Source organism: Ostrinia nubilalis, chromosome 11 (assembly GCF_963855985.1).
Source record: "Ostrinia nubilalis chromosome 11, ilOstNubi1.1, whole genome shotgun sequence".
Classification (NCBI taxonomy): Eukaryota; Metazoa; Arthropoda; class Insecta; order Lepidoptera; family Crambidae; genus Ostrinia; species Ostrinia nubilalis.
The window spans coordinates 16116731-16260909 of NC_087098.1; the positions used below are offsets into that span (position 1 = coordinate 16116731).

A 144179-nucleotide genomic window follows, 5' to 3' on the forward strand; every position below is an offset into this window, starting at 1 on the left:
TGGTGCCCTTATTATTCATACTGTTTGAAAGTTACAAGTCAGTGATACAGAGTTGCCGACATTATAACTCCGTAGTGATACCATACCAAAGAAGAAGTTTTCCTAAACACACACACTTGTGTTATTTTTATATGTGATCAAATAAAAAGGATTAATTCTACTGCTCAAATGGAATAACTTATCCCAAGAGACCGAATATAAAAAAAAAACCTCTCCATAGAAATTATCACCATCACGAGGATGTGAATTTTTTTGAGAATTTGATATTGGTCCTGTAAGAAAAGTAGTTGTATTTCAGTAGTAGAATCAACCCTTCTTGTTTCATCAGCAAGAGTAACTATAAAAACGCCCTGTAGGTAGGTATTATTAAGCTGAAGAGTTTGTTTAGTGTCAAAGACTGTCACACAGTGTAACTTAAATTGGCATATTATGATAATGAACATAAAAACTTAAATAAATATTTATGTTAATATTTTTTGTATTTATTTATTTTCCCAAAGCTTCACAGTGACAGCTGAAACAGCAATACTGTTGTAAAACTAAACTTGGAACAAACTGTTACAAATATTTTACAAATTAAAATAAAACCGCATGTTGCTTTACTTTCTCGTATAGGTAATAAATGTAATTAATGGCTAGATTATTAATGTTACTTTGTTACCCTCAATAGTGAGGAGATCTTATAAAATGGTAACCCTGATTTTCATTGTCATTCAAGTGCTCTTTCTTCGCATAGGCTTCTGTGATTTGGCCAAGGGCCACACACATTGCGATAACATTATGCGACATTGATTTGACAGCAGCGGAGTGAAGTCTTGCGACTATGCAAAATGATACCCTGTAATCGTAGCGCATATAGACATAGACGGGGCGGGGCACATAGCTCGTAGAGCTGATGGCCGCTGGGGCAGGAAAGTTCTTGAGTGGCGACCACGAGCCGAAAGACGTAGCGTGGGCAGGCCTCCCACTAGGTGGACCGACGATCTGGTGAAGGTCGCGGGAGGTGCCTGTATGCGAGCGGTGCAGGATCGGTCTTCGTGGAAATCCTTGGGGGAGGCCTTTGTCCAGCAGTGGACGTCTTTTCGGCTGAAACGAACGAACGAACGATACGTATTACCACTATTTACCAGACATTACTATTTATTGCATACTCGCCGGATTACACGTAGGAGCACGCGCGTTACAGCTTCGGCCTTGCATTATTATAAGATCTTGTTCCGCCCTTTTACGAACTTCCTCCGTGAGGATATCCCCGCCGAATTCTATGATGAACCTATCAAAAGTAATATTCTGCAATGTCAACCCACCACAAGGTGGACCGACGACCTGATAAAGGTAGCGGGAAGGCGCTGGATGCAGGCCGCTACCAACCGTGCGATGTGGAAGTCATTGGGGGAGGCCTATGTTCAGTAGTGGACGTCCTGTGGCTGAAATGATGATGATGATGATGAAATGAATGAAAATGACAAATCTTCGAACGTGTATAATACCGTGCCAAAGTAATCATATAATTTTGGCACCTTAATAACTATTGCCGTTTTTGTTGTAAAGATCATGCAGCGCTACTTGCGGATATTATTGGAAAGAAAACTATGTGGGCTCTAGATCTGAAGCCGCTTTAACGAACACGAAGTGCTCATACAATGCGGCGTATTTTCTTCCAGTCTTTAGTCAGGACTTTAGTCGAATTAAAACCCCGGTTGAACGTGATATAGCCGCACTAGAATACGATGCTTTTTTGCATAATCGCAAGACTTCGTTCCAGTGTCGACCGAATGTTATCACGATGTATGTGGCCCAGGGGTTACCGTAGCCGCTAAGGTTTGAAACTTCTTGCTTAAAATATTGTAGTCTTTGGCATAGACTACGACGGTAGTCATGGAGATAGGAGTTTGTTATCTCGTGTCAGATGTAAATGGTGAAAAGAAAACTCATGATTCGTGTTATTTTTATGCAATATGTAGGTATTTTATAAAAGTGGAACCCCGAGTGATCTCCAAAACCCATTCTATTATTATATACGATTCGGCTTCGATATCTATAATACAATAGGAGTTTATTTCATGTGTCAGATGACAAGAGTGGAAACAACCTACGATTCATGTTGTTTATTTACGTGCAATATGTGGGCATATTATAAAAGTGGAATGCCGAGTTGTATTTCTAAAACTTGTTCTATTATTTTATACTATTTGGCTGCGACTCGGCGTGACGACAATACAAAACATTTTTCGCGAATCGGTGTTCATACATTCACACAATACATTAGACGCCATGTTGTCATAAACGACATATTATAAAATCGCTGTGATTTAATATTCTTAATCATTAATTTTATGGCAAGTGTCCATCAGGAATCATTGTTCTTACACACAGAATCGTATTATTTCGCTTTCGGGTAGTAATATGTCAAAATTGTTGGTTCTTAGGCGAACAATGTATGGAGAACGAACATTGTCCTTTCCAATGAACCTGGTGCATTCGAAATCGCACCTTACTACTACGCTCACAAGAGCGCAATTTATTTGTGATCAGAATTGATCTACCTCGCAGCTCAAGCGTCAGGGTTGTTTAAGCAAAGTAAAATAAATAAAAACTTAATTTTAAGAAGCAATTATTGTATTTACGATTAGTAAACGTTAATCTAGTGGTGTTTGTATTTCGTACCATCTCCAAAGTACCTATTAATAAACTTCAGTGTCGGAAAATAGACACGGTGAAGTAAAGTTAATGTTTTATTAGCTAAAATAATGTTTTTGCTATAGCTTTTTGCCATAAGTATTTCAAATTTATTTAAAAAAATGCTGTTATTTTTAATTATTTAAATTACTACAGTTAATTATTATTTCTAAATATTACGATTTTCCATTATAAAGACGAATAACAGTGCTGTTGGAACAATAAACCTTGATTGCGACGATGATCGACTGAGCGAGTATAGGTACGCGTGTGTACACAGGCGCGTGGCGGCCATGACTGATTTGCAACTTGAAGTTGTCGCGCGCTGTAGGTAATTATCTCGGCCGGCATAGGCGAGTGACGGAGGCCTGGTATAACACTGTCTAATTCTAATTAGGTTTGGACATATGAGGCTTTAATCAACCAATGATTCCCTGCTTAAGACACAAATCTGTGGGTCCGATTGAGCCATTTGTGACGCCAATGGCGGCTCACAAAGCTTTACATAGGGATGACCACGTCAAGTTGTTACAACCAATATGATGAAGTCGTAACGCGGGTTATTTGAAACGCAATCACAGTCATTGAGTTCCATTCCTTGACAGTGTGCATTAAAAATTATATTGTTGTAGGTATGTAAATTTCCTAAACAAACACAACAAAGGAAATACAAATTCATTAATATACCTAAACAGTCATAAATATTCCTACCACTAATGCATCATTGTCGACACGTTGATGCAGAGAGCAACGTCCGGAAAACGCATGATCGATGCGTTTTAATCAAACATTACTAATATTTGGGACTTTTGGAAGACAATGAATTTTAGGTTTTTACTTAGTCTTACGAGTAACGTATGTACTACTGTCAACATTACCCATCGCAAGGATATCAAAGAGTGTTTCGAAATACTCCGAAGGTCATACTAAGAACCGCCTAGGATGCAACATATGGTATTACCAACTAAATACCGTGGATACATGGGCGTTAGCATTTTTAGAGGTAATGTACCAATCATTAAAAAAAACCTAGTAAAATAACATTTCCCTTTGTACTTTTGAAGAACGCGTACCCGCGCATCTCGTTGATGTCTTTTGTATGAAACTGACCCCCGAGGCAATTTTTCCAATTTAGGCTGTACTGTATTTTAAGATCAACTCAATAAAATTTATGTGTATTAAAAGCCTTTAATTACCCAGAAAAAAATGTACACGAAATTATTACAAAAAATATTTCACCACGACACAAAATTGTCATAGCTCCAACCAAAGTATGTACCATAATTTTGAACTACAAGAAATCCATCGCAATGTTTTTTAGGTAAATTCAAGACTAAATTTCAGTCAAGAGATCTATAAATTAATAAATACACGTAGAAATGTGGTAAGTAGTCTACATAGTCATTATAAAAACTTTACAAAAAGCCTTGCCTATTGCTTGACAAATTCGCACGCAGTTGAAGTATTTCATGGTGGTGGTTACCTATCATTAACAATGGCATGTCACTAATATAAACTATGCATTTATGTGCACAGGTAAATGATATTTACCCATGCGTTTTGTATTATCAACTAACCATTTGTACGTTCGTAAACCGGCCTTTAAATGATTTATGGTACAATTTTATATTCAAAAGAATAACTAAATAGTTCAAGGTCTTTTAGATTAACGTCGTGTTTTGTTTTCTTTTTACGTAAATTAACTGTCGACAAAAAGCTTTGCCTATTTAATTGGCCAAATTGACAGATAAACACATAAACATTCGCGATGATATTAATTTGCATAATAAACAAAGTGGATACAAAACAGTTGGAAAAAAAATTGTGACTGTAGTCTTCCAAACATCATGAATTTGCAGTTTAGTAAGTTTAGTGCATACAACTGTCAGTTTACTTACCGCCACAAACCACAAAATTGCAGTGGCTCATATTTACAAAGTGATACTTTGTAAAACTGGCAAAAGGTGAAATACTTAACTAAAGAGGGTTTCATTCATTTTCATCACAAGACTTATGTGACTGTAGTTACTTAAATCAAGTTCTAGTTAAATAAAGAATGAAATTCAGGTTCTTCATTCATGTTTTAGCATTTTAAGGAATGTCCTGAAAAGGGCTTTATAAACTTTTGCTTAAAGGTCAACCACTACCTTGAAATGGACGGCCGTACTCTGAAATAGTATTGCCAATACTATACAGTGTACACGCTTCAATTTGTTAAGACTTTGGAAGTCTCATTAAATTACCTACGAATGAATGAAATTAATATAAACCTACCTCATATCGAGTGCTACTGAATCTCTGACTCTAGAATTCAGTTCGCCAAATGGACCACTGACGTGGTCTACCATTGATAGAGTCGCTTAATAAATAAATAAACAAATAAATAAATAATTGTCTTTATTGCAAGGAAAAATTGTTACAATTTTGAGTGAATCTTCTGTCATCCAAATTAGGCATTTGCTGTAGTATGGACGACAGTGTCCTCCCCCATTACGTACAACAAACCATTAGGTTAATATTTATAAATCATTTATCTCAGATGCTAAAAGAAGCAAATTACGTATTCCACTAGTATGAAGGCTGCTGACACCAAAGTCCATCAGCTAGCCCAATTTCGCAAGACCACAAAACCAAGTAAACGCTGACGCCGCACCCGTGCACCGCCAACGTGACCGACGACCGGACGCCGAGCCAGCGCGCCATCACGCCACTCATAATCTTACATCGATCGGGTCAATACTATATTTTAGGAAATAAGTTTTATTGTAATTCTTTTATTTTATTTTAATTAAATAAGTATTAAAAAATCGGTTTTTTTTCGATCCTCCGGCTGTGAAATCCATAATTGGCGCAGTCGGTAGGATTCTCGCGGTCGGTTTCGCGCTAGAAGATCTCCGTACGAGCCGCCCGTGTGGCTATCAAGCCGCGCTTCGAGAATCCTGAACCAGAGATTAGCAGCCAGAGGTGTATCCGGACATCGATACGCGAAAAGAGAGCCGAAACATGTACATGTAAGTACACTAGAATCATTCTCGTGTCCTTCCTATTTTTCTAAGTCCTTAGTCCTTCATAATTTTTCACCCACGAAAATCGGGGTCCTGCGAGCCTGCATCAAGTCGGCAGTCTCGTAGGCAAAACTTAGACACTAATAGGTTAGCTAGTATTAACGAAAACATCATGGCAGTCTCTCCCGACGCTATTCATAAGGCCCTCCGCCTGGTTCCCGACTTCGACGGGAACCCCAACGTTCTCACTAGATTCATAAAGATTTGTGATAGAATATGTGCCGATTTCATTGTAGATGATCCCAACAGCGAATTAAATAATTTATGTGTCCTAAACGGCATCCTGAATAAAATAACGGGCCCTGCCGCCACTATTATTAACTCAAATGGAATACCCGAATGCTGGGCAGGAATTAGAAACGTCCTTAAAAATAATTTTAGTGATCAAAGGGACGAAACCGCGCTATATAATGACCTCTCCTTAGCGACGCAAGGGAACAGTAGCCCTCAGGAGTTCTATGATAATTGTCAGACCCTGTTTAGTACAATAATGACCTATGTCACATTGCACGAATCTATTAGCACTACAATAGAAGCCAAAAGGGCGCTCTATAAAAAGCTGACCCTTCAAGCCTTTGTGCGAGGTTTAAAGGAACCTCTAGGATCTCGTATAAGGTGCATGAGGCCGGATAGTATAGAGAAAGCTCTGGAGTACGTACAGGAGGAACTTAACATACAGTATCTTCAACAACGTAATGACAGTATCCCGAGACATTTGATAGCTCAACGCACACCACCTTCCTTACCTACAGGTTTTTCAATGCCTAAACCTTATAGCTATAATAGTGTTCCTATTTTCACAAACCAGGCGCCGCAGCGATTTATTCCGCCGCCGCCTCCGCTACGCTCAGCGATGCAACCGCAACCTTTTAAATTTAACCCGGTACCAAATGTACAGTCCCAACCGCGCATTTCTCGAACACAACAGATGTTCAGTGCACCACCCCCGAGGTATAACCCTCAGAGTAATATGTTTCGATTGCCACCCAGGCAGCATCCTCAGCTTCAACAGCATCCAGCTCCAAGACCTATGAGCGGAGTGCAACATTTTGTCCCTAAGACCTTACCAGCAACTTTATCTGGACACGACTGGCGAAGATTCGGAAATCCCCCGCCAACTAATTATTTAAAATCTCGCGAAGTAAATCTAAATGAATGTGATCCCTCAATGTATGATTCATACTACACAGACTATTATTGCGAACCCGAGTATTACAATGACTTAACTGACTATTATAACTACGATGCGACTTATAACTATGACAATAGAGTTCAATATTATGAGCCCACGGACAATAGCCCGATAGTAGAGTCAGGTAACGAGCCGCAGGCATCTAGTTCCACAGAGCAGGATTTTCAGATAGATCCAACGTTAGACAAGTTAAAATAGAGTTGAATATGCAAACGCAACGCCAACTTCCTTATATTCAGATTAATAACCCGCCAATTAAGTTGTTAATAGACACAGGCGCAAATCAATCATTCATCAGTCCTGAATGTGTTGAGAAATATTTTTATAACTTTCCTTTAGACTTCGACCCATTTGAAGTCACAAATGTGCACGCTACCAGCCGCAATGATTATTCTATAACACTTCCGTGTTTCCCTGAATTTAATAATCAGAATGAGATGAAGTTTTTTGTGTACCGCTTTCATGATTATTTCGACGGTCTGATAGGCCTAGACTTACTTACGAAATGGGAAGCAAAAATCGATCTCAAAGATCAAACCCTCTCAACTCAGTTTGCAGTTAATCCTATTAAGATGTATAATTCTCGTAATGTCAATCTCTATGAAGATATTATCCCAGCAGGCACATCTAAGATGATCAGAATCCCAATTAACGCCCCGGACGGCGACGTACTTGTCGAAGAGCAAATGATCTGTAATTGTCTAATTTCAGAATGCCTTACAACTGTTAAAAATAGCCGCGGAATATTAGAAGTCAGTAACTTAACAAATAATGATATTATATTTTCGCTAGACCACCCAGCGCAAGCGCAAGTCTTTAATATCGAGTGCACGCGCACCGCGCCAGCGAACACGACGCGCGCACGCGATGTCTTATCGCGCCTTAGGACGGATCATATGAATCCCGAGGAAAAGGCTAATATAGAGTCTTTGTGCTCGCGTTACGCCGACGTATTTTATTTAGAAGGCGAACCGCTCACATTCACTAACCAAATAAAGCACTGCATAAAAACTACAGACGATGTTCCGATCTATACTAAAAGTTATCGCTATCCATTTATACATCGACAAGAGGTTAGAGATCAAATTAATAAAATGTTAGAGCAGGGAATAATTAGACCTTCCACATCCGCCTGGAGCTCGCCCATCTGGGTTGTTCCGAAAAAACAGGATGCATCTGGAAAAAAGAAGTGGCGTATAGTAGTAGACTTCCGCAAACTCAATGACAAGACTATCGATGACAAATACCCCATCCCGAATATAACTGACGTCCTTGACAAGCTTGGCAAATGCATGTACTTCACCACGTTAGACCTGGCATCTGGGTTCTACCAGGTCGAGATGAGTGAAGCTGATATACCGAAAACAGCCTTCAATGTAGAGCATGGGCATTATGAATTCTTGCGTATGCCCATGGGTCTTAAGAACTCACCTTCTACATTCCAAAGAGTGATGGACAACGTCCTCAAGGGGCTGCAAAACGAGATTTGTCTAGTTTACCTGGATGACATAGTCGTCTTTGGTAGTTCTCTCCAGGAGTCGATAAATAACCTTGAAAAGGTCCTCCAACGCCTACGGGAATCCAACTTCAAAATCCAGATGGATAAATCCGAATTCCTTAAGTTAGAAACAAGTTATCTTGGTCACATCATCACCCGTGATGGCATTAAGCCAAATCCAGACAAAATCTCTGCTATTGAGAAATATCCTATCCCTGAAACCCCTAAACAGATCAAACAATTTCTAGGTCTAATTGGCTACTATCGTAAGTTCATTCCCGACTTTGCCCGTATCACAAAGCCCTTAACTCAATGTTTAAAGAAAGGCAATAAAATTACATTCGACACTGAATACGTACAAGCATTTGAAAAGTGTAAAAAACTTTTGACCAACGACCCTATATTACAATACCCCGACTTTACTCGTGAATTTATCTTGACAACAGACGCTTCTAACGTAGCCATCGGAGCAATTTTATCTCAAGGGACTATAGGCTCAGACAAACCCATCTCATTTGCATCTCGTACTCTTAACGATAGCGAGTGCAATTACAGTACCATTGAGAAAGAACTTTTAGCCATTGTATGGGCTACAAAGTACTTTCGACCTTACCTTTTTGGACGAAAGTTTAAGATATTAACCGATCATCGCCCTCTTCAATGGATGATGAACCTAAAAGAGCCGAACTCGAGATTAACTAGATGGAGGCTGAAGTTAAGCGAGTATGACTTTACAGTAATCTATAAAAAAGGCAAAAATAACACGAACGCCGACGCTCTGTCTAGAATCGAGATTAATAACGAGGAGATTAGTTCACTAGCCGCAAATCCCTCTGAGAAGCCAGCATCCATCTCTAACTCAGACACTATGACCGCACACACTAGCCATGAACACCCAATTCTCGAAGTCCCAATTACCGATGAACCTATAAATAGATTTCATCGACAGTTGCACATCACTATTGTAGGTGACGTCAAACGACGGCCCGTAGTAACAAAGCCATTTGACACTCACACTCGTATTTCGTTGCAAGTTAGCGAATCTAACTTAGAGTCCGACATTATTAACGCAATTAAAGAATACGTACATCCCAAGGTTAAAACTGCATTACTAATAAATCCAACTCTTGCTATGTACTCAGTTATTCCGATCATACAAGATAAATTTAAGAGTTCATCTATGAATCTCGTTCTCGCCAAATCTGAAATAGAAAATGTTAAAGAATATCTTAGACAACAAGAAATAATTCGCAACTACCACGACGGTAAAACAAACCATCGAGGTATTACCGAGTGCTACCTAGCCCTTTCTAAACGATACTTCTGGCCTAAAATGAAAGAGAACATTGCTAAATTTATAGGTGAATGTACTATATGTGGACAAGCGAAATATGATAGAAACCCAATTCGACAGCAGTTTAACGTAGTACCCCCAGCAACAAAACCTTTCGAAACTATTCACTTAGACTTATTTACAGCTCAGAACGAAAAGTACTTAACATTTATAGACGTTTTCTCTAAGTACGGCCAAGCATATCATCTACGAGATGGTACAGCAGTCAGCATCATTCAAGCCTTGTTACAGTTTTCAACTCACCACGGTCTTCCGTTCACTATTGTTACAGACAACGGAACTGAGTTCACTAATCAGTTATTTGCAGAGTTTGTACGCGTTCATAAAATAAATCACCATAAGACACTAGCTCATGCACCGAATGATAACGGAAACATAGAGCGTTTTCATTCGACTTTACTCGAGCACCTTCGTATATTAAAATTACGAAATAAAGATGAACCTATAATAAACTTAATGCCTTATGCAATTATAGCCTATAACAGTTCTATACATAGTTTCAATAAGTGCAAACCTTTCGATCTGATAACAGGACATTATGATCCTAGAGATCCCATTGAAATAGACCCTGTCCCACATTTGCTACAACAGTATATGAATAATCATAAGGAGCAAATGAAAACTGTATACGATTTGATCAATGATAAGTCCCTAGAAAATAGAACTGCCTTGATAGAAAACAGGAACAAGTCCCGAGAACCTGAAATAGAGTACACTCCAGAACAACAGATATTTATTAAAAACCCCATGGCCAGTAGACAGAAAGTAGCCCCTAGGTATACCCAGGACAAAGTACTAGCAGACTTACCTATTCACATTTACACCTCCAAAAAGCGTGGACCTGTAGCAAAGTCCAGACTGAAACGTATTCCCAAGCATGCTAAATTGTTCCAGGATTCTGCTGATACTCATCCCGATGACGACGTCTCAGGAGATAAGACTTGAGAGTCTAGACGACGGCCCTGGACTTTTACCATTTAAACTAGGACTAACTAGACTCACCACACACTATCATACTTTCTTACAACGCGTTCAGTTAAATGATATAGAAGATAAAATCTCAGAAGTTCAGTCTCAAATACAAACATATGAGACACGACTTCCTAATGATACTTATGTTTTATATGAACTCCAAATTAGTTACTTAAATAATAAGATAAATAAGGTTTTAGATCAGTTACACAGTTTAGAACCTAGCAGAACTAAGCGAGGTCTTATTGACGGATTAGGTTCTGTAATAAAAAGTATTTCAGGCAATTTAGATCAATCAGACGCGATTAAATACAATAACGCTATTAAAACACTTTATAGTAATGAAAATAGAATTTCATATGAGTTAAATAATCACATCAGTTACAGTAAAGAATGGATGACGAAACACTTTGGTATCATCTCACAGTTAGTTGAAAATCAGCATATTATAAATAGCACTTTAAATGTTCTGTTTGATAAAGATCGCGAACATACCGAAAATCTTATTAAGTTCGCAAAGTTCGCTCAACTATTAGCTATAATTAGCGAAAATGTGGACGATTTATCAGTAGAATTAAACACTTTAGAAAATACGTTAGCACTGGTACGTGCATCGAGCACTCATCACTCCATGCTAAAAATAAATGTCTTAGATAATATGTTAGTGAAATTAAGAGAAATCTATGGTAGAGATAGCATCTTAGAGTTAGAAACACGGGAATTTTATGATCTTATAAAGCCCGCTTATTATTTTATAGATAAAGAGATAGTGTTAGTTTTTAAATTCCCGATAGTTGCCAGATTGTCCTATGACCTATTTAAATTGTCCATAGCCCCTAACAAATACCAACAAGCCCTTATCCCTCCTTATCCTTTTATCGCATATAACGAGAATGCATTCGTGTACATTGAGGCAGAATGCCCGAAGTTATCCAACGGCTATCTCTGCGAGGAAGACGTCAACCATCAAGTCCGCACCGCACCTGACTGTATCCAGCATCTCATCTCCCGCCAATCTCTGGAGAAGACCTGCAAACTAACGAACATCACCTTGAATAAAGAAGCAATGGAAAAATTAGATGACCAACACTATGTCATCTCGCTGCCTCACCAAACGAAGATTCATCTCTCCTGCAGCCGAGAAGACTACACTCAGTTACAAGGAAGCTATTTAGTCACCGTACCAATCAACTGCCAGCTGCGCACACCCGAGTTCACTATCATCAACGATAACAACGAGATAAAAGGCCAACCTATGCACATAATGAAGATCCCGAATATTGAAATGCAAGCTACAGAGAAATCTCACATCAATCTGCACTCAATCAATCTTCAGAGTCTGCACAGCATCCAAGATAAAATAGCGCTCCAAACGCCCGTGCAAATAAACGAGCCATCGACGGAGACATTATATCATACTACGATACCTTTCTACGGCATACTATTAAGTGCAAGCGTACTCATCCTCGTAGTCACGCTACGACGCTACGAGATACTTACTTGCAAACGTAACCGCACCGCAGCTACCACGGAGCCCGAGCACCAGTATGAAAGCCCAGATCAATCTGAAACTGAAACACAAGGAAACCCTGGAGGCAGGAAGCTACCAGCAACATTTGCTCTTAAAATCCTCAAATAGTTGCTGATCTGCGGGTGGAGGAATTACGTATTCCACTAGTATGAAGGCTGCTGACACCAAAGTCCATCAGCTAGCCCAATTTCGCAAGACCACAAAACCAAGTAAACGCTGACGCCGCACCCGTGCACCGCCAACGTGACCGACGACCGGACGCCGAGCCAGCGCGCCATCACGCCACTCATAATCTTACATCGATCGGGTCAATACTATATTTTAGGAAATAAGTTTTATTGTAATTCTTTTATTTTATTTTAATTAAATAAGTATTAAAAAATCGGTTTTTTTTCGATCCTCCGGCTGTGAAATCCATAATTAGCATGTCGACCGTGGCCGAAGTCGTTAAACACCTAAGTAGTGCTTTTGTCGCCAAACTGAAGGTCGCGCTTGGCGTCCGAACTTTGTTCCTAGATAAACAAAACATGAAAAGGTAAACAATTTTTGTTTACTATCGCAAAGGTGTTTTTCTGAGATTCTGGAACAACACGTTTAAATTAGTTAGTGCCTATTAGTCATTTACCAAGGTTTCGAAAATACCCATAACAAGTGGAAAACAGTTCAAAACAATTCTAACGTCAATTAAGTAACCCATAACATTAAAATCAAAGTTCCTAGGTTGTCTGGAAAATATTATATCTTTATGAGACTGATTGATTGTCTATTTTGTGCATTTCTTTCTTGTTTTGTACAACATGAAGTATTTTTATTATTGTTTAATTACATAGTACAAGCTTTGCTTAGTTTAAGACTAGAGGCACAGTGTAAAATGTCCAAGGATATTTAAAAAAAATATTTAATTTTCAATTGGCACTTTATTTAACGAGTATATAAAATGATTGATTCGATAGAAAAAACATTTAAAAATGCAAAAAAAGATCTTTTGATAAAATTTCAATCGGACCTGAATAAAAAGCGATTAGCTAACGGTGTGTTATACTTTCTATCATCTGTTAATTTTATGACCTTTCCTTATTTCCTTTAAATCCTATGACACATTTTCCAAAGTCCACCGGAATAATTCAAATTGACAGACGGCTGGTAAACATAATACTTGAACTTGCGTATTGATTTTAAGAAATGTAAACAAACAGTTTGTTGGATCCACCAATTTAATTTGACCTCCGGTTTTCTTGGGCAAATTAGGGGGTTAGTTTAATTAGGAGGTCAGGTTTTATCGGTCGTTGCCGGTGAATCAGTCGGCCGGCGTTTGCGCAACGTATATAAACGTGTTGGAGGTAGCGCCGGCGCAATCGAAAGCTCCTAGTTGTAAAGATCGGTCGGGTTATTGTTTGGGTTGAAGTGGGTTCGATTTAAGTAAATTTTAATTTAAATAAATAATTAATCAAAATGCGTGTGATAATAAGTATAGTCGCGGTGGCGCTGTGCGTGGCTGGCACGAATTCGGGGACTTTGCGTAAGTTTTCACTTAGTTTTCTTAATTTCCAAAAAGAATAGAAAATATCACATGATGATTGGTGATCAGATTATTTTAAATACATTACTTATCATAAATATTTGAATTTGTTAAACTGTATTCTGAAAAATATAACCGTAGTTAACATAATTAGTTAATATTGATTTCATAACGAAAAATGCTTAATACTAAAAATAAATAACCAACAATAATTGACAGACATTGGCGATTTCCTTATTTCACTATTTAAAAAATATAATTTTGATGAGAAACTTTAAACTAATAAGTATTGACTTTGACCCACTTTTTAAGGCGCTACATGTTCGGATGTTAGATAATTGATTCTAATCAAAAGTATAAATAATACATATCTCTGTCTGCGGTTCCTTTCATTTCAGTTCATAACCGAAATAGCATCCTTTGCGAACTCCTCTAGCTGATTCCAAATATTCAACAGTTTCTTTATGTAAATAAAAATAATGCTTCAGTAGTTTCAGAACTATGATAATATTAATATATCGTTGCTGCGTGGATTTCGTTTTGCTACAAACAGTGTACGGACGACGCACCGGCGCATCTTATAAGTACACATACGAGTAGGGGAACCTGTTGAACCTTGGACAGAGTTGTACCTAAAACAATTGTATATATTTTTTAAATTATGCGGTTTTATGAACAGTTGTCTAGGGTATTAGATACGTTATTTGTCAACATTATCGTGAAGTTAGCTAAGATTCGCCGACGCCGTGCAAGTACAAGAAAAAATGGTAATTTATTATTTTACACTGACACAGTGAGTTTTTGGAGGTTTACTTCATGTCAATTTATTAAAAATGTTGCATGTTTGACAAAACGGTTATAGTTAGAATATAATCTTTATATATCTAGCTACTGGACGATATAAGTTTCAGATCCTAAGCTCAAATGGAAGTGGGTTTATTAAGCTTATTAAGTGAAGTAGTCGCAATGTTGTACCTTGACCACCCAACTAGCGATGTACCTTGGTCACTGATTTTCATTACGTTTTAATGAGAATTTTATTGTAATAAAAAAAACATATTATATCGTTATAGATACAATGCCGGAAGACCTGAAAATAGCAATTGAAAGTCTGTTTTTGGTAAATTTTTATGAAATTTCTGATCTTTTTTTTTGATCTTCATATGACTTTTTAAGATTATTTTTGTTGCTAAAGCGGTTTTAATGGATATTTTGCTAGAATTTATGTTAAATGATAAGAAAGAAAGAAATCTAGACTGCAAGTTAAAGCCACTCCAGCGCGTGTTTTGTCCTACACGACATATAACATGTCAACATTCAATAAAATTTCCTACAAAAAATGTTGAAATTTATCATATTTATGTTGATTGTGTAAGGTTAAACACGGGCTGGAGAGCCGGCTTGAAATTACGTGATTTGTTGCCAAAATATTATGAAAAATAATGAGTACAAAAAAGATGTTTGAGGATCTTTTTTTAAAAATACTTTTACTTGGATATTGTTGCTAATAACCGTAATTATGGGTATTTCAAGTAATAATTCAACAGAAAATAAACAAATTGAAGCTAATATAAGCATTTATTTCAATTTAAATAGGTACAACGTACAAGGTCCAAGGTACATCTGGTTTGTTGTACCTAGGACAGTTTTCCCTTTTTTTTTCTAGTAGCTAGTATGCCTAAATTTTTAAAATTATACACAATTTTATGAATGAATTATGTAGTTAATTAAATGATCTTTACATATAAGCGCACTAGACAAGTTTAACTAGCACCATTATTTTTCAAAAAATCAAAATTCGAAAAACTGGCCTAAGTACAACAGGTTCCCCTACATAATGTAGTTGTAGGTGCTGTTTCGCAACAACAAATTTACAGTCTCCTGTAGTGCCCCCTGCACATTATCATTATCTTAACTACCTCTGAAATGTTCTCTACTTCTTACCACCATTTTTTTTTCATTATACTATTTTACCACTTTAGAGATAAAATGTAGCCTGCATCCGCCTTACATATCCAATCTCAGTTTCATAATTTAAAAAAACATTAATGATTTAAAAAAATTATGAAAACGAAATCACTTATACAAGTAGGTATCTACTATCTGTTCATCCTCTTTTAGATAACCTTTGATTGAGCCGATTAAATAATATTACCAAAGGATAAGATGTTCAATCACATGTTTGGAATTTGTATTGGCTGATTAAAGTCATAGCTGAATTGTATTTATAATGCTCCATGTAGGTATGTACACCTCATTCAAAGTCATTATCGATCAAAATCATTATCCAACTTTTATTGCTAGAGATAGATTCAAATTAGATCTTTTATGTAATATTATTATAGGTAACTTTCTTACATAAAACGTTCCTTACTCATCTTAAAATTGTATACTTTTATTTTTACAGGTTCAAATGAAAAATTAGTAACTGCATTAATGAAATATTGACATTTGAAATGATTTGACTAAAAAGTGTGAGTCACTTGCTGCTTCATAAATAATGTATGTCCTGTCCACCTATGTCAAACTGTCTCCATTTCCAGAAGAAAGCAAAAGTCTAAAGACTAATTAATAGTACTAAAACAGTTCAGTAAAATAGACATCAAGTCAATCTCTAAATTAAACCCTTGAAGATTTGCCTTAACCTTAATTAGTCATTTTTAGTCGCAAAGAATTTTACCTTATTACTAAGATGGCAAATTGTGGCCACAACAAAGCCTTGTCAAATATTTTTTGTTAGCAATTTCAATATTTAAATAAGTAGGTAGGTAAATAAATTGCATAAGCAGTTAGTAATTTTCCGAAAGGACGCAAATATTATCCTTTAAGTGTTTATAAAACTCCTACCCATAAACCTATAAAATATAATTTAATATACCTACAAAACTAACGATAATGCTACTTAAACCGCTCGTTAAGGTAATTCAATTGAAATTCTTATAATCCGTACTTACCTATATTATAGTAATTGGGTAGTTGTCCAAAGCGCTACGTTATTAAGTAGGTACTTAGAATCATTCAAGAAAAGTACTAGCTCAAGTAAACAGATATAATATTCTGCTTTCGGTCATGGTCGCGATCACTAAACTACACTACGGTACATCTTAACGTTATAACTTAACTAACACTATACATAGGCGTAAGGGGCTGCCAGATTGCACTAGTGCCCACCCCAAAAATCTTAGAAATAGAAAATCTACATAGATGTTATCTTTGCAACAAAAATGTTGGTATGATTGTAGAGTTTGAAATGCAGTCACTTTGCATAATTTTCAAAAGTTATTTAAGTTATCGAACCCTTTGAGATGGTATTTTATTAAATAGAGAGTGAAACAAATACAGATACCTACCATAATATGTACAAAATGGGTACAAAACATTCGCAGAAACAGTTGTATGGTGGGCTAAAGTAACATTGAAAAGCATGAACTGTGAAGCCGGCCGGCGTTGCCCGGTGATAACAATGACAACAATAATGTCGAGAAAATTATAAGTTCAAAGCTACCTCTATAAAAGATTTTAAAAACCATGATTATTAAAATTGATCTTTATGTTATACACATGCACGATGTTAGTTCGGTCGTTGAGGGCTGAAGAAACCCTTGGGCGGGCTGAAATGAAAGGGTTCAGTACGTACATTAATAAACAATGTGTGTAGGCTTAGGGACTGAGGTAGTGAAATGTGAATAGGCACTCGGCGCTTTAAACTAACCTTATCATCTCCAACGCGACAGTTCCAAACCGGTCTCTATGGTCGGCCCTGGCTAAGGGCTGACATTGGCACCCTATTACCACACTGGCCTCACACTTGTATTTATTCACCAAATTCTAATTGCACAACCGCGACCGCTTCCACGCCATTCATAAAATGTCTCCGTGACGCAAGACCCGGCGGCATTGACTTTGTAAACATTTTTGTTTATTAACAAACAAGCTAAAGTATTCGAGATTAACATGTTTTCAAGAATTTTAAAAAGGTTGTGTCTAACTGCCTCTGAGTTAAATTCAACTTTCAGATATTCAATCGACGGATGTGTACCTATTTTAAATTCCGGCAAGACCGACTTTGAAGGTCTTTCGCTAATGTTATATTCAAGTAACTAGTAAATAACTTTTATTTTATAATAAAGGGTTCCTCTCAAACTAAAAACTCATGAAATTGGTACAAAGAAATTCCGTGCCAGACCAACATCTTCAATCGAAGCAATAGCATAAAAAATTCACTTAAAGGAAATTGCGATCACACAGCTTCTACAATTCAATTATAATGCCGACGGATACTTGGCCAATATCGATTTCAGAGGGATGTGCCGATATTACGTGTCGAAATATTTAATTAAATCCGTTTTTTACTACTAGCCTACATTCTCAATCTCCGCGTAGCAACACAAATCAATTTGTTAAACCACGTGTGCGCAAACAATTGGTTAATTAATAATTACAAAGTAATGACAGTGGGAACCGACGCCATTGTAATCATGGTGACAATAAAGGTTCTATAGCTGACAATTTTCAAGACCTACCCATTGTGCATTGTATTCAAAACTTTGACCAAAAAAGAGACCATGTTTACATGTTGCAACTCAATGAAATGCAGTCAAAACTACTTTTAGTTTTATGGAACACTAGCTTTCCGCCCGCGGCTTCGCCCGCGTGGAATTTTGTCTGTCACAGAAAAACTTTATCGCGCGCGTCCCTGTTTCAAAAACCGGGATAAAAACTATCCTATGTTCTTTCCCGGGACTCAAACTATCTCTATGCCAAATTTCATCAAAATCGGTTGCGAGGTTTAAGCGGGAAAGCGTAACAAACAGACAGACAGACAGAGTTACTTTCGCATTTATAATATTAGTTGGGATTTTAATAAGTGTGTTTGGCCATGAAATTGTTGCAGCAACAAGCCTTATGATCTCAAGTAAAAGTACCTAACCGGTCGGCTTCTCAATTTCTTATGAAAGGAAAGGGGCAATCTCTGGTTTTTCTTAACTCGTGCTTTGCGACAACTAATAGGATTACAAACGGTGTCTTTCAAACCTTATGATCACACAAAATGATTTTACATGTGCGTCTTGTCTGGAAATCGACCTCTTGAGTGGAGAAAGTCCTACTCCTAAACTAGTGGACTTCGAAAGCCAAGTTTTTGTTATTAACTTTTATCACTACATATTTAGGTAAGTCCTTGGAGTTTTAGTTGGTAGTGAATATTGCTGATTACCTACCTCAACGTCTACCTATTGTTGCTTTTCGCTAAATGATAGAGCACACAGATCATCATGAGAATGATGTAACCCATTGGCCTTGACATGACAACGGGTTTTTGTGTTCATATGACACTCATTAATTAATATAAAACCAGATTCGGGTCCTAACATGTAATTTGTTAAAACCGGTATAAAACCACGTGGGCCCTTTACGAAACGTGATACAGTAGGTATAAAACACTTGCTTGACCTATGAAAACTTAACGCAAAGTTCTTTTTAAATATTTTTTAGGACTGAAGGTTTGCTGCCTTGTCGTGGAATCTGTCCAATTAAATGAAGGCTAGCTTCTTTAGGGCTAGATTTTTATTATGTAGATGCCTATCCCTATGATACTTGATACTTATGTTTTCCCAAAGTGATGGAAGGGCAAGTTACATATATTATGGACGTATACGTATACTAGACGATAAGTGCCCTGAAAAGGGCCTAGGCCTATTCTCGTATTGAGTAGCAATTTTTCGGTCACGTTAGTCTGCAAGAGATCTCCTCCAAACTATGTACGGTCTGGATGATGCTGTTTACATTTGGACTAGTAGGTAATCTTGTTCGACCAAACTCGTGACCGCCCGCGGCGCTCACGTGTCGGCGCCGGCCGACATTGACCTGCTCCACCAGTGTCACGACGGACGTGTCACAACGTTAAGCCGCCTCTACATCGCATCGTGAAAGATGCGAGACGAACATGAACGCGGACAAAAGATAGCCAATTGTTTACGGTCATTCGATTCTTCGCAGAAAATGGTTAGAGGACATACGAGGAGGCTTGTCAACTGAATCAAGATCTAACGGGGTAGGTTGTTATGTAGTTGTTTATAATTTAGATTGTTAGTTGACAAAGGTTACTCCGCTTTTTCCGCCATTTCGTTTCAGCACCAGCCTATTGTCCCGAACTTGTGGTAGGCTATTGGGACGTGTCATGAAGCGCCTAAAATACTATCATTTTGAAGTGATTATGATTCAAATTAATGTCTATCCAAGTAAAATTGTAATATTGTGAAACAGCTAACCCTCACCTACATGTTTTATTTAGTGTTAATTTAATAATGAAATGAAGTTTTCCTTGCTACACTATCTTTATTATGCTAGCAAGTAGCCAATCGAATCAGCCCAGCTCCAGGCAAGACTCTGGTCCAGTGTCAGTCTTGACTATAGCTTTAGTAGCAATGGTAGAGACCGCTATATTTTAAACGTGTATAAGTGTCTTGAAGTGGCTTAAATATTAAAGAATTTGAATTTGAATGCGGACAAGTTTTATCCAGCCTTAACATCTATCGGCGGCAATACCGACGGCCGATGTTACGCAACACGCGTGCAGCCGTGGGGCAATGCACTTCGACTTGGCCTTCGTGGCTGCAGCGTTGTGCAACCAGCACTAGGATGGGTGACCGGCTGTAGCAGTCTTCAAATGTTATTATGCTATTTTTATAACCATGATGCAATGAAAGATTATGGGTTTATAGCGAGCTAAAAGGCTCATGAAGACAGACTATAAAGTGACTTCATAAAACTATAATAAAATACAATACTTATAACAAATTGGATGACTTAAGCGTATTTTCCGATTGTAAATAAGTATTCAAAACCTGACACATACATGGCTTACTTGCATTTACAACTGCAGAATACCGTAACAGCTAGGAAGGAACTACTGCAGATTAAGTACTCAGTCCCATTTAAATTAAATGTGTGTACTTACAAGCGGACACAAAATTGAAAAACATTGACTTTAAACAGTTTTCAAATCACGTTCAGTACGAGTACTTAAGTAGAACAAGTATGACCAACCGCAGAGGGAAGGAAACTATCTGTTCACTTTAAGTATTTTTCCACCCAATTACACTGAACACTGTCCAGCGAGGTTAGATGACAGATCCTCAATACGAATAAGTTGGGCACTTCTGATAGACCAAATGACTAAAATTCCTTCCAAATTGCCTAACTAATCAAACACCGAACAGTATAGTTCTTTATGCATAACAAGGCAGCTAAGTATTTGACCGCATTCATTCCAGCACCAAACGCTAACGCGCCTTTTTTTCTTTCCAGCCGCCTTCCTAAAGGCCTGCTCCGCATCAGACAGCAAGCTCGACCAGTGCATAGAGAAGGTCATCGAGGTCGGCGGGCCCAAGTTCACGGATGGCATCCCAGCGCTGGGCATCGCGCCCCTGGACCCCCTCAAGCTGGGGACGGTGGTCGTCAACAACCCTGCGCTGAAGCTGACCTTCCAAGATACGGTGGTGACCGGACTCAAAGGATTTAGGGTTAATTCCTACAAGTAAGTTCAAAAAATCCTTTCATAATGGAGAAGTCCATGATGTGCCTGTTTTTGTTTTGTTTCGTTACTTTCTTGTTATCATATTATTAGACAGACTTACCTAAAAAAAAATTAGACAAACACAGCACGTGTTTACACATACATGCATTTGCATAACCGATAACTCTGAAAGGTAAGTAAGCAAATAATACACAGAATTGATGTGACATTAAAAATGACTATGCAACTGCGTTTACCAATGCCATTTTAAACCGATAGGTATCCAAAATGCTGTAGCTAAGTACCTACTACAAACGACTAACTAAAGCTACTAGACTTTCATTTTAGGTTACCAGACGTAAGTAAAAGGTAGTTTAGCAGGATTGTAACTGAAAACTAATTTCCAGGATGAACAGCGCCAAGAACAAGGCGACGTTCGACTTCACGGCCAACGTGACGCTGAAGGCGCACTACGAAATCGACGGCCAGGTCATCATCCTGCCCATCAGGGGGAACGGCCCTGCCAAGATCAAGATCAGTAAGTCACAGACTACCTTTTAAAATCATTATTCATTCATCTCCAGTTGCAAATTAACCCATAAGCAAATAAAGTTTAGAGCATAACGTCTTGGGCGGCACCAAAACCAGCACCAAAAAACAATTTCCTCGAATTTATATCCTGCAAAAGAAGTAGCAAGTAGCATTTTTTTTTCACTTAAGATAGGTGGTAGTAAAAGAACGCAAAAACTTTTTTCCCTGCCAAAATGTCAGAATAATGTAACGTACAACAATCCAGTGTTCCGAATGTGTAGAGCTTACAATGAAATTAGCAAGGATCTAGATGTTTTCTCACTTTCTCGTGCATCTTTTCTTAAATTGTGTAGGTGCAAATTGTAAACTAACATGCATGTATTTATTAGAATTACTGTAGGGTATGGTGGGGCACAATGTTACACGGGGTACAATAATATGTTACAAAGCATATTTCTCCGTCCCTTTCTATTAGTTGTATGATAGTTATTTAATTTTTAGCGTTAAGAGTCGCATCTCAAACTAATTTGAAAATTATAAATAACTTGAAAATCGAACTGCCTAAGGCGGGAATTGAACCCACGAACCCATTGGAAGAGCAGTCGCCCGGCAAGCGGAAGGTCGTGGGTTCAATTCCCGCCTTAGGCAGTTCGATTTTTTCAAGTTATTTATAATTTTCAAATTAGTTGTATGATGTTGGTATACACGTTTGTCAAGCTCATAAGAGCTGCTGAACTGAGCCGCTGAACATCATACAACTATAGAAAGGGACGGAGAAGTATGCATTGTAACATTATACCCCGTGTAACATTGTGCCCCACCTTACCCTATCACTTAAATCAAAGCTAGACTAAAACGAATGTTGTGTTCAGCTACAATCGGAGTGCAAATTAATTGTTAATCTTTGTTCAATGTACTTTATTTTTAAGCCATAATTTGCAATCTGTTGCTGTACTTACCTTAATAAATAAATAAAAAAAAAATCTTTGGGGGTTTCACAAGGGTCGATAACTGTTCCACTACAAGTAAGTATTCAAAGTCCGAAAAAAGATAGAGAAGATATCTACTTAGAGCCCCGCATAGCAAAATATCCTGGCTATGTCTGCGAAGACACTAATCTAGACAAGACCAAGTACAGTGACTGCAGACAGCCTTCCATACTTAAAGGATCTAAACCCAATAATGTAAAGAAACCAAAAGTTCACAATGATCTTCTTGCAGCGAACCTGAACATCGTGATCAAGTACGACTTCGACACTCGCGACGGGCACTGGGTGGTCACCAGCTACAAGGACAGCTACAAGATGGACCGCGCGCAGTTCAAATTCAGCAACCTCTTCGGAGGCAACAAGGAACTCGGTACGTACCATGGTGTCTATTGCCCACAGAACGTAGAACTAGAGGTATTGCTTTAGACGAATAAACGTTTATTCGTCCAAGGGTATTGCCCATTATAGGAAGCTTGAGCCTTCATGGGGAAAAATATGCATTTGAGGTCTATTTAGAGATGGGTTTGTAGCCAGCTAGTTTGGATAATAACTGATTATTATCTATTAATAGCCATTATTAGCCATCCATTGGCTAGTAACCCTGCTATTAATAGTTTCTTACGTTTTTTCTTCCACCTTTAAAATCAAATCATTATTAAAATCAAATATTACTCAAAGAAGCAAAAAAGAACTAAAATATTAAAAAACATCAATGTAATTTATATAAACGACATTGAAGTTAAAAAAGAATCTAAAATAAAAGGAGAAACTGACTGACTTAGTGACAGATCAACGCACAGCCTAAACGGCTAAACGTAGGCACTTGAAATTTGGAAGGGACGTAGCTTAAATACCGTAGAGGTGCACTAAGAAAGGAATTACCAAAATTCCCAAGGGAACGGGAATTAGCGGGAAAATCCTTTTGTATGAAAAATCTAAACCGCTTAAGTTAGACGCTTGAAATTTGGCATGTAGGTACATTAGTAAACTTAAAGCTTAGTTACAACAAGGAATTCCCACGGGAACGGGAATAAACGGGAAAATCCTTTTGTATGAAAAATCTAAACCGCTTAAGTCAGACGCTTGAAATTTGGCATGTAGGTACATTAGTAAACTTAAAGCTTAGTTACAACAAGGAATTCCCGAAATTCCCACGGTATTGGGAATAAGCTGGAAAATCCTTTTGTATGAAAAAAGTAAACCGCTTAAGTTACACGCTTGAAATTTGGCATGTAGATACCTTAGTAAACTGAAAGCTTAGTTACAACAAGGAATTCCCGAAATTCCCACGGAAACGGGAATTACCGGGAAAATCCTTTTGTATTAAAAATCTAAACCGCTTAAGTTAGACGCTTGAAATTCGGCATGCAGGTACCTTAGTAAACTTAAAGCTTAGTTACAATAGGATTTTCCAAAATTCCCACGGGAACGGGAGTTAGGAAAAAACATTTGTATGAAAAAATCTAAACCGCGTAAGATATATGAAGGGGGTAAAACGGGATCCACGCGTACGAAGTCGCGGGCGGCCGCTAGTGCTTAATAACAGGCGATACTAAAAAATACATAATATACCCAGAAAATGTCAATAAATAATAAAAGCTCAGATATTTTTTGACTTTTTTTATCGATAAAAATAGGTTTAGTAGTTCCGCCTATTTTCATATGTGCACTTTCTCAAGACTCATACTGTACTAGCGGCCGCCCGTGACTTCGTACGCGTGGATCCCGTTTTACCCCCTTCATCTATCTTACGCGGTTTAGATTTTTTCATACAAATGTTTTTTCCCGCTAACTCCCGTTACCGTGGGAATTTTGCAATATCCTGTTGTAACTAAGCTTTAAGTTTACTAAGGTACCTGCATGCCAAATTTCAATCGTCTAACTTAGGCGGTTTAGATTTTTCATACAAAAAGATTTTCCCGATAATTCCCGTTCCCGTGGGAATTTCGGGAATTCCTTGTTGAAACTAAGCTTTGAGTTTACTAAGGTACCTGCATGCCAAATTTCAAGCGTCTATCTTACGTGGTTTAGATTTTTTCATACAAATGTTTTTTCCCGCTAACTCCCGTTCCTGTGGGAATTTTGCAATATCCTCTTGTAACTAAGCTTTGACTTTACTAAGGTACCTGCATGCCAAATTTCAAGCGTCTATCTTACGTGGTTTAGATTTTTTCATACAAATGTTTTTTTCCCGCTAACTCCCGTTCCCGTGGGAATTTTGCAATATCCTCTTTTAACTAAGCTTTAAGTTTACTAAGGTACCTGCATGCCAAATTTCAAGCGTCTAACTTAAGCGGTTTAGATTTTTCATACAAAAGTATTTTCCCGCTAATTCCCGTGCCCGTGGGAATTTCAGGTATTCCTTTCTTAATGCACCTCTTAGGTACCTAAGCTACGTCCCTTCCAAATTTCAAGTGCTAAATTTGTAAACTATGAAGGGATATGTTTAATCATTAGTATAACATTAATAGCAGGGTTACCATCTGAAATCGGCTATTATTGGCTATTAATGGCTAATAACTGCTTTTAATCCGTTACTAGCCAATTGCTATTAATCGGATTATTAGCACTTACCCATCTCTAGGTCTATTTATTACGGCACAAGCCTTTTGTAGTTATAAGTACCTACGTATTTATAACCCTGGAATAAAACCACATGGAAACTTCACCAATAGGTACCTACACGATGATACAATTGTTTGGCTAGAGTTGATGCAATTAAACAAATGTCTTCATAAAACACTTATGCAGAACACTTTCAAAAATATATCAGATGATAAATGATTTAACAATGAACTACATACTCGTACTTATCAGTTAGTGCCAGAGCACAACCCCCTACAAATGCTTCAACAACTTGAAAACTTCTTACAAAACCTTACTTAAACATTATGAACTGAACACACAACCCTAACCAAACCGTCCATTCCAGCGGAGACCACCCACAGGTTCACCAACGAGAACTGGGAGATCATAATGCAGGAGATCGCGCCGCCTGCCATCGAGGGCATCATTAAGAGCTGTGTGGCCGTCGTCAACTCCTTCTTCGGCGCTGTACCAGCTGCCGACCTGCTGTTGCCTTGAATGGTTGGAACTTGAAACCGATACCTTGGTGGTTGGAACTCGAAAACATGCTTACCCCACCCTACCCTTTTTTTTCGACTGGAAAATGCATGAAACTGCATACTCACTAGCCCGTCGCTGATGAGTTATGTGGGGCTCTCCACCTTAACCCTTCAGCCTCATCTTTGAGGATTCATCATCTGCTTCGTTCTACAGTTCTTTCACTTCTCGATTGCGACTTTTAACCAATCTGAGCCCCGATTATGGTAATTTTTAACGTATCCAATCCAGACGCGCTTCATCGAATCTGCGATACGATTGGTCAAAACAGCTGACGTACGCTGTTTTGATCATTACGCTGACCAATCGTATCGCAGAATCGATGAAGCGCGGCTGGATTGGAAACGTTAAAAGTTACCATAATCGGGGCTCAGCATCATGTTTGAACATCCATAGTCTGCTTTGTTCAAAGATATTGTATGTACCTATAGTTCTTCCACTTCTCTATATAGCGACTTTTAACCAATCAGCCTCATGTTTGAAGATCCATCTGCTTCGTTCTACGATATTGTATTTAGTTCTTTCACTTCTCGATTGCGCCTATTAACCAATCAGCCTCATGGTTGAAGATCCATCTGCTTCGTTCTACGATATTGTATTTAGTTCTTTCACTTCTCTATTGCGACTTTTAACCAATCAGCCTCATGTTAGAAATCCATCTGCTTCGTTCAGCGCTATTGTACTTATTTGCAGTTCTTTGCCAGCTCGGTTCCTTCAATGTTGTTGAAACCTAACCGCTTTTTATTTCTATGTCAGAGCATTCATCGACATGCGATTACGATGTATTTATTGTACCTATTGTACTTACGCCATGCTACTTACTTCTACTAATAGTATTAGCATTATAATCACGGGTAAGTTACTCATATACTAATTACAAATCATTTAGCTACTAAATGGCATACATCATCAAAAACTACATAAACCCATGACCATGAAAACAACAGCATTCAAACTAAACCTGACAAGTTACAAGTCAAGAGCAGCATACTCATACATAAACCTATGCATAAACCATGATATAACAAAAGTTTAATTTATATTCTGGTTTGTTTCGCCTGGAAGTTAAGATCTGAATTCTGTAGAATTCTTTTCTTCTAATTAAGTAAGTATAAGCAATAATAAATACGTCTAACAATAGTTTCCTCTCCAGGTGACACCATCCACAAAGTGATCAACGAGAACTGGGAGCCTGTGATCCGCGACATCGCACCCTACGCCTTCGAGCAAATCATCAAGTCCTGCGTGGAAGAAGTCAGCAAACTTTTCGGGGTCGTCCCCGCTTCGGAACTACTCTTACCATAAAACGATTTCGGGATAGTCTGGTCTCCGAGCACGTAGAATTTTGTCCAATGACCCCAAGCTACCCATCCTTATCGCTCGCGCGTAATTACGCGAGACCGGGCTTTAGTTCTAAACTAAAAACGGGACCGATTAACCCTTTGGTTAATTTAGCACACCTGCAAATGCAGTACTTACATCCAAGATTTAAGCTGATTATTTTCCTGTTAATTGGTTACATTCGATTGGCGGCCTCATTTATGCTGCCTAAGATCCGGTAGATTTGAAAATAATAATATCCGATACGATTTCCACTTCAGTTAATTTATCTGCGACGGAAATTATTTAACCATTTTTGGCTTCCAATTAATTTTAAACTATTTTTAATAACATTCTGTGACAGTTTTGTTTCGATTAAAGCACTTAATTCATAAGTACAATTAACGATTCCAGTATCTCAAGCCAGTTTATAATTTAAGAGTAATATTAAGCAACTGTCCCAAATAACTATGCAAATCAAGTTCACTATGTCTTTTGGTGTTGAAATCATAATTTTAATCATGAAATTCTATTATTTTTAAACTCCCTTGTTTCTCTCATCAATAAAAGATGTTACACAGCAAGATAAAATTCATGTTGGAAAATCTTAATAGGAATTTTCAGCTTGTTATCCTATTCTTTTAGATAATGGAAACAAGATTTTAGACATAGGCTTTGATGATTTGTTAGCAGGCCATAGAATTTGTTTTAGATAAATGTGATAATTATTGTTAAGAATTAGGATAAGGACTGAATTTAGAAATATTAATTTAATAAAAAAAATAAGTACCTACTCTATTTTTTATTATAACATGTGAATTTAAAAATTTAATTTAATAAACACAGAATAATAATGTACAGGATAATATGAAGTTCTCTTGCAAGTCAGATTATTGGACCAAATCAACAAATATGAAATTGTCTTCCTTTATCTATTTTGATCATATTTTGGTTTTATAGTTGTTACACACATAAAACTAAATATTCAAAAATAAATGATGGTTCCTTTCCCATTACACACAATATTGCAACAATTATTAAAATAATCCTTGTGGAGGCATTTGGCTGAAATGATGAAACTATTTTAATAATAAAACAATTTATTAACAAAATATGAACACTTTTATAAATGCAATAATAACAACATTCATGATATAAACAATAAAATATTGCACTTAAATACTATACATTTAAATATTGTTAAGGCACTTCAAAATATTGAATACAATGGCATATTAATTAGCGTGGACACATGGCATGACGGCCACCGTCAACAGGCAGACTTGCACCAGTGATGTTACTTGCCAGCTCACTGGCAAGGAAAGCAATCGTAGCAGCTACCTCCTCTGGCTTGCCAGGACGCCCCAAGGCATGAGTCTCCTTGCTTCTCTCCAAGAATGCTTTGTACTGTTCTTCGGACAGGCCGCCGCGTTTTTGCAACTCAGTCAAGATCACGCCTGGATTTACACAGTTCACCCTCACCCCTTTAGATGCCAGTTCTAAGGCCACACACCTGGTGAACTGGTCCACAGACGCCTTGGACACGTTATACGCGAGCACTCCCGGGAAAGACCGAATTCCATTCACGCTGGATACGTTCACGATGTTGCCCTTGGTTTTGATCAGATGTGGGACAGCCAACATGCTCAAATAGTAAATTGAGCGAACATTAGTGTTCATCAACCGGTCGTATTGAGCTAACGAAGTGTTCTCGATAGTACCTGTCTCAATGATCCCAGCGTTGTTCACCAGCACATCTAACTGACCGTAGTGGTCGATGGTGTTCTTCACGATTTTTTCGATGTCGCTCTCTTTAGTCAAATCAGCTTGTACCGTGAAAGTTGGTGCAGATTTCTCGCAGTCTTTGCTCACTTTCTGAAGATTATCAGCGTTTCTTCCGATCAGAGATAACTTGGCACCAAGTTTAGATAGATAGACCGCAGTCGCCGCTCCAATACCGGAACTCGCGCCGGTTACAATTACTACTTTTCCAGCGAAATTCATCTTTATGTCAGCAACTATGATTTTCAGGCGTATACTTTATTAATTGAGTGGTTCTTATTTATAAGATTATTACGTAATAATACAGCTAACACACGAAAAATAATTCTAGAAATATGTGCAACGCAAGTTGTTTACATATTTTATCATCAGTAAGTTTCGTATGTATGACATATGATCACATTTTTCATAGTGAAACGTGATTGGCTGACAAGTTTTAAGACAAAAGTACGGAAAATTGAAAATTGAGAAAAAGTCCAAGAAAAAAATTATATCTGTATATAATGAGGTATAGAAGTAGGTAAAACATGTTTGAACACTTCCCATTATTTTCTATTCTATTGGCAGTTGGTTTGCACTATATTATATAGCCATTTTTTAATTTATTTATTTATTTATTCCATAACTGCTCTGTGTAATTGAAAACCTACTGGATCTGTCAACAATTTATGTCAAATAGAGGTCGTTCAATGACCTTGAAAATAGTGATGTATATTTTTTACAAACCAAAAAGTTTAGTACAAATCGATATTTCGAAATAAATGCTGTCTCGTCTGCTGTATACATTGTCTTGTCTAGGAGAGATTGTTGCCTGTTGGCCCTGTTGCTCTATAGATTTTTGTCAAAAATTGACACGATATTAGTGACATAACAATGTAAGTAAATTTTGGTAAATAATGGATTAAATGTACAAAAATTTGTAATATTTTTAGGTCTTACACTTTAAATTTTAGTTTATTTAAATGGCGGTTGTGAGTTTTGGACTATTCTTTACTAAATTGTAACTTTATTTGACAAGGTTATCCAATACAATCATCGTACACGATTATGAACTCCGTTGCAGAAAGAAGTAATCCACATACACATAGGACAGGCAGGTGTTCAAGTGGCCAACGCTTGCTGGGAACTTTATTGCTTGGAGCATGGAATCACGGCCGATGGCATTCTCGCCTTTTCTGACAATGATAGAAGCTGTGGCACTTTCTTCAGTCAAACTGGGGCTGGCAAGGTGGTGCCCAGAGTTGTTATGATCGACTTGGAACCAACTCCTATAGGCAAGCAATATCATGCTTATTTCATTCTGTTTGTTAGCTATTAACGTGATGCTTTATATCGTATGTCGCTTAGAAAATTGAATGCCCCTAAGCTACCTTAATATGAATTATTTGATTTAGATGAAATAAGAACAGGAGCTTATCGACAGCTATTTCATCCCAACTCCTTGATTACTGGAAAAGAAGATGCCGCTAGCAACTTCGCACGAGGATATTTCGGAGTAGGGAGAGAAATGATTGAAGTGGCTCTAAATAGAATCAGAATCGCTGCAGAGGATTGCAGTTGCCTTCAAGGATTTATAATATTTAGGTCTTTTGGCGGTGGAACTGGCTCCGGGTTTACTGCTCTATTGCTCGAAGGCTTGGTCAGAGACTATGGGAAACTGTCCAAGATAGAGTTCGCGATTTATCCAGCTCCAAAAATATCACCCATTATTGTCGAGCCATATAATGCTGTACTCACCTCACATGCATGTATGGAAACTGAAGACGTTTGTTTCATATTTGACAATGAAGCCCTGTACGATATCCTAGCAAGATTGTTGGATGTACCTAGACCAACGTACACTAACCTAAACAGACTTATTGCGCAGGTAATTCTTATTCTAGCATCTGTAATTTTGTGCAAAGTACGAGTACCTACCTATTTAACTTTAACACAAACTGGTTTTAGGTCGTATCCTGTATGACTGCTTCGCTTAGATTCGAAGGTTCGTTGAACGTTGAGTTGGTGGAATTCAGAACCAACCTGATCCCTTATCCAAGAATTCACTTTCCCTTAGTAACATTTGCTCCTTTCATACCACCCACACGAGCTATGCATGAGACCATGACAACTCATCAGCTCATGATGTCTTGCTTCAATCCATCCAATCAAATGATCAAGTGTGACCCGAGAAGAGGGAGCTACATGTCTTGCTGCCTTTTGTTTAGAGGGGACGTAAATCCAAACGATATAAATTCTGGAATCAATCAAATCAAAAGCATGCGGAACATTAAATTCGTATCTTGGTCCCCAACTGGATTTAAGGTATTATTGCGTGAATAATTTACAAAAAGTCTAGTTCTCTATTAATTTTACGTTACTACTATTATACCTTGCAAGTGTTCCCAACTAAGGTAATTTACGCTAAGAAATTGATGTTTTATTCCTAGATCGGTGTAAACTATCAACCACCAGTAACAGTGCCTGGAGGGGACTTGGCTGCACTTCAAAGAGCAGTTGTGATGGTATCAAACAATTCTGCAGTTCGTGGAGCGTGGGAGAGACTCTGCAAGAAATTTTCTCTTATGTACGCCAAAAGAGCATTCGTACATCATTATGTTGGCGAAGGTTTGGAAGAACGGGAGTTCTCGCATGCACTACACAATATAAAAGCATTATCTAATGATTACAAAGAAATGGAAGATTGAGTACATATTGTGATTCTGTCAATGTACAAGAGATTGTCGTGTTCTCCAGGAAAATAAAGATTTAACCACAATCAGTACATTACTCGTATCATTTTAATAAATGGATTATCTATTAATAGGTAAATTGTATAATGGGTGTCTCAGGCATTAACGAGAACCTTTTTGTACTTCCGAATTAAATTTTCATAAAATTGCCGTTATTTTTATTAGCGTTACGTTATTGACAACCAGCAGCATAGGCATATACCAGCTACCATTCTTTGCCCAGCACTGTAATCGTAGAGGGTGGATGTGGTCATGAAGCTAAAGATAAAAATGGAGGGCAGAGTTGGAACAAAAACTTGAGTCAAATACCTACTTATATCTATCTCGCTCTCTGCGGCCCTACCTCTCTTTTTAGTGTGAACTGTAGTATTGCTATCTTCTGATTTAAATCTCCTTGTAAATTCTTCGAAATAGCCAATTCACTAACCAAATCAGAAGTTAAACAAATAAATAATTAATATTTGAAACTAAGATTACCTAGTTAAATAAAAAATCACAAAATTGTCGGCCATTTAGGCTTAATGTGTTGGCGAATCAGGGAATTACAATCCCAATTCCTGGGTAATCGGTACCATGTGGCAACATCGGCCCAATCCGGCCCATCATGGCGGTTGTTTACTATTTTGTTTATTAAGCAGTTAATTTCGTTTGAGATTGTTTACAGGAAATAATCATTGTTTTATCACAAGAATTGGTGCAAAATTTTGTAGTGCGTGGTTGCGGTAGTACGTGGTGTCCTGGAAGTGACATAAGATTCCACGCGTAAGTGTTTATTTCGTGATTTCCGACATTGGATCATTGTAAACATTTTTCACATTTTTTACAGTAATTTCTTCCTAAAACGTTTTACCAGTAATTACACTTATCATTTTTAATGATACCTATGTCAAGAAATAAAGATTTTACATTGGTTTCATTGAATTTGAGCAATTTTATATTTTTTGTTTATTTAGAAAGAGCGAGTCTGCCCACAGAGAGCGAGATAGTGATACTTAGTTTGTGCTTCAAGTAGGTATTCGGAGTGCGGCCTCCATTTTTATCTGTAGCTTCATGGATGTGGTGGACAGTTAGTGGCTTAAAAAGGCTTATATTACTTTTCTCTATGATACCCATGGCCGTAATACTTCAATATAAAAAAATGGACAAACTACTGAATTGACAGTTTTGACAGCAGACGTCAAAAATATGAAGTTGGTTTTGCTGTCGATGTTGTGATTATTTCACATTGTGAAATCGTAGTAAAATACGATAAAAATAGTACCTAGAATTCGAACTGCGGCAATAGATTTTAATTTTGCTATGTGTAAAACTTTCAGGACATAAACTATCGTTGTTTTGTTCTCATAGTAAACTGCGCAAGTTTCAAGTAAGTTTGTTCAGTTTTGTCTTGTACCTAGCTTTGTATTCAAGTGGTCATTATTTTGTAATCAATTCAGTACTGTTTACTAATCAATTTACAGTTCGATCACCTGGCCACACAGTTGTTTGATAATAATAATGTCCAGTCTTGTAAGACAGCTTTATAACCTAAAATTGTGTTTTTTGCAGAAATGTTGAGTATCTCTCAACTTTGTCGCTGCGCTCAGCCACTAAGGGCAATGCAGAGCAAGCTGGTAGTATCTGCGACTAGAAATGGCTTCAACTCCAGCAAAATGATCACCAGACAGCTGTGCACGCCAATGAAAAATGGAAACAGTAACAAAATCGGTTTTAGAGTAAGTGTTTATCTATTTCGTTGTATTACACCTAAAGGTAGCACTGAAACATAATCATATTGACATACTCATAGTAGTGTAATTGGTACTACCATTCTATTCATAAATAAAGAAATAAATGCTAGGGTCATTTCGCCTGTTCGCGTCCATCGCCCAATTCGCGTCCATTTTGCCGATCTCCTTTTAAAAATCCTCGAAAACAAGTCAACTAACACACCAATCAAACGAAAAGTCATTACCGCTAATACGTCAATGTATAAGAGGCACGCACACATATACTAAAGTCCTGTGCGTCCAACCATTCCTGTTTAGAAAAATAGTTTAGTCTCGGCTGTTCAACAAGGAAGCTCACACGCGCTGCATATTAGATAAAAATTAGTGTGCAGCGGCGTGTTTGATGGTAAGTTTTATATTGTTTTATGTGAATTTTAGGATAGATAGCTATTTCTACAGTTTAATGATGAAAAAAGGTATAATGTTTATTATGAATTTGGTAATGTTTTTTATATTTAACGAATAAAATAAGGTGGACGCGAATTACTACATCGATTTTACAAAACTTCCACTTTGCGTCCACAATGGACGCAAACTATACCTATCCTCTATAATAATAAACCAAATTGCGTCCACTGTTTTCGTTAAATACTTGCTTATAAAAAAAAATTAAAACATACTGTTTAATATTAATGTGTATAGGTAAGGTCATTTTAAGAATACAAGTTCGCCCATCTGACCCTAAGTGAGCTACTTTTATTATAATTGATATTTTTGTGCTTGTTTAATTTTTTCCAAAATTTGACCTAAAAACTGCCTAAATTTTTTTTCTCGCGTGTTTTTAACCGCTTCTGTTATTTGATATTAATATCGAATATGTCTTTAGTCAAATAAATTCAATTTCAGATCCAGATAATGATTGGATAGCTAGTTACGAGCCGCGAAAGTTTAACAAAGGTACAAACCACGATAAAAATTTCAACTTGGATTCCATTTTAAAAAAATTAAAGGTGATAGTGGATTGCCAATGATCTTAAAAACATCTCTAGCTTGTCTTCTTTCCAATGATATGTCACGTCATGTAGTAATTAGATATTGAAATTCGTCAAAAATTCAAAGTTTAGGGAAGAAAATGGAACAATAATACAAAAGTAGTTGAATGGCTTCTTAACATTTCTAAATGTGGATTTCCAGTAAAAAGCAAGAATTGTTGGATACTGTTCAAAAAATAATTCGAGACGGAGAGTTTAAAAATAATTTCAAAGATGATCGTCCAGGTCAAAAATTGATTGAAAAATGTTTGGCCAGAAATAAATAATTTTTTACTTAAACCAATGTTGAGAAGAATTATTTTTATTTTTTAAAGTGAGTTATAAATGATGATAATGTTGATTTTTAATAATTAAGTTGATTGTTAAATAAAGAAATGTTCAAATACAATCTTTCTTTATTAATTCTTAAAAATATCACCCCTATATTCCTTTTCTAAGCTGCTGGACGCTAAATGGTCCACGGGTGGACGCAATTTGGATTTTGTGGACGCAAACTGGGTATAACGCCTAATTCTGAAGTTTATCTATTTAAAAAGAAAACGCAAGATGTTTCTAATACAACTGAAAGTTAATCTTAAAATAGAATATACAACGTGTCCCAAAATTCAAGGATAAGCCGACGCCACAGGACGGACATAGTCATGACTACTTTAGGAAAAACAAGGAAAAAAATCTATCTCAATTATTTTTTAACTTACACAATAAATTATGAAATTCGACGAAAACTGACACCCCTTATGATATTTTACATTACCACGACCACAATTTTTCAAATATTCCTGTTTTTCTGTTTATATCGGCAACTTAAGTAGTGCTGCTGTTCACCCCAACTTTTAAAACCCCCAGAATCCTTGCAGTTTTTACACAAAAGTTAATCAAAATATGTTATTTCCTTAAAATTTTCAACGATTTTTACATTCACTCCACTTTGACTCATCGTTTTGTAAAAAAAAAGTATGAACACTACTGCGGCAAGTTTTGTATAAAGTTGACGCAACTATCCAAGATTCCAAAATGGTATAATACTCTAAGAAACCTAGTCGCAAAAAAGATATGCGTACCATTTTTACAAGCACTTCGCTTGTTAGTTAGTATGGGATAAATCTTGCAACTGAATTTAAAACCAGTTCTCCTTAACCAATTGAGCTAAAATTTGGTATACTTGTGTAAGTACGATGACAATGCAATATTATGGTACCATTGAGCTGGATGGAGTCTGGAGGTGGCCATAGGAACTCTTAACGAAACGGCGGAATTGCATCTAGTTTGGGTTCGTTGGACTTGTCTTTTAGAGCACTTTAGTGCTAGATGATGTCCAGGGTCCTGATAATGAAGTCAAGAGGTGGCAGAAGCTGGCCATAGGAACTCCTAAACGAAACGTCGGAAGCTTATCGAGTTTGGGTTCGTTGGATTTGTCTTCCCGAGCACTTGGGCCATGAGATTGAGAAACAACTGAAAAGTTTAAAATAAAGTTGTAAAAAAAAAAAACTTTTTTAAAAACAAGCTTGACTTCGTTTGAAAATTATAACTGACTTCATCATCAGGACCCTGGACATCATCTAGCACTAAAGTGCTCGAAAAGACAAGTCCAACGAACCCAAACTAGATGCAATTCCGCCGTTTCGTTTAGAAGTTCCTATGGCCACCTCCAGTCTCCATTCAGCTCAATGGTACCATAATATTGCATTTTCATCGTACTTACATAAGTATACCAAATTTCAGCTCAATCGGTTGAGGAGAACTGGTTTTAAATTCAGTTGCAAGATTTAACCCATACTAACTAACAAGCGAAGTGCTTGTAAAAATGGTACGCATATCTTTTTTGCGACTAGGTTTCTTAGAGTATTATACCATTTTGGAATCTTGGATAGTTGCGTCAACTTTATAAGAAACTTGCCGCAGTAGTGTTCATACTTTTTTTTTACAAAACGATGAGTCAAAGTGGAGTGAAAGTAAAACTCGTTCAAAATTTTAAAGAAACAACATATTTTGATTAACTTTTGTGTAAAAACTGCAAGGATTCTGGGGTTTTTGAGAGTTGGGGTGGACAGCAGCACTACTTAAGTTGCCGATACAAACAAAAAACAGAAATATTTGAAAAATGGTAGTCGTGGTAATGTAAAATATCATAAGGGGTGTCAATTTTCGAAGAATTTCGTAATTTATTGTGTAACTTGAAAAATAATTGAGATATATTTTTTTCCTTATTTTTCCTAAAGTAGTCATGACTATGACCATCCTGCGGCGCCGGCTTATCCTTGAATTTTGGGACACGTTGTATAATGAATACATTACACAAATTTGTCATAGAAATGAGTGCTGGGGCATTTTTATTATCGCCGTCAAACTTTCCAACTGCACTAAATGGACGCGAACAGGCGAAATGACCCTAGGTTGATTAGAAATTAACACACAAATGTTTAATTTGAGTTTTTCAGTTCAAAACTTAGAACCATCAGACTTCAAGCTAGTATGTTATTGAACATAAATTGATGGTAGTCTTTCAGAATATGGACTAGTTTTAAATTATTAATACATAATAATCAATATCTCAGAAAATGGGTTTGTCTTATCTTTGATTAAACCTTATCTATGGAAATGATTAATTGATTGATTAAATTGGTATTAAATTAGGGTTTTTGCGTACCCCCTTTTTTACCCTTACCTTGTGATACCCAGGTATTAGGTTTTTTTAATACCCAGGTATTTCCGATTTTATCAGAAAAAGACAAAATTGTGCAATCATGTTTTATTTAACAATGCAAAGCTATGCTAAATTCTGAAACTTTCGAGTTGAGAAAGGTTGAGAGAAATAGTTATTTGCGGTCTTTTTGGAACTAGGCTTGAACTTTGTTCAACTTCAGATTGATTTACCAAACCAAGGGAGAGGGAGGGAAAGACCAAGGGACGTAATACTAAAACTTCGTTTTTGTATTGCAGATAAAAGAGTTGTTGAAGTCGAACCAAATCGCTGTCCGCCTGTGTGCCAGCGCTCCCAAGCCACAGATGGCCAAGGTGGTCGGCTACTGGCTGCTGGGCTGCAGCGGAATGGTGTTCACAGCGGTCGTGCTAGGTATGGTCGCTGGATACTTGGTCCTTGTGTATTGCGTCTATTACGTCATCAACATTATGTTGAAAACTACTAATGGGAGTAAATAGTAGGTGGACCTTTTGTATCCAATAAATCTTATCTAGTCTAAGAGATATATAGTATTTGTATTTAATGTTTAGTTTGGGAGTTATTCGTTTTATAATGTACAGAATGGAAGTGGTAACTTTATTTAAAAAGATGCAATTTTAAATAATTTTTAATGAAATTATGTACCTGAAAGGCTATTATAATAAAGATTGAGTTATTTATACAGTTGTTTCATTTGCATTTATAATTTTGAGTAAAGGGTTTAAAAACAAAATTATAAAGTAATTAGGCAATACCCTTGACCCTTCCTCATCATAAAACTAAATAACTGTAGGATTACATAACTTCTTATATTGTTGTACCATTTGCTAATCAATACAGACCTGCATTCTCAAATTAGTAATGTGTATATTGTGAACATACTTGAATAAAGTCTCAAACTCTCAACTGCTAAAGGAAAACCAATAAGCTGCTGTATTTTACGTAGGTTTGATTTTGAAATTGATTTTGATTTGGTGTAGGAGGAGTAACACGACTGACCGAGTCTGGGCTGTCGATGGTGACGTGGAAACTCTTGGGCGAAAAGCTGCCGACAACAGAAGAGGAATGGCAGCGCGAATTCGAGAAGTACCAGCAGTTTCCAGAGTTCAAATAGTAAGTTTGCAATGAGAAACATATTATTTTTTGTTTTTGTATTGATATGATAAACATTGTATGTAAACAAACCCATTATCTGTGTCTTGAAAGTTATTGACAGCTTTTTATTGCTAAAATGATAAGGATGCACTATTGACTTTATGATATCAGAATTAATAAAGAACATTCACAATTAATTACTACATATTCTTTATGTGAGCCAATTTTCAATATGTATACTTATTTTCAAAATAGGTTTTATGCACTACTTTTATAACCCTTCAAACTCCACGAATTGATACACGCACGATCTTAATCTATTGCTTGGGGTTTAATTTTATTTTGTTTTATTCAGAAAACAAACAGCTTACAAATACATAAATGTGCTATAACATTTGTCTTGCTTTGTAAATGATAAAATTCATCCTTTTTAATTGATTTACATTTTGCACCAGCTAATTTCGCCCTTTGTGTCCCAGCAAGAATCAGAACATAACACTCAACGAGTTCAAATGGATCTGGTGGATGGAATACGCACACCGCACGTGGGGCCGCGCTATAGGCGCCTGTATGTTCCTGCCCGCCGCCTTCTTCTGGGCGCGCGGGTACCTAGACAAGGCAATGAAGATCAGGGTGGGGGTGTACTGTGCCCTGGTGGCTGCACAGGTCAGTTTGAACAGAGATTCAAGACTTAATAGTATTCCTTCCTGCTTGAAGCCTTCTTCTGGGCGCGCGGGTACCTGGACAAAGCCATGAAGATCAGGGTGGGCGCGTACTGTGCCCTGGTGGCTGCACAGGTCAGTTCAAACGTCGTTATTTTCTTCCCGCTGCCTTCTTCTAGGCGCGTGGGTATCTAGACAAGGCCATAAAGATAAAGGTGGGAGTGTACTGTGCTCTGGTGGCTGCACAGGTCAGTTCAAACGTCGTTATTTTCTTCCCGCTGCCTTCTTCTAGGCGCGTGGGTATCTAGACAAGCCATAAAGATAAGGGTGGGAATGTACTGTGCCCTGGTGGCTGCACAGGTCAGTTTGAACAGAGATTCAAGACTTAATAGTATTCCTTCCTGCTTGAAGCCTTCTTCTGGGCGCGCGGGTACCTGGACAAAGCCATGAAGATCAGGGTGGGCGCGTACTGTGCCCTGGTTGCTGCACAGGTCAGTTTAAAATGAATTAGCAACTGTTATTTTCAGCCAAAACTGTTATTATAGTCCGGTCGCCGAGCACGTAGAATTTCGTTCAATGACCCCAAGCTACCCATCCTTATCGCTCGCGCGTAATTATATTGCTGTCGCGGCTGTGCGACTGGCACCCGCAGTGAGTGTGCGAGCGCGACAGCAACATAATTACGCGCGAGTGATGTTACGAACTGTTAGGATAAAAGCATACTTTGTCCTGGTGGTGGCACAGGTCATTTCAGTTTCAATAGTTTTTACAGCATTTACTAATGTTGATAACAGTTCCTTTTAAGTAAAATTTTTATTACTTTGCAACTTTAAATAGACTTCGGACGCAGGTTGGCCGTAGTAAGGACAATCTGGTCAGGTGGGGATTCTTGGGTGGCTTGAACATAGAGTGCAGGTGCGGTTTTGTCCCCCAGTCGATGAAGCACCTGATGTCGTGCCCTGAGTGCCCGAGCAACTGCACTCAGGAGGATTTGATGAGTGCTGCTGACAACGCCACTCTTGTGGCGGAGTTTTGGGCTGACGCTGTGTAGGTTTGTTGTCGACACGAAAAGAAGAAGAATTGTCAGACTTGTACTATCGGCAACAGTGTTAACTAACCCATTGCCAGTCATGTCATCTCGTTCTATCGCAAAGAATCACCATTTGATGAGAGCGAGAGCAAAAACGGAAATGGATAGTTAACAGTGTGGCCACACGGCCACACTAATACACAACAATAATAACACACAATAGGTACACACGTACTTATTGTTTTAGAAGTATTTCAACTCGTTATTCTCGTGTTCTCCCCAGGGCCTAATGGGCTGGTACATGGTAAAGTCGGGCCTAGAAGACCGCTTCCAAGGCCCCTCGGACGTGCCGCGGGTGTCTCAGTACCGACTCGCGGCGCATCTGTCGCTGGCCTTCGTGTTATACTCGGGGCTGCTGGCTGGAGCCCTGCGGGTGCTCCGCCCCTTTCCAGCTGGCGGGGTGGTGCAGAAACTCAAGGGGTTAAAGGGCATGACGGCGTTAGCGCATACCGTGAAGGCTATGGCTTTCTTTACCGCCGTTTCTGGTAAGTTGATTATGTACTACTAGCTGTGCCCGCGACTTCGTACGCGTTGAAACCCGTTTTTGCAACATATCTAATTTTTGCTCTGCACCTATTACTCGTAGCGTGATGGTATATAGCCTATAGCCTTCCTCAATAAATGGGCTACCTAACACTGAAAGATTTTTCAAATCGGACCGGTAGTTCCTGAGATTAGCGCGTTCAAGTAAACAAACAAACAAACTCTTCAGCTTTATATAATATTAGTATTAGTATAGATTTCAGGATTTAATTAATTTAAGTAAAAACAGTGAAACTATTTGTTATTAATATAGAAAAAATAAAATGTAATTATGCAGAGCAATGAGCCATGTCATCTTTGCATATTTGATAAAAATACTTATGCGCCTATCAGAAGTCATTTTTGAATCTCTAGGTTACCTTTTACATACTTAAAACCATTGGCTTTCCTTAATTTAATTTATCATGTATTTCACTATTTAATTTTGTTCTCCATCTTCATATCATAATGATTAAAAATAATTTAGTAACATAATATTTGAAGGTATTTCAAACAATATTTTCTGTCTAGGTGCATTCGTGGCCGGCCTAGACGCAGGTCTAGTCTACAACTCATTTCCAAAAATGGGCGACGACTGGTTACCTCCAGACATCATGTCCTTCCAGCCACCCGTGAGAAACTTCACCGAGAATCCTACCACCGTGCAGTTTGACCACCGAGTGTTGGGAACTTGTACCCTTATAGCGGCGACTTGTTGCTGGTTGATGGCTAGGAGGGCGCCGCTGTCGCCTGCTGCGAGGAGAGTGGCTACCGCTGTGGGCGCTATGGCGTGGCTTCAGGTAAGATAAGTACTATAGTCTGGTCTGTGAGCACGTAGAATTTTGTCCAATGACCCCAAGCTACCCATCCTTATCGCTCGCGCGTAATTATGTTACTGTCGCGCTCGCACACTCACTGCGGGCGCCCGTCGCACAGTCGCGACAGCAATATAATTACGCGCGAGCGATAAGGATGGGTAGCTTGGGGTCATTGGACAAAATTCTACGTGCTCACAGACCGGGCTTTAAGTTGGGTCACGTTTGCTGAGTAGTGGCTTCGAGGGCGCCGCTGTTGGAGTTGTAGTATTGCTTCAGGTAAGATAAGTTTGGCCAGCGTATTTCTGGCTAGTGGCGACATCATGGACTATTCGCCACCCGTGAGAACCTTCATTGAGAATCCCACCACCGTGCAGTTTGACCACCGAGTGTTGGGAACTTGTACCCTTATAGCGGCGACTTGTTGCTGGTTGATGGCTAGGAGGGCGCCACTATCGCCCGCTGCGAGGAGAGTGGCTACCGCTGTTGGAGCTATGGCGTGGCTTCAGGTAAGATAAGTACTATAGTCTGGTCTGTGAGCACGTAGAATTTTTGTCCAATAACCCCAAGCTACCCATCCTTCCCTGTCCGGGAAGTACCTGGATGCAAGCGGCGCAGGACCGGTCTTTGTGGAAATCCTTGGGGGAGGCCTTTGTCCAGCAGTGGACGTCTTTCGGCTGAAACGAACGAACGAACCCATCCTTATCGCTCGCGCGTAATTATGTTGCTGTCGCGCTCGCACACTCACTGCGAGTGCGCGTCGCACAGTCGCGACAGCAATATAATTACGCGCGAGCGATAAGGATGGGTAGCTTGGGGTCATTGGACAAAATTCTACGTGCTCACAGACCGGGCTTTAAGTTGGGCCACGTTTGCTGAGTAGTGGCTTCGAGGGCGCCGCCACGGTAATACTATCTATACAGTATTCCAACTCGACCATATTTTTGAAATAAATGTCAACAGCCGCGCGGTACGTCACCGTATGACAACATGCGATAGGGCTGCCTACCTGCAGACCCAATTTTCATTACATCTGATCTGATCCTACTTAGAATTTCTATCTAGTTTTGTGAATGTATTTTGTGATTGTAATTTTATTTTTATTTTGACACACAAAATACTTTGTGAATGAAATAGGATAAAAATGCATGTTGCCTTGTCATTAGTAGATTTAATTAAAAAAAAATATTTGTGTTAAGATTTAGTAACAAATCTTATAAATTTGTGACCGTAAAATGTATGCGCCTGTACTCATCACAAAATGCTTGATTATTATATAGGGTGTTAGATAAATAAGTTTATAAGCGGACACTAGCCCATGTTAACATGTGCATATAAATGGTATGGTGAAGTTAGAAAATTGGTATCATCATTTTAATAATTGCAATTTTCATACAAATCTGATTTTATCAATTTTATTTTGTATAAAAAAAAAATAATGATATCACTGACTCCGCCATACCATTAACATGCATAATATATTATGTTAACATGGGCTAGTGTAGGCTTATAAACCCATTTACCTAACACCCTGTATAAATAGGTACTTGTAATTATTTTTATTAAAAAAGCACTTACTGTTTAAAAAACAACACATCGTCCGTTTATTACTGTGGCACATTCGCGACACCCCCGACTTTTGCATGTCAAGCGCATACCGAGATTTGAATTTCGAAGGAAAGCTCGTGTTTCGTCCGTTTATATGAAGTTACAATACTGTATGATAGTATTACCGTGGCGCCGCTGTTGGAGTTGTAGTATTGCTTCAGGTAAAATAAGTTTGGCCAGCGCATTTCTGGCTTGTGGCGACATCATGGACTATTCGCCACTCGTGAAAACTTCACCGAGAATCCCACTGCTGGTTGATGTCTAAGAGGGCTCCATTGTCGCTTGTTAGTAGCTAAGTTTGCTAGAAAGTTGGCTGTTTGTTAGTCAGTCTTTCGATGTTATAGATGACCTAAACTGAACTGTCCCACCAAACTCATTGACAGGGGGCCGCCACCATCGTTCCACTTTATAGTTTCTAACATGGCAAAAATCGGAACCAGCGATCCGGTGTTGACGGTGGCGCTCCCCTGTCAATGTCACGGATAGGATTCAGTATATTCGGTCTATAGCCACTCACTCGCCTGTGGCCTTTAAAACACGTACTCTATTGCCCGTGCTAATGATATAAAAATGAGAACAGAAGGAAATTAAACGCATTTCTTATATTTTTAACCGACTTCAAAAAGGAGGTTCTCAACGGTTGGTTTTTTCATCGTATATCTTACTATAGTTCATTCAACTTATGATGGTGATTTAGACAGATGAAACATTTCGTTTCATGAATCCAACTTCCTAAGAATAAAAATATTGAGGTGTAAAAATCAATCACTTTTTTGTGATTTTATCCTTCCAAAATACAATTATTAATCTTTCTCAATTAACCTAAACAAGAATTTCAAATACTTATTAGTTTATTATTTATTAAAATTTGTGAAAAAATATTACATGAAATGCATAATGCGTTAATCGGAACATTTGCTCATAGGGATGCACAAGAACAATCGCAACCAATCAATAATCGGTATTGTGGTCACCTCACCATCGAATCACAATTATTCTTTCAGGCAGGTTAAAGGTCAGTCAGTACGTGTGCGTTTGCCTTGTATGGCCGGTTGTGTTTTATGCGATTTCTCTACGAGTTGTTTGTCATTGTTATTTGTTGTTTTTATAGAATAAAATGCATAATATTTAATTATTTGTGTTTTGTTGTGTAATAACTTTTATTCCATATCCAGATAATTAAAATTCGTAGATATAATTTTGATTTTTCGTAGATAAAATTAAAAATCAAACAAATAAAAAGTCGATTAGATTTCTTAAGAAAATATTCTCGATTCTAAAAAATATCGATTAGGTTTAAAAGAAGCGCCTCACTAAATAGAAGTGTCATAATCACTTTCTTACGCTGAATAGACTATAACCAACACAACCCCGACAGGTGTCGCTGGGCATCGCAACGCTTCTGACCTACGTGCCCACACCACTCGCCGCGTCGCACCAGTCGGGCTCGCTGCTGCTGCTAACACTGGCCATCTGGCTCACGCACGAGATCAAGCTGCTCAAATACATCCCAAAGTGATGACCGCGTGTTCCGCACTAAAGCCCGGTCCGTGAGCACGTAGAATTTTGTCCAATGACCCCAAGCTACCCATCCTTATCGCTCGCGCGTAATTATATTGCTGACGCGACTGTGCGACGCGCGCCCGCAGTGAGTGTGCAAGCGCGATAGCAACATAATTACGCGCGAGCGATAAGGATGGGTAGCTTGGGGTCATTGGACAAAATTCTACGAGCTCACGGACCAGACTATAGACGTATTATTAGTCGCATCGCCTCTATTATAAGTGGATGCTAGTTTACCTTGGTAAGCCGTCAGTTTTTTTATTCAGTACTTAGACCCTTTCCAGGGCGCTTATACAGTTATACACGTCCCAAATATAGATTGCCCTACCACTAGACAACATATTATGGGCTGGTGCTGTGAAGTGGCGGAAGAAACTCAGTCACCTTTGTCAGCCTCTTTTTCAATCAGATACAGCAAATAATACTTACATTCAACTTAAAACAAGATGTGTAATAAGTGCGAGCTAGGCAGGTAAAGTCCACGCACTCATTATGGTCGTCTGTAATTTGCATTGTGACCAGGCGAATGATATTTTTTTGACACTGGAGGTCTAAGCATATTTTCAGTTGTACATATCTTATACAAAAAATTTAGTAACGATGACATCAGTTTCATCAAACTGTGAAGATTTTTGTTAGTATAAAATCCAATATTCAATAGTTTGTAAAAAAGGACGTCCTGTCCTTGCTATTTCACTTCAATATTAATTTTTAAACAGTATTTTATCCGCATTTATAATTACTTACTTACTATTACATTGTAAATTCTTTTGAGCTGTTTTTATTACTTTAAGACTAGTCAATAATTTTAAAAAGTTGTTAATTTTTGCGATTTTACCGCAATACTTACTGCAAACCATTTTCCTATGATATTAAGTTTCATTAGTAACATGAATATTTTTTTAAGAAAACGACTGATTTCTTTGCTGCATTAGATAAAAGTTATTTAATTGATTAGAATGAAAATATAACAATGTTGTTAACACAGTGTCTTTTATTGAACTTAAGTTTTCATAATGTGGGTAGTTGCATCTGCGACCGCCATTCGCTCGGAAGGAAGGGGTATTTCGGCATTTTGCAACGCTCAGTTCGGCTCGGGACGCGTTACGAATAGCACGTCTCCGTATACTGCTACGGCTCGGTAAAAAAATGACAGTGTCTTGTCGGATTAAACTAAACGTTTTTTTTCGGTTTAAACTAAAATTTAAATTAAACGTTTCGCGCAAGATTATTTATTTATTTGTGTGTTTTTCAGCAATAGTGAACATCCTTTGGCAAAAACGGATGTGAAAATAGTGTTGTGTGTGTGTGTAGAAAACCTTCGTTGACCTTGGGCAGACGGCCACGCCTTTGGAACCGCTTGATGTACCTACTCGTCGGCTCTCTGCAGTTATTTTGGATTCAGTCAAGGTGAGTGCTTTCCTTATGTAGTTTTAGGAAAAGAAGTGGATGAGCGAGTGATAAATAAAATATTAGAAATACTTTTACAACTTTATTTAAATTACATCAGTATCTGTTAAAACATTGAATTTTCACCAGATTACATGCAATAATGAATAGACCGCTAGGTATGGTAGATAAATCAAATGTAGCACCATACAATAATTCCTTAGAGAAAACACTGCCTTAGTGTAAATAAAAAATATGTATATTTTAAATAAAACTATTAAAATTTTACTTCATAAAATATCATAGATATGTTCAGGTTTTGTTCAGTGTAAAATTTTGAGATCGGTTCAAATGATAGTAAACATGAAAGATGCCTCGAAACCTCTGAACTAATAGAACGAATTATTATAAAAATAAGATAACTACCGATAATACTTTCAGTCGAATTCAAAACAACTAAACTATAATATTGCAGTTTATAGAAGGCGGGGGCATCTATTCTCTATGGTAACATTAAATGGGACGAACGAAACCAGTTCTGAAATATATTTAACTACTCTTTTGTAGTATACTCCAATTTCCTGCTAGTAAGTAACAACTAATTCCTGAATTGATGTTGGAAGTAAGGAAGTGGGGATCTCAATGGAAAACCAAACGTGGCCAATTCAGAAAAAGCAATTTTGACTGAAATGTCTCACCATTATCAAAATAAACGTTATTTTCGCAACAAATATCCAAGGAGATAACCTTCAGTCAAAATTATTTCCGAACTGAGCATTTACGACAATAAATATCAAAATAACCTAATAAACTTATAAGAAATTTCTTAAGAGAAAACATTTCAATTTATACCCTAAAATCAGACACATACAGTTCAAAACGAAGACGATTTGCACGTGAGTAGAGTTGTAAACACAGGCAGAGAAAATACAAATGAGTAGGTCATCTTCATAGAAACGCACCGAGCGCGGTTTGTATGTGAGCGCGCCAACACGTATGCGGCGCGCACGCACACACTGACAAAAATTAGCGGGGTGTTGCGCCGAATTTTGTCAGAGCGTGCGTATTGCGCCGCGCTCACATACAAACCGCGCTCGGTGCGTTTCTATGAAAATGACCTACTCATTTGTATTTACTCTGACACAGGTAAATGCGCCTATCTTTACACAACATAAAACGAGCAATTCCGCGGCAGACATATTAGCAGAAACGTATACCACGACAACGTTAAGTAGGAAAAATTGCTAAACCATTAGGTTTGATTTTGTAAAATTTATGTCATCTTTATTCCACAATAACAATAGACCAGGCACATTTTGATTCTCATATTTAAGATTCCAGGGGCTAGTTTGAACAATAGTCCTTATCAATAGATGAGTCGGTAAGTGTTAACTGTCTAATATATGCCTCAGAATTGCCCTTACTTCTACTATTATCGTTAGGCCACTAAAGGTATTTAGCAAACAATATAAAACGTGTACCGTGGATAGTGAAAAAGGCTTATTCGACTTATGAGCTAGTGATAAAAAGTACAATTTACAATCAATCAGTATTCAAAGAGTTTAGATTCAAATGTTTTGGTACAAAAAGGAAAACAAATACTTATTATGGCCAGTATAATAGAAAATACACAAATCCGGCATGGTCCCAATAAGTAGCTGGGTTTATTTAAATAAATATATTGCGCAACGATAACATCAATGTTATAAGGCTAAGAATTTGAATCTGAACTCTATGAATACAATTACATACTCAAAAAAACCCATGCCATGGAACATGAAACATCTCATCTATTTGAATAAACGATGTATGATAGTAGCAGAATAATTGTACAGTATTTTAGTTTTTTACCCCAATATTAAATAGAATAAAGTAATAACCCTCCTTCTGACGCGGTCGGGTAAAAATCACTACTTAACAGAACCAGATATTGCTTTCACTGTGATTTATCCCTCAGTCCATGACATGGGCAGACTCGTCTTATTTACAATACGGTAGCCTCTGCTATAATCTCATAACATCTGAACAGTATGGCAATGACAGGTAATGAATGGTGAGCCTAAATAGTATTCCATCGAGCAAAGTCTGACACCATTCAGCCCACACGATAGCAGAAGACTGATAATTTTTAATGCTGGATCAAATTTGACAACATCGACATAATTATGAATATTTAATCAATAGAATTACAAAGTAAGCTGTTTTTATCTTGGTGAATGACTTGCAAGTGCAAGCTATTCATGCAGATCAAAAGATTGCCTTATTAGAATTGTTGTTAGGTTCGCGAACAATACTACTCGGCTCATGTTTTGACTCAGAACCGGTCTGTAAGCGGATAACAAGTCGCGTTGCCAAATATTGTCCAACTCGCAACTATATGTGCACTGACATTGATGCTCTCTGTGTCGACCGCATTATGCAACAAACTATCATTCCAAATATTACTATACAGTTTTATTTATACATCAATGTAGAAACAACTTCAGTTTAACATTTCAATTAAATCTTATATTACGCATTTTTTATCTACAAGAGAAAAATATTATAATAATTATATTGGCCCGTAATATTTAATGTATTTTTGAAAATTTCCTGATGGCATTAGGCTGAGAACAAAATTCAGATTTATGCAGTAAGTAAAATGTTGAAAAATGTGTTTTATACTTTATAAACAAACAATATGTTCACAGCCTAAATAATAGGTGGACCTATTTTGTTATCAGTGTTATTGTCTATTTTAAAAAAAATTGAATATAATTTAATGGTCATTTATACAAATAAATGATATTCTTCGCTACAACCCAATAAATCTCTTAACCTAACTACTTAATTTAAATATTTTGCAGTCATTCAGATATTATTTTATTTCCAAAACTACAACATGCCTGATTTATATTCTAAAAAGCTGTATTTCAGTGTGGCATGACGACTGTCATGTGACTGTTAAAACGGATAAGCCTATAATGCCCTATTATAGGCGTATCCGTTTTAACAGTCGTACTGTTAAAATCACAACATTTCCAAATTTAGACTTATTCAACATTAACATTTACGGTTCGAGGAGGAATGGAATCAAACTTGGATTTGTCAAGGAATGGCGGGTGAATCTTCAAAGTTTTATCAGTGCTCGTAATTTGACATTAAAACTTAATTTCTTCGATTCGTATTCATTGAAATAACATTTCGTTAACACTCGTTAAAAAGCAGTTGTTGGTTAAATTTTAATGTCAAAATTACCGACACCAATCGACAGAATATGAACTGAACTTACGATAAACTTTAAATATAAGAATTAATTTCCTAAACAGCTTAACAACGTTATAATTTTGCGCATATCAACTCGTGTGCGATCTAACTCTAGTTTTAGTATAAGCTACAGGATGAACAAATTCGTATTCAAATATGTCACTGCAGGGACGACCCTGGGACTGACATGAATTTCGCTCGAGTTAATATGATTATGTAATGTACATGAATGTTTTCATTGTGATGGTTTTATGCAACTGCGAGCTATTAAGCTCATCATGACCTAAAGCATTAAGTTATATCAAATGACTTTAAAAATGTTAGAAAAGCGAAAAAAATATCAGTCCGCGCCACAGTCGTTGCATTGCTACGCGTGCGACTTTATTTTAAGCTATGAAATAAGGGTAGTCCGAGTACCTATAGTTACACAGTCGTGCAGTTAATGATATAAATATTCTGACATGCTATTTAAATTTTGATTTTGGTTATTAAAATATTATTAATAAAAAATAATAAATAAAACTTTACTACTAAAAACCGCACGCGTCGCTACACCCGTGTGCAAAATTAAAATCTAGGATTGATTAAAATATTCAAAATAAAAAATATGTTATAATTATTAAGTATTAGGAAAGTTCTCACAACATCACAATACATGGCAGTCGCAGCATTGCGCGCGCGCAACTATTAGAAAGGGAACAAAAATTATGTCACAAACAATAATATCAATTTTGGTATGTACTGTTATGTGCAATATTATTTACAAGCGTTATTACCTGGCTATTTACAAGCATTAATTTGCATTGCTTTAATACAAGTATGATTTTTCATACAAATACTTTTTCACTCCACTACCCAAGCGACGAGTGATAAAACAAAATGTTATAAGATTTAGTGTTATATTAAAAAATAACAGCAGTGCAAATGTTAACTTTGTGACATAATTTCTGCAAAACATATTAACAGGCGACGTGTACACTCGGCGACATACAACCCGACATAATATAAAAACTATACACCCCTTGCCGAGCGCACACAGAAGTAATCCGTCGCTCGCATCAGACGTAAGATAATATTTATATTATGATTTAACTGAGTCTAGGGTGCTCACTGTGTAATCTAAGCAAATGTGGCCATCGATGACAATAAAATGAAAACTGGTTCCTTTCCGCATAACATCATTTGATTAAAATGAAGTCTGAATAAAAAGCAGACACTAGGAACTTATGTAGATACTAGCTTTCCGCCCGCGGCTTCGCCCGCGTGGAATTTTGTCTGTCACAGAAAAACTTTATCGCGCGCGTCCCTGTTTCAAAAACCGGGATAAAAACTATCCTATGTTCTTTCCCGGGACTCAAACTATCTCTATGCCAAATTTCATCAAAATCGGTTGCGAGGTTTAAGCGGGAAAGCGTAACAGACAGACAGACAGACAGACAGACAGACAGACAGAGTTACTTTCGCATTTATAATATTAGTTGGGATTAGTTGGGATAATAAGTTAATATTTTGCTTTGGTTTAACAGAAGTTCGTCAGTCGTCTAGGCCAGTCAGGCGAAAGTATACTTTTGTCATAAAATATTTTTCACGCTAACTGTACTGGGAAAAAGGAAATGTCTGAGAGCATGAGAGTCTAATAATACACAGTGAGCACTCATTATTGAATTTATTAGAAGAAATCTAATGAGCCATTCAAATTTTATAACATACCTCTCAATAAATAATGAGTGTTGTATTAAATCTAACTAAAAGTACAGAATCATTCACTTCACACTCAATGTAGACAGTCGTTTATGAGCACATACAACATACATATACATATTTGATTTTATAGTCGTTATAGCAGGGGCGTACTTCGCAAAACTTGTTATCGACTCCGCTCGTCTCATTCGCTCATGAAATATGCTAGTTTGAGTGAAAAAGACAGAAGTAATCGAATATGATAGTTTTACGGAGTAAGGCCTTAGTAGTTAGTACAAACTTATTTAATGCAGTCATCCCAAGATATTATTAACTACTTTGGGGCTTTTTTTAGATTTAAGAACAATTGGTAATATGATGACCTTAGCACTGTTATTTGTGACTGAAAGCACAACACAGGAAGCCACATACCGACCTTTAGAACGAGGGAACGATTAAAAGATTTTTGTAACGAGTTTTGAATCAAATAAAACTTATTCCCACGATCGATAATGCATTATTTCAAAAGCACATACTCCGCAGAAAGATTTTGGAACATTCGATTATCTTTGTCTCTCTCACTCACACTGGAATATTAATGAGAGGGACAGAGATCAAATTATATCGAAACCGTTTTGCGGAGTAGACGCACGAACATTTATTAAATAACAACAGATTACAAAACAAACTAACGCAAAATAGAGATAAAAAATTAACCCCATTATAATAAAATAGAAAATAAAACAAATTATTTTAAAGAAAATAATCTTTACATCCAATGTATGTAACTGAAGCACTATTGTACACATTTAAATATCAAAATAATTTGTAGTGTTAAAATATTACTAACTAAATATTAATGTATGACATGTAATTGAATTGCAATATGCAATATTACTTTCGAGACTGTTAGGAATCGAGAAAAAAATTGATTATGCTAGTTTTTATTAAATTTTGTTTTCCGAATCTCAGTATGGCAACACGTGAATACGTCATATAAGTTGTAGCCACAGACCATAAACAAAAGACAAGAAATAAAAAAAAAATAGCTTTATAGTCATCCGAATAAATAAATAATGAAGCTCAAATATCAGTAGTGGTGTGTTTTTGCAATTTGCATTATTTCAATTACACATTTTATAACAACAATTTAATCGAATCCTATATTTTTTTGTTGATCAATTACATTTATTTTAGATTAATGTCCTGAACATGAATGGCTTTTAGCTTTATTGGTAGACATCTACATATTTAAAATTTTAAAGACCCAATGATAAAAATAGTTCTTTTTGCATATTAAATATTTGTAATAGCAACATGCCTCAGTCCCAATATCACGGAAACTTTGTTAACATCATCACCTTTTGAACTGACTATTTATTATTTTATTTCTTTTATCACAGAGTAATCAGTATTATGAGAAGAGATAAAACAGCCATAAGCTAAAATGGTGTCGAATCTATTTATTTTTTTCATCAGTACTAACGTTTTCTGCTACACATTGAATAAGACTGAAGAAACAAGAAATACTACTTTTATCATTGGTAAAGTGCGCTATCTACGATATTTATAAAGTGGCAACCCTAAAGAAATTGCCACTATTAATATTATACACAATGATTGAATGAAAATAAGTTATAGAGCGCAATCTTGCAATAGTATATCAAATGTAATGTAACACAGCGACCTAAATATTTGTATCCACGTTAACAGACTTTGAAATGAACCTTACTTCTTTATAGTAGCGTCAAATTTGCAAAGATTCGAAAGTTGATGCTAACGATGACCTGCACCAATTAGCGGACCAAAAAATTCTATTCTATTAAAAGAATAAGCTGTACTTAGAATAAATCTAATTTGAAAACCTTCGTCTACTATTGCAAGAGAACGCTGCACTTCAAACTGAACCTAAATCCTTTGTGTTAGGGTTAACTGAAGATGCTTACCAGATGGCGAATCGGAAGGCTGCGGGTCAGTAACCTAAACCCTCTGTTGCAAGGAATATGAACCTTAATCCTTTGTATCAGAGATGTAAAAGGAGCTGTATACTATTGCAAGAGAACGCTGCACTTCAAACTGAACCTAAAACCTTCGAGTCAGGGTTGAATTTTATTATCGAAGATTCCTACCAGTGCGTCTTGTCGACTAGCTGGTCGGCTGCGGGTCAGTCAACGAAACTCTCTATTATAAGGAATATGGAACCTAAACCCTTTGTATCAGAGTAGAATTTTATCAGAGATGTAAAAGGAGCTGTATACTATTGCAAGAGAACGCTGCACTTCAAACTGAACCTAAATCCTTCGAGTCAGGGTTTAATTTTATTATCGAAGATTCCTACCAGTGCGTTTGGCGACTAGCTGGTCGGCTGCGAGTCGGTAAACGAAACCCTATGCAAGGAATATGAACCTAAATCCTTTGTATCAGAGTAGAATTTTATCAGAGATGTAAAAGGAGCTGTATACTATTGCAAGAGAACGCTGCACTTCAAAGTGAACCTAAATCCTTCGGGTCAGGGTTGGATATCGAAGATGCCTACCGGTGCGTCCTGGCGACTAGCTGGTCGGCTGCGAGTCGGTAAACGAAACCCTATGCAAGGAATATGAACCTAAACCCTTTGTATCAGAGTAGAATTTTATCAAAGACGTAAAAGGAGCCGTATACTATTGCAAGAGAACGTCGCACTTCAAACTGAACCTAAAACCTTCGAGTCAGGGTTGAATTTTATTATCGAAGATTCCTACCAGTGTGTCTTGTCGACTAGCTGGTCGGCTGCGGGTCAGTCAACGAAACTCTCTATTATAAGGAATATCAATATGGAACCTAAACCCTTTGTATCAGAGTAGAATTTTATCAGAGATGTAAAAGGAGCTGTATACTATTGCAAGAGAACGCTGCACTTCAAACTGAACCGAAATCCTTCGGGTCAGGGTTGGATATCGAAGATGCCTACCGGTGCGTCCTGGCGACTAGCTGGGCGGCTGCGGGTCGGTGCTGACGATGACTTGCACGACGTAGCCGGGTGTGATACGAGCTTCCTCCAGCAGTAAGCGGTCGCCAAGCAATTTGCCGCCGTAGAACCACCGCTGCCGCCACGGCTCGATATTCTCTTGCGCCTGGGGAGATTAATATACTCTATTAAAGTCCGGTCGCCGAGCACGTAGAATTTCGTCCAATGACCCCAAGCTACCCATCCTTAGCGCTCGCGCGTAATTATATTGCTGTCGTGCTCGCACACTCACTGCTGCCGCTGCCGCTGACGTCGCACAGTCGCGAATATAATAGCATAGGCATAGTGATGTGATTGCTCCTGGAATAGCCAGTTTAATGTGACGTTATTAATAGGTACCAGCGAAGTATGGTCAGATGAGGAAATTGATGCAGATACTCTATAGCTTCTTGAACAGGGATCACTTTAATTTCTTTGTTGTTTGCAATTTAACATTGACTCACTGGAAAGGTTAAAATTATTAGGGGCTCTAAAATGGTTGAGTATAATTTTATAACTCGTTAGAATTACAAACCGTATTTAAGTTTTGCCTGTCTACATCCTCGCACGGTGATAAGTGTGCCGAGAATGGGTGTTTTCTATTATCATTATTTCAGCTTCAGCCGAAAGGCAAAGGACTCCCCAAGGATTTCCACAATTTCTGGTCTTGCGCTGCCCGCATCCAGGTTCTTCTCACATAACGTAGGTTGCCAGTTGAGGAACTATAGTCTGGTCTGTGAGCACGTAGAATTTTGTCCAATGACCCCAAGCTACCCATCCTTATCGCTCGCGCGTAATTATGTTGCTATCGCGCTCGCACACTCACTGCGTGTGCCAGTCGCACAGTCGCGTCGCGACAGCAATATAATTACGCGCGAGCGATAAGGATGGGTAGCTAGGGGTCATTGGACAAAATTCTACGTGCTCACAGATCGGGCTTTAGATGGTGTAAAATGTGCAGTTATCAATAAAGCGGTGTACTCACGTGCAGCTTATTCTTGCACTGCGCGACGGTGTGCCTCGAGTACGCGCTGAGCGTGACGTCACGGCACGTGTGCGACAGGCGCAGACGCAACGCCAGCTCGGCGCCGCCGTCCACTGGCTCCGACCACTCCGCTGGCGAGTCGCGCCCGCTTGCCTCCTTCACCATGTTGATGGGAGGCGACAGGCAGTATATCGGCACCTGGAAGGAGGCTACGTCTTATGGCGTGTCCACACATGCCGCCGGGTTTGCCGTCGGTTTTCAAAATGCCTTGCCAGCAGGGTTCGAAATTATCAAGATAATTACGCTTCGTGATAATTATCGGATAATTATCAACAGTATAAGATACATTTGTCATATTTTTTCATAAGAAATTCTGATGTTACATTGAGAATGTTGCTTTTGTTTTTAGTTACTGATTGTTGTCAAGTTATCCATCGCTAGTCGCATAAAGCGTTGTGGAAAATAGATAAATATTTTGACGCTAGTTAACGAGTGATCGTTATGGAGCTAAATAGGTTTTAGAACTATCTATGTTAAATAACGTCCACCACTAGACGCAAGTGCGGAAATACACGTTCGAAAACTTCGAATACAGTTCACTTTCACGAGCGCATTTTTTTGTTATTATCAACCGATAATTATCCATCTGTTATTATCAAGATAATTATCCTTTCGAACCCTGCTTGCCAGTGTGCCGTCCTGGCCGCCGGGTTGGCCGCACGGCATTTGTGGATGCGCCATTGGACTGCGTTTCTACGAGAGATGTGCGATGGAAATGTGTTGTGCGAGGATGTCTAGCTGTGCTGTGAAATGTGTGGGGGTTTCCACCAAAGCTGTACGAGGAAAATGAGTCGTGGGAGTATGTGTGAAATTGCGCATTAATGTGTGGTACAGTATGCGCAAACCTCGCAACACATGCCTCGCTTGTTTTGTATGCGCAGAAATCTAGCTCCGCTAAGCCATTACCACAAGAGCTGTGCTGACCGAATGGAAGCGAATCTATTGGTTCTTTACAAACACATCCCTCGCTTCGCATCCTCGCACATCTCTGTTGGAAACGCAGCCTTAGGGCCTGTTCACAGCGCGTTCCTAAAACGCGCGCCGAAGCGTCTTTCCATTCTATACATAGCCAGAACGCAAGGGTGTGAAACTAATCGAGTATAGTTTGGATATGACTTTTTTTACTAAGCTCCTCCAAACTATACACGACCAGTACGCATACGCTGCGTACTGCTCGCGTATACTTTGTAGTGACTTAGGTCAATTATCTTCCTCCAAAATATACATCGCCAGTACGCATACGGACTAATCATGTATGTATTGTAATAAGTGCGTGATTACAATTTATACGCGAGTAGTTGCATGCTAGTCATTTTGACTTATTGACCTCTCTTTCTATTACATACTAGCTTTCCGCCCGCGGCTTCGCTCGCGTGGAATTTTGTCTGTTACAGAAAAACAATATCGCGCGCGTATTTTCTCACCGTTTAGACCTACCCTGGACTACGACCCTTTTGTACCCTTTGCACCACCGGCCTGCACCACTGGTGGTGCAAAGGGTATTTTTTAATCCCTTTTACACCACCAATAGTGCCGCCCTACCATTAACTGTAAAACGATTATCTATAATCATATAATATTATTAGTATAAAGAGGAAAGATTTGATTGTTTGTTTGTACTGAATAGGCTCCGAAACTACTGGACAGATTTGACAACATAACATAAAAATTAATAACAACCATTCATACCTACATACAACGAATAATTCCTAAAGTACCAGGGCAACATAATCATAAAGGAACTATATCAAATTCTTCTTGGTTGACCCGAGAAATAAACATGTATCATAAAATAGCACCTTTATGGTTATGTTGCCCTGGTACTTTATTCGTTGTATGTAGGATGTAGGCACGGGGTTTCGTGGGTCTGAAGTGAAATGTTTATAATAGGCACTTACACACACACAAATTAAAACTTTTAGGTAGGTTTTGATTTATTTATAACAATAATTACTAAGTATTTTACAGTCTACTACTAGTTTTACAGTCGATGGTAGCACAGCACTATTTGTTGGTGGTGCAAGAGGGATTTAAAAATACCCTTTGCACCACCAGTGGTGCAGGCCGGTGGTGCAAAGGGTACAAAAGGGACTACGACAAACATTTTAAAACCAAAATCAGCTCAATCGGCCCAGCCGTTCTCGAGTTTTAATCAGACTAACGAACATCAATTCATTTTTATTTATATAGATAGATTAATTCATATCTGCGTGTCTACTATAAACATTGAATCATCTTACGACACGTGTCATTGTTTTGATAAAGGATTTTTTGGTGTTTCTTATTCTGCCATAGAAAATATATTTGTTTTGGGGCTGATATTCCACCAATTGTAGGTATGGAAATATGTCAAAATGATTTTGTTCTTGAGATAAAAGTTAATAAATAAAATAAATAATAAATAAATATCCTTAGACATTTTACACTGCGCTTCTAGTCCCAAACTAAGCAAAGCTTGTACCTATTATGGGTACTAGACAACGGATATAAACATAATTAAATACTTTTTTTTGTAAATATGTACATACTTATTATACATAGAAAACACCCAGTCCAATACAAACAAATATGTTCATGCACACAAATGTTTGTACTGTGCGGGAATCGAACCCGCTACCACTTCGAACCACTACACCAAACGGCCGACCAATACAAACCTAGCATTTAAAGTCTCGCATAATATTGTATTTAATGCGAGTTGAACTTTCTTCTCTCACTCTCTCTCATATTAATTAAATTGTTATTTAATTTGAAATCTACCTAATCAATTTATTTATTTATTTTTATTTATTTATTTATTTATATTAGGGAAACAAACAATTTTGATATACAGACAAATAATCACACAAAAAAAATAGGACAGAAATCAGCAAAGTTTCCACAGTTAAAATTAATACAGAGTGCAGACTAAAAATTAATTAAATAGTAATAAATTATACATTAATTTCTAAATGTCAAATAAATACAATGTCAATTTTATAAAATGTCAAACAGTTAAATTTAATAAAAATTATAAAATGTCAAAAAGTTAAATATTAATAAAATTATATAAATTAAAAACACAATAATTATGTAGGTCAAAATTAATTGATTTAATTTCAAATACCACTTACAATAGTTTTAAAAATCTAGATTTATTATAGATTCAGTAAAATAATAATATTTTATGTAATAATATCAAATAAATGTAATTTTAAATATAGTTCCATATTTTACTGAATTTTACTAAATCAATATCAACTAAACACACTCTAGTCAAGTGTAAGTGGTGTAGTAGAAACTAATCGAGTATAGTTTGGAGATGACTTTTTTTACTAAGCTCCTCCAAACTATACACGATCAGTACGCAAAATTCGTGTATAGTTTGGAGTCACAGATTTACAAACAGGCACTCCGAAATATACACGAGCAGTTTCCTATGGGTGCGTTCTGGCCATGTATAGAACGGAAAGACGCCGCGCCGAATGACGGTGGCACGCTTTTATTCTTCTAAGGTCTACCTACATTGAAGGTAGGTGATGTGCACATACCCTTAGAGCAAAGTGCTACTTTATCTATGATATCTATAAATTATAATGTACAAATTATCAAAAACCCACTGACCCAAAAAAACTACTTTCTAGTTTCTACATTAAATAGTAATGGTAAAGAATTATCCTAAATATTTGTCTTATGAGTCATTGTTTAAAAAACATGTAAAGCTATTTCTATGTTTAAACATTCCTTCTGTCTGATAAAAATGCTAATGGCATAATGATTTAATGCTCCTTTCTCAGTGTGAGATTGTATTTATTTAGCATCACTATTTTTTCCAAAAGTAATTATTTAGTTGACAAAACATTCTTAGGCACACTCGAACATTCAATAATAAAGTTAAGTTTTATTTGTAATGGCACGAATAAATATGAAACTGTATTTGGAGTTGTATAGTCATCGTCCAAATATGGTCAGCTAAACAGGATGTATTTGCCAATACACAGCCAAATATAAATGTTATATTATTACTTTCAATTCAACTGCAGTTCTCACTATGAATTCTTATGAAGAACCATTAGTTTGTTGATTCAATTGTGTGATATGAATGAGTTACAAAAGATAACTGGCCAAGTGAGAATTATAATCATGTTTCCTGAATTTAAATTGCATCACATGATTTCTAGACATATAAATAGTTCATTTATTAATAAGGTGACACAGATAAACTAAGGATATTTTCCTACCTACAGCTGCTACTGATAAAAGTTATTTTCTGAAATTGTTTACTACTAATAATTTTTATTTCTAGTTTTCCAATAAACTTCTAAATCTATCTCTAGACAATACAAATGACCTGAAGGACATTACATTATTCCAAAACTACAATGGAACCCAACAAAACTTTCCTGTGCAATTTTGAGGTCCATAAATAAAATTAATAGCGACGTTTTACCTGAAAATAAAACGTTTATTAAACATACTTACCTTATTCGAAGCCTTTATAATGAGAGTAGTGTCTGTCTTTTCCTGTTTGAGTACTAGTTTTGACGTATAATCTGCCCACGTGACTTCCGCTCCGGTCCCCCCACCGCCTAAGCACGCCTCAATCAACGACACTAGCGCCACCAACGGTAGCTCGAAACTAGGTTTCGATATTCTCGCCATTGTGTTTTATGACACCAGGTAGATTTAAAAAGTAGGCTTCGAATAAGGTAAGTATGTTTAATAAACGTTTTATTTTCAGGTAAAACGTCGCTATTAAACAGTACTGTACCGTTATTCGAAGCCTTTATAATGAGAGACGTGTCTATTATCTCCTGGTGGCGCTGTGTAATCGCCAATGTGATCAATTGAAGAATAAGACATTGATCAGTGAGAAATGTTATGAATTAGTTAGAACTTTAGCTTATCTGTCTACTGAGTGGTAATGTACTGTGTGTAGGTACATTATAATATTTTACAGAACGCAACCTGCATCTGCATCTCCGTAAATTCACATCTAATGCATCGTTTATTAACAACTATGTAATAATGAACTATCGGTTACTTTACGTCATGTAAAAGGCGCAAAAGCTACGTCCACCCTCACTCACAGTATCAGACCGTTGGATGAATTTAATAAGCTTCGGTAGGAGTGAATAATTATTAGGTATGGATAAGAATATTCACTGGTACAGTTAAGGACGCTTGCCGATAGCGGGCGTTTGATGATCTCCAACATTTCCCACATTTAGGTATCAGCTCAGATTTTAATATTTATAAACCTTTACAGGACCGTAGCCTAGGTGGACGGTGTAATGAATAGGTGAAAATAGCTAGCCGGCTATGTTAGGTACGATACTTTTGTATTGCCTGAGTATTCCGCGTTATCGCTGTTCGCTAGGGATAGCGAAGTTTGAGTCAGAATTGATAAAATCCCAACTAATATTATAAATGCGAAAGTAACTCTGTCTGTCTGTCTGTCTGTCTGTCTGTCTGTTACGCTTTCCCGCTTAAACCTCGCAACCGATTTTGATGAAATTTGGCATAGAGATAGTTTGAGTCCCGGGAAAGAACATAGGATAGTTTTTATCCCGGTTTTTGAAACAGGGACGCGCGCGATAAAGTTTTTCTGTGACAGACAAAATTCCACGCGGGCGAAGCCGCGGGCGGAAAGCTAGTTTATAATAATACAGACTTTCCTAGTACAAACTTAGTAAACTTTGCGGTTTACAAACGTCGGTGCTGTGGTAAGACTGTGCGACCATTATCTTTAGGGCTAACAGTGATAACTTGTCAGCTAGATGAGCTTATTGACGGTTAGTCAACCAGCTTAATTCAGAGCAATCTTAATATGTAATTATGTATTATTGTAATTACAATTATGATAATAATGTTATAGGGCTGAACAAGAGTTTGTTTGCATCAACACAAAAACTATCTTTGTGTTGGAGTCCTTTAACCACGAATTCTATGTATAAAATCATAATAACATCATTCTACCACCAATAGTAGCGGAGCATCAATAAGAATGTTGCGAAAGCGGGAAAAGTTATGCAAACGAAGTCGCAAGCACAGCTAGAATTAAATGATAGTTTCGTAGCCGATCTAAACCTTATCAGGTTTCATCAAGGCCCTTAGGGTGGGCATCGGATTTAATTTCGAATGATTTATTTTCATCACCCTGAATGCCGTTGGACGATCGCTCATTTGCACGATGTAATAATATTTATGTAAAAATATTTATGTAATGATGTTTGTGTAACACTAAGTTTTATATCATCGCCAATGTCACTCATGATTCATTGAAGTGTACATACCTAAGTTGCCAGTAGGTAGGTAAGTACTAATTTTTGTGACAATAGTCAGCAGAGACAAATTACTTTATTGACCTAGCGAGTCGGGTAGGTATTAGAATATTTCACGAGGCTGTTGTACTTAAAACAAGTTAACTCGTAAACAGTTGTGTGTGCCACAACATTTTGCTTGTGACTACCTTCGGTACAGTATAATAATTGATGGATTTAAATCACATCAAATACGAATTTTGTAAATTGTACTAAGTAGGTAGGCGAAGGACTTTCGGCCCCAAGCAAAGATCTTAAGAGTGCGGCACATTATCCAAAATTAATTCCAACCATGTTTATGTACTTCTGTGTGACCCTAAGGTCACAGTGATAATTGGAAAAATCAGAGTTAAATTACTTTCTTGGACTGAAGGTTTTGATTTATTCCCTTTAACTCCTCGTAAAAGTCGTTCATACTCATACGACAATTTTTATTGAACCACAGAGGTGCACAAAAGGTCGAATTAACAATATGACATGGTGTCATATGACATTAATAATAAATTATATTTATTTACTTAAGTAGACAAGACGTAGTCATTGACACTATAATAGGGCACACGGAAAGTTCAGTTAAGAGACTGAAGACTTGTGTGACTTTTAGTATGCAATCTTTTCTCCAACGAATGTAATGGCTTGTATAAATGAGAAAATAACAAATTGTAGTATGTAAACTTACTCGGTTTAATATATATTTAGTAAGTACGGTTTACTAAAGTCACTGTTTTCGTTGTACAGTGAAATTCAATTGCGAAATGCGTTACCATGCAGCGTGCCCAATTTGTTTTAAGCTCAGATAAGCTTTATACTTTTGGTTATTGTGGATCATAAGTATTTGGTATTGGGTGCCATGAGCGCCTCAAGTTGGCGGTTAAAATGCTCTTTGCCTCACGCAAATCATGAATTGTAGTGTTATAACATGAGAAGAGCCAATTCTTTAGGATTTGTAACGTTACGTGACTTGATCTGTATGTTTTTGGTAACCGAGACTCGGTTAGGCCATTTTGTATTTATGGAGTTCACCTTTTACTGTTACTAGTTTGTAAGACTGTTATTATTTTGTTTATTTATTTTATATAGGTAAGGACCGACTTCATTGTGTTTATTATCCAGACTTGTGTGCTTTTATTACAATAGGGGCATGGGTTATATCTGACCCCGAAGCAAGGATGGGTCCTGAGTTACCCCAGAATGAAGTCGTCCAATAGGTAAGGGCGCGAATGTCGCGACTCTTTCTGTGCGAATCAATTGTATGAGTCTGTCGGTGTACTATAGGTATGTATAGCAGACAAATACTTATTTTAGTATTCAGTACTTTGTGGTACCCGCCAAGCGTCTATGAATGTATACCTTATTTAAAAGACTATCAGGTCAATAGTTGTAACTTTACTATGGAGAGGCTGCATAAAGGCTTAAGTTTATTTAATTTCTCCAGGCGTTAACTGTTCGGTACCAAAAATTCAGGGCGCATAGCTGCGGCCCCGATTAATTAACATCCTTCAAGATTCTGAAGGTTTAGGGCGATGCCCTTGTATCATCTCGGCAGTAATGAAATAAGCCAAACTGACACGAATCGAGTAATTTTTGCGTAATCTCATGATCTCTGTCTCCACCTTTTACCCATGGCAGGTCTTACATAGCTTACTTTTGTCATGAAATAAAGCATTTTAATTAGGGTTCCATAACCCTTGAAAATTATGAGGATTTGTGGCGATGCCCTTATGTCCTCCCGGCAACATTACTTTAATTTTGCCGTGCTAAATAGAATTTCAGACCCTTTTATAGTTATGCAGATTTAGGGCGAAGCCCTCATGTCTACTCGGCAACTTTACTTATTTTCGTTTGCTGTGGAATAAGGCGTTTGTGTTCTATAACTCTCAAAAATTATGAGGATTTAGGACGATGCCCTCATGTCTTTGAACCGCAAATACAAACGAGCGAGGTTGCTTGGCTCGAAATGTAATGATTTGAGTCCGATTCTCCTTGGGTAATCTCCTATCCCAGAGGGATGAGGGATAACATGAGAGTTTAGAGCGATGCCCTAAGATCTCTCGACGTAATTAAAAATGAGCGAGGTTGCTCGGCTCGAAATGTAGTGATTTGAGTCCGGTTCTCTTTGGGTAATCTCCTATCCCAGTGGGATGAGGGATAACATGAGGGTTTAGAGCGATGCCCTAAGACCTCTCGACGTAAATAAAAATGAGCGAGGTTGCTCGGCTCGAAATGTAATGATTTGAGTCCGGTTCTCTTTGGGTAATCTCCTATCCCAGTGGGATGAGGGATAACATGAGAGTTTAGAGCGATGCCCTAAAACCTCTCGACGTAAATAATGAGCGAGGTTGCTCGGCTCGAAATGTAATGATTTGAGTCCGATTCTCTTTGGGTAATCTCCTATCCCAGTGGGATGAGGGATAACAAGAGGGTTTGGACCAATGCCTTACTAAGACCTCTCGACGTAAATAAAAATGAGCGGCGTTGCCTGGCTCAATATGAGACTCCTTGAGTGTTTGAGTTTTCTCCTATCCCGGTGGGATGAGGGAGAAAAGGTTCTGGCTCCTGGTTTTTCCCTGTTTGCTCCAAGAGAACTTACCCTCGCTACAGGATTATGCTGCTGCGTTTTGGTTACACTGCCATCTAGCTTGCCGAGTGGCCAGTTTGAGTTTTCCACTGTAGGTATTTAGCATAAGGCGAAATCTCAGATCGATCTGCGGAGCAGAGTTGCGATCGTATTGCTGCCGAAAAATTTTCCAGACGCCGCTAGCATCAAATAAACTGCGTATCAGGCTGAATAGTCGATGTTCATCCTTCACCGTTTATTACACAGACTCACTGTTTATCTACACAGTAACAGCATAGAGTTTTCCTGAAATCATAGTTTAAGAAAACCACAAAGGTATTATTATACCTACGTACCGTATCCTAATAGGACAAACTGCACACTTCACTCTTGGGTCATAAGCCATGTGTTAGACTTCCATAATGGCGGTAGAATAGGTACGTCGGTACGCTACCCTACCTAGTGGAAGTTTTCATACTTTCCCCGGATGCATATTGATAAAGGTAGTTTACCGTTTATTTATTTTGTTGATTTATAAATCAACACAATCCGTCCGATGGAATTCGTATGTCTGAAATGGTATTGGTAAGTTGGTACTTACAGCTTATTGTAGCAAGCAATCACATCTTGCGACTATCACATTACACCACACCATCCTTTGATTTGACCTCTACGCCAACTCTTGCTCCTCTTCTGCACGTGGACATAATATTTCCTCTTTCCTTTTGAAAATAAAGACATCTAACGGAAAACCCTTAGGAACAAACACAGCTAAAAAGGAGTGTTATACCGTTAGGAATGAACATTGCTAAAAAGGAATATTAGTTTTAAAACACATCTAACGAAAACCGTTAGGCACAAACATTGCTAAAAAGGAATGTTAGTTTTAAAACACATCTAACGGAACACGCCGTCAGGTACGAACATTGCTAAGAAGAAAAGTTAGCTTAAAAACATATCTAACGAAAAACCGTTAGAAACAAACATTGCTAAAAAGTAATGTTACTTTTAAAACACGTCTAACGGAATACCGTTAGGTACAAGTATTACTAGAGAAGAAAGATAATTATTTAAAATTACACTGAGTTAGATTGAATGCAATCTACCCCCGAACGGTAACACCGTTGTAAAAATAAATTACACTGCGAAATAAGACGTAATCACAGTAATTTTTATAAGTTTTCAGCCAGTACATAATAATTTAGAAGTACTTACATTATGATGGTAATATTTTACCTGAATCACGTCACGACTAGTACCTGTGAGATGGGTCGCGAACTAGCGGAGCTAATTCTACGACCGTCTCGAACGGGAACTAAAACACCAATGGCGAGAATATCGAAACCTAGTTTCGAGCTACCGTTGGTGGCGCTAGTGTCGTTGATTGAGGCGTGCTTAGGCGGTGGGGGGACCGGAGCGGAAGTCACGTGGGCAGATTATACGTCAAAACTAGTACTCAAACAGGAAAAGACAGACACTACTCTCATTATAAAGGCTTCGAATAACGGTACAGTACTGTTTAATAAACAATACAAACTTCAATAATTGATTTGACATCAAATCATTAATTAAATTTGAATAATTTATTAGTTGTAATGCATAATTTATTGTAATAAAATGAAAATTCAATTAATAAACACTTTAGAAATGGTTTCTTTAGCTATTCTAAAGTAGCATACATACAAAATTGTAAATCTTAACAAGGGGCATTTAACTAGGCATAAAGTCCTGATACCTACATGCATTTACTAACAGAGGAAAATTATGTTTTTCCATTGGTTTGACATAATAGCATGTTGAATGTTCTTTAGCAAGTTATCTTGAACAATGGGGGTAATCCAGGTCACATTGATAATGTGTATTGAGATATCAGTGCAATCACCAGCTTCCTGTTAATGGCTTGTAATTGACAGGCCCATAGCATTCAATGTGTTCATAATTAACAAAACAGGAAAGCCCTGACTGTAATTACCTAAATTAACAAATTATATTTTAAGATACATTCTCATTAAACTTGAATAAAATAATTAAGTTTCAACATGAATTATTTTTTTATAATTGATATTGAACAAAATCAGAAATAGCTCAGTGGACTATCACAATAATTGATGCATTGGGAATAACTCACAGTTCATGCTACTATGTTGACTCAAACATTAATGTTCAGTTTAATTTATAGCACAATTGTAGCAAAATGTAAGATAGCAACTATCAGGGTCATGTTCTGTGAATAATTAACATCAATTCCATTGAATATCAGGCAAATTTTTCCTTTCAAGCTCATTATATCAAACTGGCAGGCATCGGATTTATCTTGGCCAATGCTTGGTGATATTTTTTTACTTTTAAATGGTATGGTTGAAACATAAATACCTGGTATCTCGTGCCCCACTCGTCGTAGCACTCTGTGAGGTATCCGTTGGGCACGGACACGCTGGCGCCGTCGAGGATGGCCTGCGCTAGCTGGAAGTCCATCGCCTCGGCCGCCACCGCCGCCGCCCGCAGCGCGTCCCAGATCTCTTTCCGACCTTCGAACGCTGGTGCTGTGTCCCAAAACTCATCCCGTTTACTCCGCAACTGTCCTTCGGTCAATGGCACGTCCGATTTCCACCTTATCGTCTCGTGGCAGAGCGACTGATTCTTCCTCAACCCGCCTGCAACGAAAACACACTCAGTATACCGCCGATACCCGTCTCCACGGCGACAGTGATGCACCACGTACCAGAATTGGGACGTGACACCGTTCCCGAGGATTCTTCTATTGGCCCGCTTCTGCTCCTAGTTATACCGATGCAACCGCCCATTGTGATCACATTCTACAATTACTCTTTTAGCAAATATTTACAAAAAAATATTTAACAAATAACATTTTATCTCCGTGCGCTTCTGTCAAAAAAGATTAGCTGTATATGTTTTGTTTCATCACTAAAAAAAGTTACAGAATGTGTAATTTAAACAACAAAAAATATGTGACAATAATGGAAGGAAATTGTTATTTTATTAACTTATAATAAATTGAGTAATAGGTTTGTTGACTTTGTTGTTAAAGAGATTTTTTTGCCAGAAAAATACTGTAAAATAAGTTGTAATGACAGTAAAACTAAACGCAAATAGGAATGCAGAAAATGTCAACAGCGTTTGGTTTAATTGCTTTGTATACTTATGACCAAGCATTAAAACTAGGAATTTATGTAAATAGGTAATGTTCCATCACACACAGTATACAAGTGAGATATTGAATTTCTAATTGATTGTTGGAAGAAATACCAGAAATTTGAATTTCCTGGTTTGGTTTGGTATGAGTGAGCACCAAAGAGCATAAGTGAGCACAACAAAACGTTTACTACGTCAAAAAAAATGTTGTCAGTGTCAAAGTCAAAGCGTCAGCTGGTTGTTGTTTTTTCGTAAATTTTCATAATTATTTGCAAACAAATCGACAAAAAATTGTGGTAGGATATAATTTTCATAAAAAATCACATGGCGAATAAAGTTATAGCGAATATCGAGACTTTTCGAGTGTCTAATGTAAAGTACCTCCATCATAACCTATTTCCATTTTAAACTGTTAATGTACTTGTTTAGCTAGTGTTTTACAGTTACCCTCTTATTATTTCCAGATACCACCATCAGCATTTTATGTATCGGAGTTCGTTTCAGCTGCTGAGGAGAGTGGTATTCTATCTAACATTTATTCGGCCCCAAAACCAAAGTGGACGCAACTTTCTAATAGACGCTTGCAGAATTGGGGCGGTATTCCACACGCCAAGGGAATGATAGCCGAGACCATTCCTCCTTGGTTGGACACCTACCTCGAGCGAATCCATAGCCTGGACGTTATGGATGGCAAGAGACCTAATCATGTGCTGGTGAATGAATACTTACCAGGTCAAGGAATTATGCCTCATTTAGATGGCTCGCTGTTTTACCCAACAATCACGACCATATCGCTCGGATCGCACATTGTGCTGAAGTTTCTGGAACCTGGTGATGATGAAAATGATGTCTCCATGACACATGCATTCTCTTTGCTGTTGGAACCTAGAAGTTTGTTAATATTACAAGATGAACTGTTCAGCCATTATCTGCATTGTATAGAAGAACTGACAGAAGATAACTTGGATGACACAATTGCTAATCTAAATATGTGTTCTAATAATTACACCACAGGATCCACTATTCCTAGAGATACCAGAATATCTTTAACAATAAGACATGTGCCTAAAACCACCACATTTAAGCTAAAAATTGGTAATAAAAGATGATTTCCTACAATTTGTTTCAATTTGTGTATGTTCACTGAATAAAAATATCAATGTAAGTACATATCAAAATATTGCATGTATCATTGCACCTGTTTCACTATTCATTTATTTACAAAACATTAGAGCAGCTATCCCAATGCAATTGTGTGGTAATGCCTAACCATACTAATAATTTAATGAAGTTTAAAGTTCGATACATGTGTTTGAATATTTTTAAACTTTAATGTGCATTCAGCCTTCCATATTCAAATCGAACGAATCTTTCTATTCCCCCAAAAAATCCAGTTGGCTTAAACTTTATGACAATTTACAAATTATTTGTATTCATGAATTTTCTCTGAGTTTATTTTTAATGATGAATCTTTCTAAATTGTTTTCCAGTGGAAGATACATTGGTAAAAGTTTAATTTACAAAGCCATTCCAAAAAGATATTGTAGCTATGAAGCACCGAAGGATGATTCGGCCAATGAAGAGGAGTGCACATCAGACAAAAAAGCTTTAGATGGCAGCAAGGTGATTTTGAATTTCCTTATCTTGTTTTATTTTGAATTTGATTAACTATAAATATTTTACAGACCCAACTTTAACATCTAGAATCTAATTCTAGATTGAAATTATATATTTTTTCATTGGATCATTACTATTGATGCTAAGATAGATGATTGATACAAACCTCATAAAACACACCTGATTGTGTTGTGTGGAAATCCTTGGAGGAGGTATTTGACTAAAATGAACACACATGCCTGAGATAGGTGGTGTGCAGTTTCTTCACAGCAACTTACAAAATGATATGTAGGTAGCATCCATGAGGCAATGAGAAACCTTTAAGTTTTTTCGTTCATCATCATCATGATCATCATTTTCAGCCATAGGACATCCACTGCTGAACAATAGGCCTCCCCCAATAATTTCCACAATGGCCGGTTGGCGGCGGCCTGCATCCAGCACCTTCTCACTACCTTTGAGGTCGTCGGTCCACCTTGTGGGTGGATGTCCTACGCTGCGCTTTCCGGTACGAGGCCTCCACTCCAGAACCTTGCTGCCCCATCGGCCGTCAGTTCTGCGTGCTATGTGCCCTGCCCATTGCCACTAGCTTGCTAATCCGTTGTTCGTTGATGCTTCAGAAAGGCCTGGTGCTGGGCGTGTACGAGGCCGGCTCCAAGTTCGAGCTGACGGCGGCCGCGCAGGAGGTCAACCAGAAGAGCGGCGGGAAACTCTGCCAGCATCTGAATGAGTAAGTCTAGGAATAGGGATGTTTCCTGGGTCAAAAAGCAAGTTTTAATTAGTCCGTCAGTCAACTTATCAAAAAATACTCTACACGTATTTTTCACTTTTTCAAACTAATGAAAATTTAAAGAGATAAAGCGCGCCTAAGTTCATAAGAAGAGGCCCGTGACGTCAATGCGTGCATAAAAGTGCCGCACGTTGTGACGTCGTGCGGAACTTCAACGCACCATAACTATGTATTTATTTGTTAGATTGACAAATAAAAATATATGTGTCCAATATTTTTTGATATTAAACATGACGGACTAAAAAAATTTTTTTAGGAAACTGGCCTATTGTATTACTTCCCTTTTTACCTATTCTTCACAACTGTCGTCTGGGTTGTCTGGAAGATCGCTTTATAGAGTTACGATCGCCTAAATTGCCGTATCTTTTGTATATTTTATTCTTTTCCTTTTCTTGTCTTGCATGGTGTAATAGTGTTCTATCTTTCATTATCCATAGTTAGCCCACATGGTGGTGTTTAAATAAAAAAAGGTAAGGTTTTTGGTTCATCAAGCAGAGGCGTCTTACACTAAAGCCTGGTCCGTGAGCACGTAGAATCCCGTCCAATGACCCCAAGCTACCCTTATCGCTCGCGCGTAATTATATTGCTGTCGCGACTGTTCGACGCGCGCCCGCAGTGAGTGTGCGAGCGCGACAGAGACATAATTACGTGCGAGCGACAAGGATGGGCAGCTTGGGGTCATTGGACGGGATTCTACATGCTCACGGACCAGGCTTTACTATGTTTGCCTAGTCGTCGGTACAGTACAGAGCTAAACATCAGGCATCTAATACAGATGCAAACTTACGTGCTATTTTGCAGTCAAGCGAACTCAATGCCATAAAGGCATTCTCTGCCAGTTTACTTTCGAGTTAATCAGGAAAAACTAGTTTGGCGGTGTTAAAAAGCAATTTATAATCTGTTGTTGTCGATTGTGCATGGAGTATGATAAAACCAGATACCTGTTAACATTTCTGATTTACCTATAAATCTATTTAAAAACAGATTGAAAAATTGGCTAGCAGAGAAATGCTTTTATTCTGTTACGGAATTTTTAAATTATAAATGAAATGTAAACATAAATAATGACATGTATTGAATTTATTTGGGGCATTTGACATTATATAAAATAATATTGACAATTAATTATGGACTATTGTTAATTTCAAAAGTGCTGTTGATACATACTCGTACATGGATTTCGCATGCCGTAATTATAAATTTATTATTATTATTGACTATGAATTATGAAATGGCCTAATAAAAACGGATTATTTATAATATTATGTAAAATGCATGATTTGATAAAACTATTAAGTAATTGACTATGAAATTTTTGCATGTCTTGTAGACGAAACATGTTGAACCTGATTGTTTTTATCTGACATCTGTATTGTACCATGTTCCTGTGCAAATAAATGAATTTGAATTTAATTTGAATTTAAAAGCAATCGTATCTCTTCAGGCTGTCGTGCGAGCTGAAGCCCGGCAAGGCGTTTGTGGTGACAGGTCTTCTGCCGGAGTACGGCGCGGCGGCGCTGGCGTCGCTGGGCCCGCGCGAGCCCGGCTTCGACGAGCTGGAGCAGCTCGACTTGACCAGGGTACATTCAAATATCAAATTATATTAGTATTTATTTCTTTTGTAACACCAGTGTTTTTCAGTATTTTTCAGGGCACTTTTTCACGCCCCATATACAGGTTGTCCCATAAAAACTGTGACAAACTTAAGGAGAACATGATTAATTTTAGAAAAAAAAAACCCTTTATAAAAGTATCACCGTTTCACAGATATGGATTCTTTTTTCATATTTGATTATTATACACACAACAACAAAACAGGGAATTTATGTATAATAATATGAAAAAATAATCATATCTCTGAAACATTCTTCTTCCTGTCGTTTCGACAACAATCTTATACAGTGTCAGCCCAAAAACTCCGCTACAAGAGTGGCGTTCTGAAACATTGGTCCTAGACTGCATCCCACTTAACATCAGGTGCGATTGTGGTGAAATACCTGCCTTGTTATGCATTAAAAAAAATTGGTACTTTTAGTAAGGTATTTGTTCTGTCTACATGGTCATCCATTAACCTGTCTTCTTAAGTTTGGCTCCACAGATATGGATAATACATATCTACGTTTAGCACAGTTTTTTTTTATAAAACTCTGTAGTTGCCACCATTTCGGGATAACATATCGGCTGGTCGGTGCAAGAAATGAACTCTTGTCAAAAATTCGAAATGAAACCTTAATTTTATGCTCAATTATTTATCTTTGTATCAGGAGAATGTTCGCGTGGGCGTGGGCGCAGCGGTGCGCGCTTTACAAAAGCGCGGCTGCGGCGAGGTTCACGTGGACGCGGCCGGCGCGCCCGACGCCGCCGCCGAGGCCGCTGAACTCGCCGCCTGGAGGTGAGGGCTGTTATTACTAAAGCCCGGTCTGTGAGCACGTAGAATTTCGTCCAATGACCCCCAAGCTACCCATCCTTAGTCGCGACTGTACGACGGGCGGCCGCAGTGAGTGTGCGAAATTCTATCTGCTCGGCGACCGGACTTTAAAATACTTTGTTTCAGCCAAATTACGTCCACTGCTGGACAGAGGCCTCCCCCAAGGTTCTCCCGTTGCAACTGGGGGCAAATGGGAATTAATTTACTTAAAGAATTTTTTTAATTCCCAACTGCCCCCCGTCGCGCGGCTACAACAGGGGCAACTGGAAATTATTAAAATGCACGAAAATTATTTTACCGTTTGACCAGAACACTCATTTAAATGAGTTTTATTTAAATTATATTATTAGTTTTACACTTGAAATTCCATTTTAAAATAATATGTTACTTATCCTAAACAAATCTCACTGGCAAATATTTAAATAGGTTAATAGTTTAAGTACATTGTTATTTAGTCAAGAATATGTATTATCTTATCTTTTTGGAAATAAAATATTTATTATTATTATGTTTGTACGCTTTGGAGATCACGGGTCAAAAGTGGCCCGGTCCTTTATAAGGCTTGCGTAGGGATACAGATCCAACACGTAGAGGCCGTTTTAAGCGCAAAATAATCGACAAAAGTGAAAGTGGTGCACATGCTGGATCTAGTCTCTGACTATATCATGGGATGTAGCCAGAGACCATCCTCAGCTTGTGCACAGGAGCTATTGCAGTTATTGGAGAATGGACTAGGGTTATGGATGAGGGATGGATGGACTGGTTACTGGGCTATGGTTACTCTGCTTAAATCTGCATTATTGGAGTCGCAAAAACCTGTAACCTGATTGCGCCTTGGTAGTGGTTTCTGATCTGGTCCAGTGGTTTCATGCGTGGTTGTTTTGTTGAACCCTGGCATAATTTTCATAATTTTTATTTTTATATTATTTTTATCAGTGTATTTTCTCCTTTCCTCTTTATCATAAATATCTTAATCTATTTAGTTATATTTATGTACTTAAACTCACCACACCCCAACCGTCACGTTGACGTGTTACGCGCGTTCTTTCGTCCTTAGGCTATAGCTGAAAATCAGTAGTTTGCTTTTAAGTAAACCAATTACTGAGCTATTGCCGTTTTGCATTGCTGCGACACACATTTCTGTATAAAGTGTGTACCTATATTGTATGTCATAATGATTTTTTTCTTTTTATTTCTGTCTTACCATACCATGTCATATTGTCCCGAGGGTACTATTTTATCCTATTTTTGGTACTTTCTGTTTGTAATGTGTGTTTCTGTTATGCAAATAAACGTTTTATCTATCTATCTATAGATGGAGACTACGGGACACCTGCCTGGTTCATAGTCAATTATTATTAAATAAAACGTCTGCTGCAGGTTCCAAGAGTTCAAGTCGTGCGGCGACCGCGCGCCCGAGTGCAAGGTCTCCCTGTATGGCACGGAAGGCGCGGGTCTCTGGCGCGAGGGCTCGCTGCGAGCGCGCGCGCAGAACTGGGCGCGCTACCTCGCAGACATGCCCGCCAACAACATGACGCCCGTCGACCTCGCGCAGGTAAACTATCTATCTATCTATCTATATAAATAAAAATGAATTGCTGTTCGTTAGTCTGATTAAAACTCGAGAACGGCTGGGCCGATTGAGCTGATTTTGGTTTTAAAATGTTTATCGTAGTCCAGGGTAAGTAAGGAGCAAATGAGGAAAAATTGCAATGGCTTATTTATTGCCTTTAAGGCGGAACAGAGTTCGCCGGGTCAGCTAGTAATAAATAAAATGTTTATTGCCAATAAATCTTAATACAAAATATTCTTATAACTAGTGGCTAAGGCACTAAGCACTAAGCATAGCTTGTGTGGCAGTAGCCTTTTTAAGTATTGATATCTTTACTTTGAGGACTGGCAACATAAATTCAGGCAATTTATGGTATCAAAAAATAGTAACAAGGCTTAAAATGAGGTATAAACTAAAACTTCATAATAACTCATTTATTTGTGCAAGTAGGCTTTTAAAAACACTTACACGTCCCAGTATTAACCCTACCTCTGCTTCGAGACAATATTATATTAATATTTATGAACTCTAAATCGATATATAAGTATTTCACGCTAGAAAATCAACATTCGATTTTTTTTCCTTAGATGAGAACTATAGAATTATCTACAATTAAATATTAATTGGATCTAAAAACACGTGAAAAATACTTTAATAGACTCGCGAGATGGCGGTCGGTCCTGCTTGGTCTGATTTTGATGAAAAAGGTATAAGGGGCCATCCATAAAGTACGTCACACGAATTTCATGATTTTTTGACCCCCCCTCCGTCCTTGTCACAGGTGGTCACATTTCTGAGACCCCCCCCTCCCTAGTGTGACGTCACATGTTTTGCAATTTCACATCGAAAAATTATTAAATTAACAGCAGTTCCGAAATTACTTTTAATTCCATTTAAATTAAGTACTTTTTTTATGAAATCAACATTATATCAAATATTTGAAATGTGATGTCACGAAACTTAGGACCCCTCCCACCCCTTGTCACACCATGTCACACTTTGTCAACCCCCTCCCCCCCTCTTTTCGTGTGACGTACTTTATGGATGACCCCTAAACCCAAGAAGCGCTACAAAGCACCATTGCCAGATATCTTTTTGGGGTCGTTTTCTATTGAGCAGACGGGTTGCATCATATTTATAGATACTTGGTCTTATGTAACTTGCTTTTATCGATTCTGCAACACATAATTATAACCGGGCCCATAATTTCAGCTTGCTACATTTTGTTCTATGTCCATTACGTTTATCGATGTGGTCAAAGACCCTAACATTTGTCCTCAGGCCGCCCTAGACGTACTATGCCCGCTTGGAGTGCATGTACAAGCGCACGATCGCGACTGGATCACGGCACAGAACATGCAAGCCTTCATGGCCGTCGCGCGAGGCTCCTGCGAGCCGCCCATGTTCCTCGAATGTATCTACAAGGGCGCCAAGGATAATCAGCCGCCCGTGCTTATTGTTGCCAAGGGAGTCACATTTGACAGGTGAGATGTGACACTAAATAGATACCGTGGTTTGTAGCAGTGAAGATCAGATCGCGCGTAGAATATGCAGGACTTCTTCGCGCGAGGATCCTGCGAGCCGCCCATGTTCCTCGAATGTATCTACAAGGGCGCCAAGGACAGCCAGCCACCGGTATTGATAGTCGCCAAAGGGGTCACATTTGACAGGTGAGATGTGGTCTGTAGCAGTTCAGACCAGATCGCGCGTAGAATATGCAGGACTTCATGATAGTCGCGCGAGGCTCCTGCGAGCCGCCCATGTTCCTCGAGTGTATCTACAAGGGCGCCAAGGATAATCAGCCGCCCGTGCTTATTGTTGCCAAGGGAGTCACATTTGACAGGTGAGATGTGACACTAAATAGATACCGTGGTTTGTAGCAGTGAAGATCAGATCGCGCGTAGAATATGCAGGACTTCATGACATTCGCGCGAGGCTCCTGCGAGCCGCCCATGTTCCTCGAGTGCATCTACAAGGGCGCCAAGGACAGCCAGCCGCCGGTATTGATAGTCGCCAAGGGAGTCACATTTGACAGGTGAGATGTGGTCTGTAGCAGTTCAGATCAGATCGCGCGTAGAATATGCAGGACTTCATGGCCGTCGCGCGAGGCTCCTGCGAGCCGCCCATGTTCCTCGAATGTATCTACAAGGGCGCCAAGGACAGCCAGCCGCCCGTGCTTATTGTTGCCAAGGGAGTCACATTTGACAGGTGAGATGTGACACTAAACATGCAGTGGTCTGTAGCAGTGCAGACACGATCGCGCGTAGAATATGCAGGACTTCTTCGCGCGAGGATCCTGCGAGCCGCCCATGTTCCTCGAGTGTATCTACAAGGGCGCCAAGGATAATCAGCCGCCCGTGCTTATTGTTGCCAAAGGGGTCACATTTGACAGGTGAGATGTGACACTAAATAGATATTGTGGTTTGTAGCAGTGAAGATCGGATCGCGCGTAGAATATGCAGGACTTCTTCGCGCGAGGATCCTGCGAGCCGCCCATGTTCTCGTATGTATCTACAAGGGCGCCAAGGACAGCCAGCCGCCGGTATTGAGAGTCGCCAAGGGAGTCACATTTGACAGGTGAGATGTGACACTAAATAGGCACCGTGGTTTGTAGCAGTGAAGATCAGATCGCGCGTAGAATATGCAGGACTTCTTCGCGGGAGGCTCCTGCGAGCCGCCCATGTTCCTCGAGTGTATCTACAAGGGCGCCAAGGACAGCCAGCCGCCGGTATTGATAGTCGCCAAGGGAGTCACATTTGACATGTGAGATGTGGTCTGTAGCAGTTCAGACCAGATCGCGCGTAGAATATGCAGGCCTTTATGACAGTCGCGCGAGGCTCCTGCGAGCCGCCCATGTTCCTTGAGTGTGTCTACAAGGGCGCCAAGGACAGCCAGCCGCCCGTATTGATAGTCGCCAAGGGAGTCACATTTGACAGGTGAGATGTGACACTAAACATGCAGTGGTCTGTAGCAGTGCAGATCAGATCGCGCGTGGAATATGCAGGACTTCTTCCTTTGTGCTTTCAATCTTCAAATCAGTAGGTGACCCCGAAATACTGGGGGGTACCAGGGGGTGCCTTAGGACTTATGACGTGTGATCGCCCCGGGTGCCAACCCATGCTACGCCGCCACTGTCGTCGGTCCGCGGTCCGGTCCACCAGCCGAATCAGCCATTACTTGACAGTATTTTTAAGGCCTTTTGGCTAAGATCAAGTAAGGTGCATCAGCAGTAATTTGTATTCGTACTTTAGAACCTCCGCATAGACACATGATGGAATTTCAATATACTTATCGCTTTAATTCAGACTACGAGTAAGATACTCAATTGATGATCTTTTCTAAACGCATGTATAGCCTGACCAGGAACATAAAAACCCTGGCATAGAGGCGCCTCAATTGCATTTGATAGTGCAACACTGAGTACAGTCGTACCTGTGTTAAATGAAGAATGTTCACTAATTTTGTTTTTTAGCTTTCTGTATTCTCTGTTAAAAATAAAAAATACACGTGAAAGAATTATTTCGATACGTCAATTAGTTTCCAAGATATTGAATTTTAAAAGTGCGGGCGGCGGCCGTCCCGCCATTTTATGCGCGTGACGTCATATTACAACGACTGGCTCATATTTGTATGGGTGGAATCTTGCAAGCTGAATTAAGACCCACTTCCAGGCAACCGATTAAGCTGAAATTTCGCAAACACATGTGATTTGGATGACCATGCAATATTATGATGACATGGAGCTGATCTGATGATGGAGCTGGAAGGTGGCCATAGGAACTCTATAATAAAACGACTTAAATGCATCGAGTTTGGGCTCGTTCGTTTTGTATTGATGAGTATTTTAATTCTATATAGTAATCGGGGTCTAATGATGGAGCTGGAAGGTAATTCGCAATAAAACGACACAATCACATCAAGTTTGGGTTTGATTCAATTTTAATTTCTGTGATGGGTCTGGGTGTTAATATGTATAATAAGTTTGTATTTACAAAAAAAAATATATTTAAGTATGTTTATATCCGTTTTCTAGTGAGCGGACGCTGTGAATGTACGTCACACGGGGTCACGTGACCGTCGGCGGGACTCAATATTTAAGCGAACTTTGAATGCCTATAAAATCATAACTACTGGGTATTTTTGAATGAAATAAAAACTAATGTATTTGTAAATGTAAAAGCTTAACTGTAACATAGGTTTCAAGTGATTTTGCATACCTAGTAACATTCTCAATTAATAGGCTAACTTTATGTATCTGGATTACGGACTAATTTGATATTTTCATAAATTAACGAAAAAATATTATTATAGGTAACCTGCTTTAAATAAATTAAATGAAACCATCAATCGAGCTAGTAGGATTTAGTTTATTATTCATCAATAATCAAATTCAGAACTTGAATATTCAACTACAATGTCTGCTCATGAATGCATCAAACTCGGTACTTCTTTCACAATTCCATAAAATTCAACAATTAGAAAGTGACAAAAAACTTTAAAATAGGTAGTTGAAACAAACCACAGCTAATTTTCATAGTGGACTGTACTATACGATAAACATGTCAGTCAATTTGACAACCTTTGTCGGAAACATTATTCAATGAAAATATTGTCCGAACCCTTAGTATTTCTCTTCGACAAATACTTTAACACATTGTGAACCACTTTTCTTTCACGACTTTAAAAAGATTTTAGCAATTTAATTCACAAAATCAATTGCACACATTTAAAATAAAGTTTGTTTACACTTTGACAGCAATAGACTGACATGCAAGGTGACAAGTCAATGAAGTTTTCAGTTACTGTTGCCATTAAAAGAAATTAGTACCATTAGTTTTCCGCAACATGGCGAGGGTTTTTATGTTCCTGGTCGGGCTATATAACACCGTGTGACATTGCAGCGGCGGGCTGTGCCTGAAGTCCTGCTCGAGCATGACGGAGAATCGCGGCAGTATGGCGGGCGCCGCCGTCGCGCTCGCCGCCATCAAGACGCTCGCGCAACTCAAGGTATGGACCCTTCCCGTCCCCTTTCGTTGCGGACAGAGTAAATACAAATGAGTAGGTCATCTTCATAGAAACGCACTGAGCGCGGTTTGTATGTGAGCGCGCCAATATACGTATGCGGCGCGCACGCACACACTGACATAATTCGGCGCAACCACGACTGGCTCCACGCTAAATTTTGTCAGTGTGTGCGTTCGCGCCGCATACGTGTTGGCGCGCTCACATACAAACCGCGCCCGTGCGTTTCTATAAAGATGACCTACTTGTCCTTCACTGGTTGTGTTTTTATTGGCGTTCAAGCCGTAGATCCTGGCTACACAGAAATTGCAGTAGCCTCGTAGAATCCCATCGGCCACCAGAGCGGGGCAACTAGGAAGAGTTAAACCAGTACTCTCACGTATATTTATATCAACTGCAAGAAAATTTTGTAGTGTCTAAGTTGATATAATATGTATCAGTTGTCACCTTCTATGGGGGCAAATGGGAATTTGATTTTATAATTGAGGGGGAAACTGGGAATAACCCTAACAATTGTTGTAGTGACTAATAACACGTAAAGAATTTTGTAAGAGCCACATATGGAGGCAAACGCGAATACATGTCGTTGGAATTGATACAATTAGGCTGAGTTGCACCACCTAACTTTGAGCGTAACTATAACGATAACCGGTGCTTTTTGTATGGAGTTTGACAGATTTAAAGCCTAAAAGAAGTTACCACTTTTAATCAGATGAGATGCCAAGAGCTTCCTTGTTGTAGGTTAAAAAGTGTTCAGAGCAACCGGGTTAATGAAATGCATTGGTAATTACGACCGGGCTGTTTACGATAGTTGTTACTTCGATAGTGAGTGTAGTGGAAGTTAATAAATGAAAAGAGTGGACTGTATAAAATTAATTGTCTATTCGGTATTTATTTACAATGATATTGAGACTGTTTAGTGCAAAGTCGTTGAAGAGAGTGCGTCAGGATCGTCTTTTTAGATGTTCGCTCTCGACCGAACCGAATATTGCTCGTTCGTTCGCCGAACGCTCGCCGCTCCCTCCGGTCACGCCGCCTGCGGGCAATGTCCGTGAGTAGACAATAGTTTTTTTATGAATGTAGAAATATACAATATGTAACGGAAACACCGTCCGATCCATTAAGGTGTTAATAGGTATCGAGTTAAGATTCCATTTGTGTAATAATTTTCATAAAATATTATTAAAAAAATACCCCATGAAAAATAAATACAAAATTTACAAAAATAAAAAAGCTTACATGGCAATCCGAACGGCAGTGTAGAGGGTACGCGGGAGGGGTAGAGATGCGCCGGCACGCGTAGCGACGTCATAAGGTCATGACCCCCAGCGTCTTAAAGAAAGGCGCGCGGCGACAGAGTGTTAACGCTTTTTGAAAATTACCCCGTTGTAGGGTAAATCATTGCTAAACTTATTGACTTTAAAAATCGATAAAAAAATCGTTTTTATTAATTACGTAATTTTGATACTTGTTTTGGTAATGTTGTTAAAGCTACTTTATGACCCTTTCGGATCGGACGGTGTTTTTGTTACATATTGTATATAGTTTTTTTTTTTTTTAAAGATTATTAGTAATTTGTTATTACACAAATTACTAATACTCCCGTTAGCCCCTCGTATTAAGCTAAATATGCTTGTGTCACGAGTGAGCTCACCACAATAGTCGAGCGGCGGCGGGGACCGAACCCGCGTTCCCCGGATCACGAGTCGGCCAGTCCGACCCCTTCACCGATCGGCTATCGTGGCTTCTAATATTGTCGTCGCAGGTGCCGATCAACGTGTGTGCGTGCATACCGTTGTGTGAGAACATGGTGAGCGGGCAGTGCATGAAGGTGGGCGACGTCGTGCGCGCGCTCAACGGGCTCTCCATACAGGTACCCGGGATATGTCATGAATGTAGAATACAGTTGACTACCGGAACGACGTTTTTCGTTTGTTCCCGTTGAGTCACACCATTTTGTGTAACACTGTTACCCATTGGTAAAAAAATTACCGATTAGTAACACTGTTACTGAATGCCACATTTTTTCTTCCCTTTGAGTAACAGTGTTTGTTTCATGAAATGCCGAAGGCAAATTGGCTACTCGAAGTAGAACCACTAGCACATCAGTCTTAGTCCCGGATTCCGCCAAAGTGAGGAGGAGACTCGAGGAGAGTTGTTTTTGAATAAACAGTCCTATTTTGTTATTTCCACATCACCTCTCCGTTTTGCTTCGGAAATTTGATAGGTTATTTTTTTTATTCCCACTATCCCCACCGGCTGGTGGAGTGGCGATAGTGGGAATAGAAAGTTTTAATAAATTTTAATTATTAATTAAACCGTTATTGGTATTTAAGCACATATCTTCTCTCGCTTTAGTGAAAACCGCTCCAGTCTATGCATTAGTTCCAATATCGACCCTATTTAACCCACGTAAAATACAATGTTAATTTTTCGCCGCCGTACCTAACAGGTGTATGTTTGTTTAGATCGAGGACACGGACATGGAGGGCCGGCTGATGCTGGCGGACGCGCTGGTGTACGGGCAGGCGCTGCACCGGCCCGCGCTCGTCGTCGACGTCGCCACGCTCACACGTCAGTTAGGGAGCATTCTAGTATTACGTAACGCAATTTGGGGGGAGGGTCTCGTAAAACGTTACAATGCGTTACAGGGGCGGGAGGGGGTCTTTCTTACAAGACGTTACGTAACATTGTTTCTTTTTTTTAATAAAAATTTAGGGAATTAAAACTCCCAAATTGGCAACATTTTTCGTTTACGTTTTACGGGGAAGCCTTCGATTGTATTATAGTCATTTTTCATGTATTTTATTCTCGCAAGTTGGCAAACCTTTAGGGTAAAAATGGTCACTTGAGTGTTACGTAACGTTTAGAGGGGGAGGGGGGGTACAGAAAAACGTTACGGTCCGTTACAAGGGGGGGAGGGGGAGTCTAAAATCTTCAAAAATTGCGTTACGTAATACTTGAATCTCCCTTAGCTATCATCATCATCATCTTAGCCACAGGACGTCCACTGCTGAACATAGGCCTCCCCCAATGCTTTCCATGTTACTTAGTTGGTAGCGGCCTGCGTCCAGCGCTTTCCTGCTACCTTTATGATGTCATCGGTCCACCTTGTAGGTGGGGTCAGTTTGCTATAGAGATTTGTAATATTCCAAATATCTAGTTCTAGATAGAGCCCATTGCTAGTAGACCACTCGTAGGCGACGACGAAATTTTATGTCTTTAATTTATTCCCGTTGTCTCCATCGGGCTCGTGTCGCTCCACCAGTGGGTGGAGACAACGAGATTTCAATTAAATAATTAATTATTTTTTTAATTCCCGTTGTCCCCCACTCCTTCAGCCGGTGGGGACAATGGGAATAAAAAAATAATAAATTTTAATTAAATTCTCATCAGTGGGGACAAGCCTGATGGGGGACAACGGGAATAAACCAAATCCAGTAATGTTTCCAATAATTTTTTTGATAAACTAATCCAGGGATGTGTTTTTTACCACTCTGATATATTCAGTGAAAAATATTTTATCAAGTCTTTTAAAAACTTAAAACTCATTTGTTTATGCAAGTAGGCTAAAAAGACTCATTTATTTATGCAAGTAGGCTAAAAAGCACTTTTACTTTAAAATAAACTAGCTGACCCGGCGAACTTTGTTCCGCCTTAATGGCAATAAATAAGCAGACTTTTTTTTATTTCGAACGGGACAAAAAGTATCCTATGTCCTTCTCCTGGCTCTAAACTACCTCCCTGACAATTTTCAGCTAAATCGGTTCAGCCGTTCTTGAGTTATAAGTGGAGTAACTAACACGACTTTCTTTTATCTTCTTCTTCTATTCTACTATATAAAAATAAGTCGGGTTTTCCTCCCTGACGCTATAACTCCAGAACGCACGAACCGATTTCCACGGTTTTGCATTCGTTGGAAAGGTCTCGGGCTCCGTGAGGTTTATAGCAAAGAAAATTCGGGAAAAGGGGGTAAAACAGGATCCACGCGTACGAAGTCGCGGGCGGCCGCTAGTATTAAGGGAGAGTCCGCCAATTTGGACCAGTTTTTTTCAATACCATTTTACACATACTTTTCTTTTGTTTTTGCTAATGTCCATGGTATATAATAAAAGATACATTATTCAACTTACTATTTCATAAGTATTAATTAACATGATTGTTGTACATTTAGCACAAATCAACAAAGTACGAGTTCAGAGCTTCGGTCCAATTTAGCCAACCGGTTCGATAATTTGTACCACAGGGTTACTAAATTGGATTTCAATAAATTTCAAGCCTATAAAAAAACTATGGCAAAATATTATACGATACATTCTTAACAAATTAGGAAACGAAAAGGAACAGTAGTTAATAACATAGACAATCGATATTGTTTTACACGTTATCGCGATTTTGAGTACAAGTTTTGTAATTCCAATTATCGTAACGCACACTTGTACCTAATCTACTTTGCCAGTCTTTTGCTTTCATTTATTGTTAGTCAAACATAACTACGCTATTATAACTTCAAAATATGATTTACTAAAAAAAATTCAAAATCCTTTGGTAAGGTTCCATACAACTTGATGTGGTACAATTTAGCCGACTAGGTGATAGTGCTTTTAAAAAATCGGAAAAAAATATAGCTTATAAGTACCGAAAAATGTTTCAAATAATTGTAATCCACACTAATTTACGCTTCTAAATAATATATTAGAAACACCCTGTGATTAAATTTAACAAAATTACAAACTAAACATGTAGTGTCAAAAGTTACTTGAAAACAATGAAAAAATACTTTTCAAAATAAAACACACGTGTTTGTTGTCACGGCAAAAACCACATGGCCGATATTAATTGATTTTAGTTGTGTATCGCTGAGTGTTGCAGTTACAGACATTCAATAAATACTTTACGAAATATGAGGGTGGTACAATTTACCCGGCGGTACAATATACCGAACTCTCCCCTATATAGATGTATGTTTGTGCTTGTCCAGACGGCGTGCTGCTGGCGACGGGCGGCGGCGCGTTCGGCTGCTTCAGCAACAGCGCGCGCGCCTGGGCCTGCCTGCAGCGCGCCGGCGCGCTCACCGGCGACCGGCCCTGGCGCTTCCCGCTGTGGTCCTACTACCAGCGGCAGATCACCAGTATGTACCCTTCAGACCCTTCCACTGGATAGACGCCATCACAAATGTCTCTTATTCTCAGTGTCCGTGAGAAACGGAGGCACATCGGTACGAGAACTACCCTCGGAAATGATATCGAACATCCCACTGTATACCTCGTCAGGCAACCACAAGAAAGTGTCTGAGAAGACTTTCCAGCCCTACCAATCTATAATATAAAAATGAATCGCAAAATGTGTTGGTAAGCGCATAACTCAACAACGCCTGGACCAATTTTACCAATTCTTTTTTTAAAATGTTTGTTGAAGTCCAAGGATGGTTTTTACAGCGAGAAAAGTTTGAATAATTTCCGGGTAAACCCTAAAAAACTCGAAACTTCACCCCTAAGGGTAAAACGGGGTCCACGCGTACGAAGTCGCGGGCGGCCGCTAGTTAATAATAAATATACTTGGTCATATTTTACACGAACCTTAAATCTGTACTAGGTTGAACATATTTTATGTCCCTCAAGGTCTTCGCGTAGTGAATACTGAAATTATGTAATGTTTTTTCAAACATGAGTGAATTATTAATCTTACATGAATTCACAATATTAGTATTTTCCCATTTGCCACTAGTGGCAATTGGGAGTAATTACGCTGGCATTCGCCCACCCGTAATAATATGTTTGGAAACGAATTAAAAGTATTCATAAATAATGAGGGTTTTCGCGAATGAAAGATCCGCTAAATGGCGGGACATGGATGTGAGGTCTGACTGCTGCGTGTTTGGTGGATTTTGACATATCTGTCAATGTCATGTCAAAAATAACCAATCATGCAGCATTTGGACCTCGCGTCTACGTATTGCCATCTGGCGGATTTTTCATTCGCGAAAACCCTCATTACTTCAAAATAAATCAAAAACAACAATTCGACATAAATTAAGTCTGATTCCGATCCGATTGTTATTTAGTCATTCGATTAGTTAGTTGACTTAAAAACAAATCAAAAGTGGCTTCGAAAGTGGGTATTTCTACAAGTCTGGTGTAACATTTTGACAGCTCATAAAATGTTTCTCAATTGACTTGTGCAGTTGGTGTCCGATTCCATTCAAAGAAAAAAAACTTCGCTTGCCTACCCTTCTCAACAATAAGTTTATTGCAGACGACCCATCTGTCGACCTGAGAAACAAAGGCTCCGGCAAAGCTACTCCTTGCATCGGCGCTGCCTTCCTCAAGGTAAGAAAATATTTTTTAAAGCAATCAACTTTTCCAGGTAGATCTCAAATAGGTGATGAATGAAATCTACCAACTCGTTTGTCCAAATCAAATCCTCCAATCTAATCTCATCCAAATCCAAGTCATTACCACTTAAGTGTAAATGAAGAGCGAAACAACTTAGATATTCTGAAGTCGTTGCCTTAACCGACGTAACGAGCATGCATCCCGGGCGAGCTCGGAATATTGATCGCAGCCCGCGGGGCGGGACGCGCTGCACTTCGCCCAAATTATGCAGACTATTATCTGGCCCACTTTGCCCAACTTTCGGGCCTAATGTCACAAACGGGCATTCCTTTCATTTGCACATTAATGAAAGGGAAAACCGTCCGAAGTTTTCCGAAATGAGGCCTTGCTTTTAATAGAACTTTGTGTGAAAACGAGTTTAGGCCTACCTACCTATTAGTAGTGTGTATAGCCTGACCAGGAACATAAAAACCCTCGCCATGTTGCGGAAAACTAATGGTACTAATTTCTTTTAATGGCAACAGTAACTGAAAACTTCATTGACATGTCACCTTGCATGTCAGTCTATTGTTGTCAAAGTGTAAACAAACTTTATTTTAAATGTGTGCAATTGATTTTGTGAATTAAATTGCTAAAATATTTTTATAGTCGTGAAAGAAAAGTGGTTCACAATGTGTTAATGTATTTGTCGAAGAGAAATACTAACGGTTCGGACAATATTTTCATTGAATAATGTTTCCGACAAAGGTTGTCAAATTGACTGACATGTTTATCGTATAGTACAGTCCACTATGAAAATTAGCTGTAGTCTGTTTCAACTACCTATTTTAAAGTTTTTTGTCACTTTCTAAGTTTTGAATTTTATGGAATTGGGAAAGAAGTACCGAGTTTGAAGCGTTCATGAGCAGACATTGCAGTTGAATATTCAAGTTCTGAATTTGATTATTGATGAATAATAAAATAAATCCTACTAGCTCGATTGATGGTTTCATTTAATTTATTTAAACCAGGTTACCTTTAATAATATTTTTTCGGTAATTTATGAAAATATCAAATTAGCCCGTAATCCTGAATCCTGATACATAAATTTAGCCTATTAATTTAACACATGTACGACTGTACTCAGTGTTGCACTATCAAATGCAATTGAGGCGCCTCTATGCCAGGGTTTTTATGTTCCTGGTCAGGCTATAATGAATTCTATTTTTTTTAATACTACCCACATTATTTTTAATATAGGTGTGTAGGTACTTGGGTTTATTTATCTGTTACGTATTCTACCTACCTTTAATAATTCTGTTATGTAATTTAACAATCTGAACTTGTGCTTTTCAAATACACGCGAAAATGATGGTGCATGTGTTTCTATGAAATAATACCTTCGGACGAGTCGTGAGCTACGAAGGTATTTCATAGCAGTGGCGGGGCAAGACCTAAATTTGATGTGGGCAAGACAGATTTCGCGAGGCCTTTTTCTGTGGCAACCTGAAGACGGATTTTATATAAAAAAAAAAACGGGTCAACGGTCTATTCATTGACTAGTTTCTGATTTCTTGATTCAGTGATTATTTTTAAAGGAATATTGCGCCAAAGAATAATGTTCGTCACTTAAAACCGTGTTGTTGCTTAATTTTGTGTCTGATTATGGCTGAATTTGTTTGGAAAAAAATATATTTTTTTAACTACATTGTTTAGCTATCAAGAATTTTTATTTAATAGTCAATGTTTGCATTTATTGTCGTATTGTGATATTGTCATCTCCACCTTGTATACATTTATTCAAAATTTTTGATGCGCGAGGCCCCTTGTTCCGCGAGGCCGTAGGCGGTGGCCCACGTCGCCTACGCCTTACGCCGCCTCTGTTTCATAGAAATACATAGAAACCACTAGTGTCGCCTGGTGCTGCTGCGTGTAGTCGGCTTGCAACTTGAAGATACAATAGTGGCCTTTGCCACATTTGACAGAAGTGCCATCGCAGTCTTCCGCTAATATAGTTAAGTATAATCGAAGCGGCGACAGCGTAATGTAGCCGTGAATAAATCTTTTAGTAGTCATTTATAAATAAGCAATAAATAGCTTGTATTGGCGGAAGATTCGGGTTGCCATTTAGCAGAGTAAATACAATACAAATGAGTAGGTCATCTTCATAGAAACGCATCGAGCGCGGTTTGTATGTGAGCGCGCCAATATACGTATGCGGCGCGCAAGCACACACTGACAAAATCAAAATTCGGCGCAACCACGACTGGCTCCCCGCTAAATTTTGTCAGTGTGTACGTGCGCGCCGCATACGAGTTGGCGCGCTCACATACAAACCGCGGCGTTTCTATGAAGATGACCTACTCATTTGTATTATTACTCTGCATTTAGTGTGGCAAAGGATTTAGGAAAGTATCCAGTGTTCACGTTCTTCGTTTCCAGAACTTCGTGTGCTCGGACTGGTTGCACCTGGACATCACGGGCGTGGGCAAGGTGGCGCACGGCGCGCCGGCCTACTTGCGCGCGCGCCGCATGACGGGCCGGCCCGCGCGCACTCTCGCGCTCGCGCTACAGCACGTGGCCGACGCCTGCCGGGACAAGGACAAGCCGAGCCAGCCGGCCGAGGCTTGAGTGCACAAACCAAATGGCAACGAGTACACAGCGGGAAATAGACAGTTCGACACCATACTCCAATAATTCGAAACCACAACTTTTATAAAAAGACCCTTCATTCTGGTCTTAAAAAATTAATTAATTTTAAATTACCTGTAAATTACGATTTTTGATCGCATTGTAATTGAAAAAAGTAGTTTAATTGAGTTGATAAAATCGTGCTTCGTCACTTGCTTGTGGTGCCATACAAAATATATGGGAGAGTTTCGTTTTGACAGTTTTAAAAAGTACGTCAATTGATTGGTGGTGTCAACATGTCTATTGGCCAAGTTCTTCTTCTTCTTTTCGTGTCGAAAACAAACCTACAGTGTCAGCCCAAAACTCCGCCACAAGGCGTTGTCAGTTGGCGTTGGCCAAGTAATGGTGTTCGATTACTTTCTCCGGGTTATTCCACTATTCCCCATTGACAATCCCCGTCAACGGGGATAAGTGAACTTTTTGTTCATCATCTCATTACGGTCAAAATAAAATCCTAATGTAACGGGGATTAATGAACTTTTTAGTTCATTATTATAAGTTCCAATTGGCGTTAACGGGGAATAGTGAACAAAAAGTTCACTTATCCCCGTTGACGGGGATTGTCAATAAGGAATAGTGGAATAAGCCCTTTCTCCTTCCCCCACCTGGGCGTCGCCTATACTTTGGTGCGCGGGCTAGCGCTTCGACTTGGTCAATTTTCCGCATAGTGTACTTGCGCCATAAGAGGTACTTCCCATTTGCCCCACTGGGGGCAACTGGGAATAAATTTACAAAAATGTCCCCGTCTCCCCCACTTTTACCAAATAGATGTTATGAAAACAGTATGGAAATCAATTTAGTTATTTATAACGCCATTTTTTAGTTGGACATTTTTATAAATAAATCGTCAGTTGCCCCCAGTCAGGCGACTGTTGTGGAGTCAACTGGGAATAACCCAGCACGTTTAGTTAAAATAAACGCTGTGGCATCTTAAGTAGAGGTAAGGTGCATTTATTTTATTATATTAAAAGTATGTTGGAACCAAAAATGTAGTGTGATTTATATGTGAATATCATAATAGTACAGAAACAATAAAAATAGCGGCTGATTACTTACAGCTACATAAAGATGTCACAGTGTTAAGTTTAATGTGTTGGAAACAGTATTTTTACGATCTTTTAAAACTCCTGCCAAGTTCCCTAGCGTTTATTGAACATCAGCAAGTAAATACAATAATTTTTGGAACTTGGAGTACTCTCTCTAGTGTGTTTTCTAAATTGGCCTGGATTTAAACAAATACAACCTTTTAATTTAATTATGAATGTGAACGTGCAATAATGCGATTCCTGAACGGCCAATGTTTATCTCTTTTTACAAACAAAATGAAACAATTTCGCAATCCAAATAACGTAGTTAGTTTACTAAAATTATTTTAGAATCAAAGGAGCTTTGGTAAACGTAAATCATTTTCGTAGTTTGTTAATGTTTGTTGTTATAAATGCACATTTCTGAATAAAATTATTTAAATTAAAGCCTTTGTTTCAATAACTAAATCGCAAATGGTTTGGGTATCCCTAATAGAAAATGATAAAAACCTCTGGAAGCAATAATTGTATAGATTTATATTTATAATAGTTGACATACTAAATATACATACTTAACATAAATTATTAGAATTATTTAAGTACTAACCTAGTTAAGTTATAATTGAATAAAGAAGCGAGATGCAGTTAGTGGGTGAGGGTGACGGACGGGTGACACACACGGGCAAATGAAACACCGATGCTTATTGACCTAAAAATGAAGAAACATTTATTTTCAGTATGTCTTTTGTAAAATTTAATAACAGAATGAATCAAATGTGGTAAGAGAATAACAGAGCGGATTACTTTCCATTTCGATAGAATTAGTTTCACCAACAATAGAAATATAATATTTATCAAGTCATTTACAGATACAATAATGCAGTACCGATAAATCTAATTTATTCGTTTACTGAGTTAGTTCGATTTAAACATTTATTATGACCATTAATGTACAGCCGGCGGCGAACCGCCGCATCACTTACGGGACAGTATTTTTTTTTTGGGATTTTTTAAATTTTTAATCTTCACGTACTTTATAAATATCTCATACTTGAAAAAAATTTACATTAAAATGTATCGGAAAGGTGCGGGCCGTGCCGCATGCAAGGGGCGCCCACACACACACACACACGCTCGCGGCGACAGAACATCACTTTGCGACGCACACCTATTCGTTCCCTTTGTACCGCTACAGTTAAAATTTTTCTTACATAGTAAAATTAACGGAATACTTTAAAATCTAAATAAAAATGAGAGGCGGAGGTCGCGGTCCGAGCCGCGCCGCCCCCCCAACCGAACGATGACAGAATATCGCAAACACTAGAGAAATGCAGGTCCAATACGATGGTAATATTGTGTGTCATGAAACAAAATGTATATTTAAATTCTCTGCTTTTTACACACACACTAGCCGGCGGCTCACTTCGACGTCATCATGGTGACGAATTCTGAAACAGAAAGAGAGCACGGGTCAGTGCTGCGGCGAGCGGGCGGCGGCCACTGTTAACACAACCAACTAGAGCACGACAAGATCCGACAGAATAGAGATGCATTAATAAATATAATAACCGCTATTAGACAGATGACCACTATGTTTATTGACAAAACAAATAAATTCAGAGGAACACCAAACACATGCCCTCGCAAATAACAACGAAAATATACAAAGCGCAAGGCATGTACTTGATGGAAACGACGAACAACATAAATAAACCGTAAGAAATGTACCTCGTCATGCCACTACAAGGGGATTATGTGAAATACCACCCTCCGGATGTTGGCAAATTAGTAAAAATCAGTGACAATGATAATGTAGCAGTGCTGTGTGTCGCGGGAATTGGTTGCTGCTCGTGGGCACAGGTGGTATTTCCAAGAACTAACAAACATTAGACACATGCACCAATCTACAGGACGCGTCCTGCCGAGCGGACGAGTGCAGCCTTGTCCTACAGACAACGCTGCACGCGAGCCGTCCCAGTGAGTGACAGAGACACAACTGAAGAGTCAAGTGTGAGATCCCAACGAGAGTGAGCGGGACGCGGGAGGGGAGCTAACATATCAGGAGGAACAGTTAATAACGAGCAGCAAACCATTCAGATAACACTGGCAAGTACCTAGGCTCGCACCGGACTCGACGGAGGCGTAGGGCTCATTGCTACACACTACCAGGGGAAATCGGTTCGAGATCACAGCGTTATCGTAGAGTCTTTTCTTATGGTTAGTTACGAGACTAGGGTGCCGGCAGTGCTAACGACTGCCGTCGCCGCGGTTGAATATGATTTGGGCGAGTGCATGGAAGTCTGCAAGAGAGAACGCTGGTCGGGTGATACAGTACACATTCCGCCTCACCCGTACATGCAGTCGAGCTCGCGACAGGCTTTACACGCGACTTTGCAGCGACTGAGTATACGGGTAAGCATACAGGATCTCGTCGTCATATCGCTCACGGGAAGCTTAAAACGGTATCAAACTGTCTTCGAAGACGATCATTTGCTTAAGAGTTTTTAAAATTAAATTAAATTAAACAATTAACATTACAATTTACATAATTACATTAATTTCAATAATAATTTCAATAATGTCATGGTTATTTTAGTGAGTTTAGATACTTTATCAGACAGATCCTGATCGAATACCAATTTGAACCGTCAAGCGGCCACGTGGACGACACGACGAGGAGTAGGTAGCGTGAAGGGCGGTGATTTGGGCCGCGTGGGCAAGCGGGCCACGCACCAAGCGGTTCAATTCTACCTCGACACTGACTAAGTTACTGGTACAATTAAATGATAATTCAACGATGTCAACGGCACATTCTACTTCTGGTAAATTCGATCTCAAAACATTACAGTTAACTACTTCTGCAAGCTTGTAGTCATGTTGATTTTATCTAAAGATTTTACGGATGATGATGATGTATATGGTTGTAAAATCAGAAATGCCTTGGTATAAGATCGCGAAGAATCCGAATTCATAAATCACGCGTAAGATAAACACTGTAACTGCGCTAGTGTTGACGGTGAAAAAAACCATCGTGAATCTTGTGGACGCAAGCAACACCCAACCGTGTTAGTGTACTGCGGCGGCATGCTGTGTGTTACGAACTTGTCATTCTAGAGGGTGGTACATCAGGGGAGAGCATTCTTTGGTAAATAATACAGCGAGACAACGTATACATAACGAATAAAAATATTCTACTTTGATTTTCACACAAAAATCACAAAATACACTCGACAAAATGTGAACTTGTTGAATCGGTGACAAAAATTGTTTGAAAACTAAATTGTATCGCAAGAGCCGTTCGAATGGGAAATGTAAATACACAACCGCCGCGATTGTCCACGTCGAGTATTTGCAAACATCTGCAGGAGTAATCGCACACTGCGTGCGAAGTGAGCCCCGAACGAATCCAACGCGGAACTAATCCAAGCCATTATAGAAATCAGAGAAGCGTTCATAAATGGTGGCTACATGTATGCGTTCCGAATATGATTGAATTTATAATATAACAAAACCGTTATAGAAACGCTTCTCTCATTCCTCAAGAGCTTATAATATCAGCTGGGTTACCCCCTAATAAATCATTGTCCGTATTTTCGGATATTTTCATCCATCTCACTTGTGACAACAACAGATAATAATTATTATGTATACGGCAATAACTTTAGGGAGTAGCCTACTGACATGATCATTTCTTCAATAAAACGTGATTCTATGATTGGGTATCATTTTATACAACTCCGAATCTTATTTTTGGCGTCTCTTTTCCAAATTATTCTGCGAAAAAACTACATAATTTAAATATGTATAGCCTAGCGGTACCTAACTCTTATTCCAGTCTGATTAAGTAGTGAGAACATCTAGTCCATTAAGCAGTCAATATATTTATGCATTACTCGGATGAATGAACTTGCACAAATTCACAAATCTGGAGTACCTTTTCTGATTGACTGGCGCATTGAAAGGTGCAGAGTTAATTCAACCGTGCAACTGTGCACACTAAGGTCCGGTTTCCACCAAAGCGGTGAGGCGAGGAGATGTGTTGAATAGCCAATGAGCTTTCGTTGTATATCTCTGAACAGTAACAAACACATCTCCTTTCCTCTGCTTTGGTAGAAACCAGGTCTAAGGGCCCCGGCAGACGCTATGCGGGCCACACGAGCCGACAAGCCACAAGCGGTGCGCACTCACCCTCGTAATTGACTTGTCCGTCGCCGTCGATGTCTGCCTCGCGGATCATCTCGTCGACCTCCTCGTCGGTGAGCTTCTCGCCGAGGTTGGTCATGACGTGGCGCAACTCGGCGGCCGATATGAACCCGTTGCCGTCCTTGTCGAACACGCGGAAGGCCTCGCGGATCTCCTCCTCGCTGTCGGTGTCCTTCATCTTGCGCGCCATCATCGTGAGGAACTCGGGGAAGTCTATCGTGCCGTTGCCTGGAAAACGATGTTGAGGTTTTAGGCGGATCTGGAATTTGATTCTATCGACCAGATAGAACTAAAGCACGGTCCGTGAGCACGTAGAATTTTGTCCAATGACCCCTAGCTACCCATCCTTATCGTTCGAGAGTAATTATATTGCTGTCGCGACTGTGCGACTGGCACCCGCAGTGAGCGTGCGAGCGCGATAGCAACATAATTACGCGCGAGCGATAAGGATGGGTAGCTTGGGGTCATTGGACAAAATTCTACGTGCTCACAGACCAGACTCTAGAGACTAACTCGTACAATGAATTATGCGCTTGTTGACCTATATTTTTGTCGAACAATAATTCGAGTCAAAACGACGTGAAAACCAAATGTGTGACAAGATCAAATATTAATTGGATTGAAATATTCAAATGATACGTAGGTAAAGTCGCATCTAAAGTTAGGTTTTGCCGTTTGTCAGACACGGGAAAATTCATAAATTATTTGTTTGTTAAACGTTGGAGAGGAAAACACATGGAATTCTGATAGGTACTAAAATAACTAGCATATCGATAAGTTTAAACCATTTAATTAATTATACTTTTATTGTAACCAGAATACCAGAACATTGATCGGTTCAAAAACACATTATGCACTGTTTTCTAAGTCAGTATTGAAGAGCAATGAATCCCCAACCTTATGTTTCTTTTCTACTTTTATCGAATAGTTTATGATTCAGGCATCATCAATCAATATACGTCTTCATCCTAAAAGATTTATAGAGCGAATGAGAAAACATAATGAAGGCGTATGATTGCAACGACCCATCAAAGTCCCATAAAATATACGGCAGTTAATCTACGAGCAGGTTTGTTTTGTTAGTCGATAAATATAAGGTTCTGAGAACCTCTCAAGACAATGCCATGACGTCACGTGTTCTTAAAGTAAACCGAGGCAGCTTGATCATCTCAGCTATGTTTGAAACATATTTTTGGTGTGTTGTTGGATCATACTGGGATTTTCGTTTTGTGTAAATGAAAACTTGAAGCATTTAAGAGGTGTAAAGTGCAGGAAACAAGTGTAACGAGGTGACACGACGACTTTCATCGGGATATAAACACGTCGCCATATTATTACATTTTGCTAGTCGCGCTTATGGACTGGTAATAACGGTGTTGACAGAACGGGCGTTAGCTCTTGCTCATTTTGACACAGCTATAAAAAATATAGCACTAGGCATGATCATACACGAGTGACGCAAGGCAAACATTGTGATTCGGAAATGTTTTAACGAGTACACGTTTGTCATGTTTTATGTCCGTCGTAAAACCCTATCGTGTGCGTGGACTGATTGCCAATGAAAAAAGGTTACAAACAATGCTATGACTATACGTTTATGTATCTTATTAGCAATATTCGCAATCGGTACGCCCCATATCGTCCGATTGAATAAAAATAAATGGTATGATGAGCCACGACGAGGCTATGCGATAAATTCGAGCATCACCGGCCGTGCACTGAGAGGGTGAACGTTCCTCGCGAGTCGTTGCAAAAATAAGTGCGGGTTAAGTTTGGCCGTCTAAATCTGGTGCAACCTTTGCGAGGTGGTTCGCGGGCTATTTATAGAGCGGCGGGCTTTGAGAATGCAGGCCGCCGGCCTAGCCTAGCACCTGGACGCGGCAATGCGATGGTATCTGTGCTCGTGGCACCGCCAATTGCCGCGGCTAAATGTTCCATCGTGATAGGAAGTACGATAGCACATTGCAAATTAGCAAGTTACTTCGTCATTGATGCTTAATTGTCAGTTGCAAGAATACTGTCGAGGATACTGTAAAATCATCTAAGAGGCTTACGCAATGCTATAATAATAAATAAATAAATAAATCTTTGGACAATTTCACACAGCGCCAGCTAGCCCCAAAGTAAGCAACTTAATGCTTGTGTTATGGGTGCTAGCTTAACGGATATACTACTTATATACTTTTTTTTTTAAATACTTAAATATTATACATAGTCACACCCAGACCCGTCACAGAAATTAAAATTCATCATTTCAATTTCTGCCCGGCCGGGAATCGAACCCGGGACCTCTCGACATAGTAGTCCGTTCTGAACCACTACACCAAACGGCCGGCATAATGCTGGTGAAACGTAGACAACAACCATGGTGGTGCTGAATGAGAGAGTCATAACTAAATAGATTTGTCGTTTCTATGAATCGCGTTAAAATTACTCTGCTCAAGCATGCAGACTCGTGCGTGGAGCAACAATGGAGGCTCTCCTTGAACTCGACTGTTTGTTGTTTCTGGCCGTCTGCTCGCAGCGCTCCGTCGTGAGACAAAAGGATGCGAGCACATGTCAACGAACAATATCAATCATAGTTGCTTGTTTAATTGGCGGAATATTGAGCGACTCAGCATTGAAAAGCTGTCGAGACTGTCGGCGAGCAATTGATTTAAACGAGCTGTTTTCTTAATTGTTAATATTTAATCAGTATCATATAGTTTGATGTCTTTTGTAGAAAGCTACATTATGCTTACCGGCTTTTGTACAAAAAATATTTTTTAAATTGTTTCTATCCTAAAAGACATAACCCACCTATATGGTCTTTTCAAAGTTCTTATTGTATTTTAATTAGTCTGTTAACACGAATCGATGTGTAATAATTCCTCGAACCGACGTAAGTACAGATATCGATTTACAATTCAAATAGTACCTATTATTAGTACAGTTTTAGTTATACGATATTTCAGAGAATCTAGCGATAAATAACGATTATCTTGATTATGTATGTGTAAGGTATTGAATTAATATTGCTTGTTTAATTTTCAAGAGTATAAAATCAATCCAAAATGAAGGCAACTCGGGTGTTAAATTATCTACTAATTTAAGAGGGAAAGTGAGTTTAGTAGAAAGATACAAAGCATTGCCAACATTATTTTTCGTTAGGCGCAAGTCCCTTTAGTTAGCCCGCGGCTTAGATGCGGTCGCTTCGCACACTTCGCACTCATCCCAGGCTGGGTTTCATGCGACAGACGATCCGGCTCGGCACGTAACCAGAGCCAGCAGGACGACCGGATCGATACGCTGATGTTGCCAAGTACTTGGCACGCCTCTCGCCGCAACCCAGGAACTATTATATTTCAGACGCCATGCGATTTCATCGGGACATTCTTGTCCGTGTTATTGAGATACTACGACCGCAATATTATTACTCACACTCTAGCTTTATACTCAAGTGTTTACGAGCAAAGAATTTATATTATCTAGTTTTTACACGTAACCATGTTTATCTGTTATTGATTGATATGGTAGTAATGATGATAAATCGTCGATACCGTTGGGAAGTCGACCGGAATCGCAATCAAACGTGCGCGCTGCAATCAAATCGCCAATCTGCGGACATTTGTGTAAACATGCAACGATTTCGGGGAAAATTCGCTTTTAGATTGGCGAGTTATGGGTCTATAGTATAGTGTACACCCACGGGATTTATCCGAGCTAAAACCGGAGATGAACGCAGCCGGCCATTGTCTTATCGGATGGAAATATACATAATTCAACGGCAATTTACAAGGACATCCGTGGCCAAAGGCTTGTTTACGCTAACGAGGATGATATCGCATCGTGTGGCTCAATGGTTTATTATAATAAGGAATTTCCTGCATAACAACAATGTTGTCATATTTTTATTAATTATAATTAGGTTGAACACACCACCCATGTATTGAAAGCTTCAATTTAAAATCGAATAGTATTATCATAATGTATTTTTGATAAATGATCTTTTAGGATGCTCCTGGTTTTACATCGATAAAAGTAGCCGTTTCTGTAAATACAAAGTACTAATTTTCGTTATGTAAATCGTAAGTCAATAGTCTGTCACTGTAATGCTCAAGGCAGCAGTGAATTTGGGCGTTGCTAATGTAATACAATTGTCGCGAAGACTTACAAGCGGCAAGGACACGTGAGTCAACATAGCGTCAGCAATGTTTAGCGGCCCGATACATGCCTTATTTGATGCGTGATAAATAATTACCCACTTCTCGAGTCACGCAAGTATTCGATCATACTTGCTAAAATAAAGAGAATTAATCCCACAGAAAAAGTTCAACTAGGATGATTGATGATACATCTGGCCAAACGGACGCCCATAAATTTTAAACAACAATAGAATTGGCGAGAGAAACATGCGGAAGAAGCTGCAATCTCGCGTACTGCAGAGCAACCGCAACGCTCTCGAAAGGGGTTATTGCACGCATAATATGTGGATATTTGGGTAGTTTATTCGAGGTAAGACTGCACTAAAACAAAATAGCATCGCGCGTAATTTCAGGTGGCATAACACAGAGGGCGTTTTCGTGTAAACACTCCAAAACTTAGGGCGATGCTCTGTCATGGATACATGCGCGCTTTAGCTAATAAATTGCGACAAACATACTGGCAAGGAGCCAGAGGAATATGCAAATTCATTTGCAATCTACTGCGATTCCAGACGAGTCTTTTACATTTGGTTACGTTCCTTGTCAGCACCATTTACCGACGACTAGAATTACCAAGCTGCATTCCGTTCGGTTCCCGCGACCGCGCGCTGCACTTTCGCAGAATCCTCTATTTCGAGCTCAAGTCCCGATTAGCATACGCTCGTAATGAAACAGATTAGCTTCTAAATAGAACAGGGAACTGATTCGGCGAGTGATTCACAATCAGAAAGGGCAGGGGAACAATTAGGACAACAATGGGTCAGCTATGTACGGGGGCGGGAGCGGCGGGCACCCGCTGCTCGCGGTTGGCGGCCGACCAATACAAAAGGGGCGATTCAATACCGCGATGTAATCCTTTCATAGGAAATCCCGATGCAACGTTTTCAAGTGGCGTCTGGAACTATAAACGGTAGTCGATACTCATTCAAGTCTCACAACATAGTTTCAAAACAGTACTTACTTCGGCAAGAACAAGTTTTTTGATAGCTAACCAGTTGGAGAAACGATTGATTCATCGGGCTAAGCTTTAATCAGGCCTCAAGAATGTCACGAGTCTACCCATTGAGGCCCGTCGCCGCCCGCCACATTCAATTTCGGGTTTCATACATTATCCGCCATTTTGGCTGATTAGTAACAGACAGTAATTTGCTCGACACAAACCAGAAGCGTTTTGCTGAAATTCCTTCGGCTCAGGACAGTGAATTATTCAGCTACCATTAGGCTGAAGGGCGATAAAATGATATACCGGCTTGTTAGAGCAGCAGGTAAACAAATGAGGATACCTATGTGAGGAAAGGACTAATTGGTGATACCGAAAATAAAGGCACAAGAGTACGAGGAAAATAAATGTCGGCTCGTAGCGTAGATGCCTGTGAAGGACAATATACGGCTGCGCACGGGCGCTACATAGTAATGGGACGAGAAAGGTCAGGCGTTGATGTATTACCTCCATAAATTTTTTGCTTATAATTCCAGCTCTTAGTGGCTTATTTACTGGGAAATTTGTTCCATTTGTGCCGCTAATGCCGCTATGCGCTAGTATGGTTTTAAAATTCAAACTATGGTAATAATTAACGCAATTAGTGTAGCTAGCTAGACTATTAGTTATTTAGTATGCCTCATGCTTCCGTTCAAATCTCTAGTGACATCACCTCAAAGGCCACACCTCATAGGAACCTATTGCTCGATTAATCAACGTTATTACTGTGAGCTTACTGTATTGTTTGTTATTGAGTCATAAATTCATAATCTTACTCAGACATTTAATGGAGACGAATTCTTAAACAGTCTTCTTACTGTATCTATTGTTTATATACTATAGGATAACTTTTATAACGTTAAAATTGCATTGAATACATTGGACAACCTTGAAAATTTTGCAATATAAAAAAAAGTATAATGGTCATCCGATCGCAAGCCAGCTATCGGTTCCAAGTCGATCGATGGCGGGTTTCTTGACCGGCCTGTAACCTATTTTTATTGTGATCCCGGATTAGACGCGTAAACAGGCGCATGCGTCGTGTGAACTACTCTCCTGCGATAAATCATAAGTCTCGATGTCGATCAACGCTGCACTGCACCGCACCGCCACTGATTGCCTTTAAATGCAGGTCACTAGATCGATTGACGTTGAACTGATTTGATTCAATGAGGACTACATTTTGCTTAGATCAATCAATGGTTGTTTACTCGTACGCACGTAGAGGCCTTCATTCGAAGTCTTGAACTTGCCTTGCTCATCTATATTCTTATCGGATCGTAATTGAGGCATACAAATCGTGTTATTTAAGGCTAGAGGCTGAATAGGGTCAATCGAAGCGGGAGACGCGGATTGTCCGCGGCGACACAATCGCGCTAATTGGTCGTTCGCCTCCGCGCTAATAGTTTATCTGACGCCGGCTGAATGCTCTACGGGTGCGAAGCCCACCTGGGAGGCGCATTTGCATAATGACTGCCGGCGATTGCGATTTGAAAAGCTTTAGTCGTAAATCTGATCCGCTCGTCGATGAAAAGCCGTTGCAAATAACTTGGATTACTCGGGAGAGAGAATTATTTTTCAGTCTAGCATCGGGTGGGCTGCGCGCCCGATCCCCCGCGACACGTGTCCGTATTGATCGCGCCTCCCCCCGTCAGCTGACGACATAGCTCGGATAGCACTTCTCAAATTTTATGCGGCCCCGGAGTGAAATTGACTGCATCAGCGCCGGTTCAGCGTGCTCTATCTCCTCATTAAAAGTTATTGACTGGAGACGATCTCGAAGCTCGCGGGAATTCCCCACTTCATTTTCATGCATGCCTTTTCTCGACTTCCATTTTGTGATAATTTTATGATAGAAAGTAATGAGAACAAACGAAACAGCGGAGCCAACTCTTGAATATAAATCGACGCTGTTCTATCGACGAGACACGAATAGGTACAATCTAATGATACAATCTCAGATTGATAACGGCCAGTGCTAGTTCCAAAGTTCTTCCGCTTGGATCACGGCAGCGGTCAGCTGTCGATGAGTCGTCAAGTAAAGCCGAGTTTAACGGTCGCCGGCATTGTTCCGCAAATAGCGTTGGTCGGCGCGCGCGCTGGTGAAGGCGCGAGTGAACGACTCCTTATCGCGCGTCCATGACATCACCGCCCAAATCATGCCAACTATACGACTGTAAATTTAAATTAACAGACTTTTGTAGTGGTTTGCATAATAAATAGTGTATTATTAATTGATATATTAGTATGTATTGTTCTATTGTGTAGCCGTCACGTTACTGCGGAATTTATGATAAGTTGCATTTCCTCGTGAATGATACATGTTTCTGGCAACCGTCTCTCAAGTCCGTTTCAGCATTATCGGTCTTTGGTTGCGTCGATCAGTTCAGCGATCCCGCACATAAAATTGCACTCGAAAAGACATAACTTTTGGGAATGCTCTAAAGCGGGGGTCAATGAAACTTGGCGATGCAACGGTGCCTCCGCGAATTCGGTCACTAGCGCCAGCGTCCACGGGTAAAAAACCCTCGAAAAGCTGCGACCGCACTTATGCCAATACGCTGGCACCGTTGTGTTCGTTACGACGAAAATAAATTGCCTGACGTAGTGTTGTCAAGCAAAGCTTTTTTATCACTTGTTCAAAGATACGAATACGACGGACGGCCAGAGTTTGTGTGTTGAATGCATGCATCACTTTTCGGGAGATGCGTTTGACATTGACCGTGTATTCAAATGGTATTAAAGTAAAGGTAACACAGCCAATTTTTGATTTCTTCGAATTGTAATATTCTACTCAAACACTTGAAACGATATTAAACAAACGTGGCAGGCCAGGGCATGCGTTCAATTGAATACTAAGAGGGCATAAATAATTTGATTCTCGTGTGTTGATAGCCTTGCGCTCGGGATCGGCGATGGTGGTTCTAGTATTCGCGTAGTAGATACATATTTGCCCGATTTGCCAAGAGCGAATGCAGCCGACTTGTAAACAATTTGGACTGGTAAGGAGGATCATTAAAATAATTACAGCGGCGGGCAGGCGATCGTTACAGATGGAAACTTGCCCAAAACAATATTTATTGTTTCTGATCTAATGAAATTGCACACTTAGAATAAATGTCGCGTTATAGACGTATTGAGCGTAATGGCCAAGTGGCAGTGAGTCTCGTAGAGCAATAGACCGCCGTATTGTATTGTTTGTTAAGAGTTATGATGATCTTTTGGCAAATTACCGCCGTTTGTTCTTGTTTACCAGGTTCTAGAAATGACAGCAATTTAGCGCAGCTCACTGGAAATTGGATCCAGTCGAGTGACGCGTCATTGAAGCGAATCTAGAGTAAATTAAGACAGGTATTAACTTGAAAATGCTAGTTTTTTCAGAATCCTAATTGACTACGTGCGTAAGTCAATTAAGAGCAAAACAGTTGGAATAAATTGAAACTATCCGTCTGAATCTTAGACGGTCAAAAGTTTCCAAATCTCATTGTATTAGATCGTACTTTCTCACATGGCTAAGATTTCCGAAATATGCAGCATTTGGCAAGCGTAGTATGCCATCAAGATCTGCTACAAAGTAGCAAGCAATTTAGAATTAATCTCTGTTAGTTCGAGAATCTCCGAGGTCACTTGATTTTGTATACGTGTTAATGAAGATCATTACTAGTGGGCACTGCGGAGAACCGTACATAATTTTCTTAGAAGTAGATAGTATCTTATGGCTTTACCAGTATAAGAATAAACCATTCGATTGGGGGTTATTGTGCGCTAAAGAGGCCTCTATGGCGAGCTAATCTCTTTAACAATCGTAGCGGCAAGCTCCAGGATGGGTCTATCGGCGCGGCTTCCTGCCTGTGCCGACGAATTGATTCGCAGCGGTGCCGGATGCTCGCATTGTTATCCGCGATACAGTGCGCTAGCGGTCGGTACCAATGTCACTGTCACGCCAAATGATCCCATATTATTATCATGAACATGATTTTCAATTGATAACTGTTTACAAAATGCAGATAAATTTATTGTTATCATAATTATTTGTTTCAGAAATGAGGAGATCCGTAAACGAACTAAAGTCGCTGACATAGCCCAACGGATTAGCAAGCTAAAGTGGCAATGGGCAGGGCACATAGTACGCAGAACTGACGGCCGATGGGGCAGAAAGGTTCTGGAACGGAGGCCGCGTACCAGATAACGCAGCGTGAGACGTCCACCTACAAGGTGGACCGACGACATCGTAAAGGTAGCAGGAAAGACGCAGGCCGCTACCAATCGATCAACATGGAAAGCATTGGGGGAGGCCTATGTTCAGCAGTGGACGTCCTATGGCTGAAATGATGATGAATCATTTGTTGTCTGATACCACTCAGTAGAAAATTTTGTTAATTTGGAACTACCTAGCCGTCGCAGTTTTAAACGTTCAAGCTGTTGCAATGTGCAATTGATTGTTTATTTGATGATACACACAACTTTCAACAAAAACATGCTATTTGTTATTCTTAGTTTGATTTCATTTTTAATAGTCTAAAATTATTAATGTTGCAAGGTAATGTTGGCACATTGAATCTGGTTTCAATGTAATTTCTAACGTGTTCTTTTGCACGCAGCCTGCCTACGTACTCGTGTGACATGTGAAAGCTGCGGTGAGAGCCGCCGCCATTGCGTAGCCAACCAAATTCATTAACGAGTTCAACGACAATATCTTACATCTTTAGAAACAATGTCAGTGTACGATAAAACTCTTTGGTAAAAAAACTTAAGACCACTGTTATTCGTACTTCAATATTTGCTTCTAGTGTTTATACAAAGCCATTTACAAGAGTTGGATTCTGTAGGCGTCGAATATAGATAATTAAAATGCAGTTGGCTTAACAATGACACTTTGATTGTAATTGTCCTCTAGATAGTCCTCCATAATTAGCTCAATTTAAAATTGTTTCATCATCGTAATCAGGCTGACATTGACGCGAATATACCCTACAGCACAGGACGCAGCAAATCCGATACTTTAAGCCTCCTGACACCCGGCGCGCTGCGCATAAGATCATATTACGATTGCCGCAATTATTGCGCTAATTGATACAGAGACAACTGCACCCATTTTGCATGTTGACATTTATGACAAACAATAATTAACAAATGATACCAAAAGATATTCCTGTAGCGTCGTAGATATGAAATCTAATTGCAAGTAGACCGCAGAAGTTTTAGCGAATGACTTCGAAGCTAAAAATTAGGGCAGTAGCGAATTTGTTAATCCGATAAACCCGACTTATCGATGTGCTGATACCGTCGAGCGCTTAACAGTGGCATTAGTAAAGGTGAGGGTGATCGACACGGCTCGCGCTATTAATATTGCATCGCGGCGCGGATTGATAACGTAATGTCAGGGCCGGCGCCGGCGCGGGTAAATATAAGTTGTTGTAAACAAAACATTGACGTATTGCCGCCAACGAAACCGAAATAATTCGAGAGTACCTCCCGCACGCGCGTGACACACTACCCGGCAAGTTTCAGATATGTGTCAACTGTCAAGTCCGAGCACATTGATAGTGCTGGGATTACGACACGAGCACACGGCCCTGCGAGTCGTTTACGGAAATGATAATCAAGGCCACATTGCAGACTAGACTTACGAAATTTACAACTATGAAAACCCTTTTTGATGAAAGACAAACCATTTGTCACAGAAGCATTCTGGTCATATATGTATCTTATTGTTTAAAGATCCGAAGTTTGTTATTCGAATTAGTATACCAGATAATATTATTCTACTGTTTGTAGCTATAACAACTTGTCTAAAAGAATTTTTATGCCGTGCGTAGTCAGAGTGTGAATAATTTAGTGAAGTGCGGTCGGGACTGACGGAAGAGCGTAAAATCTTCAGGCGTTCAGTATTCTAGATTATGATGACTGCCGCTTGTGTCTGTCCTGAATACACAATGTGTCCAATTCCGGGAAGCTAAGACCGTTCCAAAACTGACTAAATTCAGTTATTTGCCGCTATTGCGTGATTCAATTCTAAAATAGACAATGTTACAAGTATTGATCAAAATGGTTAATTGCTTTATTTATGACGGCAGTGTCTTGATTTACTGAACAATATCGGAATAGCGTTCGTTAAACGGCTAAAATATTAGACGTGGCGTCACAGTAGTAATTTGTTTTAAATATTGGTGAGAAGAAACCAAAGAATCTTAGTTTTGGCGAGCCCTAAAGTATGCCAAACAACTATAGGCAGGGCGATGAATGATTAATTGAAAGCTAACGACAGCGCTACATATTATCATTGTCGAATGATTTCTCTTCATTTGAAACGTAACTTCCGTTCTTAATATTTTTGTTTAATAGTTAACATTTTTACCATATCGTGTCTACGTGTGTTAAGTTTTCAACTTCTATCGACAATTAACTGATTGGAGGCACTGCTTCAACTTTGACATGTCCGTCATTAAAACCAGCCTAAATACTTAATTGCGACCTAGTCTTGCTCCAAATTGATCGATTGAAGTTTTTAGTGGGCCGACCAATTAACAGCGGCCATTTCGGGGCACGGAATGACTTTAAAATTGTCTCCAACTTTGAGTTCCGCCGTTTAAATTCTATTATGTCGTCGACGTAGGCACATCTTCAAACTTTTTTTACTGCTGCGGGTGCTTGGAAAATTACTACTTTAAGACATTTGACTTTGGAAAAAAATACTTTATGAGCGTCATGAATAATAAAGTCCATTGCTTTTAATTATAACTATTTATTACTACTAAACAAGAAGATTTTTATTGATAGTTTTTTCTAAACATATCAGCATTTAGATGACACGGGTTTATCAAATTATTCAATACAGAAAATCTGCGTTATCCCGTATAATATTGGCATATTTTTGCTAGAACACTAAGTTCTTTTTTTATGAGATCTAAATTACCTACTAAGTTATTTGTCTATGTAAATAGTCTCGTGATAATAAACCGTTATCAGGGAGGCTCCTACATTCGGGTAAGCCTGCACAAATGTTGACTCGGCGAGTCACCGCTCGGTCTTCGTGTTTGTCTAGTGTGTACGATGTTATTGCTCCGTTATCGCTACGTGAGCACTTGTGCGCTTGCCTGGATTTTCAAAACAAAAACTTTATGATTTTACTTTATTTTTAAGCTGCATATTATGTTTTTAAGATTCCCGCTACGTGTCAATGAGAAAGTGACTCACTGGCCAAAAGATTTTTATTGCACTGTAATTATTTTGATAAAATAACGGGATTTGTTTGAGCTCTTAAGATTTTGATGCTTTTATTTTTTGCTTAAAGAATGCTTTCGAGACTTCACGTTTTGCGTTTTTGTGATAGCGCGAGATCTCGATAATAAAGTGGACACATAAAGTAGCTAGAGACGTCCTAGAGATGTCTTTTGCGTTTTTAATAAACCATGCTGCTGTACGTACCTACATTATCGAATAAGACCATAGCAGCTAGGTACCATAATACCCAGGATTTAGTCAGTATCATTCTTGGAAAGTGGGGTATCATTAACTGATAAATTGTTTATTAATGATTAAACGAATTAATCATAATGTAAAGAGCAATTAAACAATGAAACAATAGCCATAATGGTTCAACTCTGGAAAATACAATTTTGATCATGTTTTTATTTTAATTAGCTGTTTACATAATATGCAGCAAAACACGTGATACTATGTCAAGATAATAAGTGGCAATTACTTTTTATGTTAAAACAATAACGTTTGCTTTCAGTTAATTTAAACAGCAGCTGGGTAATAATAGTAGATTCTTATAAGACTTTATTTATTTTTTTAAATGAAGTTGTGTACGTGAACTGTGAAATGAGATATGTATTAGAAAACTTATATTATTGAAATACAATTATACAATGAAAGCCAGTTTTTTATTTCCATCACCACGGATGGAATTTAGTTTCAAATAATAGACCTTTTTCTTTGCGTTTTTACGAGGAAAGGGCAAAAACAATGGCGCGTTAAGGACTCTCGATTATGAGAAACAATTTGTATTATTATAAGCATCGTCGGCGCTAAAATATCGGCCATAATAGAGCTGGACACGCGAGCAATCGGCTCCCACCGAACCATCGTCGATCGATTACAATGACACACTTTTTGCATCTGTTCCACGAGCATTCGCATCACGCGAGGACAGGCTTTTCTTTTATTTTTATGGTATTGAGAAAAAAGTGTTTATGTTCATGACAGGAAAAACAATGTTGGCATGGTGTTAATTGAAAGAGGTTGAGGATGTAGGTCATAACATGACCTACGTCTAGAGAAACTTTTAGAAATTTGTAATGTAATTAATTCTAAACAAGGTAAGTTCTAATGCTGCTATACATTCAGAACGTATGAAGTTTTTAAGTATTAAATCCAATATTAAATGCCTTCGTGCGTGACTTATCGATTTCACTTAAAATCGATTCAATCAGTGCGAAAATTGCAATCAGTGGTCGATTACTAGAATAACAAAATGAACGGAAAATGAGACCGAATGGAAGGAACCTCATGGTGGACAATTGCTTATCACATCGACTGTAACTCAAGTAAAGGATAAGGTTTGTTTTTAAAGGTTCTAACTGCTGTTCCGAATTCCGATAACAATCAGTATGATAGATTTTAACTTAAGAGTTGGGAAATTGAAGAATTCTGGTTAACAAAAGGTCTTAAATTATGTGAATAGGTTAAAAGACATTAGGGGGCGTCCATAAATTACGTGAGACTTTTAGGGGGGGGAGGGGGGTCAACGAAAACCTCACTAAATCTCACGTGGGGGAGAGGGGGGGTCTCGGAAAATATCACGTAATTTTTCCCGCAAGAAATAGAGTAAAATTTCCAGAAAACTGGGTTATTGAAGTAAAAAAAAATGATTTTTTTATGATGATAATGACAATTTATTTTAAACCGTCTAATCAAATTAAACTAAAAATGCCTCCATCTGCATTTGTGAACACTAAAGATGCAGAATAAATGTCGAAATTAAGAAAATTCGAAATAAAAAAAAAACGTCATCGGCATCGCTATTGCGTAAAAAATTGGCCAAGTGCGTGTCGTGCCACGCGCAGTGTAGGGTTCCGTAGTTGTCTGTCGTTACCACAATATATTTCAGAAGCATGCAATTACTTCATCTAAAGTCACTTTTCATATTTTCTTCTAAGGAATTTTTACTGGTTAAGAAATTGTATAATACATGTTCAAATGACTATTACTCTTAAACTAAATATTATTAATGTATCTTAACCGTTATAGTTTTCGTTGAAAAAGTTCATCCCCACTTTACATACAGGGGAGCTACCCTAGAAAATATTTTTTTTTTTTCAAAATTTTATTTTACCGTTTTGTCGGCGTGATTAATATACATACCTTCACAAAATTACAGCTCCTCAGTGCCAATAGTTTCCAAGCGAAACCTCGGACAGACAGACGGACATATCGAAACTATCAGGGTTCCTTGTCGGGACTACGGAACCCTAAAAAATGACATTAAATACGTATGAAAATATTATGTATTCGTAGTTAAAGTAACCAATAGTCAAATTTGACAGATGTCAAATGACAAGTGGTTAAATAACAGAAAAAATGTTTTTATAACAATGTTTAACTTGACTTTCAGTACATTTTTTAACTATTAGTTTACATTTTATTAATATTTAACCATTAGTAGCAAAATTTAACAATTACTTTTTTTAACTATGAATAAAAAATCTGGTCCTAGGTTGAAGCAATTGCTTGTCTTACTAAACGACGGGAAGCTACGGAACCCTGCACTGCGCGTGGCACGACACTGGGTTGCTGATTTTTTCATATTTAAATCTAATAGACTCGAAGCATAGACATTGAAAAATAGGCATTTTATTATCACGTGAGATTAGGGGGGTGGGGGAGGGGGTCAGGCAAAATCTCACTAAATCTCACCAAGGGGGGCGGGGGGGTCGAAAAATAGCCAAATTTGTCTCACGTAATTTATGGACGCCCCCTTAGCTTTAATCTTCTATTGTGATTTTAATGTCATTTGTCGTTTAGATAAAGAACATGACTCATATGGATAGTTAGGATAGAATCGACAGCAACAGAAAAAGTAGGTAAACATGTTTTATTATAGGCAATTGGGCATAGAATCATCGGCATTTAGATACGTTATCAAAATTACAGGTTAATAGCTCGTTATCAATCACACAAAGATTGCATCATCACGTCGTTACATTTGCGGTTATACAATTTTCACAGATTGCGTTAAAATTGCATTGAACCAACATTTTTTACAAAATCGCATTCAACAATAATTAACTACCAATTAAGTATTGCAGAACAAAAAATAGCCATTTTAGTAGAATACTAGTTACTGTACTGTTATTTAAGCAGACATCTTATCTGCAAGACTGGTATTTAAAAATCGACAAGACTTGATAGCCGGGGCTCGACAAAATTAAGGCGGCACGTGTAAGGCTCATGGCATGAACACCAAAGCTGTCGTTAAATCACAACGCGAATGATAACAAAACGCTGATACTGATCAAAAACCGATTTTAAATCCTACATAATTTGTTTACTATATTATATTCGTAATCACCGGTTGTAGATGTTTCACTCATTTTTAATGACATATTGATCAATTAACTGTAACTTCATGGTTCTAGTCAATATAATTATGTGAGATTTGTGATTTTAGATTACACATAGTTGACTTTTCAAATGGTTAGCTAACTAAATGATCAAACGTGCTATTAGTCGCCGAAGATTCCATCGACTGCTTTATCAAGTTGGATATCATGTATTTATTCTAACATGTCGGAATAAAGATGACCACTCACCGTCTGCGTCAACCTCGTTGATCATGTCTTGAAGCTCTGCTTCTGTGGGGTTCTGTCCTAGCGACCTCATGACGGTGCCGAGTTCTTTCGTCGTGATGGTGCCGTCGCCATCTTTGTCGAACAGTGAGAACGCCTCCTTGAACTCGGCGATCTGTTCTTCTGTCAGCTGATCCGCCTGGAATGCACAAATGGGGCGTTAGAAGTTCGGTATAGAAATAGGCCGATTCGAAGCTACATAGTTGGAAAAGTAACTGTATAATGATTTAAAAACTAATAGAACGGGACCTCATTCGACAAACTGACAAACAATAGCAAGTAGTTCTACATTCATCAACGCCCAAGAGACGTTAGAAACCGACAGTCCACGTGATCTATCGAACCAAATAATGCATGGAAAGTGAACAACGTCAGAAGAAGCCAAAGAAATTCCGCGTATGCAAGGCATAATAGGGTATTATGCTTTGTAGATGAATAGTGGAAGAATAAAAGGCACGTACACTGGTCACGACCATCTTTGTGGAGTATTGGGGCTAGAAGAGCCTCAGACGACGGGCGCGCAATAATGTGCTTGCTATCAGGAGCGCGATAAGATTGCGCGCGATTATGTGTAATTACCGGTGTTTGGCCTTCCACGTCACACTGCGGTCTTTGCGGAGATATCGAGTTGCTGCATTACAATAAACTTATCAATTGATATTTTGCGATAATAACGACCGATATTTATTTAATAAGCCGCGCACACACACCTAATTATGTGTCAACTTTACATTTTATTTTATAGTGCTATCAAAGATAACCTTGAAATTTTGTTACTTTGTAAGACATAACACACTTTTTTTGTCAGTAATAGTATAGTATGACTATTGTTAGTTACTTAGTAAGTACAAAATTAACTATACAAAGTTAGTTTTTGATACAAATTGTGTACTGGGTCATTCCATCGTTTCGGGTGTTACGTTCGTACACACATATTCAACAATTTCATGTATTTTGAAATAGTATTTTAATAATGTTAGTACCTTAATCTGTCCGTTTTTAGTTGTTTTATTTAAATAATAAAGTTTGTACAGCTTAGAATGTAGGATAACGAAAATATGAGTCGAAAAGTGTGCGTTTCGGGCGTTACGAGATTTTGCCTCTATGTTCCGACTGTCGCTGCATTTACTCGAGATTTAGCGAATTTTCTTAAGGAATCATACCTAAAACTTACAGGACTTCTAAAGTATGAAATTTACAAACCATGTAACATATAATCACTGTTAAATAAAACGTTTTACTATTTTTTTATACATTTTTTCTTTGTTTCGGGTGTTACAATGGTTTTGTTTCGGGTGTTACGAGTACGAAAATTTAACGCGTTTTATCGATAAAATCGGTGTTTTATTAGTATCTAGGTACTACAAAATAAAAAGTACAACAAATAAACACAATTAGAGCGAATTCTGGTTTGAAATTACGAAGCAGCTTTTTTTAAAAAATATACAAAGTTCAAGTTTAATTTTTCCTCAGAATATAGCTTTTTCCATTGTTTTTGGCTTGAAATAGCATTACTTTAATTTCTAATTACGATATTTATTGGAAATGTCAAACATCGACACTTTTTAGCAATACCTTAATTTTAGTGTTAAGTCGACATTTCAAAAAAGTCTTAAATTCAGAAATATGACTCCATTTCCGATTCCAGCGCTCGACCCTCACAGTAATACTTTTTCACTTCTCCAAGCAATATACACACAATATCGACACATAAATAAAAATGTAATACCCGAAACGTTTCGGGTGTTACAGTTTTTAATCATGAAAGAAACATACTAAATTAGTATCATGCTCAGATATTAGTTAGTATTTGAAATCATTACTACCATGACCTTACTTTTACCAAATATTGTTAACCTAATCCATGTGTAAGGTACAATAATAAAACAAATACCTGTTTTTCTGTTTCGGGTGTTACATCGCCGAAGTAACAAGAAAACACACTTAAAACTTGATGATTATCAATTTTTTTGGGACTATGACGTTATCTACCAATACTATGATAAATACCCTCTAATCATATAGTGGCAAAACGTTTCACAGATTGATAGTTTTTTTTTAATCGTATTACTAATAATTAGAGAGAAAATGATCATTCAGACAGTTGACTTAAGTATAGACTTTGAAGACTAATAACTTAAAAATCACTTGTTTCTTTCAGATTTTTTTTGTTGCACATTATAATTTGGAATGTATACTTTCAAAATTCATCAGATTTAATGCGAAAAGAACATATTTAGTTTTTCACCCTCGGTAACATTTGTCATGGAATGACCCTACTGTGTTTTCTGTGAAATAACAATGCTTAAATAAAAAATATTCTAAACCACCATTCAAATACATACCTACTTTGACAACATGCCTACTATGAAAACCTGATAAAATTTAATTTTAGCGCTTGGTTCATATACCTACCTAATTTATTTTAAGATATGACATGAATAATTCAATTTACCCAACAATTTACCTCTAATGAGTTATCCTGCAAGATAAATAACACTGAATGTAACAAAAACTGGTGTTTAACAGTCTGTTATAATTAGCAGCTATAGCAATAATTAGGTATGAGAGAACCATTGTTTGCTGTGGTCATGTTAGGTATTCGATTTTATCAGTAGCATACCTCAAACATTGTATAATTAGTTAGTTACAAGCTTATGAAGTTAATTCTAATTTATACTAGACTTCGTCCACTGATATTCCTGTGAAATTAAAGCTTACCTAGTCTATGACCATTAGGCAAGCTTTCTACTACAGGAAAAATAACTGGGTTGTTAAATTAGTCCATGAAATCATATCATTGGCCCATTTAATGTCCTGATGCAGTGGTAGGTGACAGGGACGTGTAAAAGTGCTTTTTAAAAGCTTACTTGCATAAATAAATGAGTTTTATGAGTTTTTTTTAATTAATTACAATCCTAAAATCAAATCTGAATTAATAAATAAACTATCTACAAACTAGGTAAATTAAAACTGTTTAAAAAGTTTCATCAATAAATTTTATTCAATATCAAGAATGGTAAATATCAATTTGTTAATAAAAATTTTCAAACTCATTCTTTGTTTATGTATTACCTACATGATATCCTACATTTGTGGTAGGTATTAGTGCATAAATGTACAGTTTATTTACTAAATACCTAACTAAGAATATCTAGTATTAACTTTATTTTGTATTTAGTATTAGAATTACCTACCTAAATAAATAAATAAATTTAGCTAAACCAAATTATTTCTACCAAAGATTAAAATAAGACAATAGAAAACAACTGGGAATTCATTTCGAAGTGTAGCGTAACCCTAAAATAAAAACAAGGTCCTATTGACATTTAAACCTATCAAGTAATAAAGAAATTCATAATTTAATTTCTGCTCACTATGATACAGAAACAAAAAAGATTTTATCTGTTTAGAATCCAATGATAGCGTCCTAAATTGACCAAGGCAAAACTCATTATACTTTGATTTTCAAACAATGTAAACAATTATTGAGGATAGATCTTTACAAAGATCGCTCACTTACACCTTATAACTGTATTACAATCAAGAAGATATATGAAATTATGTTTATTTGCACAATCTCAGGTGCAATTACACGCAACTGTTCAAAGGAAAAATGTTTAGAGAAATTAAATCAGAAAACCTTACCATTGCTGCTAGCTTCCAATTAATAACACTTTAATATCTGTCTAATGAGACTAGACAACCATACATCAGTTCAGTACATTTTTCTGTGAGTCACAGGCACCAAATAAGATAATACTGGTTCTCAGCAGACCAGTTTGCCTTGAATAGGAACACTCAGCAATGTGGAATAATAATTGAGAGAGCAGGGACTGAGATCGGCCAGGTGCGGACCCGACCGTATTTACATACCGTGGAGGTTGTCAACAAAAGGGTTCGCGAAGTAAATACGAGGGTTGCCGGCGCGCTCGCTCTCACGCGCCCCTCGCACACCAGCTGCCACTTTACCGGTACCTTAGCGAACCGCGCAGCCTCTCAGGCCGCCGAAGAAACCCAAAGGGACCCGTAGACCGAATTGCGTATGAAAATATCGGTTACGATGAGTCAACGGGCGTTTGACAGTTGCGCCCGGCGATCGATCCGCCGTCAACAGGGCGCGACGCGGCCCCAAACACAGACGATCGCACGAAACCACTTGTTTCCTATGCACAGCAGCCGAACGCCATTTTACAGCGTCATCGCCGCACCGGCTTCTGCCTCAGTAACGTCATTATTTTCACCGGCACCACCTACGAGCTATGGCGATGGACGTTTCTCGACCCTCTTTAACGCAAACTTCCAGGCTGTCATTACACATACGACATTCACGTCGATCACCCATTCCTTGAAATCCTTTCCTCATCCTGACTTCAGCTACGTCGCCGTTCCGCAATGCGGTAAAAAACGGCCATCACAATAATATAATGGAGGCCGTCATCACTATAAACACCGTTGCACCACATCCCCGAAATACGCCCAGAAAACGATAGAGGACAATCCCCTGAATGCACTCCCGGCACCTTCCATCCGAAATAACACTCACCATTGTAGATTAACTTGGATTATCTGGAGCTACACTAAAAAAATCACAGACTACGCCGCAAAAGCGACCACACGAACCGACGGTTGAAACGATACTGCCGCCCTCACTCGCGCGAGCGGCCGCGCCGAGAAACTCGCGACCGCGATTCTCGTCGAGCTCGGCCGCGAACCGTGTTCCGAATCGTCTACTCGATTCACCGTATTTTCATATCCGTTTACGATTCCGAGTATCGCTTAGCACTGCGCTCGAGAAGTTCAGTTTTAAACGCGAATCTCTCGAACGTCGTAGTCCATGTCTCGGGACGCACGGCACGGGATTACATTTAATCCGCAAAGGATAGTGGGTTTTATATCGGGCGGGTGCGGCGGCGTGGACCGTCGGTCGGCGCGCGCCGATTGGCCGCCGCGCACCTGCAATGCGTCACTGCGGGCGCGGGTGCTCGCGGCGCCCGGCGCGGCCCGCGCAAGCCGCGCCGGTGCTGGCGCTGCGGCCGCTGCTGCGCGCTGGCCGCTGGCCTACATCGCAGCCGGGCGCGCCGCAGTCCCGCCCGCGGCCCCAGCGCTAACGAGATAAAGCGGGTGACGACGGTGCTGACTGCTGGCTTAGCGACAGCACAAACCGCTTTGCTGTCAAACAAACCCTTTGTATGACTATTCAAACTTATCCTTTTAACTATCCTGATAATACGAAATTCAACTATGTAACTACTAAATCATAAATAACAATGGCCCTAGAATAACTTGTTACCAGTCCAAAATATAATCTTGACCTACCAATAGCTCGATCTCACGATCTTTATAATTTGAATCGATCTATAAATTAATCGATTTCGGTTTTGTCGATTAATTGATCGGTTTTACAGATTAAAATTGACTGTCATCGCAGCACTATTTTTTTTTAATTTGTCATTTTATTAATTTCAAAGATAAAACCGCCTACCGATAGAATAATTTATTTTAGAGCACCTACCCTCGAAATTGATAAAAAAATGTGACAATAAAATTTTCGTTTCGAAACCACTTTACACACTAAATTGCACTAAACATAATTCCTAGATAGAGCTAAATGGTTTCGAAATTACAGTGTCACATCTTGGTCACATCACGTCACATTTGGCAGTATTGTCTAGGGAGGCTGAACCAGCTGAACGAGCTTCCAGTAATAGGTTTGCATGGGTAGGTCTAAGGGGTAGGTATAGGTACCTATTGAAGAAGTTAATTTTGTTATTTTAAAACCAAAAATATTTTCCTTTGCCAGTCATACATACGGACTTCGTCATCATTCCTATTAGATATTGGATTCCCAAGACTCGAAATGTAGGTAAACACGCAATATTACGTTCACGCAAACACTTTGGGCGTCGGCAATTTGAACTGTATTGCTTTACAATACGAATTGCGAAGAAGTGAAGGACTCGCTGAATGTAACTGGTAGGCTTTAAGAATATAGTTCACTGCATAGAAGGCATTTTGTTCCATATTGGAATTCCTAGCTCCTACACAGATGTATTGGAATATTAGACATTCCTTTGGAAATGTTTTCTAGCGTTTACTTACGTTGTGCAACCTTGATGCGCATACCTACTTACTTACTACACAGCTTTATTAATCTAAGCTTACACAAAAATGTCTTCGGTTACTTAGTTAGATTTGTCAATAATAACTTTGAAGAATGGAAAGTAGGTTTTCTTTACATCAAGGTATTTTAAATCGTTATTATGTAGTTATTCTGAATGTTCATTGCTTAATACCTACTTTCGAATCGTATTGTTACTGCATAGTTAGATTTTACCGACCGATGTACACTGATTAGATACTTTAGTTAATAATAATCACAATGACGTCAATAGTATCACAGATAATATAATATAGTATTAACAACAACATTGGACACAATAATAACAGTCTGACTCTAGACTGATAAAATACTGTTTGTATGGACCATGGAACATCATGATAAACCGTAGACAGATATGATAGGCAGACAGACGTCTTATTGTCGTTGCATTAGGTGCTATTTTACAACAATCAGTCAACAATCATGTACATACTTAAAGCGTTGGCGACTGTTCATTGAATACAAACTGTGTGTAAAATCACTGTCCTACTCGTATACTTTTAATTTTAAACATTTATTATATTGTTTAATAAAAGACTTACCCAATGTCTAAGCGAGTCGATTTCCTGTGATTAATAATAAAGCAATTTTGTCTTGCTAGTTATTGCTAAGTATTTTCTAGTAGGCGCAACTTAATACTCAATACTCAATAGTTTATTGCTTCCATAATGTTTACAAAAGGTGTTATTGTTAACTTAAGCTTAATTTATTAATAAAATTACACGAATACCTACCTACCTACCTTATAATTATGATAAAGAGCATTTTTAGCATCATCTTCTTCACAATCGTTTAATATTGATAAGCTTTATTTTGAAATAGAAAACAAATAGAAAGAATACTTTAGTGAAGTTAGGTAGGCATAAAGTATGCCAAACTTTATCGTTTTCAACATAACTTTTGTCTACAATCCGCAAACTTTTGGAAATTGCCTTTTCTATCAAGGTTGATGAATTGTAATAAGTAAGGATTTCATATAGAGGCGTTATGCCCACCTACTTACTTTGCAAGTTTGTTTTGCGGAGTGATTTTCACAGAATTACCAACTTTCCTTGAAGCTGAAGTTTTATTGGCGCGTTACGCTACAGAATTCTTAAATAAAAGTAGGTATAGGATTTATTTGTTTTATTACTTAAATAGCAACAGAATCCTAGTTTACATTTATGTTTACTTAAAAGCGTTTCCTAAATAAACAGGTTTACGTCTTAAAAGAAATTCCAACCCAATTTAACCCTGAGAGTTTGATTTTCTATTTTTTCATTTGTTGTTGCAATATCAAACTATTATAAATAACTTAATTTAACTTTTTAGTCATCATAGTTTAGTCATCATAAAATAAATGCTAACAACATTAAGTACAAAAATGTTTTGCGAAAGTTCTAAGTATAGGGCCTCTACTCTCTGCCTACTATACTCTATTTATTCCTTACCACCTCCCTGCGGGTATTGCGCATTTATTCCACTGTATGCTTATCTTCATCACTGCCGTTTGGTTATTTGTGGTCATTTGCGTGGCCGAGTGCTGCCGCTAATGAATTAGTTTCGTTCACTAATTACGAGTGTTCGCGCGGGTGCGGCAGGAAGCCATCGTTTTAATTTGAATGTGCAATTTTCGCAATTACACCTAAATGTTAGTGACGAATGGTTTACAGCGACAAACAGTTTTTTACTCTACACGTACTACCTAAATACATATAAATGCTATTATATTATGGTATTTGGTTATAATCTAGGCTGTAGGTACTTTAGCTTGCTGTCTAGTCTAGTATGAAAGAGAAAAGTAAGTTTTCAAACTTAGTAGGAAATCTTCTGTAATTTTTGTCTACAAGGCGCTGTTAAAGCGGCGTCAACCATCAACACGCAGCTCAGACGGAAAAAATCATAAACGTCGGATAACGAAGTAACTCAATAGGATCCGTTTTTCCTTTTGCAATAGAGAACCCTAAAAATGGGGATCATGTTTCTCAGTCGCTATTCTTTAAATAACGACTGGGAAACATGATCCCTTAATACCACCGAGCAACGATTTCCATCCAACAGCTGCCCGGCGAAAAGGCCTGTAAAGGTAACACCCGACGCTCTTTGACCGGCGTTTTTGTCGGCTCGACAGGCCTGGTATCCTTTTTCTATCAAATATGTTGCCTGTACTAGGTATTTTCATTTATTTTTCCTGTTCGGGCCGATGTGTACCTACTATTTCATTTGTTTCATAATATAAGTAGGGTTGTCTTGGGAATTTGAGAAACTTGTTTTTAGAGTCATAAACTCTAGATAAACTTAGGTACCTACGTTATAAGTGTACTAAGTTGGTTATTACTAATGTCATCTAAAGTTACTTTGTTAATGCTACATAAATTTAAAAATAACGAGTAGGTAATAAGAATCCCTTTAAGAGCAAGTGTGCTTAAATCAGGAAACTTTGTAGAGCCATACTAAGTAGGTATGGCTGGCATGCAATGTTGGCACATTTATGTAAGTAACTAAAATGCTTGGCTATTTATAGTAATGGTTCATGTGTAGGTAGTAGTCGAAGGTTCCCTCACCTTGAACTTTTGGTACCGCTCAAAATTTGCTTCCCCGTCCGTTATTTAGGCAAACGACTGCACCGATCCATTTGGTTTATTACGCAACTCGCATTTCATTAGGGCTCATCACGCGACTGCGGATGTCACCGGCACAATTAGCCTCTCCCCACTTTTAGGGTATACGTTTTGGGTTAGTTCCCTACTTAGTTGGTGGACCGACGATCTGGTAAAGGTCGCGGGAGGAGCCTGGATGCGGGTTGCGCAGGACCGTTCATTGTGAAAACCTTGGGAGGCCTTTGTCCAGCAGTGGACGTCATTTGGCTGAAACGAACGAACGAACGAACTTAGTTATATTAAAGTTACCTAATAAATAGATGTTTGCTGTTAGGTACCTAATTGTTAAAAGTTAGCCTGACACACACAGGAAATAGCTAAGGATTAGGTAATTAGTTTCCAAACATCGTTTTCTCGTCTGTAGAGCTTCCTTAGAGCATATTAAAGGATTTGAGACGCGATATCTGATTGGCCCCGCGACAGCAACGCACACCAGCTGGTGATAACAAAGAAGCGGAGCAAGGCACGAGAATTCGCATCAGTTGCACCACCTTAACTTTCACCGTAACTATAACTTTAACCGCTGCCTTTGTATGGAATTGACAGACTTTTGCTATAGTGCAACTCAGGGTTAGACGTTTTTTGTAAAAAAAATTCTGTATGGGAATTACCTAAAAAACAACATACTTACATCTAAACGATTTGAATGTAAAGATTTCAGTCACTACTGAAATCTATTTTCATACAAATAGTACGTAGTCACGTATTGCTTAAGTATTCTTTACGAGTACTTAGTTAACGGTCTTTCTACGACTGAAACACAAAGTTACTGGGTAGATTCAAACAGGCGCGGATCCACTGTTGTGGGCACTGTGGGCATGCCCACAACCCTAATTTGCTTGTTTTAATTATGATCTATTGATAAGATCGATAGGCATGTATGTATGTCCGGGCATGTAGTGATCCAACTCTCACTTCGCTAATTTTTGGTGGCTGTGCCCACAACCTTTTTTGAGGGCTGGATCCGCGCCTGGATTCAAATCATGACCGCCAATTCATCTCAGTCAATTTAGGCTGTTACTATGAATGTATACGAAAGTATGAAGTTATGCTATAATCGCACGCTAACAGTGATTTCATGAATTCATAAGCGGCTCCACAACACTTCAACACCCATCGGCCGTCACGAGCAAACAAGCAGCTAACAAACTACACAGCTAAGCTGCTCAATTTGTCACTGGAGCATGACCTACCTCCAGCCTAAAGAGGTCGGCCAGTTGGACAAGTCCCATGACTGAAGTCTTGTTCGCACTAGTCGAGTGAGTTAGTAGATCAACTCTCCTTTAGCAACTAAACTAATCGCTACTGTCCAAAAACCGTTCGTATTTCGGTCGAGTACCAGTTTAAAAGGAATTACTTAGTTAGTAATTTTTATATGAAATCGACTAAATCGCTTAGCTAGTGAGCGAGTGGGCAGGGACGCGTAAAACAGTATGGAATAATAAAATAATAATTTAAATACATTGTTAAGGTGGTTAAGGCGACCAATTTTTTTGGAAAAATGTCGCCATATTTTTGTTGGGTACCTACTGCAAATTATGGAATTATGTGTGGGAAAATATTTGGTTATACTGATATTCAAGTTCTGAGCTGCTGGTATTCCCCGGGCTACAGTCAGCGCCGGCCAATTACGCAAATGGCGGCCATTAGGTACGTGTTGACTGACAGCGCGCGGTACGGTAACAAGCCCTGAACACTGCAGGACCGCATCACCAGTAGATAATATACCTGGCTAAGGCATCATTTTTAAACTAAAGAACGGTTACAAGACCATAGGGCTTGATCGACAAGCGGCCCAATTACAGGGGGTTTTAATTTCGAAATTACTCCACGGAGCGAAGTAACCACTAAATTTTCTTAAAATAAACGCCGGAGCGAAGCAATTAATACGTGTATTTTTATTAGAACGTTCTTATGTCTCTAGCAAACAATGTTTGAGTGGTATAGATTTTCCATGCAATTGAAAACGACACACCAGTTGCACGTGTTAGAATATATATACCTACATACCTGATTTATATTAATATTCCATGGTAAATATGTATAATTGGTACACTTTTTAACTTGTTAAACACTACACACACAAAACATTGCACAGCCGCCATATTAAGTGACAATAAAATTTAGATTTATATAATTCGTAAATTAGAATTTATTGAAGGTTTCTGGTTTCTTAATAATTGAGAATTTAATTTAGATCTCGGATTCTAAATATGAAAAGTATTATAATCCTGTTTATGATATATTGTAAAATGAGAAACTCCAACTTCCGCTTCCGAATAAAAATAGTTATAAAATCCTGTGTTCTGATTGGTCGACTGTTCTGATTGGTCGTTTTAAGCCGACCAATCGGAGTCGAGTAAAAAGAGGGAGAATGTGGGTATAAATAGATGGAATTTCTCATTGAGAGGCAGTCTGGAAGGATCTTTGAGGTGATGCTGACCAAAGTTAAGTATACATTGTTATTTGGTACTATTATTATGCTTGTTGTGTAATTGTATTGTGATAATTGTGATATTGTATTAACACCTGGCTATGTGGCTGCGCCAGGCCTATTATATTGACACCTGGCCAATTGGTGGTGACATGCCACGGGGTCGGGTCGGTAGTTTGATGACCAGTATAAAGAAGGACAATGCTAATAGTTGCCGGTTATGTTATGGTACAAAACCTAAGTCGTAACCTAACCTAAACCTAATTCTTAACCTAACCTAAACCTAAGTCTTAACTAACTTAGAACTTGTGTTCTGTGTGTTTGATTATAATTCTGGTTATACAAAATACCGTCAAAATGTTAATAATAAATAAGACGTACTTACTGCTAGATTACTCATTTTTATATAAGTTATAAATTATTGTAACTGGTTGAAAAGAGGCTGACAAAGGTGACTGAGTTTCTTCCGCCACTTCTTCTCAGCACCAGCCCATTTTGTCCCGAAGTGGTGGTAGGGCAAGCTATATTTGGGACGTGTATAAGTGCCCTGGAAAAGGGCTTTATACTGAATAAATCATTTGAATTTATAATTGGATTTTTAATTTGGAACTTGCTTATTTATTAAACTACAGTATTATAGTTCTATGTATTTCCACGGTATAATACGATTATGATAGGAATATAACGTAAAGTATTTTATGCTAGATTTTGCTTATTTTTATTCTTCTTTTTGTGGTAACTTTATTAATTAAAGAATCTGCTTTAATACATTTATATTTACTAATTTACAAATGACTAATGCTCAAAAATCTAACATCAGAAGTGGGATTCGAGCGTTTTTGCTAATACTTCCTTGTCTAAGTTTCAGAATGGCACCTGCTCTCCGGATAGACCTCAAAACCGAATAATATGCTGTTTTCCCGAATCGAAGACCTGATGAAAACGCGGCGCTGCAAGTCATCGAGTCAACAACCAGCGACAACGGTGCAGAAAGGTGATAAACATCGAAAAACGATCGACAGAGTTTGGATGAAGCAGCTTGGCGACCATCGCGAAGGCCGGTAAGGCCCTTTAGGGCTTTTCTTTAGTATATTATGTATATTAAGTCGAGAACCTGTAACACCTATCTGAATTGATATCATTGTAGTTCACAGCGAGTTATATCAAACCTAAGATACGTCTCTCAGAGCAAAATTATACTAGGAGTAAATCTTTTTAATAGAAGTCTAATTAGCAGTGTAGAGTATGACAGTGTTGTTTAACTTGCATGGAAGGTCACCATGGTCCTAAATGGGAGGGCTATTTCGTCGGATTGAAAAGACAATGCATAAGACATTTATTTCAATAATCAAAATACATTGTGTAAGAAAGCATAAAAAAAAAATAGTTTTGATATGAATTTTTCACATAGTTACATACTAAATAAATACAATTTAAATTCTAATTCTATTGCAATATTACAATACATTTGAAAAAAAATATTATAACTGATGAAATAGGCTAGTATAGTTAAATTTCAAATTCAACTCGACAAAAATATTAGCATGATCCACTACGCTATATTTTTTTTCTTTTTTTTTCCGTAAGAACATCTCACCGCCCCTAGGTATTCTTTCTTATTAGTTTTTCCTTTTTGTTGTATTCTATTCGACAAGTCTTTTCTTCTAATCTCTTGGCGTTTTATCCTTTCTCTTCTGTAGTCTGCTGTGTTAACTTTTCATGCCGTTCCGACTCATAAAATCCACGGAAGGTTGTAGACATAATCCTAATTTTGGTTAATGGTTTTCCTAAATTTAGTTTACTTCTACTATTAAAAACACTTGGTTCATTACATGATTACTACCGGTACATCCATCAAGTGGAGCGTAGTATTTGTACTCTCTCTGACACATATCCAACACAATAATTGTAATTAAATGTCAGATTGGCCGAACGTATTATGAAAAATTTAACAATAAAATAACAATACTATTTCAAAGTCTATAGGTTTTTTACAACATTGTTTGCTAAATTGCAGCATTGAGACAAATATACCATTATACACAATAACCGTTTAATGATGGACATATTCGATAATTATTATACATTGATGCATTAGAAAGGAATAGCAATATACAATAGGTAATATATCTTTGAAAACAACCTACCTTAGATAAATATTTTGAATAATGCCAAAATGCAAATCGTAGACAATCTGCCGATTCACTTATTTAAACGGCCCTAATGATAATATAAATAAGGCCATTAATTTTTTTTTAGTACTTGTTATTGAATGTACCGCATAAAGAAAAGCGTTTAAATTTTCTTTATTTTGATGAGATTATAACGCTCATTTTGACGTAAAAAATATTATACCCTGGAGTCGGTGTAGTTGTACCTTTTAAGGCATTGGTTTAATAATGAAGGAAATGTGTTTATCATTAGTATCTAGTTGAATTACCTCGGCGATTTTATCGGTACTTGTGTTGATACTATAATTTAATTCATGAGAGGATTTGTCACTGGTACAATTTCACTGCATTTTACCTCATGAGGATTTGTCACTAGTACAATTTTCTTTAGTTATTGTCAACAAATATACCATCCCGCATCTTTTTTTAATCACCTTAAATAAATAACCAAAATAAAACAGTTCAACTTTCTTTCTGGGAAAGGAGAAATAAGAATATTTTTGATGGACAAGTACAATCGATTAAAACAAAATGTAATTATATTCAAACCATTTTAAATGTAAGCTACTTAAATGACAATTAATGACTAAACACAAAACAATCGTGTAAAAAAATATATATCTCTTTTTGTCAGTGCCCTGATAGCTGTCGATGATAGCTGATGTTATTGCATTTCGTATTGTTCTTGGACAATCTCTTTCTTGTTAGTAGCTAGAATAGAAATGAAAAAAAAAACATGATATTATTAAACAGGAAACATTTTTTCACATTATAATCAGGCTACTAGTTAAGTATAGATTGTTTATCTACAACTTAACCTCCCTTTTTCAAAACTTTAAAATAACTCTGCATACATATTATTATTGCAAAATTCAACACAATTTTTAGTAAGGGTCTGGTAATCTATCTATATATATAAATAAAAATGAATTGATGTTCGTTACTCTGATAAAAACTCGAGAACGGCTGGGCCGATTGAGCTGATTTTGGTGTTAAAATGTTTGTCGTAGTCCAGGGTAGGTCTAAACGGTGAGCAAATAAGGAAAGATTTGCTTATTTATTGCCTTTAAGGCGGAACAGAGTTCGCCGGGTCAGCTAGTTTTAAAAAGGGTCCAATTTTGTGTGAAATGGTTTCAGTTTCCTTTACAAGGCTTTTCGAGACAATATTAACATTGCAAGTAGGTGATTTGGTATACTTACTTGTCCCAAAACCATTGGTGAAAAAAGTTTTAGGTATCTTAAAATTCAAAGGACCTTATTTTATTTTTAATTCAAGTAATAATATTGCATAGTCAATATTTATAATATACCTAATTGTTTTGCTCTGAGAGGAATGAAAATTAGTGTTAATTATAGTTTCATAAGAAAATAAGCAGTATTGGCCCAAGGAAATGATTAATAGATGTCAGGGCTGACAGAGCGATTGTGGTATTTTATAATTGGTAATTATTATGTATGTGCCAAACGCAAATATAATGTTCAATAAGAAACTCTGCCTGTGGCTGTGCCCGTGGCTGTGCCTGTGGCTGTGCCTGTGGCTGTGCCCGTGGCTGTGCCCGTGGCTGTGCCCGTGGCTGTGCCCGTAGCTGTGCCCGTGGCTGTGCCCCTGGCTGTGCCCGTGGCTGTGCCCGTGGCTGTGGCTAAATACTTGTGCCTGTGGCTAAATACTTGTGCCTGTGGCTAAATACTTGTGCCTGTGGCTAAATACTTGTGCCTGTGGCTAAATACTTGTGCCTGTGGCTAAATACTTGTGCCTGTGGCTAAATACTTGTGCCTGATGGCTAAATACTTGTGCCTGTGTCTGTGCCTGTGGCTAATACTTATGACTGTGGCTGTGGCTGTGCCTGGTGGCTGTGCCTGTGGCTAAATAACTGGCTTAATACTTATTTATGACTATGCCTATGGCTGTGCCTGTGGCTAAGTAATTATGACTAAATATTTGTGGCCTAATGCCTGTGGCTATTCCTGTAGTTATACATCAGCCTAATTCACATTTGAATAATTATAATGTAAACACTGTATTGTTTTTATAAAATCGAAAGTTTTTATAAAATCGAAAAGTACTTCGAGAACGAAGTACATGTCAGTATGGCCGTGTTAGAATATATATACCTACATACCTGATTTATATTAATATTCCATGGTAAATATGTATAATTGGTACACTTTTTAACTTGTTAAACACTACACACACAAAACATTGCACAGCCGCCATATTAAGTGACAATAAAATTTAGATTTATATAATTCGTAAATTAGAATTTATTGAAGGTTTCTGGTTTCTTAATAATTGAGAATTTAATTTAGATCTCGGATTCTAAATATGAAAAGTATTATAATCCTGTTTATGATATATTGTAAAATGAGAAACTCCAACTTCCGCTTCCGAATAAAAATAGTTATAAAATCCTGTGTTCTGATTGGTCGACTGTTCTGATTGGTCGTTTTAAGCCGACCAATCGGAGTCGAGTAAAAAGAGGGAGAATGTGGGTATAAATAGATGGAATTTCTCATTGAGAGGCAGTCTGGAAGGATCTTTGAGGTGATGCTGACCAAAGTTAAGTATACATTGTTATTTGGTACTATTATTATGCTTGTTGTGTAATTGTATTGTGATAATTGTGATATTGTATTAACACCTGGCTATGTGGCTGCGCCAGGCCTATTATATTGACACCTGGCCAATTGGTGGTGACATGCCACGGGGTCGGGTCGGTAGTTTGATGACCAGTATAAAGAAGGACAATGCTAATAGTTGCCGGTTATGTTATGGTACAAAACCTAAGTCGTAACCTAACCTAAACCTAATTCTTAACCTAACCTAAACCTAAGTCTTAACTAACTTAGAACTTGTGTTCTGTGTGTTTGATTATAATTCTGGTTATACAAAATACCGTCAAAATGTTAATAATAAATAAGACGTACTTACTGCTAGATTACTCATTTTTATATAAGTTATAAATTATTGTAACTGGTTGAAAAGAGGCTGACAAAGGTGACTGAGTTTCTTCCGCCACTTCTTCTCAGCACCAGCCCATTTTGTCCCGAAGTGGTGGTAGGGCAAGCTATATTTGGGACGTGTATAAGTGCCCTGGAAAAGGGCTTTATACTGAATAAATCATTTGAATTTATAATTGGATTTTTAATTTGGAACTTGCTTATTTATTAAACTACAGTATTATAGTTCTATGTATTTCCACGGTATAATACGATTATGATAGGAATATAACGTAAAGTATTTTATGCTAGATTTTGCTTATTTTTATTCTTCTTTTTGTGGTAACTTTATTAATTAAAGAATCTGCTTTAATACATTTATATTTACTAATTTACAAATGACTAATGCTCAAAAATCTAACACACGCGTAAGGTGACTATGATATAGTAGAGCGATGTTACTCAAGGGAATTTGTAACCTTATTTATTGTAGTGGGATTGGATTTAGGCAAAGGATTAGGGAATTTTTAGTTTTAATTTTAAGTGTTCCTTTGCAATATATTCCATATATCGCCGTCGGTATGACGTAACCATCAATAAAATGAAACCATTTAGCGTTGCGGCTTGTGACTGCAGCCCACGTAGGCAACCCCTAACTTCCATTACATTATCGACCGCATTATTTATGCATGCGGTTCTGTGGGTAGATTGAAACCTCGCAAAGTGCCTTCTTGATTGCGTTAATTTTTCGAGATTTAATTTTAAAATATACGTGTTATAAATGCATAATATTCGAATGCAAAAAAATATCATAATTCTAGGCAGTTAAGATTTATTAGCATCGATTTCTCGTAGTCTTGAATACAACGCTACGCCGTAGTATCGTCTACAAAGTGTCGTAGTAATCATGTCCCTAAGAATGGAGATTCATCGTAGCACTCCATTATCGCTTTTAACTACAGATAAGGGTTAACTCCCACCTAGCTCTTGGTCCCCTGCTCTACACTCGAGTTAGCCGCTAAGTCAACCCTGCAAAGGTAACCTGCAGTAATCAGAGAGGTTAACCGTAGCGCGTGGTAAGTAACTTGCTTCTGAATGTATTGTAACTTCCTACTTTTTTATATTTTTAAACCGGCAGACAGTGGTGACTGAGTTTGTTGCGGCGCTTCTTCTCAGCACTTGCCAAATGTTTATCTCGAAGCGCTGGTAGGGCAAAAAAAGAATGAGACATGTATAGGCTCCTTAAGAGCATTTGACGATTTGCAAGTACTAATTTAATTAGTCTAAACAAATAAAGATAATTTTGATTTTGATTTTTGATTTTGTTTAGAATCAAGCTCGCTCCAGTGCTGCAGATATGCTTCCATTGCGATCAGATGCCGCAGTGTTCTGTGTCACATTACTATTAGGCTGCTTGCCACCAGGCGTATTTGGCACGCCGCTTGCGACGCGTCGCCAAACGACGTTTCACTGCAGTGAGATTTAACACACTAAACTTATACGAGTTATTACCCATCAAAAAGATTATAAAACGTATCTTAGATTAACGCTTCGTCGAAATGATCGCGAAGTCGATGCGCCCAGTTTTAACGGTGGAAATGGCAAAGATCGTAAACCGTTACTGCGTAGTATTTGATATCAAAAGACAAAAATATTAAAAAAAAATGGGATGGGATGGGATGCGCTTAGGTAGCTACGTGAAAATTTTATATTTTAAAGTTATTAAGTACGAGTACAATGCCAAAGAAAGATGCTATGATTTTTGAGGTCTGAAAGGGCGAAGAATCCTTTAGTTTAATGTCTACTGGTAATATCCTTTGTTTTATTTCTTTACTAGCTGACCCGGCGAACTTTGTTCCGCCTTAATGGCAATAAATAAGCAGACTTTTTTTTAATTTCGAACGGGATAAAAAGTATCCTATGTCCTTCTCCTGGCTCTAAACTACCCCCCTGACAATTTTCAGCTAAATCGGTTCAGCCGTTCTTGAGTTATAAGTGGAGTAACTAACACGACTTTCTTTTATATATATAGATAGAAGATTTATTTATTTATTTATGAGGTATACCAACAACATTACATACAAAGTAATTACATTAATTGATCCTTTTCAATATCTTTAATTATAGTTTCGCGACCGTCCAAGAACTGCTTGCTCCAATACACCACCTACATTTTAATAATTCTCAAAGGATCAGAATTTAGTTACAATATTTAGTTATATTTCGAAGCATTAAACAGATTTTAGCTCTGCCATTAAAGAAACTCAATTTAGATAACGAACGACCTTTCTGTGCTAGTCTGGGTCCGAGTCTGGGTTTAGGTCGAGACGTCTGGGCAACGTTTATTTGCTATCTCTAATTGAGGTGTGGGATGACTTTTATTTTTTGCAATAAAATAAATTTATTTTTTATAAAACAAACTAAGTACCTTTCAGTTATCGCAGTAAGTGTAGTAGGTTCCTGAAATGTATGCTATTCTTATTTTTAATGTGGATTGAAGCTTAAAACCTCTTTTGAATATAAATAAAAATAAAAATAATTGCTTTATCTAAACAAAAATATCAGGATGAAACCCTTTTTCCTATAGCCATCAAGTTTTATCTTAATAACTAGCGGCCGCCCGCGACTTCGTACGCGTGGATCCCGTTTTACCCCCTTAGGGGTGGAGTTTCGTAAAATCCTTTTTTAGCGAAAGCCTACGTCATAACATCTACCTGCATGCCAAATTTCAGCTCGATCCGTCCAGTGGTTTGGGCTATGCGTTGATAGATCACTATGTCAGTCAGTCAGTCACCTTTGAGTTATATGTCTATATTTAGATACATAATACATTTGTTAAATAATACTTTAGTTCTCGCTAGGGCTTTGGCACGCAGCAGGTGCCATTTGGCGGGGCCCACTGGCCCAGCGCCCAGGGCTGCGCATTACACGTGGGGCCGTGAAATATGCCGCTACTGCCTTCGTGTCTTTCATGATTTTAATATGCACTGCACATAACCTTTGACTTTAGAGACAGACTGCTGGTTTTATTAACACCCCTATAAAATTCTAAAGATAAAAATTAATGGCTCTGTCTTTATATCTGTCTGATTCGTAGTCTACGTTCTACGATCGTAGACTACGAATATTGCGATAGCTACGGTGTGCTACGGCGTAGTCACACGTTAGCTACGTGGTTACTTGCTATTACGAATGGTTATTTATTTTCTTTGCAATTATTAAGTTTACTTTTGTTATGATATCCTTATTATGTAGCAACTGGCAAGTTAGATACCGTAGACAGAACAAATAATTTTACAACCGGGTCGGTAACTACCACCGCGTGATTATAACCTGGACTTTGAACGGCGACAATCTTACTAGATAAGCCGCGCCATTGCCGCCGATGTTATGTTAATGCCAGCGGCGCCTGAGCCGATAGCTGCAACAATAAGGCCGGTCGGCCGTCGCAAGACGCAATGCAGACGGTTTGCATACGCTATGCTGAGCTTCAGCTGGCTCTCAAACTGTACGTCGTCAACATAATATTATGCTACTGCACTGAACTACGATTAAATACTGGTATGAGCTCAACTTTAACAGTGAATTTATTTGACCAAAGATATTTACTTAAACAATATCTTTTTTCATTTCATCAGTTGGTAGGCTCTTGATGCAGGCTATCATCCGGTCAATATGGAAAAATTGGGGGAGGCCTATTTTCAGTAGCTGTGGACGTCCTATGGCCGAAATAATGATGATGTTGATTAAATACAAACTATCCAACTTAGAAAGGTGTCTTGATTTGATGCTAGAAGCGTTGGGCAATATGTGTTGAAATACAAGACAGAGGGAAATATCTTGAAGGTTCGTTTTGAAATCCTATTTTTCCTTTGTAGGCACAAATAAATGTGCATCGTACATTTTGGGATATTGTGGCCAAGAAGCCCATAATTGCGGCTAGGCGTTTATGCGGCCACTTTTCACCCCGCGTGGCTCAGCCCTGTTAATTAGTGCCTGCAACTTGGAATGCGGACTTTGCCTCTAATTCCGAAGCCGAGGGTTAGAACCCTTCTGAAGTATTTCCGTTTCAATGTAAAGGTAACCAGTGTTTAAGGCTTGGTATTTCTGCTAAAGTAGGTATTTCGCGCTGTCAAAATCTGCGCGCGTAATACTTCGCCGAAGACAGCGCGCCAAAGAGCTCTCGCGGCTACACAGTATAGAAATACGCAGTTTAGAAATACGCAGTTGGTTGACTTCCTTCCGTTCAAGCGTCACACTCACAGCACTTTCTAATACAAATCATATCCAAGTGATACAAATTAAAACAACTTTCAAAATTTTTGGGAATATATTTTAGAATCGAATAAATATAGAATATAACTGCCAAAGTAAACACGGTTCAAAGAGGCGTGGCGTCACCCGACCTTCCGGAAGTTCCGCGCCGGCTAAAAGAATTTCAAGATTACGTCACCCGACCTATCGGTAGATCCTCGGGAGCTTGAGCGATTGGAAAAACATTTTATGATCAGTTACTCGTAGTAGCGATTATTTAGGGCTTGGATAATAAATTATAGTTGTTGCAATTCACAAAGCTTTGCATGTGGTTAATTGCATTAATCAGTACACGCATCAATTTTCTTTTTGTTTATTAATAAATAAAAATATCATACTAAAATTGCATACATATTTGTGTGTATTGGTCTGGTTGTTTTCTTTCCATAATTATTTATGTATAACGTATGTACGGGGCTCTGTATCGAAAATCACTATGAGCAATAAGCATCACACACGGTTAGCTGGAGTGCATTACCGCAGCAAAAAACTTGCCATCTTAAGTGAACGGTATAATATCGAGGTTTCGTCAGTACAGTTGCGAACAAAGGTGTTTGTGTAGTGTAGTTGAGTTGAGAGGTCAGATTATTGAAATAATAAAATGAACATTTTATTTTTTAAATACATTTTAAAAATAATTTACATTACAGATAACAATGAGAGGATGACATTGCAAGGTGGTGCCAGTCCAGTCTTAAATCCATTGATATATGCCATGTTTTTGGCTAAAAGATTCTTCTATCTTGCAGTTTAGACTTTTATTACAGACCTCAGACAGTATTTTTGGAAAACTTTTACGCATGGTGGAGGAAGGGACGCTCTAGAGACTCAAGTCTAGAAGGAGTCACATGAACTCCAAGTTTTAAATCCGTTGACATCTGCTGCATCTGCCATCTTTTTGGCTAGAAGATTCTTCTATCTTGCAGCTTAGACCTTTAGCTACAGACCTTAGACAGTATTTTTGAAACATTCTTACGCATGGTGGAGGAAGGGACGCTCTAGAGACTCAAGTCTACAAGGAGTCATATGAACTCCAGTTTTAAATCCGTTGACATCTGCTGCATCTGCCATCTTTTTGGTTAGACGATTCTTCCATCTTGCAGCGTAGACCTTTAGCTACAGACCTTAGACAGTATTTTTGTGAAAATTCTTACGCATGGTGGAGGAAGGGACGCTCTAGAGACTCAAGTCTACAAGGAGTCATATGAACTCCAGTTTTAAATCCGTTGACATCTGCTGCATCTGCCATCTTTTTGGCTAGAAGATTCTTCTATCTTACAGCTTAGACCTTTAGCTACAGACCTTAGACAGTATTTTTTATTATTTATTTGTGTCAGTGTGCTCTTCTAAAGAGTGTAAGACGATTGTATGTAGGTACTATTAAAATGTAATTTTAACTCATTGGTTTTGTCTCATATTTGAGAAATGTACTATGTATCATGAGTAGAGTCTTCGTTTAAAAGGATGCGAACGATTTAAAGGACATTGTCAGAAACCGCCTTAGATTCCTGGGCACAGCAGTAAAGTATCAAAATTAATCTCTTACTTTTTGAATACTTAAATATTAATTAGATTGTAACGGACACTTGAGGATTAGAAAATGAAATAATAAAAGTATTTTATATGTATTCCATAATACTATGACGACATCCGGACATTTTAGGGCGTGGCCTGCTCCATATCCTATGAAGTTCCATAATTTGTGTCGATAAAATCTATGTAAAATCGGCACAAGGCAATGCCGTACTTCATTGTTAGGAATCCATGTAATAGTGATGTTGACTGCGGTCATCATAGACAATAAGATACCGATCTTGTAAATAAAATAAATCGTCCAAATTGCTACAGTATGACTAGATTTTAATTAAAAGTTAAAAATATATTGCACGATACTACAAGAAGCTATCTAATGTGTCCAACTGGTCGAAGGTCATGAATAAAATAAAAAGAATTGTGATCATAACACTGATATAGACAATGACACAATATGGGATCATCTTTAATATATCTGTTACAGTTTCAAAATTCGATGAAAAATCCAATGCCGCTTAAAGTGAGAGAAATGTCTAAAGTTCTAATAGAATTGAAAGTTTTATTCGCTCAAAATGCTTATAACAATAATTGGTAATACATTTCAAATATTAAGTACCTTTATAATGTATCGATAGAACCAAAATGATATCCTCTTAGCTTGGAAAGGGAAAACCCAGGATTGGGGGAGCGCTCCAGGCAATTTTTAGAACATTTCATAGGTGGTAGTAAATAATATTTATTATATTATTAAAATTGAATATTTTGATATTGATAAAATTGAATATATCTTTCGATTCAAATACCGAATATTTTTCAATCGATAATAATTATCGAGAATTGTTAATAATATTCAATTAAAAGTTGTTCAATCCCTAGTCATGCATAGACTAAGACGGTAACCATGGAGATAGTTAGTTTGGTAAGTCACGTGTTAAATGTCAAGAGTGGAAAGTAAACATAGGATTCATGTTATTTATTTACGTGCAAAATGTAAGTAAGTAAATCATAAAAGTGGAACGCCGAGCTATTTCCAAAACCCGTCCAATATTATAATACAATTTGGCTGCGACAACTACAATACAGAACATCTCCCAAATCGATGTGCATAAAATAATATAATACAATACTAGTAAGTAAGAGGTTATGATAACAATATTGCTATCAATAAGTTTATAGAATTGGTCCGCCAGGAATAATTGTTCTTACATAAAGATTTGTGTCATTTAGAACCTAGAAAGTATTATTTCGGCACTGTTGATCTAACGGCGAACAATGTATGGAGAACGAACATTGTCCTTTCAATAGGTAGACAAAATTGATAATTTTTAATTATCAAAAATTTAGGCTTTCTCCAGTTACACTGATATTATTATACTGTGACTCATCAAAGTCATCATTGTCAAAAATATTGACAAATCGCGAACTGTCACGGCCAAAAAACTGACACGCGTCCGTCCTCCGTAAGCGCCACCGCGCGACTGATTGAGATTGTCCAAGCCGTCATGGACGATTTTTTCCACATTTTTTAACATAGTAACTAAATAAGACGCAATATAAAAATTTCATCCGTTAAAAGCCCTCAAGTTATTTCTGAACTTTAGTTTAGTAAAAGATTTAGAATCTCAAATCGCTTATTTTAAAAATAAAACCATAAATAGAAAACGAATAGAGGTAACTTTGGGAATTTATTCTATCGAGTCAACTTCATCAAATCGTGTTTCCATCCGTTAATAGCCCTAGAAAATATCCTCCACTATGCCCAATAAAAATCTTAGCCTTTAATTTTACTGTTTAGTACCTCAAAAATGAAAAATGAAAACCTCATTTTCGCCATTTTCTCTGCTACCCGGCCTTAAGCAACTTGATGCCGGCTTTCGCGAAAGCGGAAGACTAATTTCGCGAATTCAGTTCGAATTTAGAATTGCTGTGTATTTTAAGAGTCGTGTGTTTTACAGAATGCTTGTTTAAATTCCCTTAAAAATAACAAATGCTTATTTAAAGCTATTTAACATACCTATTTTAAATTTCATTATTTATTCATTTAGGTACTTTCCAATAAAAATGTTGATATAAACTTTACCTCTTTAGTCGTTTTCCATTATGTTGTGTCCTGAAATTCTCTTCAGTGTTATTCTTATTGAATTTCTCTTTGTGTGTGTGAGAGTTCTTTTTACTACGATATCATAATGTCGTGTCAAGTATTTTTATACTGCAGTGATTCGGTATGCGTTATTTCCCTGTTGTACCAACCCCGCCGCAGTTTGAGTTACGGCGTTGCAGCTCAGCATTTCATACGCGGCGCATGCAAACGACCAGTATAATTGCACCGGCGTTTTGAATATTAATTATGTTCGCATTTAATTAAAGCAGATAAGGGTAATGGGTTTGGGCGAGGGCGCCGTAAATGGAAAAGTTCTTCAAAGAAATTGCGACGTTGAATGTATGAATGGCGCCGCGCATACCCAGCGAACGCCAGACTTCTAAAAAACGGGCAGACTTATGTACTTACTTATTTTTGTACTAAGTGGTTCCTCCATCTTCGTCATCGTTCAATTTACGCTGCATTCAAATTACATTTTAATGACTGTATATTACTGTATATAATCTACCTACTATAAACTATAAACCTACTACGGAAAATAAATTTTATCTATGTAAGTTTTTACTACAGTGGAGAAGATTGATGTTCCTGCAGATCTTGTTCACATTTTATAACTGGTGAATTCATATTGCAATCTTAATTACAGTCCATACTTGCTTATTTTAATTAGTAACTTAGATACTTGTGGTTTTTTCCCCTAAACTGAAGTAAAACTTTACTGTAAATATTTTTTCCCAGCTGTCGCCACCGCCATTAGCGTGAGCAGTAGATCAAGCGATCCTTGCCCGCAATAATCCGGGGCTCCGTCGTAAGCGCTTGCGGGAGAATGAAGACAAAAGTATTACATTTTCCACAGCTGATGGCTCTGCTGGGATGCTGCCTTTCTTTGCCGACTTAGTGACTCTGCGCTTTGAGAGGTGAACGAAAAAAGCGTGAAGAACGATGGCCATATAAATCACTATTATTTTCATAATTGTAATAAAATTGATTATTGTTCGGGTAGTCATTTTTAAACAGTTTGGTCACTTGGTGATACGAATCTGCTGATAGATTTATTATGAAGACAAAATCACGCAACAATAGGCGTTAAGCTTCGCGTGGTGGTTTGAACCACGCAAAGTATAACCATTCAAAGTTATTTCGTTCACCGTCTATGCTGATGACGACCAATTGAGTTAGAGGAATGAAATTGAGAATTTCGTGGCGTGTTTATTTTCAGAATTGAATACATTGAGAGAAGCAATCGTGCATGTTGATACGCGTTCGAGACGACGAAAGTAAAATAAACTTTAGCTGAACGTTCGCAAGAACATGAAGTAAGAAAACGATGTTTTCAAAATCTGAAACAAGGAAATCATGTATTACTTTATATCATTCTTAATGACAAAGTCAATATTTACTTTTTAGACTCTTGTAGAATACTATCGGCCACAGTTCCAGCTACCCATTTCCGATCTTATCGTCTCGTTCTATTGCAAGGAATCACCATTTGATGACAGTTAGAGAAAATCTGTATCTGTGAGAGAGAGCACTGTATTTCTCTGAGATTCAGAGAAATACAGTGCTTATCTGTCCCACGCGAATAAACATAGTTTACTACCATTAGGTTACAGATTAACATGTATTCTGACGACCTCATAAAGGAAACTGGAAGGCGCTGGATACAGGCCGCTATTAACCGGTCATTAAGGAAATCATTGGGGGAGGATGTTCAGCAGTGGACGTCCTGTGGCGAAATGATGATGGTGATCTATTCCCCGAAGGGACTATCGCTTTAACTGACTGCTATTGTAAGTCGAGTTGCTGGTGCTTGAAGAGTTCTCCAATACATACGGAGGCCATGGTAGTGACGCCGACCGTGACGATGCCCATGGGCTTGAGGCGGATGGGCTCCTGCACGTTGTAGAGCAGGAACAGCACCGTCCGCCGGTTGCTCGTGTCCATGCACTCCCACGGCATGCTGTACACCGCGTCCTTAAGGGTTTCGCTCTGAAATATCACCGTCGTGACTCATGACGTCGTCAACATCTTGATTTCGTTTACTTAATTGCGCCTTTTAGTGTCGAGACTTCTAAACCGTGGTAACTGAACAAAATTACTGATTCAGACGAAGAAACTTGCATAAAATTTTTGCTCAAACATTCTTGCCGCCTTGCCTCAAGTTTTTACTACTACACACTAGTAGTTTCAGATTTCGTTTAATTATAATTTGGTTTAAATGATTAAAATAAAGGTTACATAAATTACCGTCAAATTTTAATAAAACTTGGTTAATTTACCAAGAAATGGCCGAAAAAGTCTGAAAAAGCCTCTCGATTGTATAAATTTTAATATCTATCTTATTAATATTGAATAAGAATTTAACCTGAGTGCCAAGAAGTTCCACAATGACTGAAAGCTGAACCAAAAGTTGGTTTAGAGTTACTGTCAAGGCTGCATATCGTCCGATCGATTCAGGGTCCTGTAAAAGTTATATTATAAATAAATAATCCAAAAAATCTTTAGGAGGAAGGTTTCTTAGAAAATTTTTCTTAAAAAATATTAACTTTACCATTTTTGAACATTCCAAAAGTAGAATACAACCGCTGACTTGATGAAACATGTAGTAGACGCACAACATTGGCCCGAATGCGTCCGATGCTTGAGTCATGAAACTGGAATCATATTAACACAACAAACAATAATAACAAGTAAGTAATGTTAAATAAGTAGTTTTAATTTTTTCAACAGAAGACGTTCTGCGGATAAGAATAGTACATGATAATAATAAAGGTGCTTACTGCATTATGTGCCTGTGATGATCGATGATATCCTTAAGCATTGCACGAACTCTTTGGTTTTCCTCTTTAGTATAGCTCATTTCATCTACAGGCCGGCCGCGGGTTGCTCGCAACTCAGCAGGCGTGGGGAACGTCCTCAAATCGTGGTCCAGGATCTTCAGATGCCCCCACACGTGGAATACGATCACTGACAAGGCCAGGTCGAACCCGCAGAAAGCCAGGAGACAGTCGTAAGACAGGATCAAATTGACAATAGCTATCACAATATACCCCACCAAGTCCGTGTGGTAGTTGAAGGGCAGAGAGTAGTTTATGGAGTGCTCGAACTGGCGGTCGGGAGGCATCTCCTCATTGAACATGCCGTGCCGCACGTTGTTGACGAATGGCATCACGTTGAACAGGAGCACCCCGAAAAAGGTTTCAGCGTGGATCGCTACCACAAAAACTGCACAGATCTTGTAAATGTATTGATATATCTGAAATTGGAAATGATTAGTATTGTACAAAATACTATTTGTCGGAAAAAGAGTTGGTACAAGTAGGTTAATGAAATGAAATACTTTACGTGTTCAGAATATTCCGTCTTATGCCTGTGGTGAAAGAGATGCACTTCAAGAACAAACTCCTTGATCGCTTGCCGATATGACTTAAACCAGAAAATTGTAATTCTTTGCTGAAAAAGCATCCCACAAAAGATACATTAACATGCTGCTAAAAATGCTGTGGTCGACAACATTTCAAGTTTAACTTTTTTAATTTACAAGAACAAAAGAGAGTTCAATAATTTTTTTGTATTGTTATCAATATTAGTCTCACCAAGCCGACCACATTCAACGAGACAGTCACGTACGTATTCCCCATTTCGAAAAAGCTGAGTTTGTTGATATGTGTCTTCACGTAGATAAGGCCGGTCACCAGCACGATCGCCCATTCCACGAAGAGGTAGAAAGTTCCTCTCAGGGGTAGAGGCTTGACGTCCTCGCCCAGCAGCTTGTATGGCCAGGAGCTGATCAGGTGGAGAAGGTTCCTGAGCATCTTCATATAGCGGAGGTCCATGGGCTGGCGGGCGTTGCTGTGAACGCAAATGTGCACCGTTCCGTGACAGTTAAATCTGGTGCTGATTCGTCGATCTCGATGCCTTTATTAATCTTAATAAAGGCCTATGTAGTTAGCATTTTTCTGCCTATAATGTCTAATGCCATTTTTGTAAGTAAATAGCGACTTACCAGAAGTAGGTCTTTAATAGGTACACGTTTTCTTTTTTTTAAAGCTTTTAAAGATACTTTTAAGTTTTAGAGCTTTCCTTTACATTATTATTGTAGCTCCAACGCCATTCACTTATATTGACTTATTTGTATGCCAGTCAAAGTAGATTGAAAGGAAAATAAGTGCAGACTTAACTCCCAGATGAAGTGAACCTCATTCCCTAAACATAACACAGCAGTGTGTGTATAGTCGGCGACCAAGGATCCTCAAGCCTCGAGGGAATCGGCGCCCTCCTGGCCTACATCGGACCCCTGACCCGGCGTACTCGAGGGCTAAACTAATAAATAAGTCATTTTACGTGTACACGTTCACGTGTAATCGATTTACTTACAATTTTAATAGTTTGGAAGTTCCTACGTAGTTAGAATGGATTGATTTTGAATGTGTCAACTCGTGTGATTTGTTTGAACATAACTTTTAAAAATTAAGTTAAACTGAAAATGGTTCAAACGCTCGTGAGATTGTCTACGAATCCAATAGCAGTTTCACTAACAATGTACTATTTTGAACTATGTTTTCATTTTGTTATTTGCTTGAGTTAACTACGGATAAAAATTGGGCTTTTGTCTAATACTTACATATCATCTTGATTTTCAATTTTAAACATTTCTCACATTCGATCACACTCTTTATTTTTTTAATTCTTCTTGCACCTTGAATAGGCTAATACTGCTGTTTAATCAAACAGATAATACGAATATTTTTTTATCCTTTAAAATATACTTACCAATAATTAAGACTTAATGTGATGTTAATTAGATATTAATTATGCGTTGCAGTTAACACGAAGGTTAGGTATACGTTAGTGAAGAGTAATTAAAATACCTAAGCTTTAAACATTTTCTTTAGTATAAAAATGTTAAATATTTGTTGTTTAACTTAATTCACAAAGATTTAAAAAAATAAAATAAAGAATGTGTACGAAAATTACATGATGCTCGAGAGATTAGAGATATCTACGAAGCTGATTTAAAATAGATACTTATTAACATAAATAAAAGTTTTTTCAGATGGTTAAAGATATAAGATTAAAGATCAGAAAAGGCTTGCGAATGCTTGTTACTTTCATTTATTACACTACATAATTATAATTAACATAGAAATAATCTCTTCGCAGAGTGTAATACAACCTTTTCAGTCTTCATATTAAAACCTTTGAACATAAAACCTTTAAATATAAGGTGTTATTTTTTATACTGATCATACTTTACCAACGCATCTAATAAAATCATACAAATACAACCCAAGTGTTTTTAAAAAAAAAAATCAGGCTAGTTTTCGAGGAAAACGACAAAGAATGTTTCGAAAAAAATAAAAAATAAATCATCCTTTGAGCGCGGTGAGTATTCGTTTACGCACTAGCGTCTTTCCATTCTATACATAGCCAGAACGCAAGGGTGTGAAACTAATCGAGTATAGTTTGGATGTGACTTTTTTTACTAAGCTCCTCCAAACTATACACGACCAGTACGCATACGCTGCGTACTGCTCGCGTATACTTTGTAGTGACTTAGGTCAATTGTCTTACTCCAAAATATACATCGTCAGTACGCATACGGACTAATCATGTATGTATTGTAATAAGTTCGCGATAACAATGTATACGCGAGTACTTAGTTGCATGCTCGTCATTTTGACTTATTTACCTCTCTTTCTATTACATATTAATTCATAACTGCGTGTCTACTTTAAACATTGAATCAATTTCGACACGTGCTATTGTTTTGATAAAAAGCTTTTTGGTGTTTCATATTCTGCCATAGAAAAGATATTTGTTTTGGGGCTGAATAACTCTTAAATTAAGAATTATGTATGTCAAAATGATTTTTGTTCTTGAGATAAAAGCTTAGAAATAAAAATAAATATCCCTGGACATTTTACACTGCGCTTCAAGTCCCAAACTAAGCAAAGCTTGTACTATGGGTACTAGATAACGGATATAAACATACTTAAATACTTTTTTTGTAAATACATACTTATTATACATAGAAGACACCCAGTCCAATACAAACAAATATCAAAATAATATGTTCATGCACACAAATTAATGTTTGTACTGTGCGGGAATCGAACCCGCTACCTCCGGAACAGTTATCCGTTTCGAACCACTACACCGAACGGTCGACAATTTTAGTTAATAATGCACGTTTAACTTTCTTCATTCACTCTCACTAATAAATAATTGTTATTTAATTTGAAATCAACCTAATCAATTTAATTTCAGAAACCACTTACATTAGTGTTATAAATCTAGATTTATTATAATAATATGTAGATTCAGTAAAATAATAATATTTTATGTAATAATTAATGAATTTAAAAATGGCATCACCGTACGTGATCTACATAGGTAGTTCTTATTTCTAATCTCGAGGACAAAGCACGAGCATAATATCTAATAAATGTAATAATTTTAAATATAATTCCATATTTTATTAAATCAAATAAACTAAACACACTCTAGTCAACTGTAAGTGGTGTAGTATAGTTTGGAGCGAAGACGGAATCCATCCACCATACAAACTATACACGATCAGTACGCAAAATTCGTGTATAGTTTGTAGTGACCGACTTACAAAGAGACACTCCAAAATATACACGAGCAGTTTCCTATGGGTGCGTTCTGGCCATGTATAGAACGGAAAGACGCTACGCACTATCGTAGTAGCCGGCCGAGGGCAACGACCGCTGCCACGTGCCGCGCCGCGTGAGTCGGCCATATTGATATCGCTGCCAGTCGCTCCGCGCCCACAGCCCGCGCCGAGCCGCCGATCGGCATGCGGGAGCGCAACAACATAAACAATCGTCCCAGTCAGTCCAATGTTGTGCCCAAACGTATTGCAGTGTGTGTGTGCGAGTTATTACAATGCCGCGCTTGATAAATAACAAAACGCAGGTGAAATTATGTTTCGGGCACACTAACTGGCCGACGATCGTGGCTAGATTAGACAGTGCAAGACAGTGTTTACGTGAACAAGCGTGAACATTCAACAAAGGCTTGACATTCAAAATGTATTGTGATTAGTGTAATAATAACCTAGGAACTTTAAATAACAACATTCAAAATAGGTAAATGTGTGAATAAGTAAAATCAATGAATCTAAAGTGTGATGGCAAATCATAATTTAGGAATTAAAACCAGGAAAATTGATCAGTGAGTTTTATTTACAACACCTATTCATATTCAATATTAGGGTGCATTTCCACTGACGCGAAGCGAAGTAGTAATAGGTATGTACCTATCAATTTTTTATTACGTCTCTAAATAAATTGCGTAGGCATTACGAAACCGTAGATATTGAATTCCAATTTCTATCCTTTTTTAAATTTCTAGTTTAACGCGGATGATTCGCCTCGGTTCGTTGGAAAAGTCCCCCGCTATTACACTAATGAAAATACACTTATTTACCTACTTATGTGGCTAGATTTTGTTTCTCCCAGCGCGTAGTACCTATTAACATGACGTAACATCGTACATACTCACGAGTGATAATTTTTGGTAACGTAGGTTTAGTGTAATCTAACCTTTATGTGTGTGAACGTTGAATGAACGCGCGCGGCCATTGTTCGTACTCGTATGAATGAAATGAGTAAAGAAAGAGAGAGAGGCAGTGAGTGAAGACAGGATGGTTGTAAAAATAATATCTTTTTTTTGTTAGGAAAAGTAAAAACAAAAACTAGCCTGAATTTTTTTTAAAAACACTTGGGTTGTATTTGTATGATTTTATTAGATGCGTTGGTAAAGTATGATCAGTATAAAAAATAACACCTTATATATTGTATTTTAAGTAACAACACTAGTATTAGCATAAGGCTTTGTTCTCAGAACACAATAACAGCCTGAAAAAAGGTCACCTTTTATAATACGCGTGGAGCAATGGCAATAATTAAAAGCAATTATCTTTTTATTAGCTTTACTAAAATTTAATTTTTAAGCCATGAAACAAAAATATAATTTTGTGAATGTTTTTGTTCGTTTGGATAGTAACTACAATCTAAAATGTCCTTATTTACTTTGTATTGGTACTGTTTCAATAATATTATGGGCGGGTTACAGTTTTTTGAAAGGTCACACAAATGTTTAAAGAAGTAGTTCTATTCTAAGACCCGAAATATTGAATTTTTACCAATATCAGATTTTACAGGGTCCATAATTGAATCTTACTTTACCAATAACACCTTTTGTAAACATTATGGAAGCAATAAACTATTGAGTATTGAGTATTTATTATTAACCACTCTCCACTGTCAGCACTCCCGTTTCTCCAAAAATATGGCAATAAACAGCAAAATATAAGTAAATAGCGATTTAATTAAAAGATAGATGATTAAAACTTTAATGCAAATCTTAGGTGAATGTTCGCAATAGCATGAAGTAGGAGAATGATGTCTTTATAATCTGAAACAGAAAACATCACTTGTAACGTTGATTTTAACGTAGCAACTAGGTATAAAGGCAATGAAAGCTCTTTGGAACGATTAATGGTATGGGGAAGAGAAGGTCAACATTTTGCGGCCGATCACACACTAGATGGACATATCTCATTAGATGGCTCCGAAGTGTTCTAACAAATGTAGACCCGGCGGCTCATCGAGATAGGCATCTGTGGTATTTAATTCAGATGTAATAGTAATACTAATAAAATACACCGTGTTACTTTGCATTCTTGCCATATTCACAGAGATTAAAGTAGGTAACAATACCTATTATTTAAGATAAACAAGAGACTCCCATAAAGAAAGTACACTAAGATTTTAGTAAATTTGGTTTTTCAGTACAAATTGGAATTAACCAATTTTGTCTCGCACGTTCTACAGGTGCAAGTGGAATAAACCTAGTGGGCGTGGCCTAGTTCTTAATTTTATGGCTCTGGGTACCAGCCTTTTTATCCAGTCATAATAACTATTTTAAAATACTCTTCAGTTGATTTCAGATTTTCCTTTCTACTTTACGGGCTTAGGACCGTCAAAAATACGTAATAATTAATAGGGTTTCAATTAATTTACAACATTGTACCCTATTTTTACAAATTAATAAATTAAGTATGAAATGAAATCACCTTATTCACAATTAATTATTTATTTATAAGTTACTACTTACAAAGTTTACGTACTGCGAAGCAAGTGTTCAAAGTGTCATCCGTTCTGATGAAGGCACAGTCTAGCACGGCGAAGCGTAGGTTTTTCGCTTTAGTTTTCGCAACACATAAACGTTTTGTATCACAGTTTCACTAAAACAATCCTTTCATGTAACGCGTTTACACTGTTTATCTCTTCTGCGCATACCAGTCGTTTCAAGTCACTCCAAAAATCCATTGGTGTCAGGTCCGAGGATCGTGGTGGCCAAGCTACTGGACCCCTCGTCCAATCCACTGTTCACCAACACCAAACGTATTATTCGCGCACTTGACGTCCTTATTGTGGGGGAGCACCATCCTGCTGGTAGTAGAGCATTTGGTGTAACGCTAAGGGTACGTCATCAAGCATTTCGTCTAAGACGTCTTGCAGACACTCCAAGCACCATTTTGATTAAATTATTCGTTGTTTGAATACACTTCAGTCATTTTTGTATTATTTATAACGTGATTTGTGTTTGATGGATTTTTCAGTTTTTTACAAGTGTCAAAAAAACATTTTAAAGACAATAGACATTTAAAAATACAATTATTTTTTTACGGATTTGTGTTCAGTATCAGTAATATAGTAACCTCTGTAAATATGGCAAGAATGCAAAGTAACACCCTGTATAATAAGCAATACTTATGTAAAACATCTTACAATTGTTTATTATCCTGAAAAAAGAAAACAGTAAGTGCTATTTTTAATTCAAAACATGTTCAAATGTGTAATTTGATATTATGCAGACGATGGTAGGTACACGTGTCGTAGTGGCACGAACAGAGAGTGATAGAGTAATTTATCAAAATCTGCAATCAACATTATCTGAAAATCGTTGACCACGACTACCCTACCCCGCCAAGAATGTAACCTCTAACAAGAATTAAGTTTTGTACCTACAGTTTAACAAGTAGAAGTCAATCACAACACACACACAACCTTCTATATCTTTACGCTGCGTTTTTTTTTAAAGATTATTAGCAATTTGTTTTGCCCAAATTACTAATAGTCCCGTTAGCCCCTCGTGGTAAGCTAAATAAGCTTGTGTTTACGAGTGGGCTCACCACAATAGTCGAGCGGCGGTGGGATTCGTACCCGCGTTCCTCGGATCTCGTGTCGGCCACTCCGACCCCTTCACCGTTCGGCTATCGTGGCTATACAGTGTGAGTCACGTTAAAGTGTACATGTTGTGATAGGGATAGAGACATGCAATTTTTGGTTTTACAAAGGGAATACGATAGAGAATAATACACAACAATAAAAACCACCTGTTATAGGGGCATTTTTTGGAGAAATTTATCAAATAACCAAAAAAACACGAATTTTTAAGCAGATTTTTTTCAAAAAGTATCCTTTTGTTATTACTTGTTGGCATTTTTTGTGTATTGTATGTATTTTTTTAGTATTACCTGTTATTTAGCATTATTACTGTTTTTATTTTATCAGGATATACCGCTTAGTTTAAAAGTTATTACGTTTTCTTTACAATAAGTAATTGGAAGAAAAAAAATTATATAAAAAATAAAAAATAAATCTCAAAAATTGTTTTGACCACTTTTTTGTCGATAAAAATAGGTCTAGTTTCATCTATTTTCATATGTACACTTTAACGTGACTCACACTGTATAAGGCTTTGCCTGAAGAAAAATTTAGTGAGCGTAAATTGAAATACACACGGTGGCCATCGTCTGCACGCCGATGGAGACGATGCCCATGGGCTTGAGGCGGATGGGCTCCTGCACGTTATGCAGCAGGAACAGCACCGTCCGCCGGTTGCTCGTGTCCATGCACTCCCATGGCATGCTGTACACCGCGTCCTTTAGGGTCTCGCTCTGAAATTGCATACACTGCTAAAGAAATTGGGTAGATTATTCAGACAGCTAAATCCAATTCAGAAAACAAAAGAGTATAATAATAAATAAATACTCTTTATTGCACACCACATAAAAAGAACAGAAAGAAAAGGAACACATTTGTTGGCTGTAATATAAAGACAGCATGCAGGATATGGGGCAACTTCTTCAGTGAAAACTGCAGCTTGGGACCGACACAGTATTGGTACGTAAATACTAGCAATGGCGATAGCCGCAGCAACATATTGAGTTGAT

The 144179-nt window shown here is 38.1% G+C and overlaps 9 protein-coding genes across 11 annotated transcripts in view; 5 read left to right on the forward strand and 4 right to left on the reverse strand.

Annotated features, from left to right (window-relative positions):
* The first annotated feature begins 13625 nt into the window (after nucleotides 1-13625).
* LOC135076333 (circadian clock-controlled protein daywake-like) lies at nucleotides 13626-28082 on the forward strand. Of its 2 annotated transcripts, XM_063970816.1 has the most exons (6): nucleotides 13626-13810; nucleotides 21119-21347; nucleotides 21734-21864; nucleotides 23079-23216; nucleotides 25779-25933; nucleotides 27123-27214. In XM_063970816.1, the coding sequence occupies exons 1-5, from the start codon at nucleotides 13744-13746 to the stop codon at nucleotides 25928-25930; spliced, it is 717 nt and encodes a 238-aa protein (XP_063826886.1). In that variant the 5' UTR covers nucleotides 13626-13743; the 3' UTR covers nucleotides 25931-25933; nucleotides 27123-27214. The 2 variants fall into 2 exon arrangements, with proteins under 2 accessions (XP_063826886.1, XP_063826887.1); XM_063970817.1 differs by lacking the exon at nucleotides 25779-25933 and having other exon boundaries at nucleotides 27123-28082.
* Nucleotides 28083-28371: 289 nt separating this feature from the next.
* Nucleotides 28372-29453, reverse strand: LOC135076331 (3-oxoacyl-[acyl-carrier-protein] reductase FabG-like). The gene has a single exon (XM_063970815.1). It carries the CDS (start codon nucleotides 29291-29293, stop codon nucleotides 28529-28531), a length of 765 nt encoding a protein of 254 aa, XP_063826885.1. The 5' UTR covers nucleotides 29294-29453; the 3' UTR covers nucleotides 28372-28528.
* Nucleotides 29454-29952: 499 nt separating this feature from the next.
* On the forward strand, nucleotides 29953-31835 carry LOC135076334 (tubulin alpha chain-like). The gene is made up of 5 exons (XM_063970818.1): nucleotides 29953-30042; nucleotides 30135-30345; nucleotides 30466-30938; nucleotides 31019-31375; nucleotides 31501-31835. Exons 1-5 carry the CDS (start codon nucleotides 30034-30036, stop codon nucleotides 31756-31758), a joined length of 1308 nt encoding a protein of 435 aa, XP_063826888.1. The 5' UTR covers nucleotides 29953-30033; the 3' UTR covers nucleotides 31759-31835.
* A 1141-nt stretch (nucleotides 31836-32976) lies between these two features.
* Nucleotides 32977-45582, forward strand: LOC135076335 (cytochrome c oxidase assembly protein COX15 homolog). The gene is made up of 8 exons (XM_063970820.1): nucleotides 32977-33169; nucleotides 33352-33518; nucleotides 37505-37637; nucleotides 38225-38357; nucleotides 38819-39005; nucleotides 40315-40576; nucleotides 41145-41413; nucleotides 44415-45582. The coding sequence occupies exons 2-8, from the start codon at nucleotides 33354-33356 to the stop codon at nucleotides 44553-44555; spliced, it is 1290 nt and encodes a 429-aa protein (XP_063826890.1). The 5' UTR covers nucleotides 32977-33169; nucleotides 33352-33353; the 3' UTR covers nucleotides 44556-45582.
* A 5303-nt stretch (nucleotides 45583-50885) lies between these two features.
* LOC135076355 (ubiquitin domain-containing protein 2) lies at nucleotides 50886-66797 on the reverse strand. The gene is made up of 4 exons (XM_063970850.1): nucleotides 66527-66797; nucleotides 66178-66458; nucleotides 54886-55083; nucleotides 50886-54027 (listed from the first exon to the last, which is right to left on the reverse strand). The coding sequence occupies exons 1-4, from the start codon at nucleotides 66606-66608 to the stop codon at nucleotides 53881-53883; spliced, it is 708 nt and encodes a 235-aa protein (XP_063826920.1). The 5' UTR covers nucleotides 66609-66797; the 3' UTR covers nucleotides 50886-53880.
* Nucleotides 66798-67178: 381 nt separating this feature from the next.
* On the forward strand, nucleotides 67179-68076 carry LOC135076372 (alpha-ketoglutarate-dependent dioxygenase alkB homolog 6). The gene is made up of 2 exons (XM_063970863.1): nucleotides 67179-67329; nucleotides 67422-68076. The coding sequence occupies exons 1-2, from the start codon at nucleotides 67282-67284 to the stop codon at nucleotides 68064-68066; spliced, it is 693 nt and encodes a 230-aa protein (XP_063826933.1). The 5' UTR covers nucleotides 67179-67281; the 3' UTR covers nucleotides 68067-68076.
* Nucleotides 68077-68355: 279 nt separating this feature from the next.
* LOC135076002 (cytosol aminopeptidase-like) lies at nucleotides 68356-87311 on the forward strand. Its single transcript, XM_063970448.1, has 12 exons — nucleotides 68356-68580; nucleotides 69195-69304; nucleotides 70809-70944; nucleotides 71629-71756; nucleotides 73173-73347; nucleotides 74626-74828; nucleotides 78246-78351; nucleotides 80132-80239; nucleotides 80835-80940; nucleotides 83348-83497; nucleotides 84622-84695; nucleotides 87123-87311. The coding sequence occupies exons 1-12, from the start codon at nucleotides 68419-68421 to the stop codon at nucleotides 87309-87311; spliced, it is 1647 nt and encodes a 548-aa protein (XP_063826518.1). The 5' UTR covers nucleotides 68356-68418.
* A 1968-nt stretch (nucleotides 87312-89279) lies between these two features.
* LOC135076373 (calmodulin) lies at nucleotides 89280-113255 on the reverse strand. 2 transcript variants are annotated; one of them, XM_063970865.1, is made up of 4 exons: nucleotides 113162-113255; nucleotides 108580-108754; nucleotides 92585-92827; nucleotides 89280-89844 (listed from the first exon to the last, which is right to left on the reverse strand). In XM_063970865.1, exons 1-4 carry the CDS (start codon nucleotides 113162-113164, stop codon nucleotides 89816-89818), a joined length of 450 nt encoding a protein of 149 aa, XP_063826935.1. In that variant the 5' UTR covers nucleotides 113165-113255; the 3' UTR covers nucleotides 89280-89815. The 2 variants fall into 2 exon arrangements, with proteins under 2 accessions (XP_063826935.1, XP_063826934.1); XM_063970864.1 differs by lacking the exon at nucleotides 113162-113255 and adding an exon at nucleotides 109077-109175.
* A 20846-nt stretch (nucleotides 113256-134101) lies between these two features.
* The window catches only part of LOC135076003 (uncharacterized), a 12292-nt gene continuing 2214 nt past the window's right edge, over nucleotides 134102-144179 (reverse strand). Inside the window, exons 7-16 of the mRNA XM_063970449.1 lie at nucleotides 143748-143903; nucleotides 141313-141352; nucleotides 137532-137562; nucleotides 136504-136759; nucleotides 136253-136360; nucleotides 135688-136163; nucleotides 135459-135561; nucleotides 135273-135368; nucleotides 134741-134896; nucleotides 134102-134247 (exon numbers count right to left, since the gene is read on the reverse strand). Of these exons, the coding sequence (XP_063826519.1) occupies nucleotides 134197-134247; nucleotides 134741-134896; nucleotides 135273-135368; nucleotides 135459-135561; nucleotides 135688-136163; nucleotides 136253-136360; nucleotides 136504-136759; nucleotides 137532-137562; nucleotides 141313-141352; nucleotides 143748-143903 (1473 nt within the window). The 3' untranslated portion in view covers nucleotides 134102-134196. The remainder of the gene's footprint in view (nucleotides 134248-134740; nucleotides 134897-135272; nucleotides 135369-135458; nucleotides 135562-135687; nucleotides 136164-136252; nucleotides 136361-136503; nucleotides 136760-137531; nucleotides 137563-141312; nucleotides 141353-143747; nucleotides 143904-144179) is intronic.

Excerpts from the sequence above, each read along its gene's own strand:
- LOC135076333 (XM_063970817.1), top strand. The coding sequence starts at position 13,744 with ATGCGTGTGATAATAAGTATAGTCGCGGTGGCGCTGTGCGTGGCTGGC. Across the intron at positions 13,811-21,118 it reads CACGAATTCGGGGACTTTGC|CCGCCTTCCTAAAGGCCTGC; the intron begins GTAAGTTTTCAC and ends TTTTCTTTCCAG. Across the intron at positions 23,217-27,122 it reads CGGAGGCAACAAGGAACTCG|GTGACACCATCCACAAAGTG; the intron begins GTACGTACCATG and ends TTTCCTCTCCAG.
- LOC135076331 (XM_063970815.1), bottom strand. The coding sequence starts at position 29,293 with ATGAATTTCGCTGGAAAAGTAGTAATTGTAACCGGCGCGAGTTCCGGT.
- LOC135076334 (XM_063970818.1), top strand. Across the intron at positions 30,939-31,018 it reads TAAACAGACTTATTGCGCAG|GTCGTATCCTGTATGACTGC; the intron begins GTAATTCTTATT and ends AACTGGTTTTAG. Across the intron at positions 31,376-31,500 it reads GGTCCCCAACTGGATTTAAG|ATCGGTGTAAACTATCAACC; the intron begins GTATTATTGCGT and ends TTTTATTCCTAG.
- LOC135076335 (XM_063970820.1), top strand. The coding sequence starts at position 33,354 with ATGTTGAGTATCTCTCAACTTTGTCGCTGCGCTCAGCCACTAAGGGCA. Across the intron at positions 37,638-38,224 it reads GTTCACAGCGGTCGTGCTAG|GAGGAGTAACACGACTGACC; the intron begins GTATGGTCGCTG and ends GATTTGGTGTAG. Across the intron at positions 39,006-40,314 it reads GTGCCCTGGTGGCTGCACAG|GGCCTAATGGGCTGGTACAT; the intron begins GTCAGTTTGAAC and ends TGTTCTCCCCAG.
- LOC135076355 (XM_063970850.1), bottom strand. The coding sequence starts at position 66,608 with ATGGGCGGTTGCATCGGTATAACTAGGAGCAGAAGCGGGCCAATAGAA. Across the intron at positions 66,459-66,526 it reads GGTGTCACGTCCCAATTCTG|GCGGGTTGAGGAAGAATCAG; the intron begins GTACGTGGTGCA and ends TTTTCGTTGCAG. Across the intron at positions 55,084-66,177 it reads AGTGGGGCACGAGATACCAG|GTGCCGATATACTGCCTGTC; the intron begins GTATTTATGTTT and ends GCCTCCTTCCAG.
- LOC135076372 (XM_063970863.1), top strand. The coding sequence starts at position 67,282 with ATGGCGAATAAAGTTATAGCGAATATCGAGACTTTTCGAGTGTCTAAT. Across the intron at positions 67,330-67,421 it reads AGACTTTTCGAGTGTCTAAT|ATACCACCATCAGCATTTTA; the intron begins GTAAAGTACCTC and ends TATTATTTCCAG.
- LOC135076002 (XM_063970448.1), top strand. The coding sequence starts at position 68,419 with ATGATGAATCTTTCTAAATTGTTTTCCAGTGGAAGATACATTGGTAAA. Across the intron at positions 68,581-69,194 it reads AAGCTTTAGATGGCAGCAAG|AAAGGCCTGGTGCTGGGCGT; the intron begins GTGATTTTGAAT and ends TTGATGCTTCAG. Across the intron at positions 80,941-83,347 it reads CGACGTCGCCACGCTCACAC|ACGGCGTGCTGCTGGCGACG; the intron begins GTCAGTTAGGGA and ends GTGCTTGTCCAG.
- LOC135076373 (XM_063970864.1), bottom strand. Across the intron at positions 92,828-108,579 it reads CAACGAGGTTGACGCAGACG|GCAACGGCACGATAGACTTC; the intron begins GTGAGTGGTCAT and ends ATCGTTTTCCAG. Across the intron at positions 89,845-92,584 it reads CGGACAAGTCAATTACGAGG|AATTCGTCACCATGATGACG; the intron begins GTGAGTGCGCAC and ends TTTCTGTTTCAG.